Raw genomic sequence first — 144,179 nt, 5'->3', positions numbered from 1 at the left:
TTCAACTCCTTTCAAGAAGTTTGACACCATCCAGTACAAGGCAGCCCACTTGGAAAACCCCCTCCAAGTCACTCACCATCCTGACTTGGAACCATATCACTGTTCCTTCATTGTTGAAGGGTCAAAATCATGGAATTCCCTCCCTAACAGCACTGTGGGTGTACCTACAGCTCAGGGACAGCAGCGGTTGAAGAAGGCAGCTTATCACCACCTTCTCAAGGGCAACTAGGGATGGGCAATAAGTGCTGGCTTAGCTGGCAATGCCCACATCTCGCAAATGAATAAATATATTTTTTAAAGAGTGGTGAGCGGTAGTGTTCATTGGTGATTTAGGGTTTTAGTTATGTAGATAGGTTCAAAGACCTGATGGATGTTGGAAAGTAGATGTTGGTGTGAGATATCGGACTTTTGTACCTTCTGAAAAGACGATATGACCGGGATGGGTATGTTTCAAGAATGACCTATTTGTTAGAAATTTGGCTCAAATACATAACGGTAAGAACAATAGGTTTTAGACACTGGATGGGCATGTGGAACTGAATCTTTAAATCTTTAATTTTGCCTGATTGAGTGGTTAGTACTGAATTCCCATGTCTTAGTAAAGTCCTTATTCATTTTTAAAGCTCCTCAGTGTAAGTAAAATCATCTCCTTCTGTGGCTATGTTCATGCCCTTAATAAGATCAATCCTGAATGGTGCAGACTTGAGGAGCTGTGCGACCCTCTGCTTCAGTTTCCCAGGTCAAATCACAAACTGATGTATGTTATTTGGTTCTTCATTTCTATCCTTCCTTGTAACACAACAACTGACTTGAGATTGCAACCTTGATATCCCAGCTGCCTTTCTCTGTGTCCCACTGTGATTCACAAATTTAGGTTACACATTCCAACTTTTCAGACTTCCCTCCAGTTGCAGAGTTGTGTTCTTTATCTTGCCATCGGAAAAGTAGCAAGGAATTATAGAGCCCTACTGTCATGACTGATCAAAACATATTCTTCTAGTGATAAAGTAAGTTGCTAGAAGATTAGGTTTTGCACAGCAGAGGCTTTTTAATTCCCATGATGATTTAATTAGATGCCCTTTGAAAAGATCTTTCTACTTGAAATGGAGTTGTACTTTTACAGTACTCATAATAAACAAGCTTGTTTGTTAGAACGATAGCTACAGCATAAGTTCTTGATTCATAGGGTCCGTGGAACTTGAGTAATACAGATATAAGCCTTAATGGGAATGTGTAAACTTGGTTTCTTTCTCAAGGCTGAGCATTTCAGTTAGCCAAGTAATGTCCTGTCTGATAATGTTTTTGGAAACAAGCAAGACTAGTTCAATGGTAACGTAAAATCCTTGCTGTACATCTATCATTAAGAAATAATTAAGTTTATAACTGTAGCTGAATAATATGCATAGATTAGAAAAGAAGTGTGGGTTTTCTTGATTAGATATGCATGAACAATGAGCAAGCACATTGAACTTCTATCCTTGGACTGAATTGTGATCAGAGCCAAGGACATCTAAGAGTCACCAGGAAAGTCATTGCCCTTGATGACCCAAAGGGTGTGAGACTTGCTACTGTATTAATTATTCTGTAGTCTGTTTTAGGCGACGTTCACACTACACCGGATAAATCTGTAACCAAAGCTTTTTCTCTTAGTTTTTACCCACTGCCCACACTAAAATGGCGTTTTCATCCCCTGAAACCGGAGCTTTTCAGAAACACTGTCCAGGGTGTGTAATTTTGAAAATGTCGCTTGGGCAGATCAGTGTGGATGGGGTAACCGGGGAAATCTGAAAATGCTGTCAGACGGCAGCACGCCATTTCATTGTTTTCCTGAACACAACCTCCCACACAATCTAACAATTTCAGAACAGACGGCAATGAGACTGAAACCAGAAGAGTTAGAAATGTACTCACCAAATACTTTGACCCATAACTTACTGAATAAATAAGTATACTCACTTTGCCTTGTTTTCTGTCCTTGCTTGTATGAAGGTGGTTTACCTATTTATGCAAGTACTTCTCTGACAATAGATGTGTAACAGCCTAATGTAACTTGTATGGAAATACAAGATAATACTGATGCAGACTGTTTTATACATTTAACAAGGTGCTTTATTAAAGCAACAGAATTAGTCAGTTTTTCAATGTTCATCGTCAGCCAAGTCATACCGTCCGTGAACTCCCTGTCAGTTGCCTCCATACGCTCCAGTATTTGTTTTTTTTTAACTTTTAAATCCTCCTACACGAGAGCCAACAGCTGCCCGTTGTTTAAGATTTTCTAGTCTGTAACTGCACAAATGTGAACTTTCACAGCGAGATTCGACACCAAACATGTCATTTGTTTTTGGTAGATGTGTCCTGCACATGCGCAGTAGGAAGAGCTTCACTGAAATCTCCATTTCAATGTGGACAGTGATATTTTTAAAAATGCCTAGTGTGGATGCCTATCGTTTTTACATGAAACCGGTGTTTTCAAAATTATCCATTCTAGTGTGGATGTAGCCTTAGACTTGTTGTTTCCTTTATCCTTTGCATCACTTAGTAGAAGGGTGTGGAGCTTGTTCTTTTCTCAATTATTTCACACATATTTTTTTAGACTTAAGAGTTTTATATATTTTTATGTTTCTTTTTCCTCATCACTTACTATATTTCATTAAAATACCCTACAGTGACTTTGCAGTTTTCCTTCTCCCTCACCAATCTGAATTCTTGAAACCTGCTTATCATTCCTTTACAGCACATCAGTCAAAATGTTTACTTTAGTATTGCCATTGACAATGCATAGCATTTTTAAGTACACCATAGCACACATAGGGCTAAGGCTACATCCACACTAGACTGGATAATTTTGAAAACGCCATAAAAGTGCGCGTATGTGTAGTTACAGACTAGAGAAATTTAAAATGATGGACAGCTGTTGGCTCTCGCGCAGGAGAACTTAAAAGTTGAAAGAGGCAACTGATAGGGAGTTCACGGACAGATTGACCCGGCTGACGACTAACATTGAAAAACTGATTAACTCTGTTGCATTAATAAAGCACCTTGTTAAATGTATAATTGTTTTAATGTCTGCATCAGTGTTATCTTGTATTTCCATACAATGTTACATTAGGCTGTTACAGATCTATTGTCAGAGAAGTACTGGCATAAATAGGCAAACCACCTTCATACGAGCAAGGACAAAAAACAAGGCCAAGTGAGTATACTTATTTATTCAGTAAGTTATGGGTCAAAGTATTTGGTGAGTACATTTCTAACTCTTCAGTCTCATTGCCGTCTGTTCTGAAATTGTTAGGTTACATTCAAGAAAACACTGAAGTAGCGCGCTGCCATCAGATACCATTTTCAGATTTCTCCAGTTACCCTATCCACACTGATCTGCCCGAGCAACATTTTCAAAAATACCCACCCTGGAAAGCGTTTCTGAAAAGCTGGATTTTTGGTGGACAAAAATGCCATTTTAGTGTGGACGGAGGGTAAAAACGAAGAGAAAAAGCTTTGGTTACGGATTTATCCAGTGAAGTGTGGATGTAGCCTCATTAAACCTCTGCTCCTTGACTTGCTCAACTGGGCTGCATATAAGATCAATGCATTTGAACTTTAATCTCTCACCAATAACCTGCCAACTGATGCTTTGTTGAGTATAATCAGATCCATTCATTCTAGAATTCATCACATCCTTTCTGGACTTGTGTTGAATGCCAAGGAGAAAGTAAAAGATAGTTTCATCCTTTAGATTGCAGTCTACTACAGAACATGAGCAAATCCCAGATCAAAGGACAAACCCTCCAGTGACTACAGTTACACCTTCCTCATAGGATGAGGATTGAGGATGTCAAAGGTCTATTGTCATACCTCAAGACTTAACTAAAATACTTCCTAGCCCGCACACATTCATGTATTGCAATAATAACTCTCTCTTGACAGTAATGTTAGGAGTGACACTTAGTTTTCTGATCCAAGTCATCTCTCTGACACAGTGGTGTCAAGAAAACAACCTCTCCCTCATTGTTGCAGAAACAAAGGAGCTGGTTGTGGATTACAGGAGGAATGGAGATGAGCTAACCCCTATTGACCTCGATGGATCCGGAGTTGAGAGGGTAAACAGCTTCAAGTTCCTCGGCATCCACATCAGTGAGGACCTCACAGTGCCTCTTTCACCTCAGACGGTTGAAGAAGTTTGATGTGGGCCCCCATATTCTAAGAAATTTCCACAGGGGCACAATTGAGAACATCCTGACCAGCTGCATCACTGACTGGTTTGGGAACTTTACCTCCCTTAATCACAGAACTCTGCATAGAGTGGTGCGGACGGCCCTGCACATCTGTAGTTGTGAACTTCCGATGATTCAGGACATTTACAAGGATAGGTGTGAAGAAAGGTCCCGTAGGATACTTTGGGACCCAAGTCATCCCAACCACAATCTATTCCAGCTGCTACCATCTGGGAAGCAGTACCACAGCACAAAAAGGCTCAACAGGCTCCAGGAAATTTTCTTTCACCAGGCTGTTAGACTGATGAACTCTCGCTGATTTGAGTGTACTCCATATTACCTTGATTGTTCTATTTATTATTAATTACTATGACTGCACATGGCACATTTAGATGGAGACATAACATAAAGATTTCTACTCGTATGTATGTGAAGGATGTAAAAAAATAAAGTCAATTCAATTGAATTCATTCATAGCCATCCAGTTAATGAAGAATTCTTAGACAATACTTTAAATGAAAAGTGACAGGCAATGTTAACATCAGGTAAGTGCTTATGACAATAACAGGAAGTCCAGGCTTCCCCATCTTCTGCTGATCAGTAAATACCCTTCCCAGATCACCCAACTCAGTATTGTAACATTGACCAATGTTGCAAACTTTATCACCAACAACAAAAGCAGCTTGCATAGAAATGCTACTTTCAACATCCAAAGTCATAGATGAGGAAATAAGCACTTTCTGAATATAATACCTGTATTTAATGTTCAAAACCAGAGGGAAGATCATCAACACATCAATATATTGGTAAAACATTCTAATTTTTATTATTTCTACCAATTGTGCAATAAACAGTTCACAGCAATTAGTCATGAAGGAAAGAGTCTGCTAAAAGCTCACAACAAAGAATTGATTATACTCTTACAGGAAACACATTCTTATTTCCTTTTCTGTGGGATGTCAGATTCCTTGCCCAATGATTGAATCTTTACCTTTCTTTTGTTAGAGGATTTATATGAAAAAAACTCTTGCCTAATCCTCAATTGTATCACCTAGGGAGTTGAATGAAACTATAGTGTGTATCTGAGATGTGCATTATATTGGGATGGAGACAAAACACATAACATGCTGGGAGAACTCAGCAGGTCAGGCAGCATCTATGGAAAGGAATTAACCATTGACGTTTCAGGCTGAGATCTGTCATCAAGGCTGGAAAAAAATGAGAAGTTAAGGCAACAAGGTTGAGATGGATCTAGTTTGCCATTTGAGTACTGTTGGTGATCCAGATTCCCCTACTCTGATCCATTGTACAATATAGAGTCCTTAAAGTCTGCAGTAATGTAAAAGAAAATCCTCCAACTCTAACTGGGACACCCAGTAACTATGATTTTCTCAGCAAGACTTCTTAAAAACACATTTAATTATTATTTGCCTGTAAAATCAGAAAGAAAAGCTCTCGAGAGAACATTCAAATTGCGTATTAATGATAACAGCAATATCATTCACCTGATTGGCTGGTGATATTGTACTTTTCTTAAACTTGGGTTCATCAAAAACTCTGTTGCCTCAGATCTATTTTGCAACCAGCCAGTATGGTCAGCAGTTTTGCAGTTTGTTCCTTAATGTATATTGACTCTCAAATCATCACCTTCTGTTTCAAAAGTCTCATCCTTGTTTTTAAATTGCTCTGTTCCATCTCTCATCCCCTCCACATCTTGAAGCTTCCTCTAGTTCTCCAATATACTGTGGGAATTTAAGACCATGGAGCCCAGGAAGCTAAAGGCGTAGTGAACAATAGTGGAGCCAAGCCCCATATCACAATTCCTTGTCTACACCTTCAGCCCACAAGTGTTGCTGAAGTGGATCTCAGCTTCATAGCTCATTGAAAAACCACAGTGATTGAAGATGCTTCTCCAAGAAAAAAAAACTATATCAGATATTTTTGGACAAGTTCCAGTAAAGCACCAAAATGCAACATTAGTTCGATGCAGCAGTTTCTAGACTAACTGATCTATGTAATTATGTGTTTGTGAGGCTAGACTAAGGAGAAGATGAAAAAGTCTGAGCACTGTGACTCTGAATGGTATGTGTCATTTCGATGCTATGGAGGGTAGATGCATCAGCTGATGTTGATTGTTGCCCTGTGTCTCTTCCAATGAGGGACCTATTTTACAGCAGCATGATATCACGGAGAGCCAGCATGTCTGGCCAAACCATATTAACAACACTCATTTACAATAGGGCTGGCAGCCATTGTCTCGATGCCTACAGAAAATACAAATGCACTTACTTCTCCAATTCATCATTGTACATTTTAGAACATTCATTGCTCTGAATGCATTATTAACTGAAACGTTTGCAACATTTTGAAAATTAAATACACTTTCCATTCTTACCCTGTTCTTGAGGGAATACCGGGCAGGACAGGCAAAGGAGAGTCAGTTCGTTTTTTTTTAGCATGTTGCTCCAGTCAGCCATTCTTGTCTGGCGCATGGTGTCAGGATTGGCCTCCTTTTTTGGATTTACCGGATCACTATATGAACATTCCTGACATACGAGGCCGAGTGGCTAGCTTGATGGTCAACCCGGCACAGATGGAAAGCGTGGTCGGAGGTGGCCCGACTTGGATTCGAACTCAGGAGCCTTCACTCGAGAGTCTAGCGCTAATGCCATTGGGCCACCAGCCAGCCTAGGAGAGTCAGTGAATGTGGTTTACTTTGATTTTCAGAAGGCCATTGTCAAGGTGTCGCACATCAGGCCGCTAAACAAGTTAACAGCACATGGTATTACAGGAGAGATACTAGTATGGATAAAAGATTGACTAACTGGCAGGAAGAAAAAGTGGGAATAAAGCAGGCCTTTTGTGGTTGGCCACTGATGACACAGTGTTCCACAGGTGTTGGTGTTGGAAATGCTTTTTAACATCATATATCAATAATTTGGATGCTGGATTTGATGGCAAGGGAAGAAAGCTGAGGAAGTGTAACAGAGAGCAAATGCCTCTGTTTGGGGTGCTGGAACCCTTACTGTGTTGGGGGTTGGCCCCACTCGTCAGCCCTGTCTGCCAGTGTTCACTCAGTGCTGCCCTCTGGTGTTTACTCCGTGTTGCCCTTCAGTGTCTTGACCAAACTCGATCAGAACAATCTACAATCATGCCACTCAGGTACTTAGGCTATATTATTTTTTGTGAATGCATGTATTTTGTCTGGAATCATAACTATGTGTGCCATTTGTGCTTTGTGCTATGTCCAGTGTGTTGTGCTCTATTGGAAATCTGTCCTGCATGTTGGCTCCTGAGGACTGCTGTCTCATATGGCTATAATTGAATGATAATTGAACTTGAACTTTGTGGCCAAGATTGTGGATGATTCACAGAGAGGTGAATGGGCAGGTGGTGCTGAGCAAGCAGAAGGATGTATATAGAATGGAAGAATGGGCAAAGAAGTGGCAGTTCAATATAGTATAGGAGTGATGGGAGAAGAAATAAAGGTATAGACTCTTTTACTAAACAAAGACAATTCAGAAATCTGAGGTGCAAAGAGAAGGACTTGCAAGACCTAGTGCAGAATTCCCTAAAGGTTAACTTGCAGGTTGCATAAGGGAAGCAAATGCAATGCTAGTATTTATTTCCAGAGTACTAGAATATAAAATCAAGAATATCACAAACAAAATGCTGAAGGAACTCAGCAAGTCAGTCAGCATTATTGAAATGAATAAACTGTTGACGTTTCAGGCCAAGACCCTTTTTCAGAACTAGAGAAACATCAACTGTTAATTAATTTCCATAGATGCTGCATGAATTGAGTTTCTTCAGCATGTGTGTGTGTGTGTGTGTGTGTGTGTTCTGGATTTCAAGCATCCGCAGAATCTCTTGTGTTTAAAGCAAGAATAAAAAGCTGATGTTTTATAAAGCATTTGTTAAGACCATAAGATACAGAAGCAGCATTAGGCCATTTCACCCATCAAGTCTGCTCCCCCATTTCATCATGGCTGATCCATTTTCCCTCTGAGCACCAATCTCCTGCCTTCTCTCCATATCCCTTTGTACCCTGACTAATCAAGAATCTATGAACATATAGCTTAAATATACCCAATGGCAGCTTCCACGGCCACCTGTGGCAACAAATTCCACAGATTCACCACTCTGATTACAGAAATTCCTCCTCATCTCCATTCCAAGTGGACATCCATCGTTTCTGAGGCTGTGTCCTCTGCTCTTAGACTTCCCCACCAAAGGAAACATCCTCTCCACATTCAGTCAATTGAGACCTTTTGACATTCAATAGGCTTCAGTGAGGTCACCCTTCATTCCTCTGATTTCAAGTGAGTAAAGGCCCAGAGCCATCGTAAGCCTTTCAATCCTGAAATCATTGTAGTGAACCCCCTTTGAGTCATCTCCATTCTTCCTTAGATAAGGCATCCAGAATTGCTCACAATACTCCAAGTGCTTTATTAAGGCTCAACATTACATCCTTGCTTTTATATTCTAGTCATCTTCAAATGAATGCTAACATCACATTTGCTCTCCTCACTACTGACTCAACCTGCAAGTTAACCTTCAGGAAATCCTGCACGAGGACTCTCAAGTCCCTTTGCACCTCAGATCTTTGAATGTTCTTTCCATTTAGAATATAGTCTATGCTTTTATTTCTTCCACTGAACTAGATGACAATGCACTTCCCAACTGCATTCCAGCTGAAGTCAACCTGCAGTTAGGGTATTGTGAGAAGTTCTGGGCCTCTCATTTAAGAACTAATGTGCTGGAATTGGATAGGGTCCAGAGGAGGTTCCTGAGCATGATACTGGGAATGAAAAGGTTAACATATAATTCTGCTCCGATGTCCTATGTTCTTTACCCACAGTGGACGCTACTGGAATTAGAGAGCATGTGTTACAAGAATAAGCTGGAGAAGTTTAGGTCGTTTTCTCTTGCATTTGAAGGCAGAGGGGAGACCTGTCAGAAGTTAATAAAATGATGTGAGACAAGATAGAATAGATAGCCAGTAATTTTCTCCCAGGGTTGAAATGTGTAATACTACAGGACATGGATTTAAGGTGAGAGAGGGGAAATTCAAGGGAGATGCACAAGCAATGTTGTTTTTTGAATTCAGAGAGTGCTATAATTGCCTCAGCCATCATTCTGGATGGTGCTGCCAGGCTGCTGGTTGAGTCAGACAATAGAGATGTTTAAGAGGCATGAATTTCAGAGAATGTGTAGGCAGAAGGGATTAGTATAATTCAACATCAATGGCTAAGTGAGATAAAGGCCTGTTTCTGTATTGTGCTGTTCTATGTTCTACACTCTGAATTGAAATGATGGGAATGTTCTGAGAGATGGCACAGACTTGATGGACTTAGCGGTTTCCTTCTAAAGGATAAGAAAATACAAGGACACACACTGATATGTATATACCTGAATGATGTTGATGGTGATTAAACTCTAAGGGGAATTTAGTACCTCCGTGGTGTTTTTGGATGAGTAGCACAGTGCTAGTTGAGAGTTTGGCACCTAGCTGCTCTCTGGCCATTTTATGGTAACAGGAAGTATTAACAGTGAAAGAAACAGCTACAAAGAGGTCTTCAGAAAGTATCAGTCAAATCCACAGTCTTGTGAGGTAGATGTAGCCGCTAAGGCATGCTGACAAGCCCAAGCTCAGGGTTAGATGGGCACTCTCACTGTATTTAGGTTCTTCAGGGCGCACCAAAATATAAGTTGGAATTCTAGGGCAAAAGTGACCCACTTTTCAAGATGCCTTTTTTCGAGATAAGATGTTAAATCAGATGCTCCCGAGCCAGTCGAAAAATTCTCATAACACCAATTTGTAGAAGGTCAGTTGTTTTTCCTTTGTGTCCTGGTCTATTATCCAACATCAGTGCAATACATTACCTAGTGATTATTGCACTGATATCTATGAGATCTTCTCTGTGGCAACTATTTGCCCCAATTCTTATCATAATAGAAACTTCACTTTGAAAGTTCTCCATAAACTGAAAGCAATGTCAAATGTGCTGTGTGAATGCATATCGTTCTTTACCAATGTGCCTCCTTCATAGTTCAAACCATCACAGAGACCAGGCATTGTGAGTAAGTCTGGATTCACTGTTGTTAGGTGTATCTCCTGGAACTCAGTAACCAACTGCAATCTGGGAGTGTCCATACTTAGCAGTTCAAGTACTGCTTTCTCAAGAACAGAGAAGGATGGGAAGTGTAAGGTGTCTGTGGAAAAAATCCCCAAAAGTGAATAAAAAATATTCCGAGCTGTAACATTGTTGAAAAGTGATTTGCTTCAATAATAACGCCTGATCTATGAAAAACCCAAATGGACAGAAACAAATGTTTTTTTAATGAGCTTATGTACTTTCTAATTTCAGTGGAAGATGATTGCTGAGCTGTTTTGTAAATAAACATCAACACTAATTTTAGTTGTTCCATCTGGTGGAAACCAGCTGTGGCTGATGGAAGAGAAAGCCAAGGACAGGGGTCATTAAGTCAGTGAATGGCAGAGTCTGTACCTATTGCTTTTCCTTCTTCCCTACTCTTTAGACTAATGCCTTTGTGAGAAGAAAGCAGAAGAAATGCCGGGGATGAGAAGAAGCATGTACAACAGCAAAGTTTAAGTGGCATTTAAACAGGCACATGAACTTGCAGGGAATGGAGTGATTGAGATCATGTATAAACCAAGAGGGGATTGACTAGGAGTGGTGTTACGGCAAGCATGGAGAGAACAGGCTGAGGAGCTTGTTCCTCTGCTGTTCTGTTCTATGTTCAATGTTAAATGCATCAAGTTTCTCCATCAATCTGCCTTATCTACACTGCTCTGTCCTCTGACAATACAGGTTCATGGCAAGACCCTGGAAAATATGTATTACTTCCCATAGGCTGCGTACCACCCTTCAAGCAAGGCAAGATTGAGAAAAAAGTGTGTTTGAAAATCAAGATATCAAGATATTTGTATAAAGCTTAGAGTCTACTATATAGAAGTGATCCCTATCCTTCTAAATGCTTTTGAGATCTAGCCAGTAGATCATTTGAAGAATAAGTGAACTGGTTTCACAGGCCAACCTTCCCGGTGAACTGAAGCTCCAGCTAATCTCATTTGGTTCCATTATTCATTGACCCAAAACTATTCTCTGGAAGCATTATCTGTTCTGAGTGATACCATAGCAGAGATTATCAGGTGGGCAAAGAAAAAGATTCAATAACTTGAACAAAGCTTCCTTGAAGAAAAGCTTATTTGGTCCTCTTCTGGAGTTAGTTAATTTCCAGGACTGTGATTATTAACCCAAATCACGATGTTACCTTCATAGAGGGGTCCTGAATGCCTTAAGTGTTGGACTGAATAACTCTTCTGATAATGGGAAGATATTGTTTCACAGGTAAATTGAAACCAGGAGCTGACCTCTAGTCTGTCAGCTACCTGAATGATGGGTACATTTGTTGCAGGGTAAAAGGTTTAAATTACTCTCGCAGTTCATTTACTATTCAGATTCCTTCATCACAACAGCCTACACATGGTTTAATCTTTTTTCAAATGCATGATTCATGTATTGCATTAAAAGGAATGATTAGTGAATGTTTTAGGAATCTGCAATTGTTCATCCATTTACAATTACGATGCATTATTGGTCTTTATGAATAGAACTCTCTGAACAATAATTCTCAAAAGGCAGGAAAAGCTCTTTAAATCATGGACCACAGAACAGTACAGCAAGTTAAAGGCTCTTCAGCCCATGATGTTTATGCTGACCCTTTAACCTACTTCAGGATCAATCTAGCTCTTCCCTCCCACATAACCCTCCATTTTTCTTTCATCTATATGCCAACATAAGATTATCTTAAATGTGCCTATTATACTGTCAGCCTCTACCACCACCCCTGCACCTACTGTACCTCACACTGTGTACAGAATCTGCCTCTGACAGCCACCAATCCCTGCTCCTTGCCATACATTCCTCCCAACATCTTAAAGGCATACTTACTCCCTTGTGATACTCATTTCAACTCTGGGAAAAAAGTCTGGGTGTCCATTTGATCTATGCCTCTTATCAGCTTGGACACCCCTAACAAGACACCTTTCATCCTCCTCGTGAAAGAGAAAAGCTCTAGCTTGTTCAACCTGACCTCATAAGGTATGCTTTATAATTCAGTCATCGTCCTAGTAAAAATCTCCTCTGCACCCTCACTAAAGTTTCCTCATCCTTCCTATAATGAGCTGAGAAGAAATGAACACAATCCTCAAAGCGTGGTCCAACCAGTGTTTTATAGAGCTGCAACATCACCTTATCCTATCTGGATGGTGGGGGTACTTGAAGATAGATGCTGCTTTCTTGGGATAGCACTCCTTGTAGAGGTGGTCAATGGCTATTAATAATAATAATTATTGACTACAGAAGGACGAAACAGAAGGTCCATCAGTCAGTTTTCATTAGTGGATCAGAGGTGGGAGAGTCAGTAACTTTAAATTCCTTGGCATTATCATTTCAGAGGGCCAGTACATAAGTGCCATTACAAAGAAGGCACAGCAGTTCCTTTACTTTCTGAGAAGTTTTTGCAGATGCAATGAGGAGAATATACTGACTAGTTGCATCACAGCCTGGTATGAAACATAAATGCACAAGAATGGAAAAGCCTACAAAGTCTAATGGATACAACCCACCCTAACACAGGTAAAGTCCACCCCACAATTGAACACATCCACAAGGAGTGCTGTATCAGGAAAGTGGATTCCATTATCAAGGACACCCACCATCCAGGCCATGCTCTCTTCTTGCTACTGCCATCCAGAAGGAGGTACAGAAGCCTTGGGTCCTGCACAACCAGCTTCAGGAACAGTTAATACCCTTCAACCATCAGGCTCCTGAACTAGCATGGATAACCTCACTTAACTCAACTCCGATGAGTTGGTGCCAGCAAATAACATGACCAATGGTGACATCCTGCATATAGTTCACAAAGCTACCTCACTTACTTCTTCTTTCAAATACGATTCTACCATAACTGGAAACAGTAAATTTGATGGTGTGCTTTTGGTACCTTCAAGTGATCTGGCACTTTGCTGTCTCCATGGGAGTTTGGTGAGGTTTGGACAGAGTGGGCAGCCTGGAGACCCAGGAGTCTGGACATGGGGTTCAACATGTACTGTAATCAACTCCATTGCTTCTCTACGATTGAGGCATTGAGTTTACGAGGCCACAATTGACTCCATTACTCCATTACAAGCAAGGATGAGTTGACAAGGACATGAGCGGAGGACGGGCAGGTGTTTGGCGCCATCCGCCTGTTTGACTAGTTTTCATCTCTAGCTGCTGTCGGAGGGAAGTGCAGGAACCTTGGGATCAACATTGCGAGGATTGATTGGAGAAGCTGTTGGCTCATACTAGGGGATTTTGGGATTCGTGGTGCACATGTGCTTGGATTCTGGTTGCTCTTTTTTATTGCTGTTCTGAGTAGTTTGTTCGGGGCAATTAAAGCAGTCTGGGGCAATTCAGTGAAGAATGCTTTGCTCTGTAGCATGTCTTGGGCATGCAACATGATGCTGAGCTGAACTAAATTGAATACTTCTGGACTCCTGGTTTGATGTTTGACATTCTACATGTTGTCTGCTGGCTTTGTGCTATTTGCACTAGACGTTCTGTTCTTGTGCATTGTGTGTTTGTTGCTTTCTTGAATGGTTTCCATGGTGTTTCTTTGTTTCATGGCTGCCCACAGGAGGATGGATCTCAGATTTGTATTCTCTATACATACTTTGATGATAAATGTACTTTGAATCTTTTGTATCTTTGAACTGATTCCACAACTTATGGTCTTGCTTTCAAGTATTCTACAACTCATGTTCTCGGTATTCTTTATCTAATATTTTTTTCTGTACTTGTGGTTTGTTTTCTTTTGCACATTGATTATTTTTTCATACTGTGTGTTTGCTTTTCATTGATTCTATTGTATTTCTTTGTTCTACAGTGAATGCCCTCAAGAAAATAAATTTCAGAGTAATATATGGTGACATACACTTAATGGCCTTATTTATTAGGAACACCTGTACACCTGCTTATTCATGAAAATATCTGAATAGGCAATCATGTGGTAGAAACTCATGCATAAAAGCATGCCAACATCAAGCCAAGTTTAGTATAATTTAACTATATACATGTAAACTATACAGATGTAAAAAGGAGACAATGTTTCTGCAAACAAAGTTGTGAAGCACTAAAGTACACAACACACAATAACGTAGGAAAGTAAGGATAAAGTCTACAGATGAATTATGCATAAGTAAACAAAGTAAAATGCATGAATTAAATGTTGTCAGGTACATAACAGGTTAATTGGTGACACTTTGAATGCGATGCAGCAGGGAGTTCAGAAGCCTAAAGGCCTGAGGGAAGAAGCTCTTTCCCATACTGACCATTCTTGTTTTTATGCACTGCAGTCTCCTGCGTGATGGTAGAAAGTCAAAAAGGATGCTGGATGGATGGGCAGGATTCTTGGTAATTCTAAGGGTCCTGCATATGCAGCAGTTCTGATAGAAGTCCCCAGTGAATGGTAGAAGGAGTCCCATGATCCTCCCAGCCATTTTCACAGTCTTTTGTAGGGACTTCTGTTTTGATGTTTGGCTGCTCCCATACCAGATGGCGATGTGGCTTGTCAGGATGGTCCCAATGGTGCTCCTGTAAAATTCAGTAGGGGAAGCCTCCTGAGCCTCCTGTACCATCTTCTTGATGGCAGCCGCAAGAAAAAAAAGCATGTCATGGGTGGTGTGGGTCCCTGATGACGGATACTGTTTTCCTGTGACAATGAGTCAATGAGTCCATAAACACTGTCTCAGGATGGAATGATAGGCATTCCTTATTATAGTGTAGAAATGGTCTAGTGTGTTGGAACCTTTGGTGCAACAGGTTATGTGTTGGTGATAATTGGGCAGGGTTTTCTTCAAATAGGCCGGGGTGAAATCGTCCACTCGAATTTGAAATGTGTCGGGGAGGACCATTTCTTGTTTACGGATAGCATCATGCAATTTTGTGATTGCTTCCTTACAATCGGCCTCTAACAGTATATAAACCGCAGTCGGGATCACGGATGAGAACTCTCAAGGCAAGTAGAATGGTTCACATTTAATCATTTGTTGTTCTTAGGGGAACAAGAAGTCGACATAAATCCAATGTCCATGCAGCAACGAGAATTGATTAAAAAGCATATGCTGCCATCTCTTTCCTTACTAGAATTTGAGGTTCAATCCATTCAGAAAATCATAAAAATGGCTGGTTGGATAGCTGCGTGTTTGATGTTAACCAGGTCACAAAGCAACAAACAATTTGAGATCTGCCTCATCCGCCTTTGATACAGCAGTCTTGCTCTGAGATCATCAATCTTATTTCGTAGTGACTGCATATTCACTAACAAGCTGGGAGGCAAAGGATGCCTTATTCCTTTGTGTTTCAGCCTGGTTTGAATCCTACCTCTCCTGCCACCTTTTCGGCCTTTGCCTTGGCATTGACTCTTAAGGTGCCATGCTTTTAGGGTCCATCAAGGGCATTGGTATTTTCATACAAAGCTGTGATGCAGTCATTCAGTATACTCTCCAGTACACATCTATAGAAGTTTGTCAAAGTTTTAGATGTCATGTCGAATCTCAGCAAGCTCCTAAGGAAGCAGTGGTGATTCTGTGTTTTCTTCGTAATCATACTTACGTGCTGGGTCCTCCAAAATAATAACACCCAGAAATTAAATTTGCTAACCCTCTCAGCATTTGATCCTCCAATAAGGGCTTGCTCATGGACCTCTAGTTTCCTTCTCCTGAAGTGAATAATCAGTTCCTTAGCCTTCCTGGCACTGAATGGGAGGATGTTGTTATAACACCAGATTTTCAGTCTTCCTCCTATATGCTGATTCATCATCACCTTTTAACTTGGCCTACAACCATTCACACGATGTGCAACACCACTAAACAGTGTCATCTGCAGACTTACTAACCCATGAATACACTTTTTCATCCATGTAATTTATAAAAATGGCAAAGAGCGGATGTTCCAGAGTACACGGTGGAATCTCACTCGTCACCAACCTCTAGGTGGAATGCTACTGCCACTCTCTTCCTTTTGTGAAGAAGATTTCAGCGGAGAGACTTCACAACTGCGCTACTAAAATCCATATGCACGACATCCCAGTGGTCTGCCTTCATTGACATGTTCTGTAAGATCCTCAAAAAATTCAATCAGGCATGTGAGCTACGACCTGCCTCTCACAAAATCATGTTGACTATCCCTATTCAGACTGTACTCATCCAAATGCTTGTAAGCAATATTTCCAAGAACCTCCTCCCATAGTTTGCCCATCACTGATGCAAGAATCACTGATCTATAATTCCCAGGGTTATTCCTCTTTGCTGAACAAAGGAATAACATTTGCCACCCTTGAATTTTCTGGTGGTAACCCTATGGCCAATGAGAATGCAAGGATCATTGCCAAATGCACAGCAATATCTACCCTTACTTCCAGTAGTAACCTGGGGACTAGGAATTCTGTCTAGCTCCAGACACTTATTTGTCCTAAAGCATTTCAAATGTTTCAGCACATTCTCTTTATTAACATTGACATGTTCCATCATATCAGTCTGCTTTGTGCTGACCTCATATTTATCAAGGTTTCTGTCACTGAAGAATATTGAAGCAAAGCATTCATCAAGGATCTGCCCTACCTCCTCTGTCTCCAAGAATGTTTCCTCTTTTGTTCCTTATTGCCCTGACCCTCACTGGTGACACCCTCCTACTCTTCACGTACATGCAGAACTCCTTGTGGTTTTCCTTAATCCTACTCATCAAGATTTCTCATGTCCATTTCTAGCTCTCCTAAATCCATTCTTAAACTCCCTCCTGGTTACATTGTGAATCTGAATATGTACATGTGTTTGAATGTACATATTTGTGAGAAACAAAGAATATTTATTTTGAACAAATAATATCCACCATCACCACAGCAAATGGTCCAAAGAAATACTACATACTGTAAACCTAAAGGGCAGAGAGAGATGTAGTGTCTATCTCAATTTTTCTTATTCCTCATCTACTTCAAGATCTTGTTAGTTGTATTAATGAGGTACCCAGATGACAATGTGTTCTTCACGTCTGGTGTTGATAATCACTGTAACCTACTGTGAAGGTATGCAGAACTAATGAAAATATTAAAATGATCAGAAGTAAAGGGAAAATCATTTTTACTGAATAATGTAACGACTTCTTTGACTATCAGGATGCTGTAGCTCTCTGACTCAATGAATAATGAAGCAGAAATTTAAAACTAAAAGAAACAAAGTTTATAGTATTGATTCAGAAGAAGGAAAGAGCCTTTGGCCGGTTGATATTATGTCACACAGGATACAAGAATATCCATCCTTCTATTACAGTGTCAAGCTGTCAAATACATAAATCAGCTGCTTAGATCAATTTGTAAAAGACGTTTACACAGATCGATGATTAGAAAAGGTTTAGGGGGATATGGGCCAAATGTTAGCTCAGGTAGGAATCTTAGCATGGACAAGTTGGGTCAGAGGACATAATTCTCTGATTCTGCACTTTAAAATATGTTGGAGTAAAGGTCACTGGACTCCTTTGAATAGAGTAAATACAAGCATGCAAGCATACTCCACATTAGAACATAGAAGACGACAGCACAGTAACAGGCCATTCCACCACAATGTTGTGCCAACCAGCTAAAAAGCAGATCAAAAACTGATAACTCCTACCAGAACAATGTCGATATCCCTTCATCTTCCTTACATCCATGTGCCTCTCCATACATCCCCTAAAAGCCAAAATCGCATAAGCCTTTACCACCATACCAGGCAGTGCATTCAAGGCATCCGTGACTCTCTGAGTGTAGAATGCCTTGGGATTCACCTTAATCCTATTTGCCAAGGACTTGCCATGGTGCCTCTTGGCTTTCCTAATTCCCTTCTTTAGTTTGTTACTGGCTTCTTTATAGACCTGCGCTTCATTTGACCTAACTTCCAAATCTTTACATATTTTTCCTTTTTCTTCTTGACTAAATTCATCACCTCTCTGGACATCCATGGTTTTCTCATCTTTCCACTCTATCCTTCCTTCTAACAGGAACATAACTTTCCTGTACTCTGCAAATGATCTTTAAGCACCCTCCACATGTCTGATGAAAAGCCATACTGACTATGACCTATTCTATCATGTGCCTCCAAGTACCCCGAAACCACATCCATATCAATTGACTCCAACATCTTCCCAGCCACTGAAGTCAAACTAATTTTCTTTCTTCTGCCTATCTCCCTTCTTGAAGACTGGAGTGACAATTGTAATTTTCCATTCCTCTGGAGCTGTGCCAGAATCTATTGATTCTTGAAAGATAATTACTAATACCTCCACAATCCCTTCAGCCACCTCTTTCTGAACCGTTGGTGTGAATACCATCTGGTCTAGGTGACTTACCTATGTACAGACCTTTCAGTTTCCCAAGAACCTTCTCCCTAGTAACAACAATTTCACACACTTCTGTCCCTAGACACTTTTGAACTTCCAGTACACTGCTAGTGTCTTCCACAGTGAAGATTGATGTTAAATACTTATTCAGTTCACCTGCCAGTTCCTCGTCCCCCATTACTCGAGCATCATTTCCCATCAGAATGATATCCACTCTCACTTCTCTTTTACACATTATGTATCTGAAGAAACTTTTAATATCCACTTTAATATTATTGGCTAGCATACCTTCGTGTTCCATCTTTTCCTTTGGAATGACTTTCTTATTTGTCTTATGTTGGTTTTTAAAAGCTTCTCAATCCTCTAAGTTCCTGCTATTTTTGCTCTATTATATGCTCTCTTTTGGATTTTGTGATGGTTTTACCCTCTCTTGTTAGCCATGGTTGTGTCACCGTGCCTTTAGAATACTTCTTCCTCTGCTCTGTACATTGTATACTAAGGGCAAAAGGATAGCAAGGTACAAAATGGGTCACCTTAAAGATTAGAGTGATCACCTTTTCTTGGAGCTGAAAGAGATGCGGTGATCTTAAATGGATCTTTTGCATCTGTATTTACTTGGGAGATGAGCTCAGAGTCAATAGAAGCAAGGCAAAACAGCAGTGAGGTTATGAATCATATACAGATTACAGAGGAGGAGGTGCTTGCTGCCTCGAGGTAAATTAGGGTGGAATAATCCTCAGGGCCTGACGAGGTGTTAGCTTATACCTTTTGGGAGGCTAGTGCAGAAATTATAGGGGTCTGAGCAGAAGTATTCAAAATGACCTTAGCCACAGGTGAGGTGATGGAAGAATGGATGATCACAGATGTTGTTCTTTTGTTTAAGAAAAGCTCTAAGAATAAACTGGGATATTGTAAGCCAGTGAGTCCAACATCAGTAGATCAGTAGGGTCTGGATATATAAGTATTTAAATAGACAGGGACTGATTAGGATAGTGAACGTTGTTTAAGTCATGTCTAAACTGTCTCACAGAGGTTTTCGAGGAAGTTACCGGGAAAGTTGATAAAAGAAAAGCAGTGGATGTTGTCTACTTTAGAGTATATATATATTTTTTTTTTGGCCAGGCCCTGCGTGAGACATTGGTCAAGAATGTCTAGTCACTTGACATTCAGTTGAGGTAGTAAATTGGATTATACATTGGCTTTATGGAGAAACCAGAGAGCGTTAGTAGATGGTTGCCTCTCTGACCGGAGGTCTGTGACTAGTGGAATGCCGCAGGGGTTGGTGCTGGGTCCATTGTTGTTTGTCATCTACATTAACAATTTGGATGATAATGTGGTAAATTGGATTATCAGATTTGCACATAGTATCAATCTTGGAGTGTAGTGGACAGCAAGGAAGACTATCAAAGCTTGCAATGGGATCATGATCAGCTGGAAAATTGGGCTGAAAAATGGCAGTTGGGACTTAATGCAGTCAAGTGTGAGGTGTTGCACTTTGCGATAACAAACCAGGATAGGATTTACATGGTGAATGGTAGGGCTCTGAAGATTGTGGTAGAACAGTGGTATCCGGGAATGCAGATCCATAATTCCTTGAGAGAGTCATCACAGTTAGATAGGGTCATAGAGAGAACATTTGGCATGATGGCCTTCATAAATTCAAGAATTGAGCACAGACGTTGGGATGTTGTGCTGAAGTTTATAAGGTGTCAGTGAGTCTTAGTCTGGAGTATTGAGCTCATTTCTGGTCACCTACCTACAGAATCTATATCAATAAATTTGAAAGAGTGCAAAGAAAATCTACAAAAATGTTACAAGGACTTCAGTACCTGAATTATAGGGAAAGGTTGAAGAGGTTGGGATGTTTTTATCCCATAAGCTAAGGAGAATGAAGGGAAATTTGATATGAGGGGTATGAATAGGGTAAATGCAAGTAGACTTTTTCCACTGAGGTTGAGTAAAACTACAACTAGAAGTCATGAGTTAAGGATGAAAGGTGCAATGTTTAAGACAAATGTGAATGGAAACTTCTTCATTTAGAGGGTGGAAGAGGGTTCGCTCTCAATATTTAAGAGAAAATTGGGTAGGTATATGAATGGGATGGGGTATGGAGGGCTATGGGCTGGGCATGAACTAAATGGGCTTTCTGTTGTGTTTTATGACTCTATGACTCTATGACAAATTGGAATAATGTGGTAGTTTTCAACACCTGATAACTGAGGGAAAGAAGCTGTTCTTCAATCTTTGAGTGTGGGTCTTCAGGCTCTTGTGCCTCCTCCTTATAAGTAGTAATGAAAAGAGGGTATGTCCCTGATGAAGATGGCCCTTAAAGATAACTGCCATCTTCCTGAGGCACTATGCTTTGATGATGTCCTTAATGGTGAGAAGGTTGTGCTGCTGATGAAGTTGACTGTATCTACAACCCTTTGCAGCTTCTTGTAATCCTGGCAAAGTATAGACTGGGGTTCATTCTGCAGTTTATTGGCGAGAACGTACACCTTCCACCATTTTGCTGATGATTAGGAATAGAATGTTGGGAAGGTAATTAACCAGATTGGGGTTTTTTTTTTCTGCTTATGATGATATATCTGGGCATTTTTCTGATTATTTGGTAGAATCCATAGTCTTAACTGTGTTAGCTAGAGGTACAGATAGCCGTGAAATTCAGGTCTTCACTGATAAGATACTCCAGGTGAAATGGCAGTGCACTCTGGGCCCTGCATGCTCTTATAATGGTCACAAGTTATTACTGAATACTTAGGAGGTTAGGAGGACAACGGCGCCTAACTGCAACTCCTTTGTGTGCGTCTTCAGAAGCAACTCTATTTTGATCTTTGATATCCCTTATTTTCACTTTCAAGGTTCCTTCGAAGATCTTGACATGGAGTTAAGTGCTGATTTTGGTTCTTTGCAGAAGTGGGACCCGCTCTCGGGACTGCATGGCTGACTGCTTTTCTAACCCTTACATACTGATCGGGTCAAATTTGACCCGCTTTGACATTTGACAGCAGTAAAAACAACCTAAATGATATTTTTTAGCCAAAATTTGATGACTTTTCCTTAAGTGACCCAAAATGCAGAAAAATGAAAATATTTAAAAAAATTATACTTTTGTACAACTGCTACAAATTTTTGTACATTGAGGCTGTTCTGGGTCAAATTTGACCCGTATCTATTGAAATGGATTTTAGATCTCTGAAACATTAATTAAGGATTAGTCACTCATTTATTAATGTCAGATAGGCTATTTATACATTCTATATAGATCTGTGTTTCAAAATTTGGTATAGACACTTGTTACGAGGGGATTCTTGGGCCCGGACCATACTGTGAAGGTATAGAATATGAGCAGGTTGTCTGGGCTAGATTAGTGTGCCTTCAAGGTGCCAGATTTTTGTGGCTCTGGATTCAAGACTGGTACCGCTGCCTGATGTGTTGTGGGAGATGGAAGATTGTAAGCAGTGAGCTGACTGCTGGCTGTGTATCCAGAGACCCGAGTTCTTTGGGTACGGAGCTCAGAAAAAGCGATGCCACAGACTTTCAACACCATAAATCAGCGAGTTGCTGTGTTTTGTCTCCCTTCTCTCTGTGAAACAGGGACACCTCTTTTTCCCTTATTAGGGAGAGAGCTAGTGGTATGTTGAATACCGGGAGAATGAGTAGTCGCTGAAAGTCTGTGTCTTTATTCATGGTTTGTTAAACACTTGAGTGCTCAGTAGGGGCTGCCGATGCTCTTTTGCTTGTAGGGGAGTGGGGGGGTGGTGTGGGAGAACATGTCATTGCTTTGCTGCTGCTTATGCGTGGGAGGGGGCAGTTGGGGGGGATTTTGGGGTTCTAACATTTAACTGTCATTCATTGTTTGGGGCACTCCTGTTTTCGTAGATGCTTGCAAAGAAGAAGAATTTCAGGATGTATACTGTATACATTTCTCTGACATTAAATCTACCTTTTGAAATCCAGTTAACACTAACAACATCAAGTACTACAGGACTATCCCATCAGCAAGTTGCTCGATAGCGATGGAGCTGGCCTTATTGCATACCGTTTCTCTGTCGTCATCTGGACTTGATGTGTACTGTTGTGCTGAGACAGTTTGCAGTGCAAGATACTGTCTTGGACTTTTTTATTCTGATTGCAAGATCCTGTCAGACATTGATAATGTAGAATGCTGCAGCTCTGGTTCACTGGTTCATTGGTGAGATCCATGACAGGAAAGCATTTAGTGCTGCCCTCTGGTGTTCCATTGGTGGAAGAACAAGCTGGACCAGAACAACTTACCATCAGTCTACAGTCATGTCACTGAGGGACTTGGGCTATGTTACATATCATTTTTCTTTGTGACTGTATGTTTGTCTGTAATCATAACTATATGTGCTATTTGTGCTACGTGCAGTTTGCTGTTTGCTGCTGGTAAAGTGTTTTGCACCTTGGCTCTGAAGGAACACCGTTTTGTTTGGCTATGCTCATATATGGTTGAATGATAATTAAACTTGAACTCAATATAACCATAGAAATTTATACAAAAGTTTTTGCTATATTCATGCTCTTTGCTGTATCTAGAGGTCACAATTGAACTGGCTGAAGTGTGACAACTGCGATAATAGGGCTTGGAAATCAAGATGTCTGCACCGTACATCATTACGGAATTATCCCACCATTACCTGCTTATGTGTTCTTCACCAGTTAGGAGTGGATGTGGTAGTGGAAATCTTTATTTGATCCATTGGTTGTGAGATCATTTGGTTCTGTCCACTGGATGTTAATTTTGAAGTTTAGCACATATACAGTATGTATGTACAGAATGTTGTGGCTGGCACCTTGTTTTTAGGTATCCTGATGTTGTTTAGAGCATACCTTTCTGCACTCCTCCCTGAACTGAGTTTGATTCCCCTGACTTAATAATAATGGTATAGTGAGGGATGTGCTGGGTCAGGTGATTACAGGTTGTGCCGTTCTGCTGTTCTTGACGTTCCACAGCATGTGATAGATACCCGGTTATAATATACCATGTCTGTTCTGAGTCTATGCCAATTAATATATTTGAGATGCCACACAATCCAATGGTGTGTACAAAGACAGAACTTTTTCTTTACAGAATTGTGCAGTGATCATCTCTAGCAATGTCATCATGGTCAGACCCATTTCCACAAGTAGAATCCGACAAACATGTTCAAGTATACCCTTCCTACTTTCACTCACTGCCCCAGATATCCCTTCAGTACTCAGCCAGGTTGGTCAATGGTAATTGCTCCCAAGCCTCCTTTGATGATTGACATTTGGACACCACCCATTCCCCCCCCCCCCCCACCCAATTCTCTGACCTTGCTATTTGTTCTGGATTCCTGGACTCTTACATCAAATAACTAGATTTTGTCAAGTTCCTGAATGATCTCAAAATTTAATCAACTTTTATTTTACAAACTCAGGTGTTTACAAAGTGAGCCTATGCAACCTATAATTTAAAACATCTATCCCCAGTTACTCTGGTGAATATACTCTGTTTACACTTGGGGTCTCTGAAGGTACAAAGGCTGGAACTTAAAGCAACACAGTACCTTTTTAGCAGAGTGTGGTTTGAATCTAGAATGCACTGCATGCAGATGTGGTAAAGACAACTTTCATTAAGACCCCCAAGGGGGATCAGGATTAATATATAATGAATGGGAAAAGGTTTGCAGGAGTATTGAAAAGGCACGAGGCTGGGGAGAGTGAGACAAGCGAGTTAGCCTGCCAGAGAACATGTGTGGAACTTTGAGATAAATAACCTGGTTCTGAGTTGTTCCTTGGTTTATCCCTTCCTCCATGCTTAAAAAACTGTACCTGAGCTGCCTCAGTGTGCATCAAAGAACATTTTAGTAAAAACCTTTGGTGCCCAAATATCCATTTAAATGGATACCTCTAAAGCAACATCAGAGGGTTAGGCAATGCACTTGAACACCAGGAAAAGACAAGAATTCACTAAAGATCTTCCCAGTCAAACAGCTTCCCAAAGCTCAAAGTGACAGTACTCATGGGAACAGGCACTTTTGTTGAAGAGAATCCCTTGAGGAGTATAAGAGGTGTAAGAGAACTCCTAAGAAGGAATCAAGGGCTAAAAGAGACATGAGGCAGCTTTAATAAAGGAAAATCCTCAGAGATTCTACAAGTATATTAAGAGTGGAAGGATAATCAGGGAAGTGATATGTTTCCATAAGGAGCAAAGTTATCATTTATGTGTGAAGCCACAGGAGAAGGGTTAAGGTGTTGAACAAATATTTCTCTACACTTACCATGCTGATAATGCATTAAGGAATTAAGTAAAGTGAGAAGTGATATACTGCAATCCTTTCACATTATTGAGTATCAGATGAAGTGCTGATAGTAAGGAATATTAAGGTGGATAAATCTTCAGGGCCTCATCAACTGTATTCTTGGACTTTGTGAGGAGTTGGGAAAAATTAAAGAGTCCCTGGTAGAGATATTGCATCATCTTTAGCAATGGGTGAGGTAATGTAAGACTGAAGTTTAATGTTGTACATTTATTTAAGAACAGCTTCAAAGGCAATCTAGGGAACTACAGGGTGGAGAAGATCAGAGAAGGGAAGGTTATTGGAGGAATTCTGAGGAACAGGATTACCAGCATTTAGAATAGCTGGAACTAATAACAGGTAGTTGACATGGCTTGTACCTGAGAAATCATGCCTCACAAATTCAGCTGAGTGTCTAGAGGGAGGTAACAAAGAAAATTGAAAGGATAGTGGAATAAAATACATGGATTTTAGCAAGGTCTTTGACAAGGTACCCCTATTAGTGAAATCTGAAAGGTTGAATGGGATCCAGGGTGAGCTATTTAATTGAACAGAACATTAGCTTGGTGGAAGGAAACAGAAGGTGGCAAAGGAGAGTTGTTATTCAGAATGGAGGTCTGTAACCATTGGTGCGCCACAGGGCTGAGTGATGGGTCCACTGTTGTTCGTCATCTATTTTAATAATTTGTATGACAGTATTGTTAACTTAGTCAGTTTGCCAATGACAACAAAAAGTGATAGCAAAGTGAAGTGTAATTTTAATCAGGGCAGGACTTTTTATAGGAAGCGGCAAGGTCCAGGAAAGTTTTATAGAACAGAAGCCAAGCAGTACAGGTACATAGTTCCCTCAAAGTGGTGACATAGGTAGACTTTGCATTGACGAAGGCTTTTGGCATACATTTCTTCATTAATCAGTGCACTGAATACAGGAGTTTGGCTGTCATATCACAAATGTGAAAGTTATTGGTGAGACAATATTTGGAGTATTGTATGTAGCACTTTGTCCTTATCCAACCTTATTGATTCTTGCCAATCCTTGGCACACTGTCTCATTTGATCTAGTTCCTTCTGTAATGTTAGATGACCTTCTTCACTGTTCACCACCGATTTGAGTGTCATCCATTGAGTTACTTACCTATATAATTCAGTATTATTTTCCTCCTGCTTAAAATAATGTGAACTCTTGATTTAGATGAGCAACTAGACTAAAAATCTATGTCCCATTTGGAAACATAACACAAAATTTCTCTCCCAATTATATGTGGAACCTGTATTAGTCCTGGAGATTCAGTTGACCTTAAACACCCTCATCTACCTGCCTTAACGAAGAGGTAGAGTTGTCTAGAAACAGGCCCAATTTGTTTGAAACAAGTTTCCAAGTTGAAACCTTCCAAAAGATGACAGCCTGTCTCAGATGTCCAATATTCATGGGGCAAAGAATCACTTATGAACATTGAATCCAGCTTTGGCCTTCCAAACATAAATATAGAATGAATGGAATATCCTTGGACTTCAGAGCAATAGGAACACATGCTCATTTTATAATATCAAAAAATAAGTGCATAATGAGCAATAATGGTCGTGCCTGCTGAAAATTGATAGTTGGTATTTTTAAAGGCGAGATAAAGCTGTTTTTTTCCTTCCTTTCTTCTAACGCTCATTTAGAGTGAATACATCATTTTGGATTGGCATGGACATAAAGAACCTAAAATCACTCTCTCCTGTTCTAAGTTGCTATGATTATATTTTGAAGCATATAGACAAAAAAAAATTGAGTTATAGCTCTGCAAACAGTTAGGAACTGAATACTGCCGTCAAGCTGTAATAATACGGGTCTTATGTTCACTCTCAGATTACCAGCAAATGATTCTCCTTACTGGACCAATCAGCTGCTGATTGCAATAATAAATGACACGTTAAGAATAACAAGAAAAATAGATTTGCCTTTGCTGTGGAAACACAGATGGTAGCAACTCACACAGCACCTGCTAAAGCAGCAGGAGGTTAATGATCAGGTAAACAGAGTGATAATGAACGTGCAAGCAGAATAGCTCAAATATGTTCCGGTTTCCTTAAGGTACAAGCCAACAAAGCAATAATTATTTGAGCTGGACAGTATTTATTAAATTGCAGTCATCCTAACATTAGTACAATTTTGTAATGTAGAATATCCACTTAGCTTCACAGAACCCTGTATCTGGATACATTAGAAGCAACAGCAGCTGTAGGCCATTCAGCGGTAAATGTAGAGAGCAGTTCAGACTTATTAGGAATGGGGTAAGGAGCATCAAGAATGATACAAGGACAGGGTGACTAGAATCCATTCTTCAGGTTTTGGTTTCGGCAATGAACAATATTTGTCATTCATCTTGGCTATATCTTTTTAGTTTAAGGATTTTACCTGTATTTTAAAAATACTTCATGTTTTAGAAATGGTTTGTAATTTGGAAATGTTTAAGATAGAAATTCTTTGTGAGTTTTAAATGTGTTTTAAGAACATTATCTGGATTTAAAGGAATATCAGTATAAGTAAATGAACTGTGTTTAAACTACTACTTTCTTAGCTAAAGTATGTTCTCCATGGTAAAGGGCTGTGGGGGCGGGGGGGGGGGGGGGTTGTGGTTGGTGGACTGTACCAAATAGTCGGTATCGGCTTGCTGTGACGAATAAACAGGGACCTATTCTTTGAAAGTTAGATGGTTGCAGTATAACCTTCCAATAGTGAGAGTACTCGTGGGTTAAGGCCATCATTTGAATTTAGAACATCAGGGCAGCCAATCCCTAATATCATCACAGTTAGCACCCAATGTGGTTACATTGTACCAAAAGTATTATTTTAGAAAGAACTATATTATTTGTCCACCTAGTATTCTACAATGGTCAACATTTTGGTTCCAGTTGTTGCACAGGTAAATTCTGATGAATATTATAAATGTATGAGTCATATATCAGAAATATGGATAACATCCCAACTGCTCTTCAAATTGAACATGATGAATATTTTATTCTTCAATTCAGAGACTGGAACGATGAAGGGATAGAACGTAGAAATAAGATGCAGATTAGACATACTAAACCCTGTTGTGCGACCTGCTGGACTCAGATGATCAAAATTTGTACCAGATCCCAACAATGTGGCATCAATTAATGCCTGGAGACAACAAAATGGCTCCTTTTTCAAAAGAATCCAAGCCCCTGGGTGAGGACCACATGCTTATGAGATAGAACCTGGTGACCTATATCTTAACCCCAATGAATGGGGATATTCATGGGGATATTGTGCATTCCTTCCAGGTTCACATGATCTAGTGCCCACACCAGTAAACCCGAGAGGTACTAGTGAAGAATGGAAGACTGACATTTGGAAACATGCACTAGAATTATGAAAAAGATTGACTATAGCCAGTAAAAAAAAATACAGAAACAGGTTCCTGTACAGGGAGCCGTTTCAGAATGCCGGGAGGTTACAGGCTTTTGGCCCAGTCATACTCCCCAACATATTCAGCAATTCATATTCATGTTATGTTCCACAGTCACGAGTGTGGAAATCGATATCAGATACATGTGTGTATTTATAAACAAATAACTGGTAGTGATGTAGGCTGAGGATTTAGTACTGTGTTGAGTAAAATAGTCAAAAACCAGAGCTTAAACACAGCTTAGAAGACTGGAGAACAAATGACAAAAGACTGAGATCTAGTTTATTCTATAACATTGCCCTTTACTGGTGAAAACCTCTGCACCATGTATGGAATAGCCCCTCATGAACACCTGTTACATGAACCATTTCAGGTTGTTGAAAAGATCCTGCTCACTCACATGCTGTTAGAAGGATTAACACTTGTTCTCACGTAAGGGCGATGAGAATCATCCCAACAATCCTCTAAAGAAAATGCAGTGTCAGTAACAAAGTCATCAAACAACCTTATTGCTTAGTTTGAACACATTCATGGCATTCTCCTACACCAGTCCATCAGCAGGGAAGACATACATGTTCTCTGGAGACCACCTGCCTTGGGAATAGATATTCACAAACAACCTGGTGCCTGGCTAGGCACCAGGTATGGGCCTTAACCTTTAGCTCCACCTGCCTTAGACCAAGATACTCATAGAAACATGGAAAACCTACAGCACAATACAGACTCTTTGGCCCACAATGCTGTGCTGAACATGTACTTACTTTAGAAATTACTTAGGGTTACCCATAGACTTCTATTTTTCTAAGCTCCATGTACCTATCCAGGAGTCTCTTAAAAGACCCGATTGTATCCGCCTCCACCACCGTCACCAGCAGCCCATTTCACACGCTCACCACTCTCTGAGTAAAAGACTTGACCCTAACATCTGCTCTATACTTACTTCCAAGCACCTTAAAACTGTGCCCTCTCATATTAGCCATTTCAGCCCTGGGAAAAAGCCTTTGACTATCCACACGATCAATGCCTCCCATCATCTTATATACCACTATCAGGTCACCTCTTATCCTCCATCACTCCAAGGAGAAAAGGCTGAGTTCAGTCAACCTATTCTCATTAGGCATGCTTCCCAATCCAGGCAACATCCTTGTAAATCTCCTCTGCACCCTCTCTGTGGTTTCCACATTCTTTCTGTAGTATGGTGACCAAAACTGAGCACAGTACTCCAAGTGGTGTCTGACCAGGGTCCTATTTAGCTGCAACATTACCCCTCAGCTCCTAAACTCAATCCCATGGTTGATGAAGGCCAATAAACTGTATGCCTTCTTAACCACAGAGACAACCTGTATAGCAGCTTTGACCATCCTATGGACTCGGACCCCAAGATCCTTCTGATCACACTGCCAAAGTCTTCCCATTAATACTATATTCTGCCTTCATATTTGACCTACCAAGATGAACCACTTCACAATTATCTGGGTTGAACTCAATCTGCCACTTCTCAGCCCAGTTTTGCATCCTATCAATGTCCCGCTGTAACCTTTGACAGCCCTTCACACTATTGACAACACCCCCGACCTTTGTGTCATCAGCAAATTTACTAACTCCACTTCCTCATCCAATTTCCACTGTCACATTTGATTGGTCCTATTCTTTCACGTCTTATCCTCTTGCACTTCACATACTTGTAGAATGCCTTTGGTTTTCCTTAATCCTGCTCTCCAAAGCCTTCTCATGGCCCCTTCTGGCTCTCCTAATTTCATTCTTCAGCTTCTTCCTGCTAGCCTTATAATTTTCTAGATCTCTATCATTGCCTAGTTTTTTGAGCCTTTCATAAGCTTTTCTTTTCTTCTTGACTAGATTTTCAACAGCCTTTGTACACCATGGTTCCTGTACCCTACCATCCTTTCCCTGTCTCATTGGAACGTGCCATTGCAGAACTCCACGCAAATATCCCCGGAACATTTGCCACATTTTTGCCGTACATTTCCCTGAGAACGTCTGTTCCCAATTTATGCTTCCAAATTCCTGCCTGATAGCCTATAATTTCCCCTTTCTCTAATTAAACACATTCCTAACTTGTCTGTTCCTATCCCTCTCCAATGCTATGGGAAAGGAGATAGAATTGTGATCATTATCTCCAAAATGCTCTCCCATTGAGAGATCTGACACCTGACCGGGTTCATTTCCCAATATCAGATCAGGTACAACCTCTCCTCTTGTAGGCTTATCTACATGCTGTGTCAAGAAACCCTCCTGAACACACCTAGCAAACTCCAGCCCATCTAATCCTCTTGCTCTAGAGTGATGCCGATCAATGATTGGGAAATTAAAATCTCCCAACATGACAATCCTGTTATTGTTGCACCTTTCCAGAATCCATCTCCCTATCTACTCTTTGATGTCCCTGTTACTATATTCCTTCTGGGACAGAGGGAATATTCAGAGGCCTCATTGATATTATGGAGAGGAGTATGAAATTGAGCACATGCCATGAGGCCTACCTCATCCCTTCCCCTCTAAATGCACAAAGTGACAGGCCCACCCCTAACATCCGCTCCCTCCCCTGCAACTCAGGGAAGGCCAATGCTAATGTAATAGAAACTGCACTGGAGAGTTCCTGCAACAATTCTACCCAAAATACTCCATCTGACAAATAGGATATGGACATACCTAGCCTCACATTTCCATATACCAAATCTTGTATTTTTGCCAAATATTTGACCTTCCATTTTGATACAAGTGCAGACATTTCAATGCTATATTCTGATATTTTTCAAGGCAATAAAATAGGGGAACCAACAAGGAAGATTAAAGTTATAAGCATACATGGAAACAATGGTAAATTGCCCAATTTATAAAGTTCCCATATAGATATACGAGATTAAACAAACAATAGAAGTAGCTGTAAAGTCTTTACAACATCTTGCCCTAGATTGTACTAAGCTCATAGTTTTAACAGGAACATGAGCCATTTCCTTGTGGATTTGAGCTGTAACTAAACCAACAACCCATGCAACTGCACCAGATGAATGAGACATACATATTCAGAAATAGCTCGACTGTCATAAGGATAAATCAATCAGAGCAATATTGAAACATACTTGGTATAAATATTGTGGCCACCTAACTGAAAGGTTTCCAACCCGGGGTCCATGGACCTCTTCCTTAATGGTACTGGTCCATTGCTTAACTAAAGGGTGAGAACTCTTGTCCTAACCACTGTGGCATGATTGATACTGAACCAATTAATTTAGTATGCTATCCTTTCCCACACCAGAAACAGTGGGATATTCCCAACCATAGAGAAAAAGCCATCCCTACAGGAAGCTGTAAACCCCCTCTATAAACTTATGTTTTGATAAAAGAATCTTCTGACATTAACTCGCCCATGTCTGACATAACAAAGTCTGATGCAAAATGGTTATTGGTCATTGACTACATCAGCCTGAATAAGCACACAGAACATAATCCGGCCCAGCAACTTTCATTACAACAATGCTGCAAGGATTGACTTCTAAAAATATAAGTCTTTCATCACATAGCCAATGGCTTCTGGTTACACAGTCTTTACTGCAACATATGGCTCACAATATCAACAGACCAGACATGGCTTCCAGAATAGTCTACAGATATTTTAGCAAGAGACATTCAGACTTTACAGGGAATACCAGACATTTGTGCATATGTTGATAATGTATACTACACAGCTGACATGCTGGATGAGCATTTAACACAGATTGAAACTGTCATTAAAAAGATGGCAGACTGAGGCTATGTAATTAAAAATTTAAAATATCAACTCTCTCGTACAGCAGTAAATTTCCTAGGCATGACTATTACCAATCAGGAATGTGGTTTAATGCCCAAATTTGGACAAGAAGTCATTCAAGTAGGATATTGGAGGACAAAGATAAAGCTTTGCAAGTGTAGGGAACCATGCAGCTCAATTTGCAGAGGCTAAAGCCAGAGAATGATGTCTAAAACAAGTAAATACAACAGAACCAGTCTTGATACATACTGACTCTAATTATGTTAGGAATGAAGTGGTAAGAGATTTTCCCATCTAGTCGACTATCAGATGGTGAACATACAGAGATATATTGCTTCCACAGTTGTCTACGTGGAAGAATATTTATGAATTTTTATTGACTCAACCTTTAGTACAGGTGTTACACATCCTGGGACATACTGCTCTTACACATCTCTGGTAATAGATCAGCCAATGAACAAGCAAAACAAGCTGTCAGGTAGGGATGTACTTTGGTAGTAGCTAAGCAACAAATAAAAGATAATCAGGATGATGTTTGAAGAATTCTCCCAGATACTACTCAACCCAGTTCCAAAGGATTTCCAATGTGGTACAAATATGAAGCTGATAGTGAAGGGAAGGTCTGGGCACACCACCCTAAAAAACTTAAGAAACAAATATCACCTGCCCGCAAATGGGAAGCACTGATTCTAGAAACCCACCAAGGATTTGGACACAGCCATTGTGGTGGACAATCCACTCGTGCAAAATTAGCCATGTTATACTGGTGGCCTTACGTACTGAGTAATAATTTTAAACAATTTGCTGCACGTTGTAAAGAATGTCTGATCTATAATAAAGGAGCAGTGACAAGACCACCTCCTGAAAGACAAACAAAACCCATTGCACCTATGTAGGTGTGACAATTTGAATATATAGGCTCATTACCAGAATCACAAGGCAACACAGCCTATTGGAAACCTAACAGGTAAGCATAGAAACATAGTAAATAGGTGCAGGAGTATACCATTCGGCCCTTCGAGCCTGCACCGCCATTCAGTATGATCATGGCTGATCATCCAACTCAGAACCCTGTACCTGCTTTCTCTCCATACCCCCTGATCCCTTTAGCCACAAGGGCCATATCTAACTTCCTCTTAAATATAGCCAATGAACTGGCCTCAACTGTTTCCTGTGGCAGAGAATTCCATTGATTCACCACTCTCTGTGTGAAGAGGTTTTTCCTCATCTCGGTCCTAAAAGGCTTCCCCTTTATCCTTAAACTGTTATCCCTCGTTCTGGACTTCCCCAACATCTGAAACAATTTTCCTGCATCTAGCCTGTCCAATCCCTTTAGAATTTTATACGTTTCAATAAGATCCCTCCTTAATCTTCTAAATTCCAGTGAGTATAAGCCTAGTCGATCCAGTCTTTCTTCATATGAAAGTCCTGCCATCCCAGGAATCAATCTGGTGAACCTTCTCTGTACACCCTCTATGGCAAGAATGTCTTTCCTCAGATTAGGGGACCAAAACTGCACACAATATTCTAGGTGTGGTCTCACCAAGGCCTTGTAAAACCGCAGTAGAACCTCCCTGCTCCTGTACTCAAATCCTTTTGCTATGAATGCCAACATACCATTTGCCTTTTTCACCACCTGCTGTACCTGCATGCCCACCTTTTGTATTGGTATTTTGTATTTCTTGTGATAGTTTGTCCATGTACTGGATATACATAGTGAACCCCACAAATTCTTGCAGTGCAGTTGCAAACATCACAGAACTCCAAAACTTACTACAGGTGTGCACTGCTTAATGTCCATTCGGACAACGTCCGATCACATATACATGACGTAGCGAACGTAACCAATCTCGTGTATCACACGTCACAAGGGTCGTAGTGTTACCTCTCTGTTTAATTTTCTTTCAAAAATATTACCAGAAAGTGCATCATGCCTTCCAAATGCAGCAAAACCACTCCTAGTGATAGCTGCAGTTTAAAAAGTGAAAAAAATTAAAAAGTTTAAAATGAAATAAAAAATTCTAGTGTATAAGTGTATGTATTATAGTGTACAGTATACAGTTTTAGTGTAAGTTCTTGGCTATTTAGTCAATACAGGTACATTACAGTACTCCATATAGTTTTGCTAAGTATATAATATATTGTTCGTGCAACATCCAAATCACATAACGTCCGATTTCACAGAACATATCGTGGACATTAAGTGACGCATACCTGTACTCCTACATGCTGGCACCCCCGCCTGCACACCGGCTGACCAAAGATCTTTCTTCATTGGTAAAGGATTCTAGCCCATGTGTGAACAAACAGGCAGACAAGTAGAGTACGGCACTCCATTTCAATCACAATACAGTGGCACAGTAGAGTGAAGGATTCAGGAGATTAAGTGAGGCCTGGCAAAACTGGCCTACTCTTGAGGCCATAAGTGGATTACACTTGTCTGTGAAGTGGAAATATCCACAAGCAATAGGCCAATTGCGAAAAGAGTACACAAAAATGTTCTTCATGTAAAATGTGCACCTAAATACCACTCTAATTGTTAGCTCAGCCCAACCATTGCCTACACCAGATACAACTCACCTCAAGGAACTGAGAGAGTTTATGGAAATTCAAGAGAAAGCAAAAGAACCTGACAAGGCAAATTGGAGACAACAAAAAGGAGACTGGGTCCAAGAAAATAAATTGTATAAAAAAGATTCTGACCTTAGTTTCCATCCTAAATGGAAACCTCCTTGTCTCATTACCCAGATTATTAATGATAGGTCTGTGGTTATGGAAAACAGGAGGGGAAATAAGACTGTAAGTATAGCTGTTTCCATAGATAATGTCAAACCTGCCCCAGCAGAATTTACCTCCCCCAGCATGAGTGGAACTCTTATATTAGACAGGTAGATGAGCCCATCACGGAACCTCTACACCTGACAAGAAATGGGGTGAGATATATTGAAAAGATAAAACATGTTAAAATTGAAAAAGAAATTTAGATTTCCTGTTTACTTGAGGAAGACCTTATTGACACATTGCCCAGGGATAATATATCCAGAAAGTATTATTGTTTTCAAAATAAGATAGGCTCAAACTTCAGGAAAATGTTGTATTATGCTGTATGCTGTATGTTTTGCTGTATTATACTTTTAATTTTTGAACTTGTAATAATATTGTACACTTGTGCCTTACCCATTATTTGTTTTTTTTTTGCAGACAAAGTCACATTTATTACAGAAATTATTTCATCTGGCTCAGTTAACCCTAAAACTGAATGGCTCAGAGGATATTAGATTAAGGGGATCTGCAAGCAATGATGATTCTAATTTAAATATCACAAAATGGCCTCTTGTCCATATGTGAATTAATACACAAAACTAATAAAGCTTGCCTCTGGCAAAGTGATTGTTCACATCCATTTAAACATTCACTCTAAGCATATTGCAGCTGAAATGAACATAGATACATGCAAAGGCAAAATTACTTGGGGAAATCATTAATAACATCCTAACAAAACTGAACAATTTCAGCCCTGATATTGAAGGTAAACTAATAGAGGAATCACATGATATGAATACCCCTATATTGAACAAAAGTGTGACACTTTTATGTCTTTGAATTGGCCTGTTTTTGGGAACTTGACATTGAAATTTTTAGACTAGAACATTGTGAACCACCACACTTCTTTAAAAAAGACTCTCCCTTAAACAGATACCATATTGCACTTTTCCTTCATAGCCGACAAATATATGATCGTACATTCTACAAAGATTTTAGATGTTTGCATTTAGGCATGACCACTATTCCCCTGCTTTGCTAAATGTCAAGGTTATTGGATGATTTTCCGCATTTCTAAGTTATGTTCTAAAAGGTTCAACAAAGCCCTTGATCCGAGTTTTTGTATAGGAAGATAAGATGGAAAGATGCACTGAAGCAGAAGCTAAGATAAAATGAAACTGTTTTTTCTGTCTGGTCAACTAAAACTGATAAGTCCAATATGATTTTTAGAGATTTTAGTTTCATAGACTATTTCATCAACCAAGATTTTGTATTTGTCCTTAATTAAATATGTGTGAGTCATTTGTGCTGTGGTGCAAAATATACATTACAACGAAAATAAGTTCAGAATTATTGGTGTCCTTAAAAATTCATTTTTTACTTACCTATTTGGATATTAGCTATTTACTTTTTAATAAGGGTAACTTTACATATATAAATGGTTGATAAGATTTTATATAATGTTCTTACTTTGTAAAGATGTTGTTCACTGCTAATGTTGATATCGTGGCATTATACTATCATGGTTTTTGATTTTTGATATTGTAACACCCTTGATTTTTATATTCAAACCAACACTCTTACAATATTTTGTGTGCTCTGTTATACAATGGTAATGATTTAGCAGGTGGCTAAGGTGTTGGTCTAGTGATCTGAAGGTTGCTAGTTCGAACCTCAGCTGAGGCAGCCTGTTGTATCCTTGAGCAGGCACTTAACCACACAATGTTCTACAACGACACCGGTGCCAAGCTGTATTGGCCTAGTGCCCTTCCCTTGGACAATGTCGGTGGCATGGAGAGGGGGGATTTGCAGCATGGGCAACTGCTTGTTTTCCATACAACCTTGCCCAGGCCTGAGTCAACATCAAAATCGATGGACAACTGAAGAAGAAGATTTAGCAGGAGGAGAATGATACCTGCACCAGCGGAATATTATAGTCTTCATACCTTTTTTTTACCAATTTAGTAGTGAATTCTTTGGAAATGATGGTGTAATAATCTAGGGCCTCTGCATTCTACAAAACATTATATTGTCACAAGATAGAAGTATTTGAATGTATTTGGGTATGACCATACTTTGTGCACGTGGTACTCCTATAATGAAACAAGTGGGATCACTAGGCATAGTAGTACAGCTATCCATGTTAATTTTAATGTTACCAGAACAATATATGTATTTAGTTGATAACTCCCATGATCTGATAGAAGAGACTGAGTGGCCTTGGTCAGTTAAAGTTTTCTGGGGAGGCATAGAAGTCGGGAAGGTGTGTCATTTCTTCTCAGCTAGGTGCAATCCTTAACAAAGAGGGAAAAACTGAACAATTATACACAAAGCCCAAAATCATGAAAATGAGAAGAAACTTATGCAGAGTATATGGTTAATGTTAAAACATAACCAACCCTTATGTTCTGATAACTCCTTCTGGGAACCTAGATTTAAAGGTATTGACAGAATCCTTAACAGGAAAAAAATGCTCTTCCTTCCTTTTGCCAATATTTCATTTTTAATGTATACTATTATATTGTGAAACCATGTAATTGCTGGATTAAAATACGAGATTAATAAAGGAAACAGAAAAACACAATTGGTAATTTGTTAATGTGACTTCGTTTCTGGAAACCTGAGCAAAGTTGTGCACAACATCGAAAAGAACATGAACATCCCTATGAAAGAAATTAACTAACTTCAGATCAACACGAGTGAATCTGCAGATGCTGGAAATAAATAAAAACACAAAATGCTGGCAGAACTCAGCAGGCCAGACAGCATCTATGGGAGGAGGTGGTGATGAACGTTTCGGGCCGAAACCCTTCATCAGGAGGGTTAACTTCAAATCTGTTGCCAGCTGACCTGATGAACTAATGGTGACAGACATAGTGATTTGAACTTGCATGAAGAAAATGGCAAGAACTGTTTGTGAGGACGAATATTCCAAAGATAGACTAATATGGACTTAGGATATGTTATTGTTGTGTATTTATCGACAATTATAATAGTGACATTCATTTGAGGGTTGGGAAACGTGTACAACTGATTTGAAGGAAGAGAATACTCCAAAGAGAAAATCACAAAGACTGCATTGAGTACATAGGGAAGTACTCAGTGTGTTCTTTGAGTATTGGATTGAAGGGAGCCTTTCTCAAACTGGTAACCTACTGAAATGGATGGAGGAGTGATAGTCTGTTCCGGAGAAGAGTCTTGGTAGGACTCTTGATCATGAAGCTTCTAGTGTGCATTTGGGTGGTAGCTGTGATGGTTTAGGATCTGATCTGTAATTGAAATATGTCAGAAATGATAACCCAATTGCTCCAAGAACATAGAATTCCAGTCACGCACAAGCCAACAGCAATATTGAGGAGAGTACTCTGCAGACCAAAAGAACAAATCAAACTATTGGACAACATCAACATGGTCTACAAAATCCAATGTGGGGACTGCAGCAAATATTACGTCAGCCATACTGGAAGAAAATTATCTACAAGGATCTATGACCGTCCTCTGGCTGTAAAGCAGCATGACCAACTCTCCCGAGTCTCTACCCATGAAGATCAAGTGGGGCACAAATTTGACTGGGCATCAGTGAAAGTCATGGCAAGCAAACATGTGACATGCAAGAAAGTTCCTCGAAGTGTGGTTTTCCACGAATTCTGTAAACAGACATGTCGACCACAATCCTATTTATGAGCCAATGGAAGTGAAGTGCTAGACCACAACACACAAAGTTTATCTTGCAACCAATCAGCGACGAGATTTCCTCCCTACATCACAATTGGGTTTCTTTACTGAAGACCAATCAGCAGATTGATAGGTGTATAAATGCTAAGCATTTGGAGGATACATCACAATTAGCAGCACACTGATGATACCTCCTCATACAGTGATGAAATATTTTCAAGTAAATTGTCAAAATCAGAGTACCTCAAGCCCACCCTCAACCATCCAAGATATACTTTTTCCTAATTATTTCTAGATGAAGTATCTTCTCCATGGTATTGGTGGGGGAGGGGTGGGGGCCATACCAAGTAGTTGGCTTTGGTAGCTAAAGCTGATTGTCAAGAATAAATAAAAGCAAGTAAAGTAGTCTTTGAAGATTTGGTAGTTACAATTGGATCTCCCTTTAGTGAGTGTACTTATGGATATTTATATCCAATAGGACTTCAGGTCTTTGTTTGAGCTTAGAACTTCGCAGTCAGCAAACCTCAATACTATCACATGCAGCAATGCCATGCCAAACTTCTCACAAATGTTAGAAACATATAGAAACATAGAAAACCTACAGCACAATACAGGCCGTTCGTCCCACAAAGTTGTGCCGAACACATCCCTACCTTAGAAATTACTAGGCTTACCTATAGCCCTCTATTTTACTAATCTCCATGTACCTATCTAAAAGCCTCTTGTAAGACCCTATCATATCCGCCTCCACCGTCGTTGCTGGCTGCCCATTCCACGCACTCACCACTCTCTGAATAAAAAACTTACCCCTGACATCTCCTTTGTACCTATTTCCCGGAACCTTAAACTTATGTCCTCTTGTGGAAACCATTTCAGCCCAGGGAAAAATCCTCTGACTATCCACACGATCAATGCCTCTCATCATCTTATACACCTCTATCAGGTCACCTCTCATCCTCCTTCACTCCAAAAAGAAAAAGCCGAGTTAATTCAACTTAATCTCATAAGGCATGCTCTCCAATCCATGCAGCATCCTTGTAAATCTCCTCTGCACCCTTTCTATGGCTTCCAACATCCTTCCTGTAGTGAGGTGACCAGAATTGAGCTCAGTATTCCAAGTGGGGTCTGACCAGGGTCCTATACAACTGCAAATGAATCCACAACCACTTCCACTGGCTGCTCATCCAACATGCAATCCGCCATCTGAGTGAAGATGATACCCCTCAGGTTCCCTTTAAATATTTCACCTTTCACACTAAACATATGACCTCTGGCTCTACTCCCACCTGACCTCAGTGGAGAAAAAGCCCTCTTCCATTTGCCCTATCTACCTCTCATAATTTTGCATGCCTCTTTCAAATCTCCTCTCATTTTCCTACATTTTTAGAAATGAAGTCGCAACCTATTCAACATGTTCCTATAACATGAGTCCTCAAGTACAGGTAAAATCCTTGTAAATTTTCTCGGCATTCTTTCAATATTATTGACATATTTTCTGCAGGTAGTTGACCAGAACTAGCCAAAGTGCTCCTAATTTTGCCTCACCAACATCTTTTGAACATACAGTAACTTCAACATAATATTCCAACTCTTGTACTCAATACTTTCATTTATGGCCAATGTGCCAAAAGTTCTCTTTTTTGACCCTCTCTACACCATTTTCAAGCAATTATAGATCTGCTTTCCCAGATTTCTTTTTTCTATCACACTCCTCAGTGCTTTCTCACTCAATGTATAGTTTCTACCCTACTTTGTCTTCTCAACATGCAACATTTCACACTTAACTGCATTAAATATTATCTGCATTTTTCAGCCCAGTGTCCAGCTGCTCCAGATCCTGTTGCAATCTTTGATTGCCTTTTTGTGATCAAATAGGTTGCCAGTCTGAATGTTAAATGGCTGAACCTAATAGACCAGTCTTCCATGTGGGACCTCTTTAAAGGCCTTGCTAAAGTCCATGTAAACAATGTCCACAGACTTTCCTTCATCAATTTTCTTAATAACCTCCTTCAAATTACTTTATTACTTTGGGTAGGCACAACATACTGTAACCCTCTCACCAAGGCTCGTAACAAGCTAAGCTTGTTAGTTAACTCTGGCTAACAGCAACATGACTCAATGTTGCATGGGTAATGGTGAGAAGGACACCTTCAATAAACAACACAAGTCTAGGGTTAGTTTGATTCATATTCAGCCAAATTGGAAAGTTGGACTGTTCCATTGAAGGAACAAATTCTGTATCAATACTGCCCCATGCAAAATTATCATTCACCAGGGAATAACAGACCTTACACAGGTATAAAATTAAAGTGGGAGTACATTTACAGATATTACAACTTTAATAAACAGTTGATTGAAAAAGAAAAGGACCCATCGCAGTTAAACCAGTCTAAATGGGCACATAACATCAGAGCACATTTTTGGATAGTCTGGTGCTTCGCTTTATTACTCATGGTACCAGAACCCATGTCACCAACCACAGTTAAAACTTTTCTCAAAGACCATTAGGAATGAAATGGCTAAATCAGATGTATTAGCACTTCCTCCTTGGAACCATTCATCTGCACGAAGCACAATAGGGTCTCTCCATCAGGTGGGATTTTGTGAGTGTCTTTCCTTGCTCTTCTCCGAACCTCCTCCTACTTCCAACAGCTGCCAACAACACACCCAAAACCAACTCACTGTCCCTCAGAAATCTCATGCCGCCCAGCTCTCTTGAATGTTCCATGGCATTGCTCTGGACAGAACGTTACCAAGACAAACCTGATTGGCTGTCACAACATTCATAAGTTGAGCAAGTGACTCCTTATCTTAGCAGAAACCAAAACAATATGAAACTTAATTAACAAAACACACTGCACTTTGCAGAAAAGCTGCAGAAATGAAATAGCTAACAGTATAGCAGTAGGAATAAAATAAAACATGTTCCTAACCAGGGCATTACAGTCAGCCCTCCTTGTCCGCAAGTTCCACATGTGCGAATTCAACTGACCGTGAATCGAGAAAATCCGGAAGTGCTCTTCCAGCACTTGATGTTCGAGCATGTACAGATTTTTTTTCTTGTCATAATTCCCTAAACAATGCAGCATAACAACTATTTTACATAGCATTTACATTGTATTAGGTATTATAAGTAATCTAGAGATGATTTAAAGTATGCAGGAGGATGTGTGTAGGTTATCATGGATCAGGATCAAAAAATAATCGGAAGTTCTCTTACTAAGTAAGTCGGAACAGGTACATCTGGTATTATTTAGCATCAGTTAGTCAAACGTTTGTCTTAGTATATAGTATATATTTTACCTTTCTGTGCATATAAAACACTTAAGAACAAATGTTTCAGCGCCGAGTGCGAGCCAGTGACAGATTGCTCCCTCGCGTGCTCTCCATCTGTGCCTGGTTGATGTGGAGGATCAAAACCCCAAAACCCAATAATTAAACCACTGTGTTGCTTAGTAATAATTGTAGCTTTCATTGGAGCAGGGCCTTTCTCACTTTATTCTTTAAAATTGTTCCGATCATTGACCGACTGTAGCCTAACAGTTTTCCAATGATCGATGGCGTTTCACCTCTTTCTGATCACTTTATTATTTCCATTTTATTTTCAATCGTGATCGTGATTATTGTCGTGAACAGAAACACTGCGGATTCAGAGCTCGACCAGCAGGTGCTAATGTCCACTGTACTGAGACAGGTTAAATAAGATCTGGGGTTCCGCTGGGTCCTAAGGTCAACCACATTGAGACAGGTTGAATAAGGGGCTTGAGCATCCACGTTTTTTGGTATCCACGAGAGGTCTCAGAACCAATCCCTGGGGATAAGGAGGGCCGACTGTACACTACCATGCACAAAGCAACGTTGAATATTCCTAATCAGGTCTTTTCTATCCAAATGCTTACATTTCCTGTCCACTAGAATATCTACCCATGATTGATATCAGGCTCACCAGCCAATAATTTCCTGTCTAATATTTAGATCTTTTCTTGTACAATGGAACACCGTTAGCTATCCTCCAATCCTCTGACACTTCACCCATGGATAAGGACATTTTAAATATCTCTGCCAGATCTACTGCAATTTCTGCACTAGCCTCACACAAGGTCTGAGGAAACCCTTTGTCATTCTCTGGGACTTATGTACCATAATTTGACTCAATGTAGCAAACACTGTACCTCCTCCTCTGTTATCTGGATCCAGTCCATGACCTCACTGCAGTTTTGCCTCGGTTCTATAAACTCTGTGTCTGTCTCCCAAGAAAATACAGATTCAGAAATTCTATTTAAAATCTCCCCCATCTCTTCTGGCTCCATGCAGAGATGACCATGCTGATCTTTAAATGGACCAAATTTTTCCCTTTCTATCAGTATGTTCTTAATATAGAATATCCTTACAAGACCTTGGGATTTCTTTCACCTTGTCTTCCAAAGCAATATCATGCCTTACTCTCAATATTTCACCTATGAATGCCTCCCATTTACCACAGAAGAAGCTATCCTAATCCGCACCTGCCTGATCTTTTCTGATGCCATCAAAATTGGCTTTTCTCCAACTTAGTATCTCAACTTGAGGACCAGTCCAATCCTTCTTCATTGTTATCTTGAAACAAATGAAATTCTGATTATTAGATAGAAGGTATTCCCCTACACAGTCTTTTGTCATCTGCCCTGTCTCATTCCCTAATAGGAGATCTGGTATTGAACTCTCTCCAGCTATGTATTGATTAAGGAAACTTTCCTGAACACATTTGACATTTAATAAAATCTATCCCATCCAGTCCTTACACATAATAGGAGCTCCAATCAATATGTGGAAAATAATAGCTCTGTTTTTCTTGCAACCCTGCACATTTCTCCCTCCAAATGTCTCCCTAAATTTGTTCCTCTTTATCCCGCTGTCTATTAGGAACCTACAGTATAATCCCATGAAAGTCCTTTCTTCAGATTCAACAATATAGCTTCAGTGGACAAGCCTTCCAATCAGTCCTGTCTGAGCACTGCCATGACATTTTCTCTGATGGCTAATGCCATCCCTCTCCCTTTAATACTTCCCTTTCTATCAAAGTTCAAATGTCCGAAGTTAATTTATTATGAAAGACGTATATGTCATCATACTCCTGTACAACTCTGAGATACATTTTGTGGCAGACAAAAAAAATACAATAGAATCAATGAAAAACTACACACAAGCAAAGACTTACAAAGTGCACAAGACAAACTGTGTAAATATAATAATAATAATAATAATAATAATAATAATAATAATAATAATAATAATAATAATAATAATAATAATAATAAAAAGAAGAAGAAGTAAATAAATAAATAATACAGAGAACATGAATTATGGAGCAATGTTTCATCCAGTTCAATTCTGGCCTTCATGCCTTTGAGTTTAACAATCACCTTCTCAAACACCTTATTAGCATTAAGCAGTTGTGCTAGTCTCTTGTTAATGCTACCATTTGGGCTGCCGTTGCCTGTTGATGTCACACTGAGACCTTTGATCGGTTACCAGTCCAGTTGGATTTTTCTAAACCATTCATTTTCAAAAAGTGCTGGCCCTCTACTTTTCAATGCATAAAACTCTAACTGCTTTGTTTGGCTTTCATAGGTCACATTTACTTTCAGCTTGCCTTTGAGAGACAGGTTTTTGCCTGTTTAAGACTTTAGCATCACTGACTCCGTCTCTAATGGTATCATAGAAAATAGTCTGTTGCTGTCAGCCTCTGGAATTATGGACAAAGCTGACCCTGTATCTACCTTCATTTTCAGTTTTACGCCAGACACATCTACTGTGATCCAGATGATTTTATGACCTGCTTCAGTAATACTATGCAGCTCAAGGCATGACAGTTCACTTTCATCAGACCCTGTGTTGTCTGATTCTGTTTTACATTTGGTAACTTTATGCATTTGCTTAGTTTGTAGTTATAGAATATAGAATAGTACAGCTCATTATAGGCCCTTCGGCCCACAATGTTGTGCCATTTGAGACTTTTTACTTGGTTGAGCTTTTTGTCTACATTGAGCATTTTCATTGACTTTTTCATTGAGCCAACAGTCATTTGCATCATGGGAGGATTTGCCACATTAATAACATCTTTGACTTATTACAACATTAAGGGACATTTTGTGCATTTTACACTCCTACCCCCTTGCTTGTAGTTCTTCTGCATCCTTTGCTGCAGTCTCTAATGATATTGCAATGGCCAAGGCTCATTCAAAGGTTAGGTCTCTTTTGGACAGTATCCTCTTTTGAGTGCTTTGACTATGCATTCCACATAGAAGCCTGTCCTTTAATGCATCAGAAAGTGCATCTCCAAAGTCACAGTACTGGGAAAGTTTGTACAGTTCTTCAATGTATTCCAAAATGCTTTCATCTTTTGACTGGTTCATTTTGTAAAATCTAAATATCTCAGCATCTACCAGCAGTTTAGGGCTCAAGAGACTTTGTAAAATTGCAATAACTTTGTCAAACAGGTTACTTGCTGGTTTTTCAGGAGTAACTAAGTGTTGTAAGAGACTGTACGTTCTTGGGCCCATTAAGCTAAGAAGCACAGTGGCTTTCTTTTGCTTCTCCATGTTGTTGTTCATGTTACAATACAGTTCAACCCTCTCGATATATGACTCCCAACCTTCATTAGCACTATCAAGTTTGTCAACTTTCCAATGGAAGCCATTGCCACATTATTTTCACTTTAAATTCAGCACAGCTTTCACTGTTACTCATGCATTGTTTTGTCAGCATCCCTGATGGCTTTCTGCTGCAGTTTAACTCTTGCTGTTTCATCTCATAACTCTCGGTGTATTTCATGCTATTTTCTGATGGTCAGGTTCGTACTCATCGCCAATTTGTTGTGTCTGTGCACGACTACACATCAATTAAATAAAAATATGCGGGAGATGGATTTATCTGGTGAATTCATATTGCAACAAGAGAGAGAGTGACAACAATGTGCAAGCATAGACAACAACACACACACAGACAACAGAGCAATATGTAGTGCTAAAAGGGTGAGGGGTCATTGCCCCGAAAGAAATAGATCCATGTATTACAGTAGCCATTGAAGAAAAATCCTGATGCATGCATTTTCATTGTCCAGATATTCCAAAGCTAAGCGAAGAGCCGATCAATGGCATTTGCTGTTGACCTGTTGTCATGGTAGGCAAATTGGAGCAATTCCCAGTCACTCCTCAGGCAGCAGTTGATATTTCATGACCAAACTCCCAAGCACTTCATCACACTGGTGTAAGAACTGAATAGTAGACATTGAGTCAAATTACCACATTCTTCTTGGGCATCAGTATGACTGTATAATGGTCTGGGTTGGTCAGACCCAAATGATTCAAGTATTCAGGAGATGTAGGAATAAACTTACAAGCACAGCAAAGTAACTTAAGTTCAATATACTATCATAAAAATAGAAAGCACAAATAAACAACACAAAAGGCTACATAGTAACTCAAAAGTATTATCACAAATATTTCAAGGTTCACAACTCTCAGTCACAAATTGAGTTTTGCTGTTGGCCGGGGAGCTCCGAATTTTAACTCACTCATGAAAACACCCTGGATCCTAGCATGGATCACAATTCCCTGTCCAGGCAAAGGCCATAGAATCCACAGAAAGGTAGCCCAATAAATATGAATTCCACAAGCATAGAAACACACAGAGACAAACAAACTCTGATCACTTATTCTCATGCCACTAACTCAGTCTGATTTCTTTCATTCAAAAAGCACATATGTTCAGCATACCCTTATAAATCAAATAGACACTTTAATGGGTACTCCTTATCCATCAGTCCAAATGTTTTGAACTAACAGTCCTTTAGTTACAAATGGACATGAATATTACATACAGTATAAGCAATAAGCCTGAATGCAAAATAAAAAATCCATCAAGTTAATTTGACAGACACTAAGAAAGAATCCATCAACCTAATTCTCAAAGTGACCAAAAGACATTAACATTAACAGACATCTGTTAAATGACATTAACAGACATCCTATGTTAATGGTGCATAAGACTTAAGGCTGATATATACTTGTGTGTCGCATCTACGCCATTGGTACCTTACACCCTACACCGTTCCTATGTCGTACCCTATGCCATAGGGTGACGTGCACCTCCCTAAAAAAGTAACTCCTGTGTCGCGGCAATGCAGACCGCAACAACTGTGATCGGCCCGCTTGATAGCATCGCACTTCCTTCTACAAATTTCCAGTTGCTTCTTCTCTGCCATGTCTGTACATCGATGCAAAATAGATGAACCAAATCATCAAATCTACCTGCCGACATACAAAAATGTTTGAAATGCATTTCCTCGTCCATGTCTATCACGAAGAAACTCAACACAGTGGCTTAGAAACCTCACCACCAACTAGCATTTTGGCGCACACCACCGCATGTTATTGAGCCAACGCAAAAGTGAAAATCAGGGCTATGGCATAGCCCTTACACACATGTATAAATCAGCTTTAAGAAAGAATCCAGCTGCTAGCACCTAACATTAGGGTTTAACAAACCGACTGTGTTTACCTTATACAGACAGTCTACATTCTACAAGCTCAACAAGAGTTAAATTGTCATTTTGAACTGTTAAGACACTAATTCATTGTTTTACAAAATTTAATTCCACACAGTTGGAAGCCTGCTTGAAGCAGGTAGATGCTTCACAATGCCCAAGCAAGAGGTGAAAGATGTCAGTAAACACTCCAGCCAGTTAATTAGCACAGGTCTCCTGTACTTGGCCAGGTACACTGTCAGGACTAGATGCTTTCTGTGGGTTCACCCTCCTGAAGGATGTTTTCACATTGGCCTCAGAGACTGAAATCTCAGGGCCACTGGGGGCTATGGGAGTTTGTAAAGTGCTTGCATGTTCCATCAGTCAAAGCAAGTATTAAAGGTATTGAATTCATCTCATTATGCCTAAAACAATGGAAGCCCATATCATTGACCTGCCAGCCCTGCCCCTCCTGCAACCAAGTTTCACTAATGGCTACAATATCATAATTCTACATGCTGATCTATACTCTAAACTATCTGCCTTATCTACAATACTCTGCATTAAAATCAACGCAACTGAAAAAGATCAAGGACTAAGCATCAGCTTTATTTTCTATATACACTCAGTGGATACTTTATTAGGTACAATAGTACACCTGCTTATTAATACAAGTATCTATTCAGACAATCATTTTGTTGAAAATCAATGCATAAAAACATGCAGATATTGTGAAGAGGTTCAGTTGTTGTTCAGACCAAATGTTAGAATGGGGAAGAAATGTGATCTAAGTGACTTTGATTGTTGGTGACAAATGGGGTGGGGAGTATCTCAGAAACTGCTGATCTCCTGGGATTTTCATGCACAAAAGTCTTTAGAATTTACAGAGAATGGTGCGAGAAATGAAAGAAACACCCAGTGAGCATAATTTCTGCTGGTGAAAATGCCTTGTTAATGAGAGAATTCTGAGGAGATTGGCTGGACTCATGCAAGCTGACAGGAGAGTAGCTCAAATAACCAAACATTACAACAGTGGCATGCAGCAGAACATCTCTGAGTGCACAACCGGTTGAAGCACGAAGGTGATGGGTTACAGCAGCAGAAGAGCATCAACATTTACTCAGTGGCTACTTTATTAGGTGCACGAGGTATTGTACATAACATCGTGACCACTGAGCGTATACTTACACGTGTCGATCAGAGTGCGACATGCAACAAGAACAGCATTCTAGATTATAAAATAATGTATATAATCAAAATATAAAGAATTGCATGAAAAATAATACAGTATTGCCAGAGAGGAAATTTGCGATCCACCTGCAGGTGGGTTCTGGTACAGTCATTTTGGAGAGTATTTCATGCAGAGACTTAGGAAAGATGGTACTGAAAGCTGAACTGAGATCAACAAACAGAATCTTGATGTATGTACCAGGGGAGTTGACGTGCTGCAGCATAAAGTCTAGATATTGACTTTGTAGGTGAACTCCGGTGGATCTAGAAAAATATGAGTTATGTATTTAAGAAATGACATGACCAGCTTTTCAAATATTTTTGCACTGATACGAGTACAACCGCCCTGTAGACCTTGAATCCAGTGGTCTTTCACTTTTTGGAGACTGTATTAATAAAAAATTTCTTCAAACATGCTGGAACAGTTCATAGTTTAAGAGTCTAATGGCAGTTGCGAAGACTGTAGATAATAAGTTACTTCCTCCATGCTCAATCTTCCACTTCCTATCTTTATATGTAGGCTTAACATCTATTTTCTCCAGAACCAATCCACTAGCTGGCCCAGCAGGCTGGTTACCATCCCCTGCAAAATGCAGTTTAAACCCTCTGGTACAGCACTCTTCAAAGATATTGGTCCCCCTCCAATTCAGGTGCAAAATGTCCCATTAGTACAGGTCCCAAATTCCCTGGAAAAGTGCCCAATGACCCAAAAATTTGAAGACCCCCCCTTACCACTTTCATAGCCATATGTTAAACTATAATATCTTCCTATTTCTAGCCTCACCAGCACATGGTATGTGTGGCAAGCCTGAAATCACTACTCTGGAGGTCCTGTTCTTTAATTTATCACTTACATCCCTGAACTCTGTTTGCAAGGCTTTATCAACCTTCCTGCCTGCCATTGGTACTGTCATGGACTATGACCTCTGGCTGCTCACCCTCCCCTTTTGGAATGTCTTGGACACAATCTGAGATCTCCTTGACCCGTCTGGGAATCTTGTTCTCAGTCATAGAACCTCTTGACTATTCCCTTAACTAATGAATCACTATACCCTGTACTTCGCTTTTCCCCTCTTTCCTCTGAGCCACTGAGGCAGACTCAGTGCCAGAGATCTGGTCACTGCAGCATTCGCTTGGTAGGCCATTCACCCCTACTCCCAACAGTGTACATAAGATCATACATCCAACCAATTTTATTTCATACTAATATAATTCTTCTTAGTATTTTATTGAAAAGATAGGTAAGTGGAGGAGATGACCTTTCATCAGCTATTTTTCAACCAATATAGTAATTGGATGATCAACAATGGTCTTCAACCATTGCTTCATGTGGTGGTAGTAAACCTCTTTGAGAGTGTGTGCCCTAAATATTGATAACCTACTAAAAAATTACTCTTGCATGCCATTGTATTTTTGAGCAGAGATTATCATTGATTAATGAATTAGTAACAACTGTTATCAATTTTTTAAAAGGAAAAAAGATTAATTCTGTTACATATTTACTACTAATAAAATTATAAAAGTCAGATTGAAATAAAACAGAACAGTTTTAAAGACTCATGAAAAATATTAACTAATATTTTGAAAATATAATTGAAAAATAGCATCATTCTTAAATAATATTACTATTGTAACCATTTACTACCCAAATACTGATGCATATGCCAGGTCTGTGAGGATTTGAAATTGTATCATCCAAAGTTATGTGTTCATACATCATCTATCAGGCGCCAAGCTGGCATGAGATGTTTCCTTTAAAAATATTGCTCTTACTGCTCTCTAGTTGTAAAATAACTTTTGCTACTTCATTTGGCACTAAAGATTAATCATTTACCTCAGTATCCACTAAGATACTGAGGTAAATACAGCAGCAGGTGCATAAAGAAGTCCTGGAAGATCATTGGGGACACCAGTCACCCCAAACATAAACTGTTTTGTCTGCTCCCGTCTAGCAAACGCTACCACAGCATTAACACCAGAACTGACAGGCTATGGGACAGCTTCTTTCTATATGCTATTAGACTTAGAAATTCACATGTTTGTCCATTGTGACGGACACAAAGATTTTTACTCCCTTAGGCTGTGAGACGGATATAAGATTTAAATAAATTCAAATTCAACTTCAAATTAAATTCAAATTCAAATTCTAGTCCTTGCTCAAAACCCTCTGGGAGCTCTTAACCCAGTTATAGCCCATGACCCATTGACAACTATTCACTTAGTCACAGCCTACTGGGAGGCATTGCTTGTATCTAGTTAACAACCACTCTTGTACAATGTGGGGTAGAGGATCACCTGTGGAGATTGCAACAAAAACTACGTTGGCCAGACAGGACGTAAATTCTCAGCTCATTTACAGGAGCACAAACTGGTGGTACAGAGACATGATCCACCGTCGCTGAACTCAGTACATGAAGACAAAGAAGGACATCACTTTAACTTGGACACCACGGCGCAGGCAAACATGAAGCAGGCATGTGAATTGTTAGAAACCTGGTTCTCATCTGATTCCTCAAAAATAAACATATTGAAATAGATGCCAGCTATGAACCCCTAAGAGCCAAAGAGCTGTGAGCCAATACAATTCCAAGGCAACTGAAGGGGTAGCCAATTAGGACTGAGGTATGTGAACGGGGTCTATATAAACATGAGCACTCCTAGAAAGAAACACCAACAACTCTGTGCTAAAGGTGTCACCTCAACTGGTGATGAACTGTCTGCAAGCTAATGGGCAAACTCAGCGAACACTGCAATATTAAATGCCTCAACCTGAACTACCAATATTCACCACCATCCTAAACCACTTATTCCCACAGTCCTTTCGCATGAACTGGACTCACTTTGCATATCGTGGAGGGAAGTGTCTAATGGATGGTGCTCACCAAGTTGGAACTTAACTCAGGCTTACTGCTGGCTGAAATGTTTGCCTCTATCTTATGCTCATAGCTTTCAGTAGTTTTGAATCATACCGATTCAAAGTTCTTGACCTATATATATTGAAATGCATTTTGGGAAATTTTGAACGTGGCTACATAAATGCAACTCTCTTTTTGTTTTTGTGCTGGATAATAATTCACTTTGTTTGAATATACTGACTTAAAGACACACAATTGAGAGGAGTTTTGTTGTGTACTTATACTGTGGGACTGATGATAGAGAGACTTGTCTCATAGCTTATTGCAGCCAAGCAGTCGAAGTACAGTGTCTAAGAAGTTATTGATTGAGATTGCTTACCAGTTACATGCATTTTGTCAAGTAAAGTGGCAACTAATAGGTTTCTGCATTAGAAACAAGGTTTTACTCTGAGATAAGATCCATGCATTTTTTTCTATAACTAATGAGCATTGTCATCTGCTAAAGTGCATTACAAAATGCTTCAGCAAGTTTAGAAGCCAGTAGAGCTCACCAAATAAAAAAAATGTTGTGTTTTGAGAAATAGTGTATTTAAATCATGCTGTGCTCTGACTTTTAACTGCACATGGGATTTATTATTTTCTGGTTTCTATGGTTACCATTAATCATAGTTTGAACTGGAGAATATTCACATTGAAATAGGACCTTTTCTTTATGTTAACTTGTCTGAGCAGAAGAGATAAAAGAAGGAAGAGTAAAGATAAGGTAAATAAAATGAATGCATAAAAGACAACAAGAAATAGGGTAAAAAGAAATAGACCTGTTCAAAGCGTTGAAACAATATTGAATTGCAGAGCATTTTGCAATCAACAGAGGCCATCTTATCCAGCATAACAGAATACTCAATAAAACAACATTCAAAATTATCTGAATGTTCTGTATGTGGCTCATATATCATGCCCCTTCAAAACCATATTCTGGTGCTTGAAGTGAAGTGAGTGTTTCTGTCTCAATCACACTTTCACAGACTGACTGCCAGATCCATCACTCTCTTTCATTTAGATGAGTTCTTCTCAGATACCCTATACCAAAAAATTTACTAATTTCCTTAGTTACGTGCAGTGTGGTTATTTATTTCTCTGTTGAGTGGAAAATGCCCATTTTAACAAACCTGTCTAGGAATTTGAAATGTAATAGAACATTTCTATATAGTCTGCTTTGTTTCAATAAAAACAATCATAGGTCAGCCATTTTATCTCAGATAAATAAATCTCTATCTTCATAGCATGATACTTCTGTTCCTTCTGCATTGTGATCACATCATTTCTATAACATATGTGTAGCAAAGTGATCATGACCAAATCAATGGTGTTTGCAGTTTTAAGTTCCATGTTCTGTACCATGAGCAGTAACCTCCTAACTAGTGTGGAAGAATCTGACTGCGTGTGGCGTCAATGAGCTCTAATAAAAGAGAAGGCAATTATCAGAGTGATGCTTCACACAACAAAAGAGGATTGTTATTGTTGGAGGACGTTCAGCCCAGCCCAGTTCCAGGATTTCGCTTCAGGCGTTCTTCAGAGTAATGTCACATCTTCAGCCAATTCCATGTCTGACACGAGGAAGGTAAAAGACCAGCTGATCAGAGTTCAGGATTAGTATGTTCCGGCAAGGAGTAAGGTAAGGGAACATTAAATGACTGGAGAAGTTCTAATTTTAGTCAGGAAAGGAAAAAGAAAGTAAGGTTAAGGAAGACCTACAAAATGCTGGAGGAACTCAGCAGATCAGACAGTATCAATGGAGAGGAATAAAGAGCCGACATATCAGGCTGAGATCCTTTGTCAGGACTTGCTAAGCTATTCAGTATTCCTCTCCATAGTCAATATTTGTTACTCATCTCCATAAATGCTGCCCGATCTGCCAAGTTTTTTGCAGCATTTTGTATGTGTTACTCTGGATTTCCAGCATCTGCACAATCTATTGTATATAAGGAAAAGGAAGCTAAATTCAGATTGGCATTTTGTGGAATATAAGGACAGCAGGAAATGATCAAGCAAATGATTAGGAAGCCCAGAAGGGTCTATTCAACACTTGCTCAAGTTTTTCCCCATTTTCTTAAGCTATAGTGCCCAACCCTGCTTAGAAATTTCATACTTTATTATTTTACAACAATGAATCACACTGGAGTTAATTTGGCTTTTTTTGATACTGATCAACAGAACAAGACTTTTTCATGCCAAACTGAAAACAAATCTTTTCAAAGTGATCTAAATTAATTACAAATATAAAACCAAAATAATTGATTTCATATGTATTCACCCCCTTCAAGTCAGTATTTAGTACGTAAACCTTTGACAGCAATTACAGCCTTCAGTTTGTGTGGATGGGTCTCCATCAGCTTTGCACATCTGGACGCTGCAACTTTTGCCCAATCTTTAGAAAATTGCTCAAGTTTTATCAGATTTCATAGAGATTGTGAGAAAACAGTCCTCTTCAAGTGCAGCCATGAATTCTCAAATGGATTGAGTACTGGACTCTGACTTGGCCACTCCAGGACATTAACTTTGTTGTTTTTAAGCCATTCGTGTGTAGCTTTGGCTTTATGCTTGGTGTCATTGTTCTGTTGAAAAGAAAATATCTTCTCCCAAGTCACAGTTTGTTAGCAGACTGTATCAGGTGTTCCTCAAGGATTTCCTTGTATTTTGCTTCATTCATTTTACCCTCTACCTTTTCAAGCCTTCCAGTGATTGCTGCAGTGAAGCATCCCCACAACATGATTCAGCCACCACCATGCTTCAGGGTAGGGATGGTGTGTTTTTGATGATGTGTGGTATTTGGCTTATACCAAAAATAGTATTTAGTCTGATGGCCAAAGAGCTCAATTCTGGTTTCAGCAGACCGTAGAACCTTCTTGCAGCTGACTTCAGAGTCTCCCACATGCTTTCTGGCAAACTTTAGCCAAAATTTCATGTGAGTTTTTTTCAACAGTGTTTTACTCTTTGCCACTCTCCCATAAAGCTGCGAGTAGTGAAGCACCCAGGCAACAGTTGTATGCTCAGTCTCTCCCATCTCAGCCACTGAAGCTTGTAACTCCTCAGGAGTTGTCATACGTCTTCTGGTGGCCTCACTCACTAATCTCTATCTTGCATGGTCACTCAGTTTTTGAGGACGGCCTGCTCTAGGCAGATTTACAGTTGTGCCATATTCTTTCCATTTCTTGATTACTTGGAAATTTTCTTGTATCCATCTCTTGACATGTGTTTTTCAATAACTTTTTTGTGGAGCTGCTTGGTGTTCTTTTGTCTTCATGGCATCGTTTTTGCCAGGATACTGACTCATTAGTAGTTAGACCTTCCAGGTACAGGTATAATTTTACTACTACAATCAATTAAAACACCTTGATCGCACACAGGTCTCCAGAAAAGATTTCTATTTAACTAATTTTGGGACTTCTAAAACCAATTAGCTGCACTAGTGATGATTTGGTGCATCATATTAAAGGGGTGGGGGGGCAAATATTTACGCAATTAATTAACTTGTGTTTCAAATTTGTAATTTATTTAGATCACTTTGTGGACATCTGTTTTCACTTTGACGTGAAAGAGTTGTTTTCTGTTGATTAGTGTCAAAGATGCCAAATTAACTCCACTGTGATTCAATGTTGTAAAATAATAAAACATGAAAACTTCTAAGGGGTGAATACTTTTTATAGGCTCTGTACACAGATAGAAAACTCCACTTCCAGTGTAGTTGTAGTTGAAGGCGGCATTATTATTCATCATCACGTTACAGTAGGCAAGAAGCTAGTGTAAAAAAACAGTAGTTCTCAGTGTTCTATCAAATATTGATAGAAATTCCTTCAACTTCTAACAAGTGCTTCTAACTATGAAATGAAATGTACAAATGATTATATAATGGACAACCTAATGTCAAAGGTTTATTGCTTAAAAACACAATAATAAGTGATCAACAACTGTGAATTGATGAGTAGAGAGATCTAGTGATTAGAGATAAACAAACCACATTAGGAAAGCCATAACTGGGGCCATTAAAGGTCCTTGACAAGCAAGATCAAAGTGATCCCCAAGGCATTTTAGGTTAAGAGGATAAGTATGGAGAAGGTAGTCCCAGTCAAGAATAAAGGAGGGAATTTAGGCTTGCTGTTAGAGCATATGGCTCAAATACTAAATGAGTACTTGTAAAACATTAAACAGTACACCACAGGAACAGGCCCTTCAACACATAATGTTGTACAGAACTAATTAAATGAATTATCTAATGCCCAATGAAACTAATCCTTTCTGCCTATTTAATGTCCATATCGATCCATTTCCTTCACATTCTTGTGCCTATTCAAGAGCTTCTTGAACGCTTCTATTGTATTGCCTCAACCATTAACCCAGGCAGTGAATCCCAGACATCCATCACTATCTGTGTAAAGAACTTGTCATGCATGTCTTAATTGAAAGTATCCCTTCTCAGCTTAAATGCATGGTCTCTGGTAATACACGTTTTCAACACTGGGAGAAAGATACTGGATGTCAACTCTATGTATGTCTCTCATAATCCTGCAGACTTTTATGATATCTCTCCTTAGCCTCCACTGCTCCACAGAAAACAACCCAGTTTGTCTAAACATTCCTGATATCACATGCCCTCCAATTCAAGCAGCATCCTAGTAGACCTCTTCTGCACCCTCTTCTGAGCCCCAACATCCTTTATGTGATGAGGTGACCAGAGCTGAATGCAATACTCTGAATGTGGCCACACTAGAATTCTACAAAGCTGCAATATAACATTCCAACTCATGAACTCAGTTCCTTAACTGATAAAGACTGGCATGTCAAATGCCTTCTTAATTGCCCTATCAACCTGTGTAGCCACTTTTAGAGAACTATGGATATGGACTCCTTTATGTTTTGTAACTCCAGAACATAAAACTAATCTGAAGGAAAGCACAGAGCCAGGGATAGTCTGTACCCATTTCATTTTACTTTTAGTGCAGTGCACACATATGACTTAGTGGTGGAATAATGCATCCATTCAACTACTTTTACATATAAGTGGTAATGAATTATGTAAGCAACAAAGATTGCTTCATCAATCAATATATTTTCAGTATTACTGAAATATTAAATACACAGCACTCCTACCTGCTTAGCTATAAGCTCCTACTAGACATAGCATGTATCTACATATACTTAGAACCATAGAAATATAGAAGATTACAGCACAGTACAGGCCCTTCAGCCCTCCATGTTGTGCCAACCCATATAATCCTTAAAAAAAGTACTAAACCCACACTAGACCTTACCATTGCAGTAAGGTTGGGGGTGAGGTCCCTGACAAAGAATAATTGAACCAAAACCTCAATGGTTAAACAGGCAGATGAAGTTACGTCAAACTCAATGGCTGTGAAGGCGGATGAAGGCTGCAACAAATCCATCAGCTCCAATCATCCTGGTTTCCATGCCATTGGAATCAGTTGGTTGATTTGTGAAGAATCATTTGCTTCTTGGAGTGCAACATCAAGTACACGTTAAACAAATACACGCATAATTGTCTTCGCTCTGTGGACGACATCTTCAAGTCTTTTGGCGATCGGGGGAGGGCAACGGGAGCATGCAAAGTGATGGCTGGAAGCTCCTAGTCAAGAACTGGCATAAAAGTGGTGAATACTTGATTCAGTCGCTCAACTTTTGGACAGAAGCAGGAAAGTCGTTTGGTAGCAGTATTCACATCTGAGCAGCCCTATTTAGGATCCGCTCTGCTCATCCTGAACTGAGAGGGGGCTAGAAAAGGTGCCCTAAAAATAGTCTGCTTCACCCCATCCTGTCTGGAAAGCTGCATCCAGAGGGATCACTGTCATGGGTCAAAAAACACCAAGAAGTGAAACTATGAAATTTGGAACCTGGAAAATACGAACTCTGATGGATAACCCAAACTCAGACCAACCAGAGAGGAGAACGGCTTTTGTTGCCTGGGAACTCCAAAAATTCAACTTTGTCATTGTTGCTCTGAGTGAGATCCACAGAGTTGGAGAAGAGCAACTAAAGGAAGAGCAAGGCCAATACCCCTTTTTCTGGAAAGGATCCTGAACAACCGAGGATCCATGGGGTAGGTTTTGCCATCCGAAACAGCCTACTTCAGAAGCTGACAGAGCAACCACTGGGAATCAACGGATGTCTCATAACTCTGCGAATCCAGCTCGTCAAGAACCAAAACGCCACCGTCATCAGCGCCTATGCTGCAACTCTGGATGCTGAAGATGAAGTAAAGATGAACTTCTACACCCAACTTGATGACATCCTTTCCTCTGTTTCCAACAGCAACAAGATCATTCTCTTGGGAGACTTCAATGACAGAGTCGGGAAAGATCATAGGCTCTGGACTGGAATAATAAGCAAGGAAGGAGTTGGCAAGGTCAACACCAGTGGAACAGTCCTCCTCACCAAATGTGCTGAACACAACCTGGTGATTACAGACACCCTGTTTTGCCAGAGAAACAGGCACAAAGTCTCCTGGCAGCATCCATGCTCCAAAAATTGTCACCTCATCGACTACATCATCATACAATCTTGGGACCAACAAAATGTACTGGTAACAAGAACTGTTACTGGTGCTGACGAGTGATGGACAGACTATCGACTCATCTCATACACTATGAGAATGAAAATTTGGCCCAAAAGGAAACACCAAAATCAGAACACTATTAAGAAATTCAATGTTGACATCCTTCAAGACATCAACCATCTACAGAAGTTCCAATAAAATCTTCAAGAACAACTGCCTCAACAAATCTCACTATCTGTAGAAAAACACTGGAATCAATTGAAGAATGCTATCATCACCTCCTGCAGAGAAACAATTGGGTTCAAGACAAAAAAACATCAGGATTGGTTCGATGATAACAACAGACTACTCCATCAACTCATTGATGAAAAGAGAAAAGCTTTCATCACCTTACAAACTGACCAACAATCGACTACCAAAAGGAAACGCTATCAGGAATGCAAGGCTGCAGTCCAGAAGAGCACCTGAAACCTGAAAAACCAATGGTGGAAGAAGAAAGCTCAGGAAATCCAACAACTAGTTGATGCCAATGACACTCGAGGCTTTTTCAATGTAACTAAAGCTATTTTTGGCCCATCCACTCACGGTCAAGAAGAAAATGAAAAGAGAGGCAGCAAAAACCATAGCCTGATCTGCCATCTGGAATTACCTGTGCTGAATGCAGAAGAACTTTCAAAGCCAAGATTGGACTCATAAGCCATTAAAGAGCCCATAAATAGATCATCGGAACGAAGACCATCATCCTCGACCTTGAGGGATACACGACCACGACAATGTGGTTTGGATTTAATTTGGCTTTTTTGACACTGACCAACAGAAAACAGACTCTTTTGTGTCAAAGTGAAAACACATTTCTATGAAGTGATCTAAATTAATTACAAATATAGAACACAAAATAATTGATTGCATAAGTATTTACCCCCACCCCTTTAATATGACACACCAAATTATCACTGGTGTATTCATCATTACAAATTATCTTCCTGGTGCTTCCTGCTCCCTTCCATCTCTCATCCTCTTTCCCAACCATGATTTCCCTCTCCTTGACTCCTTCCCACTCTGAGTCCACAATAGAGACTGATATCAGATTCAGGTTTATCAACATTCACATATGTCATGATTTTTTTTTGTGGCAGCAGTGCAGTGCAATAGATTTTAAATTGACCCATAATGGCCTAATTATTTTGTTCTTTTGAGGACTTCTTACTCTTGTGGGTTAAGGTCTTTCTTGACAAAGGTCACTTTGCTTGGCAGGTGAGACTTGTGGCAGTGAAGCATTCTCAGGTTCTGGGTCCTCCTCCATGGCGGTTGCTGGGGTTGACTCTGGGACAGCAGTAAGTGGTTCTGACCACTTGGAACATCTTTCTTCTCTAACAATTAACTCTGTACTCCTCAACTGATGAATGGTTTGCCACCAGATGACATCAGATGCAATCTCTACCATCTAGGAGAGAGGTCCAGTTCTGTCCTTAATCTTTTCAAGTACCCACTTTTGATCATCTCTGTAATCCCCTTGCCATGGACTTTATGTCCAAGTGTGAAATTTAGAACCTCCCTGTTTGAGGAGTCCACAATTTGACTCAGTTATTTGCCCTCTTTCTGAAATTAGGTTTGAGGAGATTCAAGAATAAGGACAAGGGAAAACCCAGGAACAGCATAGCTGATGAGTGGTGGCTGCGAAGTGTGCTACATTGTGATATGTAAGGAGCAAATTGCTGAGCTTCTGACTCAGTGTCAGTGTGGTGTGTTCTGCTGACTTTGCTTGCAGTGCATTCTTCAGACTCAGGACAAACCTTTCCACCCAATCATTTGTAGCTGGGTGGTTCAGTGTAGGTGCAATATGTCTTGTTCCACTCATTTTTAGGAATGACTGGAACTGCTCTGCAACAAACTGTGGTCCTTTATCACTGACTATGTGTTCTGGAACACCAGTCCTTGAGAAGAGGATTCTCAGTACATCAACAGGGTGCGAGGCTGTAGTGGGTCTACTGGGGAAGCTTCTGGTCACTTTGTAGCTGCGTTCACTTCTACCAAGAAAATTGTGCTCATGACTGATGGGCAAAATCCACTATTTCTCTGCCAGGGCAATGCAAGCCATTCCCAGGAATGGACAGGCACTCTTCTCGGCATCTTCTGAAAGTTTTGGCATCCTGAACAATCCATGGTGAGCTGTTCGACTTGCTGACAAAGCTTCAAGCCAAAGCATTCATTTTAACCACGCTTCAATGACCAGCATGTAGCTCTTTTAGCTCTCAGCTTGGATGGTACAACAACTCTCAATCCTACATCAGGAACTCTCTGTCAAGGGCAAGTTCATTCTAGCACTGGTAAACATAGGTAACTGGAATTTCTGTGGCACGTTCCAACCATTTTGAGTTGCCATGGGTACCTGAGATGGTGTAGGGTATTTTCTAGCTTCCCTTTGGATCATGTCAGCCATAATAGGGAGGCTTTCGATTTGCATCAGGGAGAATACGTCAAGAGAAGTGTCCTCCTCTGTAAATGTTTCAAGTAATTCATTTTCCAAGGGTAAACAGGACAATCCACAGTATTTTTATGATTAGTTCTCCTTTTGAATTTGACGTTGTAATTTCCTCCAAGAAACAGAGCCCATCTCTGCATTTGTGCTGCTGCTGATAGTGGAACACCCTTCTGTGGATTGAAAATGGACACTGATGGTTGATGATAAAGGAATGATGGTAAACTGTCTCCCACATGAGTGCTGGTTGAAATGTTTTATACCCCAAATCAGACTAAAAACCTTTCTCTCAATCTCTGCATTATTTTTCACTGTAGCAATGAAGGCGATGTGCCGTTCACTTCCATCACTCATAAAGCGTGACATCACTGCACCTATAGCATTGGCAGGTCTCACTGGACAATGTGGATCATAATGTGCGAGTACAGTGTCTGATGTCACTACTTCCTTTGTCTTTAGAAAGCCACCTCTTACTGCTTTGACCATTGCCATTTCTTCCTGATCTATAGCATTCAGTTCAAGGGGTGCAGAACAGATTCCAGGTTTGACAGAAAAATCTTGTAGTAAGTAATTGACAAATCCTAATAAAGGACTACAATTGTTACGTGTCCTTTGGCCTTGGGCCATCCAGCTTAGCTTAAATTTCCTCTGCACACTTGTGGAATTCTTGTGTGTGTCAGTATTGTGACCCAGTAAGTGATGCTTGGTGTTAAGAAATCACACTTGTCATGTCATGCTATGAGACTACAAAATGTAGCAGCAGAGTTATGCTCTTTGGCCCATTGAGTCTGATCCACCATTTCATCATGGCTGATCCATTTTCCTCTCAGCTCTAATTTCCTGCTTTCTCCCCATATCCCTTTATGTCCTGACCAATCAAGAGTCTATCAACCTCTGCCTTAAATATACATAAAGACTTGGCCTCCATAACTACATGTGACAGATTCACCACTCTCTGGCTAAAGAAATTCTTCCTATCCTCCATTCTAAAAGGACACCCCTCTATTCTGAGGCTGTGTCCACTGGTCATAGACTTTCCCACCATAGAGAACAGCCTCCTTACATCTACACTAACAAGGCCTTTCACTGTTCTGTAGGTTTCAATGAGGTCACCCCACATTCCTCTGAATTCTACTAAATGCAGGCCCAGAGCCATCAAACACTCTTCATATGACAAGCCATTCAATCCTAGAATCATTTTCATGAACCTCCTTTGAGCCCTCTCCAGTTTCAGCACAACTTTTCAAACCTGCTCACAATAATCCAAGTGAAACTTCACTCGTGCTTTATTAACATTACATCCTTGCTTTTATATTCTAGTCTTCTTGAAATGAATAGTAATATTGCATTTGCCTTCCTCACCACAGACTCAACCCGCAAATTAATTTTTTAGGTAATCCTGCATAAGGAAGACTTAAACTCTTTGCACCTCAGATTTTTATATTTTCTCTACATTTAGATAATAGTCAACACTTTTGTTTCTTCTATGAAAGTGCATGATCATATACTTCCCAACACTGTATTCCATCTACTATTTCTTTGCCCATTCTCCTAATCTGTTTAAGTCCTACTTAGGCCCCTCTGCTTCTGCAAAACTATCTGCCCCTCCACCTGCCTTCATATCACCTGCAAACTTTTCAACAAAGCTATCTTCCAAATCAGTGACATATAGTATGAAAAGAATAGATCCCAACCAGACCCTGTGGAACAACACTAGTCACTTGCAGCCATCCAGAAAGGGCTCCCTTAATTCCCACTCTTTGCCTATTGCCAATCAGCCACTGCTTTATCCATGCTGGAATCTTTCCTGTAATACTATGGGCTTGTAGCCTGTTAAGTAACCTCATGTATGACACCTTGTCAAAGGCCTTCTGAAAATCAAAGTAGACAACATCAACCAATTCTCCTATCCTGCTTGTTATTTCTTTAACAAATTCCAATAGATATGTCAGGCAAGGTTTTCCTTTGAGGAAACCAACTGACTATGGCCTATCTTATCATGTGCCTCAAAGTACTCCAAAACCACATCCTTAACAATCAACCCCAACAGGTTCCCAACCACTGAGATTAGACTAATTGGCAAATAATTTATTTTCTTCTGATTCACTCCCTCCTTGAAGAGTGGAGTGACATTTGCAATTTTCCAGACTTGCGGAACTATTCCTGAATCTATAGGTTTTTGAAAGATCATTATTAATACCTCAACAATCTCTTACAAAACCCTGGGGTGTAAAGCATCTGGTCCAGGTGACTTAACTACCTTCAGACCTTTCAGTTTTCCAAGAATCTTCCCCCTTTCAACCAATTTTCCTTTGTCGATCCTGCTTGTTATTTTGTCAAAGAAATCCAACAGATTTGTCACTCAAGATTTTCACTAGAGGAATCCATGCTAACTCCAGCCAATTTAATCATGTGTCCCAAGTACCCTGAGACCTCAGCCTTAATAATTGACTCTAACAACTTCCCAGTCACTGAGGTCAGACTAACTGGCCTCTAGTTTCCTTTATTTTGTCTCCCTCCCTTCTTGAGAGTGGAATGATATTTGCAATTTTCCAGTCTTCCAGAATAATTCCAGAATCTAATGATTCTTGAAGGATCATTATTAATGCCTCCACAATCTCTCCAGCCTTCTCTTTCGGAACTCTGGGGTGTACACCATCTGGTCCAGATAACTTACCATCCTTCAGGGCTTTCAGTTTCCTAAGAACCTTCCCTTCAGTTATGGCAACTTCATACACTTCATGCCCCCTGATAACTGGAGCTTCCAACAAACTGCTATTGTTTTCCACAGTGAAGACTGTTGCAAAATACTTATTCAGTTTATCCACTTTTTTTTTTGTCCCTCATTACTACCACTTCAGTATAGTTTTTGGGGTTCAATGTCTACCCTGACTTCTCTTTTATTATTTATCTATTTGAAGAACCTTTTGGTATCCTCTTTAAAATTATTGGCTAGCATAGTTTCATCTTAGTGGCTTCTTTACTTGCCCTCTGATAGTTCTTAAAATCTTCCCAATCTTCTAATTTCCCTATCATTTTTTTAAAATTATACCCTTCCTCTTTGGCTTTTATCATGGCTTTGACTTCTCTTGTAGCCACAGTTGTGTCATCTTTCCTTTAGAATACTGTGAAAGGTCTTGGAATTTTTGCACTAATTATTGTGATTGCTTCTTCCAAGTTATTCAGCAGATGGTAAAAATATTTAGTTTTTCATCATTGCCGTTGATTGAACAACTTGGTATTTAGTATGACATTAATGACGATTGTGCACTGCATGGAGGAAAACAGCATTTTATTCAAGCTGCCTAGCCTGCTGAGATTATTATATTTGCATTAAGGTGTGTCTGTCTCACGTGCTCTGTAAAAGTGATGAGAATAACATTTTTTCTTTCCTCTTTCTATAAGAACTTTTTAAAGCCATGAAGCCATTTGCTCTTCATCAATTTATTTTCCTTTTATTATTGATAGTTTTATATTAGGATACCTTATGCAATTGTTTATATGCTTGTATCAGGAATGCTCTAAAATTCCATGTTTTTCATTTAGGTATAAAAATCAATTATCTATTTGCATTCATTGCAGAGGTGATGTAGTGAGTTAAAAACACTTTCAGTTCTATATATGTATATAAACAGGTTCAGTTCTATATTTGGTACATACAAGAAAGGATGTAAGTCTAGATATTAAACATGTTGCTAATTTCTTGTGCACAAATTCAGCACTGGGGAGGCGCATGAGCCTAAAGCCCTCAACTCAAAGTTTTAATAACAGCCTCTTCCCATCAGTCATTAAATTATTGAACGGTCCATGAAACTACAAACACAACCTCGTTATTCATATTTTACACTATATATTTATCTTGTAACATAGTAATTCTTAAGTTTCACACTGTACTGCAGCAGCAAAGCAACAAAGTTCATGACATACATTAAGATAACAATCTTGATTCTGATTCTAATTCTGAAGGTTTACGTCAAACTAATGATAATTTCTTGGTGAAAATACACCTATCCTGAAAATGGCATGGGCATTTCCAAATATGATACACCTAGTGGGACAGATTATTTTTCTAATATTAGTTATATGCCTAATGATTTATGATGCACCATACATTGGAGCTTTTGGGTGCCATCCACTACATTTCCTGATTCTTTATGGAAACACTGAGCATACATTGTGGAAGGTTCAGCAGTAATTCATCAACATCTTTCCAATGTTTCTTGATTTTCTGGGGAGTAATTCAAGTAGATGTTACTGACATAGGCAGCGTGTAATTGGACAACCAAAAGAGTGTAAAACCCAGTTACTAGATGCAGTCCAGTAACACAGAACGTGTCTTTGCATTATCCCTCCATTGGCTCTTTAAAAAGACCAATTCAATTAACCCCACCACTCTCAATTCTTTCTCCATTCACTTTAAATTTCTTCCCCTACTGCATATTTAAAACTAATTTCTTTCAAACTTTGCTACTTCATTCATCCTTTTAAACACTGCATTCCAGGACAAAACAATTCATTTCCTGACAGTTTCTCTCCTTATCCTTTTTACGTTTGACCATTCGCCTTGAATCTTCCTTACGTTGACTTTAATTGTTCTAAATCTCTCTCTGATACCATCATTTCCTCTTTGACAGCACAAAGGATTTATTCAGTATCACTATTATATTCATATCCTTTGTGCTATACTTGTTCATGCTTCAGAATCCCTCCATGTCACTTAGTTTTCCCTTTTCTACTTGTAAGCTTATAGAATGCTACTGCTTCTGGATTCATTGATATTTTAATTTCATTTTCCCTCTTTGTCTTTCTAATTGGGGGTTTTAGCTTCTTTCCCCAGACTGTTGTAATCCTTTCTGACACAATTTTCATTATTGTTTAGGTATTTGCCTTCCCCTTTAGATATAATTTTATCCTCACTTCTTTCTTTCATCAAATTCTTGACAAGTTTTATCTCTTCAGCTCAGCAAACTCATTGCAGTTCCACAGAGGATGTGTTCTGTAGAACTGACAATACAACTGTCTTGTGACTCTGTGCTTCTTGATGGTCTCTTTTGCATTAAAAACAGAAAAATGTTAGGGGATGCAGAAAGAACAAAAGATTTACATGTATAGTTTGTTCTTGATTACAATAGGATGTCCCAAAGACTTTTGTAGGCAAGAAAATTATTTTATGAAGACATTGTTATATTTTAGAAATTTAACAATCAATTTCAGTACAGTAATCTTCCATAAACTGGATGACTTCCATAAATGACTGCATGGTCAAATGTCCCAGCAATCATACTGTCAAGTTCATCAATGCTCGTCACCAACAACACTGACAGAGCCAACAGAGAGAAGATGAAAGAGCTTGAGACCTGGTGCAAGGAAAATAACCTGAATCTCAAAGTCAACAAGACAAAGGAGCTGGTTATCAACTTTGGTAGAACCTGCATCACTCACATTTCTCTTTACATCAGCAACACAAAACTGTGAGCACTTTCAAACTCCTGGGAATGCACAATCTGTCATGGACTCAGAACACATCCTTCACAGTCAAGAAAGCTCACCAATGCCTCAATGTTCTGAGGAGGGTAAAGACAGCCAGACTTTGCAAAATAAAACTCATAACCTTCTACAGATGTGCATCTGAGAGCATCCTAATATGCGGCAACACTGTGGTATGAGAACTGCACTGTGCAGACAGGAAGGTCCTACAATGGGTAGATAAAACTGCCCAAAGCAGCTCTGGCATCAGCCTTTCTGCCATCAAGGACTTAACTATGGAAAGGTACCAGAAAAACACCAGCAATATTATGAAGTATCTTATTCAACCTCTTTATTGACTTTTTTGCCACTCTTCCATCAGTGCAAAAATACTACTAGACTCAAAAAACATTGACTTCTCCAAAGCCACCAAGTGAACCAATAACTCCACTCATTAATCCATCTTACCACCCCTCACTACCACTACATAAACACCACCTAACAATACTTTATGTGCATGCATTCAGTTTACATGGACAACAGTTATTGCACTTTGTGCTTTATTCAATTCAAGTTTAATTGTAATCTAATCATACAAGGATATTCATGAATGCAGCCGAACGAGGCAGCATTTCTCCAGGTCCAAGGTGCAAAACAGTGTAGCAACAATCACACAGCACAAAGCAAACAGCACTGACAAGATAGCAAGCACATAAAGATATCAGTAAGATAGAGCCACACAAAAGAAATAGTGCAGACCGGAGTCATGAATGTGGCAGAAACCCGCAGTTGACCATCATACAGCTAGTCTTCTGCTGAGTGAACACTGCAGACAGCACCGACGCCAGGCTGGACACCACACCGCACTGCCCCTGGTGGAGTGCATTGGCTCTAATGCCTCTTTCCTAGAGGCTGTAAGCAGGTAATGCCATGCTTGAGGCCTAGTCCTCACACATACAATATAGCAATAAAATACAACAACACACAAAAAAAAAATAGTCCAGACCCTGAGTCCATGAATGCCACGGAAATCTGCAGCTGACCACAATACAACTAGTCTTCTGCAGAGCGAACACTGGGTGTGGGAGTGCAGTGCTGACTCCAGGCTGGACACTGAACCATGTTGCTCCCGGTGGAGCACACCAGCTCCAATGCCTTTGTAGCATTGCTTTTCTATTCACATACTTTTATTGTGTTCTTTATGCTTATCATTTTGTTTAATCCTGTATCGGATCCAAGAATCATTTCATTCTCCTTTGTGCTTGCGTTCTGAAGGATGACAATAAACAATCTCAAATCTTGAAATGGTGTTGTACTGATGAGCAGATAACCTTTTTCCAGTTATGCTAATTCAATCAAAATTGGCCATTCAATCAAAAAAACAAGAAAGAATGAGAGAAAGGGTCTTCCTATCTTTTGCTGCTTGAAGGTCTTTTTTGTGCACTTTATTTTTTAATCCTGTAATTTTAACATGTGTGTAAAATCAAAAATGGCAGATGATGAAGGTCTGCTTCTCTGAAAAAAGGAGTGTTCATTTTATGTGAGTGCATCTGGACTACTGACCGAACAAGGCAGATGATGTGGCATTAATTCTGTGTGTTCTGCCCTTCTGCTTAAGTATAGCAATTATGAAGGACACCAAGGCACAGTCATTTTTGGAGCATGTCCTCTCACACATGACTCAGAAATAATTACTGAGCATTAGCTGCAACTATGGATTTCTCTCAGTACTGAAAATGAGTCACCTGTTTGTAATCTGAAGCTACTCACTGCCCAATACCTTTCTGATTATGCTCAGCAGCTGTCGTGACATCCAGGGTATTGTTTGAGAAGAGCTGAGGGAGAAGGAGCTTGGATTTTCCCGTTTTATTTATTGAAGCCAATTTTATTTCTTATATCGTGGAAATGTTAAGTTGTTATTTTCTGAATAATCATCGAGGGAAATCACGTTCAAGATGCAGAATAGATTAACTGAGTTTTGTGAAGCTTTGAAATTGTCTTATCATTAAGTACATCGTGAATGCTCAGCTGGCATGGTAACATAATGGTCAGCACAACGCTTTACAACACAGGTGACCCAGGTTCAATTCCTGCTGCTGCCTGTAAGGAGTTCGTATGCTCACCTTGTGACCGCATGGGTTTCCTTTGGGTTCTCCAGTTTTCTCTCGCAGTCCAAAGATGTACCAGTTGGTAGGTTAATTGGCCATTGTAAAATGTTCCGTGATTCGGCTGGGTGGAGCAGCTCGAAGGGTCAGAAGGCCCTATTGTTTGCTGTATCTCAATAGACAAAATAAAAATAAATAATGAGTATCTTCATTATTGGACTTATTAGCTATTAAGGTAGATAGAGATGGGGTTGAAAATGGATGAAACAGATCAACCCACAATGGTATTTAAGATGTAGCAGCTCCATAGGTTACAAAACTAACTCCTGCTTCCATCTCTAATTTCCTAAAGAATTTCCTCAACAGTAATCAAGACCTATTCCTCTAACAGTAGTATGTCTTTCGATAATGAGCACAGTCAACCATTCTGTGCAGGATGGAATACATATCTGAGGACGATGTTAAGTCAAAGCTAAACGTCATCCAAATTGTCTGTCAGAAGTCATAGGGGTCATACCGTTGTTCTCCCTGTGCTTTACTCAAAGCGATTTTCAAAAATCTTGATTATGGAGACATTTTGAAAGCCTGGACAAGAGATTGAATAAGGAGGATGGTGCAGGAATACAGTTTAATTTAGCACTTCCTATGCACTGTGCCTTCAGATGAAAGGTTGGAAGCTGCATCAATATTATAACATATGTTCATATATTGGTCTCCATTGGATAAGCCAAATGCATTTAATTTCATAGTTGATTCCAAGATAAGGTTAAGACTTCATATTCATGAAAATACAAGGACTGGTCATTCCCATTTCCATAACATTGCTTGCAGCCACCCATCTGGTGCTCACACCTCCATTCTAATATTTGTTATGTCTAGAAAGACACAGCTGTTTTTCTTTCTACCATCCATGAATCAGTGAGTATTTACTAACCTGTATCAAGTCATTATCACCCATTATACGTCAACCCATCTGCCCTGGCCAGTGATTTTGTCGATGATGTCCTTTGCCCTACAATGCCGTGTTAACACCAACCCTTCACGTCATTTAACCTTCTGGCTGAAGCTTAGTCCAAGGGTGTGCCACTTGGAGGGAGACTTGAGGGATTTCGGAGTGGGCTGAGGACCACTGATGCTCGGCCACCCTACGAGGTTGAGTGCAGCTGCTGGACATTAAAGGTACTTCCTCTATTCAGAGCCCCTACACTGCATTCGATAGGTTTCAATGAGGTAACATCTCATTCTCCTTAATTTCAGTGAATATAAACCCAGAGCCAACAAGCACTCCTCATATAACAAGCCATTCAAACCTGGAATAGTTTTTCTGAACTTCCTTTGAACCCTCTCCAGTTTCAGCACATCCTTTCTAAGATAAGGGGCCCCTACCTGTGCACAATACTCTAAGTGAGACCTCACTTTGTAAAGTCTCAACATTACATCCTTGCTTTTATATTCTAGTCCTCTTGAAATGAGGGCTAACATCACATTTGCCTTCCTCACCATAGACTCAACCAGTAATTTAACCTTTAAGGAATCCTGCACAAAGACTCCCAGGTCCCTTTACTCTTCAGATTTTTGTATTTTCATTCTAGTTAGAAGATGGTCAGCCTTTAATTTCTTCTTCCAAAGTGCACGACCGTACACTTCCCACATTATATTCCATCTGCCGCTTCTTTGTCCATTCACATAATCTAAGTCCTTTTGTAGCCTTTCTACTTCCTCAAAGCTACCTGCCCCTCTACCTATCATCTTTTCATCTGCAAACTTTGCAACACTGCCATCAATTCCATCTTCCAAATTATTGACAAATAATATACAAAGTTTGTAATAAAAGAACAGGTCTCAACACAGACCCCTGTGGAACACCAGTAATCACTGGTAGCCAGTCAGAAAAGGCTCCCTTAATTCTCAATATTTTCCGCTTTCCAATCAGCCACTGCTTTATTCATGCTAGGATCTTTCCTGTAATACCATGGGCTCACAGCTTGTGAGCAGCCTCATGTGTGGCACCTTGTCAAAAGCCTTCTGAAAATCCAAGTTTTCAGCATCAACAGATTCGTCTTTGTCTATCCTGCTTATTATTTCTTCAAAGAATTCCAACAGATTGTCAGGCAATATTTTTTCTTGAGGAAACCAACTGCCTATGGCTTATTTTAGCATGTGCCCCTAAGTACTGTGAAGCCACATCCTTAACAATCGACCCCAACTACTGAGATCAGACTAACTGGCCTATAATTTTCTTTCTTCTGTCTTCCTCCCTTCTTGAAGAATGGAGTGACATTTGCAATTTTCCAGTCTTCCACAACCATTCCAGAATCTAGTGGTTCTTGAAAGATCAATACTAATGCCTTGACAATCTCTTACAGAACCCTGGGTGTAAAGCATCGGGTCCAGGCGATTTATCTACCTTCAGACTTTTCAGTTTCCCTAGAACCTTCCTCCTAGTAATGTTAACTTCACACATTTCAGAACTTCCTAGAACTTCCTAGAACTTCCAACATACTGCATACTTTCCACAGTGAAGACTGATACAAAATACTTATTTGGTTCATCCATCATTTCATTGTCCAGCATTCCTACCTGTCGTGTATCATTTTCCAGTGGTCCAATATCCACTCTCGCCTCTCTTTTTCACTTCATGTTTCTTTTGAAAAATCTTCAGATATCCTCTTTGATATCATTGACTAGCTCACTTTTGTATTCCATCCTGACTTTCTTAATGACCTTTTCAGTTGCCTCTGTGGTATTTAAAAGCTTCCCAATCCTCTAACTTCCCATTACTTTTTGTGCATTATATGCCCTCCCTTTGGCTTTTATGTTGGCTTTCACTTTTCTAGTTAGCTACAGTTGAGTCATTCTTGCCTTTAGAATACTTCATCATCTTTGTGATGTATATATACTGTGCCTTAAAAATTACTTCCATAAGTTCCAAACACATCTCTGCCAGTGTTCTTTTCTAATTAACTCAGGCCAATTCCTCTCTCATGCCTCTGTAATTCTCGGAACCCCATTGTAATACTGGTACAGCTGACCTTAGCTTCTCTTCTCCAATTGCAGGATGAATTGATCATTTGTGATCCCTTGCCTCTAACGTTTATTCTGCCTTAAGCTCTCTAATCGATCCCAGTTCATTGCACAACTCCCAATCCAGAATATCTGATCCCCTAGCTTCTCTAAAAAAGCCATCTCATAGGCATTATAGCAATTCCCTCTCTTGGAATGCAGCACCAACCTGATATTCTGAATCTACCTACATATTGAAATCCCCCATGACTACTGTAATGTTGCCTTTTAGCATGCATTTTCTATCTCCCATTTTTACTTGAAGACCACATCCTTACTGTTTGGGATTCTGTATACAATTCCCATGGTCTTTTTACCTTTGCAGTTCCTTAGCTCCATCCACAATGACTCTATGTCACTTCCTTCAAAGAATTTGATTTCATATTTCCCCAACAGAGCAACACAGCCTCTCTGCCATCCTGCCTGTCATTTTGATACGGTGTGTATCCTTGGACATTAATCTCACAGCTATAATCTTCTTTCAGCCACGATTCAGTGATGCCTACAACATCATACGTGCCAGTCTGTAACTGTGCTACAAGTGCATTCACCTTATTCCGTACACTGCATGAACCCTGGATATTCCCTCCCTGGGTCTCTCCACTTCTTGACCTTTCTTTCCTTTGTTCCAACACTTTATTAAGCTCTTTTAAGATGAAGACGTGACAACAGCCAATCTATCCCCAGTCAGTCAAATACTGCTGTTACCTCTCAGCTGCACTAATGAGATCTATCTTCTGGTGCTGTCTGTATGGTGTTTGTACATTTTTTGCCATAGCCATGTCTGTTCCCTTGCATGCTATGGCTTCCCAAATGACATGCTGGCTGGTAGGTTAGTGGTATGTTGTAAATTACGCCGAGTGCAGGTGGTTAGTAGAAGAATTAGGATGCATCAGGCATGTGGAAGAGAACAGGTTATTGAGAAATAAGTAACACACAAAGTGTTGGAGGAGGAACTCAGCAGGTCAGGCCACATCTATGGAAAAGAGTACAGTCGACGTTTCAGGCCAAGACCCTTCAGCATGACTGGAGGAAAAACATGAGGAGTCAGGGTTAGATGGTAGGTGGGGGGGAGGAGAGGCAGAGACACAAGGTGTTAGGTGATAACAGGAGAGGGGGAGGGGTGAAGTAAAGAGTTGGGAAGTTGATGGTTGAATGAGATACAGGGTTGGAGAAGGGAATATCTAGCAAGAGAGGACAGAAGGTCATGGACGAAAGTAAAGGGGGAGGAGCACCAGAGGGAAGAGATGGGCAGGAAAGAAGATAAGCTGAGGGAGGGAAATGGGAATGAGGAATAGAGAAGAGGAGAGGGCGTGTGTCATTGCTGGGTTCTAGAAATCAATATTCATGCCATCAGGTTGGAGGCTGACCAGGCAGAATATAAGGTGTTGTACCTCCAACCTGAGTGTGGCTTCATCTCAACAGTAGAGGAGGCCATGAATAGACATATCGGAATGGGCATGGGAATGGGAAGTTGAATTAAAATAAGTGGCCATTGGGAGATCCCACTTTTCTGGTGGACGGACAGTAGGAGCTCGGTGAAACGGTCAGTCAATTGATCTCAGGTCTCACCAATATACAAGAGGCCACACCAGGAGCACCAGATATAATGGATGATCCCAAGACTCAGAGGTGAAGTGTCACCTCATGTGGAAGGAAACATCGACTGTGCTCTTTTCTATAGATGCTGTTTGGCCTGCTGAGTTCCTCCAGCATTTTGTGTGTGTAACTTGGATTTCCATCTTCTGCAGATTTTCTCTTGTTTGTATTTGGAAATAAGCTGGGGAGGGGATGAATTATATTTCTCTGAGACCTGGCATGGACTCACTGGGCTGAATAAATTTCTTCTACATTGTAAGGAAATGTGACAAAATCTGACCATTTCTCAGATCAAGTCAGGCTTGTGTTTTCTTGGAGCTGCAATCATTCAGGGATTTGGAGATTATCTATCAATTCCCTGACTGGAAGCTTGTCAACAGTATCTCTTGTTTTCCATGATATCCTAGAATAGATAGGTTCAGCTTTTGACTATGTAACACTTACCCAACAGGCTCGGGGAAAAGGAGATCCAGCCACACACCAATCCCATCTCCCGTACACGCAGGTGCTGTGAGAATCGAGTTTATGCCTTGCGCCCGCCCACAGTATCAAACCCACAATAAATACCGTTATGAAATACACTTTAAAGAGTTTACTAAAATTAAAAGAGTATTAGGCAATACAAAATATATGCAAGGAAAAAAAACAAAAAGGCGCCAACTTATCAAAGTTCAGTCAGTTTAGTGCATGTCGTTGGAGCTCAAACATCGAACCATTCGACCCCTCGTCGCTTGCCTCCGACCTCCACATCTTCGCACCTAGGACCACCCCCGGTGGTCTTCCGAGCAGTGCAGCGCATGTCCACCTTCCTCGATGTCTTCCTCCCGCGTGCTCCCAAAAGCCCGCGAGAAACCCCTCCCCCCAAGTTCCCAGCCTCACAAGACAAAATAACATTCCCCATTGGTTAACAAATGAATACAATTACCATATCAACAAGTATAAAGCAAAACAACTGCGAGAGAAACACTTATCAAAGAAGCATTCCTACTCTTAACAAACCAAAAAACCCATTTTGAGTTACATACACAGGACATTGTACAACTATCTAAACTTTCAAAGTATGAAACCTGTTTGAGTTATGGAAATTCTCCCTATCTCAATCTGAAATGATCAATGCCTTATCCTGAGACAATGCCCTTTGGTACTGTATGCAATCTAAAGAATTATCCAATGTCCCTTCTTAAAATATTTTAATTTGTGATAATCTTTCATTCATAGAAGAGACAGAATCTGAATTACAAGCATTAGGTTATCAAATGGTTTCTGCAGTAATACAGGTGCTTTGATTTTTCACTGTTTACATTTTGTTTAAATATTTATTCAGCTTGCAGATGTTTATTATTTTGATGACAACAGCAGCAGAAAGATTGTTTTAATTTCCTAGCTGATAGAAGGATATATTTTTTTAAAAAAAGAAATATCAAAGGCTAACATTCTTCCTTTTTATTTTTTCTATATCACACCAATTCCCTTTGGATTCAAAGTGACGGAAAATCAAAGAACTCTGAGAATAAAAATAGTGCACAAACATTTTTTTTGGAAGTTCTCTAAAATTCACAGGACTTTGTGAACCACTCCTCATTTCACAACGTTGGCTAAGCAAATGAATTACAGCGAGGGATGGGTATGGCAGGGCTGGACACTAACCTGATTTAGAGGTCTCTTGGAACCAAATACCTACAGACCTAAATAACATCATTGGAGCAAAAGTGAAGTGCAGTGGTGGGATGGGTACTATGAGAGATCCACTCTCAACGACTGCAGTGCCCAGCCTCCCAATCCTTAGAGGGACTCAGTTTAAGAATAACAGAGACAACTTTGTGAGACCACCAGATGATGCTGTTCATTAAGTTTAAGTTGGCTTTAGTGAATAAAGTATAAGAAGCTAAATATCATGTCCAAAATTTGGTGCTTATAATGTAGTCTCCTTTACAATGTGGAAAAACAGATAGATGAGTAAGTTCCTGCATCTTTTGTTTTGATTTCTGATATCCAGCATGTGCAATATTCTGCATCTCAGAGGTCCAGCACTGATTTTATTTTATGTTTCTCTCTTCTGGTTTCATTCAACTTCTATTTATATCAGTTCTAGGCAAACCAGCTGTGATTATTCAGCCTTCACCGTCTCTTACAGTATGTTATTCAATGCTTCTTGGCCTCCACTCTATGCCTGATACTCCATCTTTCTCTCCATTCCTCTTCCTTCCCTATAACTTAAAACAGGTTTGTGTTCCAGCACTTCCTAATTTGAAAACATGAGCTCTGTTTTGTTCTCCGCAAGTGCTGTACAACATGCTGAGACTTTTTCTCAGGGTGGATAGATCAGGGACTAAAGGGTATTGCTTTTTGATGAGGGTGCGAAAAGTTAAAGGAGATTTAAAATACAATGGTTTTTCCCAGAAAGAAGTAGGGGATTTGAACACACAGCTAGTGGTAGAAGCAGATGCTATATTCACATTTACAAGGCATTTAGACAGAATCAGATTCAGGCTTATTATCAGTATCTTTTATGACTTGAAATTTGTTCTTTTGTGGCAATAGTATAATTAAGACATATAATTACAATAATTTGAAAATTAAATAAGTAGTACAAATAGTGAATCCAGAGAAGGAGCTTAGGAGTGTCAGAGGTGCCTAATGACGACTCCTTTGCTTGCATCTTCGGAAACAGCTCTATTTCTATCTGTAAGGTCTCTATTTTTCCCTTTCAGGGTTCTTTTGAAGACCCTGACCTGGAATTACACATTGACTTCAGTTCTTTGTAGGAATGGGACCTGCTCTCGGGGTTTCACAACTGGCTGTTATTCGATACGCCAAGGATGCGGACTAGAGATGAGCTCACCTTTGGGGTTCCAGGGTCTCATGGCTCTGGAGACAGGCAGACCAAAGGACAGTACCTCTGCAGGAATCTAGTGCGTCATGGGAGATGGAAGATCGAAAGCAGCGAGCTGGGTGCTGGTTGTGTGCCCAGAGACCCGAGTACTTTGGGCACAGAACAAAGTGACACAACACACTTTTAACATAGTGAATCAGCGAGTTGTTATTTATGTCTCCCCTCTCACTGTGGAATGGAGATACCTCTTTTTCCTTTATTAGGCAGAGAGAGAGATCCTGTGGTATGTCAAACACCAGGTGAACGAGTTGTCTTTGGGGTACTGCAAGGCTGTATCTTTGCTGATGCTTTGCTGCACACTTAAGTGCTTGGTGGTGGGTGCCGATGTTTCTTTTTGCTGTTGGGGGGGGGGGTCGTTGTTTCGCTGCTGCTTATGCATGGGAGGGAGGTGCTGGGAGGGGCTTTGGTGTTCTAACATTTAACTGTCATTCATTCTTTGGGGGCACTCCCCTGTTTTTGTGGATGGTAGTGAAGACACTAAATGTACATTTCTATGACATTAAATGTATCTTTGAAACCTTTGAAAATAGAAAGAATTAGGTGCTGTTCATGATTCATGGAGCATTTGGAAATCTGATGGTGGAGGGGATGAAGCTGTTTCTGAATCATTGAGTGAGGGCCTTCAGACTCTCATACCTCATTCCTCCCAAGTAGTAAAGGGCATGTCCCCATATGATGAAGGTCCTTAATGATGGATGCTGCCTTCTTGAGGCTGCACCTCTAGATGACATCCTTGATGGTGAGGACACTGGTGCCCATGATGGAGCAGGCTAAGTCTAAAGCTTTCTTGAAGTCAAAGTTCTTTCTGGTATTCAATGAGATAAATTTGGATATTGGATAAAGATTGGTTCTGCAGTTGAAAGGTCGGACAGCACATCATCTCAAGGTGGAAAAGAGAAGAACCTACTTGTGACAATAACAACACTTTAAATAGAGAAGCATAAAGTGCTGAGTAGCCATACAATGAACAACAAAATTAGCTTTCTTCACCATAGTCCTTGAAAATATCTTGGATGAAGAAGAAGAGCATCCTTTTTAAATCTTGTTTGACTGAACTTACAATAATTGTAATATTTTGTGTTTAATTGGAATTCAAAGCATCAAAAGTTATCAAATGAAAATCTGCTTACAAGAGCAACATTTGCCTTTCTGTCTCCTAAAGAATTAAATCATACAGGATATATGTTGAGAACTTGCCAAATGAATCCTTCCCCAAACAGGCATAGAGAATTAGCAGACAATTCCACTGTGGGAGCTTTCAGAGTCCTGCAGAGCTCTGTTCTCAGTTCTGAAGTATGATGATGATGTACGTAAGAACAGACCAGCTATCCAGAGCCTCAGCGTAGAGATTCACACGTCTTGGGTAATACCCCTGCTGAGAAATTCAGCTCATGAAATGAAAATCTGACACTGAAAGACAATGAATACCAGTAAGGTTGAGCACATAACTGTCAAGCAGAAGGGGTGAGTTACTGGACTAATACCTGTCTGGAAGGACTTTGGTTTGTGTGGGAGGACTTCGGTTATTAGGAGGAGCTCAGGCTGTTCTTTTAAAATATATGGAGAGTAAAAGAGAGAATGTCGAAAATACACAGCCAGTCAGACGGTACATGCAGAGAGAGAAGCTGAGCTAGCATTTTTAGGTTGATTACCTTTTTTGAAGACTGTCTTTTTGATTGATGATTGAAATTACTGCCTGATCTGTTTTTTTCCACATTGTTCTGTTTTATTTAGACTTTTAGCACCTAAGTGTAATGAGATGTAACAGAGGTATTCCAAGTCACCAATTTCTATGATTCCATATTTTTGGAAGACTAAATAAGGAGAAAATTAACAGATGGTAAACTGTTGAGCTTGAACACAATTTTGGGATCCAGAACTGAACTAACTTAGAACATAGAACAGTACTACGCTTCAACCACCCTGTCTACACCGAACGTAATGTCAACCTGCTCAACACATCTGCTTGCTCAAGGTCAGCATCCTATTCTTTTGGAGCAGTGAGTTATAACAATAATATATTCATGGCCTAGAAAGTAGAAGTAGACTAGACAATCTTCCAAAATGTAGTTGAATAAAACACTTGAGAAGAATTAATGCTGCAGGAATTTGGAAAGATAGCTAGCAGTGACTGATTACTGTTTGGTCACTCAGCATCTATTAAGCCTCAGACACAAAGAAAAGCCTCTGTAAGGTGTTTGTGAGTGGTTTAATTTCAACACTGACCTAGTTTTATGTGGAACTATTATTTGAGCAACAGTATATTGCTGATGCTGGAACTCCGAAACAAATCCAGAGAATGCTGCAAATAGAACTTTATCATGTTCCCCTCTGGCAATCCCCCACCTTGCTATTTACCTCAGGAATTGGGCCTCAATCCCCTCGTTTAGTTTTCAATCATTCTCAGGTTCCACTAACTACACACATCTCATTTTCATCAGAAAATGCAAGATAAAGACCATGTGATCACAACAGGGAGCTGCCAGTTTGTTGGTCGATGCTGGTGTGAGTAACCTTCTTTCATGGTGCTTAGGACTGCTAGTTTTAAGCCTAGCATTGCTCCTGGATACTGATTCCATGCTCGCTACATCAATAACGCCTCCTGACTCTGTCTCCGCACCCGTGTTCTGCGCTTGGGTTCGTCCACCACCATGCTCGTGTAACAAACGTAGAACACAACACATTAAAATCAGTTAATAACACACAGAAAAATATACCAAAAGAGCAGGCTCTTTGGCTTATGGTGACTGTGCTGACCATGATGGGATCCAGTCTAATCTTGTTTGACCAAATGTGATCTATGTCCCTGTTTGTGTTATCATTAAATTCTTCTGAATGGAACCACTGCAGATGAAATCTACAACCTCAGAGGCAGCAGTAAGTAGCATATGTTTCAGTCTATATTAATGATCTAATTAACTTCAGATGTGACAGACTGGGGACCTCTAGATAATCCTGGGAGAGGGGACAACATTTCAAAGCTCATGGAACTGTCCCCATTGTCTCAGAAAGTATGGCTGCCAGGGAAGATACTAGGTAACAGAAATGCAGGGCACTCCCTTCCTACCATCGTCTAAGCTAGTGTACAGCCTCTGGAAAATAAACTTGAAGACAGCAGTACCAGAGAGACATCAGGGACTGTTGTGTACGCTGCTTCACAGAGACGTGGCTCACTCCCAGCACTTTGGACATGGGGAGATATTCATACCTATGAGAAGTTCCACAGCATCCTGCAGCCCCGTGATACCTTGTAATGGATATTCACTTTTCAGGGTCTGGGTGTGCCTTTTTTTTTACCAACTTCAGCTTTTTAACAGAGCTGTAGGCTCATCCAGGTGTGGAAGAATTGTTTTTGAATAAGATAAACTGTCAACCAATAATCCTTGCTCAGCTTTTTGTTGTAAATATGAACTGAGCAGTTTTTAATTTAAATTGCAAGCGATAATCAGTCTTAAGTTAAATGGATAGTCTGCAAACAAACAACACAGTCTATAGAGCACATTAGTTGCTGGCACAAAGCATAGGGCTGGCTGTTTAAGAGATGCAGCGTACGACATCGTGGCTATGTTAATTCGGCCTGCATTAAACCAGGCAACTCTGGCTAACTTAGTTCAAGAAAGTTTGCAGGCCTGACCAATCTCATCACTTAGCATATAAAATATGGTACAATTATAGCCAATCAATAAATAATGGGGATATTTGTGTACTCACAGTGTCAGCCCTCAAAACATTAATTTTGTGTGTCTGGGAAGTCATTAGACCATCTTGTGTGAATTTTCCAGCAAATGTTATTGAGAAGTATCGCATACGTACAAAGTCACCAAATAGCTAAAAATAGTATAAATATTAGAGAACAGCCAAGCTTGTTAGGAATGGTCAGTAAATGATAAAAAGTGTGACAGAAAGACAGGGTGAACTAGAAAGCATTCTTCTGCCTCCAATTTCTTCAATGAACAACTGATTTTCTCCGAACTATAAAGGTATCAGTTATTGTTTTTAAGGAAATTCTCTATCAATCAAAGTGGACCAGGAACTAAACTTGTAAAGTTCTGTATTTAAGTGGAAATTGCTGGGGATACACTGCAGGTCAAACAGTAACTGTGAAGAGGGGAGCAAAGTTAATAAGAAAATAAGAAATAGTAGCAGGAGTCAGTCATCTGGCCCATGAGGTCTGCTTCGCTATTCAAAAAGATTATGGCTGATCTGGCTGTTGACTAGGTTATACCTACTCACTTTCCCCCCATTACCCTTTATTTCACAGCTGTGCAAGTATCTATCTAACTATGTTTTAAATACTTTCCTGGGTGGAGAAATCCACAGATTCACTACTCTCTGGGAAAAGCAGCTTCTTCTCATCCCTACCTAAAATCGATTCTCCTGAATTTTCAGACTATGTTCCCTAGTTCTAGTGGCATTTACCAAAGGAAACAACTTTCCTGCCTTTATCTTATCTATTCCTTAAATAATTTTATGCTTCTGTAAGATTCCCTTTTGTTATTCTAAATTCTAGCAACTCAATCTTCTCTTATAAGCTTACCTCCTCATCTCCAGAATCAACCTTGTGAACCTTCTCTGCACTGCCTCCGCAGCCCGAACGTCTTTCTTCAGCTGTGGAGACCCAATATGCAAGCAGCACTCCAGGTATGGCCTCACCAGTGACCTGTACAGTGGCAGCATAGCCTCCCTATTCTTAAATTCAATCCCTCCAGTAATGAAAGCCAGCATTGCATTTGCCTTCTTGATAACAAGTTGCACCTTTAAAACATCCTTTTGAGATTCATGCATAAGCACCCCCAAGTCCCTGTGTAGAAAGAATGCTGCAATATTTCATCATGTAAATGAAAAGCTGGCCTTCTATTTTCCCTTCCAAAGTGAATGACCTCACATTTACCAGCACTGTAGTCCATCTGCCAGACCTTTGCCCACTCACCTAATCCATCAATATATCTCTGCAGACTCTGCATCCTCTGTACAATTTGTATTTTCACTCAGTTTAGTGTCTTCAGCAAACTTTGATACCCTACACCTGGTCCCTGTTTCCAAATCGTTAATGTACAGTATATCCTAAGCAGCTGAGGGCTTAGCATTGTACCTTCCACCACTCGGCTCAATACTCACTGCTTACCAGAGAAGCACTCATTTATCCCAATTCTCTGCCTTCTATTGGTTAACCAATCCTCTATCCATGCCAGTATATTACCTTAACTTCATGCATCCTCAAATCCTCAAGACCTCCTTTTACAGGGACACCATTGAGAGCATACTGACCTGCTGTATCACCACCCGGTACGGGAACTGCAGCAATATTGATTGCTGGGTGCTGCAGAAAGTAGTGTGGTGGTACAGACAGCCCAGAGCATCAATGGGCGTGATCTTCCCTCTTCTGAGAACATTTATAGCAGCCGGTGCAGGAAGAAGGCTTGGAAGATCATTACGGACACCAGTCACCACAACTGTAAGCTCCTTCAGCTGCTTCCGTCAGGCAAACAGTACCACAGCATTAAAGCCAGGACCAACAGGCTACAGGACCATTTCCTTCTGTAAGCCATTGGACTTTTACATTCACTTATCTGTACATTGCGCCAGAGTCATAATGCAATGATTTTTACTCCCTCACATTGTGGGATGGTTGTAAGATCTAAATAAATTCTAATTCTAATTCTAATTCCTTTTATTATGGATGTCATTTATGTGGACCAACATCAAATGCCTTCCGGAATTCCAAAAGGATATACAACATCTATCAGTTCTCCTCTATCCATTGTACTCGTACTTACTGGTGGAACCGGTTCTACCTAGATGTCTTGCTAATTCTTCCTTAATGATTGCTTCAAGCAGTTATCTGACTACAGCTAACTGGCCTATATTACCTACCTTTTGCTTCCATCCTTTTTCAATCAGTGGCATGATAGTCGTGTTGTTATAGTAGATGATTTTTAACTTTCCATATATTGATTGGGACTCCTAGTAAGTAAAATGACTAGGCCAATGCTGACTCCTTGTGGGTCCCTTCTCCCTACCTGCAGCTAAGTCGTTTAAATATTGTTATTTTATTTTTACTGATACACATTTAAATTTAGACAAATTTTTCTTAATGCACATTGAATGCTCAAAGAGGATTTCTAATTTATAAAAGATTTCCAAATTACTAAACACTTACAAACTGCAATGGATTTCTAAACACAGATACAATTCTTATGATCATACCAATGAGTTATAGATGAATGAATTATCCATTGCATGAATTGGTGGTTGAGGAATGAATTCTAGTTCTTCATTCTGTAACCCCATCTTCCTGCCATTCTTCTTCTGATTCCTAAAAATCATGCCACCATCTCTTTGATATTTATACTATTTTCTACTACATGTTATCATCTGCATGTGATGCTGGGACAAAGTAAACCACACAGATGGTCTTACAAGATTTTGGTGGCAGAGATCCCAAGCATCCACAATTAAAGCTTTGAGGGCTGACTTGTAACCATATTTAATGTGCTACATGACATAAACCCATTCTCGTGCATTTGTCTGATGCAGACAGGATATGACCTGGACTAGCAGCTTATTTTCTGTTTGCAAAATTGTGCATCCAGCTTTAAACCGATAGTTGCTTCCAATTCATACTAAGAACTGGACACAGGTTCTTGATTACAACAAAAAGCTAACCAAAGAAAATTTGTTAGAATTTTAACTTCATGACCAAGAACTCTGATCTTTGGTCATGTTGCTGTGCTGGAAAGCTGAGTTTAGCAATAAGCTTCTTGAGCCCTGTGAAGTGAATATCTATCACACAAGCTATTGGTAACTGTCCAGAGTCCAAATAATTTGTTTTGAAATGATCACAATTGTGTATACTATAACTTCCACTATTTTTTCAGTACCCTGGGATTCATCCTATCAAGACCAAGTGACTTATCTGCCTTTAGATTCACTGGTTTGATCATTGCTACATCTTTAGTGATAGCAATTGTATTGACATCCTTATCTCTTTCAAGTTCATAATATCTCTCCTTGGCATGTTAGATATGTCCTGCACTGTGAAGGTTGACCTCAGCCATTTCCACATTATACATTATTAGTTCCCGCTTCTCATCTTCCAATGGACCAACATTCACTTCAGCCACCCTTATCCATCATATATTATTGTGAAAACTTTTATTGTCTTTAGATTTTGTGCTAGTTATTGTCATAATCTATCTTCCCTCTCCTTACTGCTTGCTTCGTAGTTCTCTGGTGCTTTTTAAAGTTTTCCCAAACTGCCAGATTCCCACTGCTGTCAGTGATTTTGTATCATTGAACTTTCAGCTTGAAGTCTTCATTTATCTCAGTTATCCAAAGCTGGCTTTCCCCACCCCTACAGTCCTTACTTTTAAATGGAAGTGTGCTTTTGTTTCACATTATGAAATATCTCTGAGAATTTTCTATTGTTCTGCAACTGTTCCCCATAAATCATGAGTTCCCATTCCACGCCAGCTGCACCTATCTCATCCTGCTGTAGCCTCCTATCTTTAGGCTTAATACAGTGGCTTTAGATGAAATATTGGATCCTCCATTTTTATGAGTAATTCAACCATATTGTGGTCTCTGTTCAATAGGCTACAACAGGTAGAATTAATGTCAGAGAAATGTATATAATATACATTCTGAAATTCTTTTTCTCCACAGAGATCCACAAAAACAGAGGAGTGCCCAAAGAATGAATGACACTTAAAACATTAGAACCACAAAGCATCCCCCCAACTCCCCCCTCACACACAAGCAGATGTAAGACAACGACCCCTCCCCACTCCCACCAGCAAAAAACCATCAGCACAAGCTGTTTTTCTTTTATTTACGAATGTCTTTTAACTGGTTTGTTCATTTTTTTTTCTAAATTTAGTTGTTAATTATTTCCAGAGGGTTTTATGGGTGGGTATTTCTTCTAGTCCAGCCATAAGATGTCACCCTGCCATTTAAGATATTCCTGTTATCCATTGCTTAGTTCCAGAACAATCTGCGAGATTGGCTTTTTGAATCTTGAGGAAGCAAAGTCATGAAAGTGAGAAATATAGGTGGTATGTGTCTGGATAGCATACACTAAATAGGAACATCAGGAATTTTGATTTTATTGATTGCAAATGGCTTCCAGTCTCTACATTCTTCTGTTTGTCGGTAGTGAGGAAGGCAAATGCCATGTTAGCATTCATTTCAAAAGGTCTAGGATATAAGAGCAGGGATGTTGAGGCTTTATAAGGCACTGGTGAGGTCTCACCTTGTATTATTGTGAACATTTTTGGGCCCTTCATCTTAGAAAAGATGTGCTGGTATTGGAGAGGGTCCAGAGGAGGTTCACAAGGATGATTCCAGGAATTAAAGCGCTATCATATGAGAAACTTTTGATGGCTCTGAGTCTGTCCTCATTGGAATTCAGAAGGATGAGGGGAGGATCTCATTGAAATCTTTAGAATGTTGTAAGGCCTAGATAGAATAGATGTGGAAAGGATGTGTGTTTCCCATGGTGGGAGAGTCTAGGACAAGAGGGCACAGCCTCAGATTGAGGGGTGCCCTTTCAAAACAGAGATGTGGAAAAATTTCTTTAGCCGAGGGGTTGTGAATCTGTGGAATTTGTTGACATATGCAGCTGTGGCGGCCAATCCAGTGGGTGTAGTTAAGGCAGAGATTGATAGGTTCTTGATTGGACGGCATCAAAGGTTATGGGGAGAAGCCTGGGAATGAGGCTAAGGAGGGGAGAAAAGAATCAGCCATAATCGAATGTCAGATCAGACTCGATGGGCCAGATGGCCTATTTCTGCTCCTATGTCTTAAGGTATTATGGTTTTATGATCCTTTTTAGGGCTATCTTGCTGCAGCTTCTATCATAGCTTGTGTTACTTCCACCCTTGCAATACACAATTGGATCACCTCTCATTCTTCCAAACTTCATTGAATGAAGATCCAATTTCAGATGACATTCCGTTTGTCTATTGAAATAACCTAAATAAATTGATATTGTTTGCTACCCAACTGTTTGTTTTTTTTAATGTTTGCCCTTCACTCTGAGTTCAAACTAATTGGCTAAAATAGTACTATGAATAGAGACTGTCACAAAGAGCAATGTCTAATGCATCGTAAACATCAATATGATTCTGTATATTTAAACTTGAGATATGTTGCCGCTAAATGTTCTTGGAACCACATCTTGAGTGGAGCCTGCAATTTAGGTGTCATCGCAGGTGACTTTCACAATACAGCCAATGGGGTTATGGAACTTTGCCCTGATAGAACCCGACCAACATATCACTGCCACAGAGTTGATGTGGAAGAGGAGGTAAATACAACATATCAATACAATTTATTTTAACTCACATTTCTTGATACATGTGTAGATGATACAACTTTACATTATCAGAGAACACATTTCTGGGTACACATCATTTTCCCACCCAATATAAAGAGCGACTGATTTCTATTGGGTGCAGTTCAGAGAAGATCCATTAGGTTTGTTCCTCACATGAAGGGGACTACCTTCTGATACTGGGTCTACATCCAGTCAAATTTAGAAAAATGGAGGTAATTCTTTTTGAAACATTTCAGATTTTAAAGTGTTGGACAAGGTAGATGCTGAGAAGTTACCCCCCATGGTAAGTTTCAGACAGAGTTGCCTATTTACGATGAAGATGCAGAGAAAGTTCTCACCTCAGAATGTTGTAAATTTTCTAACCCAGGGAGTTGTGGAAGTAGAATCATCAGTTAATTTCAAGGTTAATAGTCTTCTGGACTACAGAACTGTCAAGTGTTCTGGGGATCAGACAAGAAAGAAGAGATGAAGCCAAGGTCAGTTCAAAATTACTCTTTTGAACAGAAATAGAGTCTCAGTGGGTGATCTGATTCCCCTGCTCCTTTATTTTGTGGTTGTATGTTCTTATTTGCGTCTATAAAATTTATTTCACACCCTGAAATCATTGTATTGAAACACTTTGAAGTTTGTTCTGTTCTAACTGGGAACAGCAGAGTGGTGTATCAAGTAGAGCTGTTACTTCATTACTCCTTTGCCCCAAGTTCAATCCTGACTTCTGCTGCCGACTATGTGTAGTTGATATGTTCTCTCTGTGACACCTCGGCTTCCTCCAGGTTGCCTGGTTCACTCTGGCATCCTAGATTGTGGTCTGCTTTGCAAAGTGAAGTGACCAGGATTCATCCTGCCTGGATTAGCCAAACTAGCCACAGATGAGTAGATGGATGGCAGGAATGGGAAGGAAGTGATGGGAATATGGGGATAATAAAGCATTTGAGGTGAAGATTAGTGTAGAAATGGGTGCTTGGTTTGATAGCTGACAGGGATAGGGTGGGGCAAAGTACCTGATTTCCTGCAATACCTTCCTGTGGCCACAAGACTCGAAGTGAACAGTCAATTGGCACAAGCAAGTTTCACTAACACTACAATAATGATTAGAAATGTACTACCTGCTACTTGAATTAAGTACAACAACCATCATTCAAGTCAGGACAGATTCTAAAAGTACACATTGATACACTATTCAATGTGAAGCATTATGCATAAGTGAAGAGCACAGCACTGGGCAGCTAGTAGCAACATATGGTAGTGAATGCTGTCTCTATGAAATCTTTAGCACCAGAAGATAGGCTTTGTTTTGTACTACAGATTGACTAGACTTATTTTAATGCAAATATTAATCCACATAGCTTAATTAGGCTAATGCTCTGACCGAGGGGTGAAGTAGCTAAATTATTCTCTGAGAGAAAGAAGGACCATCACACAGCAGAAAATAAATCATTTGGTTGTAGAACGTTTAAGTAAAGCCTGGGAGGCTATGGAATAAGATCAGCAGTTGCATACAACTCATCACTGTCACATGTGACCACCTTTCCTTGCAGCTCCTTAAACAAGAAGTTACCTGGATTTGGAAGAAAACTCCCACACCATCTTCTCATTGTCTCATGGGCTCTCTTTGCCTTGTTACCTACTCATTAACATTACTCATTACCATCTTGAATTCATTCCTTGTTTTGCTTGATTGAAATCCTCTCCACTGGATTATTCAAGTCAATCTTCATGCATTCAATTGCCAACTGTCTGCACCAAAGACTGAGATGTGCTCTTGAGAAGAAGAATAACAATTAGAAAAATAATGAAGTGTTCTGGCAAGTGGACGGCCCATGGAGGCTTTGGCTTCAGCTTGACAGTTACTGATAGAAGTGCAAAGAATTTCTTTGTTTTCTTTTCATCAGCACTGATAGCATTTCATTTGTGTAGAGATGACACTTGAGATCCTTCCTGCTCTCAACTTATTAAATATGTAGAGCATTGAGACTCGGAATAATCCATGCAGCTAATGCAATGACTATAAACCTTGATAGACATCCCATCCCATCTGTTCAGCAGCTTGAGATGTGAGAAGAGTGTACCAAAATAACAAACTCAACTGGTTAAAGTTTATCTCCAAAATATTCAAGCACCATCAGATGCACATGCAATCACAATTTGAGTGCTCCCGGTAGGTTTGAGGTTTCGTTGGCAAGCTGGGGAGAGGCATTTTGGCAGAGGGGAAGAAGGGGAGAGAAAAAGTAAGCAAAAGTAGGTGGGGGAAAGGTGAAGGGAAAGAGAGAAGAAGAGAGCGAAGGGATAAAAAGAGAGATAGAAAGTAAGGAAAAAAGAGACAAGCAGGAGAGTGGGAAGGAGGAGAGCGAGTGGAAAAAGAGAAAGTGAAAGAGGCAAAGAGAACGGGAGAGGGGGTTGGGGACTGAACTCCTCTAGACAAATAATGAAAATTCTGTCATAGACCTTGTGTGAAGAAAGACAGGAGAAACTTTTGAAAATCACTTGCTGTAGGATAACCGTTAAACTATTTTTGTAGCCATTGCATTTATGCCTGGTACAGCTGAGATTCTGGTGTCTCCCATGACGCTGATCATTTGAGATTTGATGTTGGTATTTCTGATAGTTATGAAACTGTGGGGTTAGAATATGCCTTGCTCAGTATAATTCTTTGGCAGGCATTTGCCTTCCCCTTGTTAGTCTTGAAAGTCACCCAGGTTTTACACCTTCAGTGTATGGACTGCTTTATAACCTGAGTAATCCCTCCTGGAAATGAGCACTGCGCAACTACAGCAAACACCAGCAATAAAGCTCTGGATTCTGCCTGAAGGAACTTCTGCACTGATGTCCCAGTGATAACCCAGGATTGCAATGATAGACTTCCATCAGCTGCAGACACCTGCCCTTGTTTGAGTTTATGAACCATCCAGTGCTACTAGTGAAATGGGTGCATCTTTGCCATTTTTAAACCTACATCTTCGGTTGTTGCCAAGTAGTCTTTATGGTTTTAATTCTGCTATGCTTTATTAAAAACATAAGAAATAGGAGCAAGATTAGGTCATCCAGCCTATCGAGACTGCCCCACCATTTTATAAGATCATGTCTGATCTGTCCCTAAACTCAACTCCTTTTCCCCATAATCCTTAATTCCCTTACTATGTAAAAATCTATCTAACTGTATCTTAAACATACTTAGTGAAGAAGCCTCAACTGCTTCCCTGGGCAGAGAATTCCACAGGTTCACCACTCTCTGGGAAAAACAGTTTCTCCTCATCTCCATCCTAAATCTTCTCCCGTGAATCTTGAGGCATTAAATATTATTGTTTTTTAAATTTATATTAAATTAATAAAAACTAAAATAAAAAAAACTAAAATTATTGGATTGGATTGAATTGAATTGAAATGAATTGACTTTATTTCTTACATCCTTCACATACATGAGTAAAAATCCTTACGTTATGTCTCTGTCTGAAAGTGCAATGTGCAATTTATAGTATTTTTTAATAAATAGTATGTACAACAGGACAGTCAATATAACATAGAAATACAATTGTATCTGTGTGAATTAATCAGTCTGCTGGCCTGGTTGAAGAAGCTGCCCCGGAGCCCTTTGGTCCTGGCTTTAATGCTGCAGTACCATTCCCTGGATGATAGAAGCTGGAACATTTTGTGATTGGGGTGACTCAGGTCCCCAATGATCCTTCAGGCCCTTTTTACACACATGTCTCTGTAAATGTCCCGAAAAATGTGAAGTTCACATTCACAGATGTGCTGGGCTGTCAGTACCACTCTCTGCAGAGTCCTGAGATTGAGGGAAGCACAGTTCCCATACCAGGCAGTGTGCAGCCAGTTGGGATGCTCTGAATTGTGCCCCTGTAGAAAATTCTTAGGATTTGGGGACTCATGCAGAACTTCTTCAACTGCCTGAGGTGAAAGAGGTGCTGTTGTGCTTTTTCACCACAGCTAATGTGTACAATCCATGTGTGACAGTTGATGCAAGAGCTGTGTGCGGCTATTGCATCAACTTTCGATCGGTTGGGTTGGTAAGCGAATTGTAGGGGGTCCAGTGTGGGTGATAGCTTGCTACAGATGTAGTCGCTTACCAGCCTCTCAAAGCATTTGCTTATTATTGCGGTGAGTGTGACAGGACGCCAGGTGTTCAAACATATTTCCTTTATCTTTTTTAGTACCGGGACAATGATGGATGTTTTGAAGCAGAAGGGCACTCGACATTGGGAGAGGGAGAGGTTAAAAATGTCTGTAAACACACCTAGTAGTTGTGCAGCGCACATCCTGAGTACCCGCCCTGGGATGCCGTCTGGTCCCGGAGCCTTGTGACTGTCCACTCATGGGAAATACCAGCATTCTTCAGCCTCAGAGATGACTAAGGTGGAGGTCACTTCGATGACTCTCCTCAGGGACTCAGTGACATCAAACTGAGCATAAAAAAGATATAGCTCATCTGCGAGAGAGGCAGCAATGCTGGCAACACCAGTGCGCTTAGCTTTGAAGTCTGTGATGATGTGCAGACCTTGCCATTAGCTGCGTTGTTTGTTTATGCAAATCTGCATACAACTGAACAGTCAGCCATTACACTCAAAGGACAGTTAACTTTCAATTGTATTAGTCGGAAACAATACAGCAGCAATGAAGGGAGAATTATAGTCTGGTATTTAAGTGACTAAAATTAATTTCCTAGTTTTTGATTCTGTATTTATTTGTTTAATAGAATTTTAAATCCCCCAGCTGTCTGATGGATTTAAATACTGTTTGTCAGAATACTAGTCTCAGCATGATTAAAGTGTGAGAGCTGGAGACAGGAATGTTTAGAGATGGAATTCCAGACAGTGACTTGTGGATGCTAAAGACAGGACCACCAGTCGCAAGGTTCGAAGATTATCTAAGTATGTATGCAGTGTACAGCTCTGAGATTCATCTTCCCCACAGGCAGCACCAATGAGAGAAGATGTGTCCAAGGGACAGAATCTGAGAAATAGCTTACGTTGGGGCAGGTAATGATGATGTCTTGTGGTTTCTAAATCATAGTGTTAGCTCTTAGGAACTTGGGCACAGCATTGGAGACTGTCAAAGTGGACAAGGGACAAGGAATTAAATAGAAATTTGAGCTGAACTGGGAATGTACTAAATTAATTCACGGTAACTCAAATCACTTTCTTGTTATAATTGAAAGATCGGTGTTAAAGTAGAAGAGATTAGACATTTATTATTTGCAAATAAGGTGTGAAATTTACTAAGCATGGTAATGACAGAAAAATGGGTAATATATATTAAAAAGAAATAGCATTTGAAAAAGTCCTGGGAACGAAGAGGGGTATATTGTACAGTTGATTAAATTAATTTCTGGAGGTTAAGCAAAATTCACTGGGTATAATTTTGAAATATTTTCTCATCAGAACTGAATAGACAACCTCTTCAATACAGAATGTACCAGAATTATGTTCAGTGAAATCAATGGTGTGAAAATTGAATAGAGTGACCAATGGGTAATATCATCCAGTAGGATGAACACTAAATATATTCCTACTGTTTTCTGCTAACAAGAACTCGTTGTGACTTTGGCGCTGTGTGAAGAAAGAAAGTGTTTGTATCTATCTTCAATAGATTATATCAATTTTAAAGAAGTTTTAATATACAAAAATATAGAAAATAGTAGAAAATTAACAAGTGTAAAGAATCAAAGGGTCATCTTATATGTAGTGCTTCAGAAACATTAGTAGGAAATAGTTCACCCAGCCTCTTAAGCTGTTCAATTTGGTCACAGCTGATTTTCACTTTAATTGTATTAACCTATTATTTCACATCATTTTATACTTATAACAATATAACCATATAACAATCACAGCACGGAAACAGGCCATCTCGGCCCTCCTAGTCCGTGCCAAACTCTTAATCTCACCTAGTCCCACCTACCCGCACTCAGCCCATAACCCTCCACTCCTTTCCTGTCCATATACCTATCCAATTTTACCTTAAATGGCACAACTGAACTGGCCTCTACTACTTCTACAGGAAGCTCATTCCACACAGCTATCACTCTCTGAGTAAAGAAATACCCCCTTGTGTTTCCCTTAAACTTTTGCCCCCTAACTCTCAAATCATGTCCTCTCCTTTGAATCTCCCCTACTCTCAATGGAAACAGCCTATTCACGTCAACTCTATCTATCCCTCTCAAAATTTTAAATACCTCGATCAAATCCCCCCTCAACCTTCTACGCTCCAACGAATAGAGACCTAACTTGTTCAACCCTTCTCTGTAACTTAAGTGCTGAAACCCAGGTAACATCCTAGTAAATCGTCTCTGCACTCTCTCTAATTTATTGATATCTTTCCTATAATTCGGTGACCAGAACTGTACACAATATTACAAATTTGGCCTTACCAATGCCTTGTACAATTTTAACATTACATCCCAACTTCTGTACTCAATGCTCTGATTTATAAAGGCCAGCGTTCCAAAAGCCTTCTTCACCACCCTATCTACATGAGACTCCACCTTCAGGGAACTATGCACTGTTATTTCTAGATCTCTCTGTTCCACTGCACGTCTAACAAAAATTTGTCAATCTTAATTTTGAAATCTTAATTCATTTAAGTTGCCTTTATTACTTAAGATGAAATATGCTGCTGGTGAATTTATAATTCATTCTGTGTTTTTCTAATGTTTTGGATAATTCTCATTCATCTTCCTTTATTCTGATTAAAATAATTGGTGGAGCTTTACAATGGGAGCTTTCTAGTGAAACAAAGACACTTTGCTATTTGGTATCAAAGTAAGGAAAGAACATAATTTTAGCATTGAAATATGTGATGCTGTTTTATTTTTTTCTGGATAAAAATCCTATACATATGAAGAATACAGAAAGATACTAAAATTCTAGATTAAGCTATTAGAGTTTAGTTCATATTAACTAAAATGAATGAAATTAATAATTTCTATATTTATAGTTATTTAATATTTATTATTTGCATGTAATTGGATTGTAGTTAGAATTGAGTCTATCATAATTGGATGTGGGCATGGCTTACTTGGAAGCATTTTGACTTCTGGAAAGTATGAATTCATATCCCACTCCTGGACTGACTCCTTAGTTATCTCCAGAAGAAAGAAGATCAGCTGACTGGCAAGAGTCGGAGAGTGGGAATATTCAGGGCCTTTTCTGGTTGGTTGCCAGTAAGTAGTTGTGTGGCACAGGGGTTGGTATTGGACCTGTTTCTTTTCACATTATATGTCATGATTTAGATGACAGAATTGATGGCTTTGTAGCCAAGTTTGTGAATAATACAAAGACAGGTGGAAGGGCAGGTAGTGTTGAGGAAGCAAGGCATCTGTAGAAGGGCTTAGAGAGATTAGGAGAATGGGCAAAGAAGTGGCAGATGGAATATAGTGTTGGGAAGTGTATGGGCATGCACTCTGTTAAAGGAATAAAGGCATTGTCTATTTTCTAAATGGGAAGGAGAAAATTCAGAATTCTAAGGTGTAAAGGGATTTTAGACTTCTCATATAGGATTCTGCAAAAGTTAACTTGCAGGTTGAGCCAATGGTAAGGGAAACAAATGCAATGTTAGCATTCATTTTGAGAGGACTAGAATGTAAAAAGCAAGGAAATAATGTTGAATCCTTATAAAGCTTTAGTCAGCTTCATTTGAAGTATTGCGAGCAATTTTGTATCCCTTATCTAAGGAATTTTGTGCTGGCATCAGAGAGTGTCCAGTGGAGGTTCACAAAAATTATCCTAGGAATGAAAGGGTTAATGTATGAGGAGCATTTGATGACTCTGTATTACATACTTGATGGAGTTTAGAAGAATGCGGAGGGGTTTATTTCATTAAGACTATTGAAAGGCCTAAATAGATTGGAGGTGGAGAGGATGTTTCCCACAGTGGGGTGTCTAGGACCAGAAGGTACAGACTCAGAATAGAAAGATGTCCCTTTAGAACACAGATGAGGAGGAGTATTTTCTTATGGTTTTAGGAAGTCATCATGCTGCTTTTCAAGTGGCGTATTAAGCTGATAACATCCACTCCTCCTATCCTATATTAGGTGGACATAACTGGGTCCATGGAAGCAATCCACAGAACACCCTCTTTAACACCACTAAAATAGACTATCCAGACATCGTCACATATCTCTCCATAGGTCATTCATGTATACAAATTGGCTTTTCACAGAGCCATAATGGGTGGACCTGCATTTATTTGTCACCTCCAATTGCCCTTCAACTGAATGGCTTTTCAGATTCTTTCTAAACACAAGCAATTCTACAAATGGTAGAAATTCTTATAATACATACAAAATGCTAGATGAACTCAGCAGATCAGGCAACTTCTATAGAAAGGAAAAACAGTCAATATTTTAGGCCAAAACCCTTCACTGGCAATTAAGAATTAACCACATTGGTCTGGAGCCTCAGATGCAGCTAGATTTGGGAAAATATCGAAAGTTGTTTTCTATGGTGTCTATGTGTATATGAAAGAAGTTAATCTGAACTACTTTTGGAGGAGCATATTATACATGCATTATGCACATCTGAAGGTGTTCCTAACATAATTACTAACTACAGAGAGGAAGTGATCCCTGTTTCCTACTAATACTTTTCTGGGTACACCACATAGAAGGACAGAAGTGCATTAATATTTTTCAAGAAATGAAAACCTAGCATTTTCAGAGATGTTATTATTAATGTAACAATTTCATTCCAAATTTATCTAATTATTTGAACTTAATTATTTCAAATCACATCATGGGATTCAAATTAATATCTCCAGCTGAGTAGACCAGGCCACGGAATATTAGTCTACTGAAGTAGCCATTATGTTGCTATTTTCCCAGTGTTATCACAATGGCTACACTTCAGCAGTACATCATTAAATATAATGTGCTTTTGAAAGTGATGATAAAGACTTTATGAAAAGGCAAAGTCATTTTCTAGTACTCTTTTCTATATGGCTTTGTATTTCAATTGCAACAATTGACAATTTCAGTCATTAATATAAATCAGGAGTCCATTGTAAAATCTGTTAGGTTATGATCAAAAGCATGTTTGAAGACGAGAGATTGTGGTGGCTGGAAATTATCACCCTCCAGTACAGCCTTTATCAATCTTTTTTGCCCTGATGGTATCCTTGAAATAATTTTCTGGTCTTAGGGAACCCCTGAGTAAAAAATATTATATCTATAGCTCACTTTACTTTAGCATGTAAGTTGTAGTTATAATAATCCAAAATTATCAATGCCCTTTTGAGTTGAGAATTAATTTTTTGCCAACCTTTCTTGAATAACACAGGTAGTTAAGCTTAGCTTACCTTTCTTGAAATTAATCTCTTACTTTCCCTTACGTAAATTTTAAAAAATAGTAAGGCAAGCATAATAAATTTCTGTTAAATAAATGACACAAACCAAAATGGGATTAATTTTTCTGAAGGTAAGGTTGGTTTACCACAGACTAGGCACAATGGAACAGGACAATTTGGATCACCAATCCATGTAAAGCCCATTGATAAATAGCTTTCATTCTTTTTTATGTCTATTGTTGCAATAATGCAGTGAACTAACTCAGAAGATCGTAATTCTTCATCATTAACCTTGTCAGAATTGTCTGACACATAGAATCCTCATTTTCCATCTCACACCTTCTCTTCAAAAATCGCCACATTGGACCATCAAACATGTCCGTAAAACACAGTGGTTAATAACCTATAAAAAAGAATGATATAATATTTAACTAAATGAGAAAACTGCAAAAAATATGAAAACCTCACAATACAATTCACTTCTAACCTACGCAATCCACCTTTTGTAATGTTTACAGCAACAACAAAGTGGCAGGCCAACAGCTGAGATGCGGCACATAAAATTCCTTCCTTAGAGTGAAAATTTCCCTTCAATTTTTCTACTACAACAGTAGAGTTTGTTCACTCCATAAGTCACCTAGTAGGGGGAAGTTGGCGGATGTAATTTGGGAGGAAGATGCTAACGTCACGGCCCATTTTGGGTGAGTCCATTCAATTCTCGGAAAATACACTTCACACCCCTCATTAGCCTACCGTCCTCCTCTCCATGCGATACAATGCTTGCCAGTTATCAGAGGCCTCCCCTATATTGTGGCAAAAACTGAGAGTGGACTCAAACAAATAAATACAGGCCTACTGCACACTGCCATACTGGGCTGCGAGACTTCTTACGAGATTTCTAACAGGGCTGCCCACCACTGTTAATTTTAAAATCACAATCTCTCACGGAACCCCAGTTGAGAAACTTCGCTCCAGAATCTGCCCCCACCTTCACCCTCTTGTCCTCCCACTTGAATCCATTTGCCTCTTTTTTGCTTCCACTTCTCTTCTTTATTCTTGTTTCCCAACTTCACTCATTTCTTCTGGCAGTTAGTTTCTGTGTTTCATGTTTTATTTTAATGCTAACTGCCCAAGTTGGCTTACAAATCTTGAAATCACAGCCATGTTATGCAAGGAATAACAAACAAGAATGGAGTCACACACAGTCAAGGATGCTTGTGTAGTATTGAAATGCACATCAACAGGTGTCCATCATGTCTGTGGTGACACTTTGAAAGAGGCTCCATGATTTCCTTAGGCTCACACCTGCCCCAGATTCCCAGAGAATAAAATAGAAATTTTGTTCCGCCAAGTACACCTTCAATCCGAATTAATATGAAAGCTGCTTTTGTACTCTTTTGGACATTTGGACCTTAAGAACTATGTTTGAAACTTCTCATTTTGTCTCAGCTTCTCTTGGAAAACTTATCTTTAATTTTTTTGAACTCTTGATTCGAAGACACCACCTCCCCCATCCTACCTTGCTACCAAATGAAATAAATTAACTTCATTCTCTTTGTCAAAAACTCTCATGATCCTGATAATAATACTGTGCTCAGTCTCCTTGATCACAGCAAAGGGTTAGTCAGCTGAAGGCACCAAATTATCACTGAAAAAAAAATTACTGGCAGTAAATGGACCATGCTTCTCAAACTGATCCCTCTATTTTTTTCTTATTAGGTCATTCATTGGGATCAAGGATACCTTGCTTACAAAGCTCAAAGTACAAAGTAAAATTTATTATCAGTGTACACAAATGTAACCATATACAACTTTGTGATTCTGTTTTCTGCGGGAGTACTTAACTAATCTATTGAGCAGTAACTGTAAACAGGATTAATGAACAAAAGGCTGTGCAAATGCAAATATAAATAAATAGCAAGATATTTTATAAGTTTTGTTGGTCTCCTTCAGTTTATGGCATTTTCTTTCTTTGAGCTTATTGGTGATTGGGTGATCTGTTAGTTCTTTGTGTGTGAGTGAGGGGAGAGGAGGCAGGGTTTTCTTGGCTGCTACAGTCGCTGTTCTTTTTTTCGAGGGAGGAGGTCTGGGATTTCTATTGTTGATTTTTTTCTGTCAGGTTTGGGTTGGGGACATGTTGCTATTGTCGCTATCTTTTCCTTCTGCAATGAGGGTGTCAAGGATTGTATTGTCGCTGTTTTTTATTCTGCAGGTTAGGGGATGGGGGATTGTTATTGTCTCTGTTTTTTCTGTGGGAAGGGGTGGAGATTTGTTGCTGCTGTCGCTGTTTATTTTCTGCAGGGGAAGGAATGGGGATTCTGGGGATCTGCAAGTTTTGTTTATTTCCTTATTGTATATATTTCATGGCTATCTGAGGAAGACAAATATCAGAGTTGTGTTGTACACACATATTTGACAATAACATAAACCTTTGAACCTTTGAAATAGCAATAAATAATGAGAGCATAAAAGAACAAGATAAAGAATTCTTTAAGGGAGACCATTGGTCGTGTGAACACCAGAGATAGAATGAATGGGGATATTCCCATCCAAATTTCTTCACCATCTCCTCTTGGCTTGTCTAATTTTCCTCTCAACCCCAATCTCCTGGCTTCTCCCTGTATCCCTTCACGCCCAGACCAGTCAAGAATCTAAGTTAGAAGTACATCTGATGGAAATGTTTGTTTGATGAAGAACTTCAATTAAAAAAATAAATTTAAAAAAAATAAGTAATTTGAATGGTGTAAAATTCAAATGACTGAAGGGTAAACATATTTGGGTATACTATGTGATGAATAAAAAAGCCTTATGGTGTACTCCTGTTCCTATTTATCATGTTCTCATGGTTCATTCCACTCTATTTGAATCACATATGTGGCTCTCCAAGCATCTTACTGATGTAGCATAATCACATCACAACAATAACACAAATTTGGGGGCCTTGTACCATGACAATTCCTGGATGTCTGTTCAAATGTAATTGCAAGCAGATTTTGGAACTTAAATTTCCATCTCATTACTGCAATGTTCCATTTTTTTTGCATAGAATACTAATCTTTTAGTCATGATAGTGCAGAATGCACACTGCTCCATCCCTCTAACTCCAGAAGGGGTGTTCATTGACCTGGATTATCTCACCTCCTCACCCTTTGATGGTGATAATATAAAACTGTTGATGACCATCATAAACAATCCGGCTGTGATTTCCTCAGTGTTTCTGTCAGCAGCTGCCTGGCCTGTTCAGTGTTTCCTAACAACACAAATGTTTGAAACAAATGTAGAAGAATGATGATTGGAAAGCACATTGAAATTAATAGTTATTGGCAAAGTTACATGTTATAACATGTTATACATGTTACATGTTGAAAACATAACTCTACTGCAAGTTTTCAGGAGAACAGAATGCTCAAGGGAGCCCCAAAGCAACACAGTGCCAGGGAAAACCTGAAACAACTCCAACATCTTCTTCAAAAGTGAGATAAAGTCCTAAGGCCCATGGAATTTTTGGGGCGAAGTCTATTTAGTTCTATGTCACACACTGTAAAAAAAAATGACCTTGCCAAATTTAATCTCATCCAAAATTGTTAAGTGAGTTTAACTGAAAACATAAGTGAGCCACCAAGCTGCTCTCACCTCTTTTACATTGTTGTGTGATTGCAAATTCAAACCTACACCTTTGTTAATAAAGGGAATTGAGATCAGTAGCAAACCAGTTAGTGTTAGGCAAGGAAAGGTAGATAAAAAATTGATTATAGTAAAAGACTTATCGTGCTTCCAAGTGTAGCTCAAATAACTTATGACAGTAACAACAGATTCATAATGAAAAACATTCAAAATAGTGAATTGAAATATAACCACTAACTGCACAGGTCATTCAAGGATAAGTGATAAATATTTGCCTTGGCAAGAATGTGCATATTCTATCTAGAATTTATTTTTTTAATTACCATTTAAGTGGTAATTTATTTTGCTCTGCATGTAATTACTTACTATAAAATATCTGATTTGCAGTTTTAGTATGAAACAAATGTCATGACACTCTGGTGCTGTCCCATTTATCCAAAGTGAACATTGCGTTAAGGCACATGACCCAAGAATATAAAGCATATTGTTTACCCTTGGCACACTTCATGATTCAAGTTATGGAAATCTGGTTTGCCTTAAAAAGACACAATCATCTGTGAACATAAAAAAGAGATTCTGAGAGAGTCCAAATTATAACAGATAGATGTTAAGTAACCTTAAGTAATTCTTCAACTATTTATTTTACTTTAAGTTAGCTGCTGGAGTTTAATTAGCTGCCACCTTAAAATAAATTATTATATATTCTGACAACGTTTTAAAATTGGGGAATCATTTGTCAAATCTAATTTTTATTTCAACAGTGTTCAGCACACCTGGAGTCTGCCAAGTCAGAAATTGCTCTTTGAATGCAACACCAATCCCCTCCCTCAGCCCTTACAGTCATCATTACCCCTACAGCCACCAACCACCACTACCCTCTCTCCCATCTGCAGGTAGGTGGTGTGTGTGTGTGTGTGTGTGTGTGTGTGTGTGTGTGTGTGTGTGTGTGTGTGTGTGTGTATTCAAAGTCAAAGTTGGGTTTATTTACATGTATGAAGAAGCACATGTGTGTGCAGGTGAAATGAAAAGCTAATTTCTTGCTATGATAAAGAAACACACACACAGCATCTATGAAAATGAATAGATAGTTGACATCTCAGGCCAAGACCCTTCTTCAGTCCTGAAGAGGAGTCTTGGCCTGAAATGTTGACTATCTATTCATTTCCACAGATTCTGCCTGACCTGCTGAGTTCCTCCAACATTTGTTTGTGTTGCCTTGGATTTCCAGCATTTGCATACCTTCTTGTGTTTATGTCTTGCAAGGTAAGTACTATTCACAAGAAAACATATAAATGAACCATAATTTACACACTTTTTTTTACAAGAAATAACACAATTAGAGCAAAAATCCAAGTCCATTGTTGTGCAAAATGATCAAAGTTTTGTGTTGTTATACTGAGTGATTAGGATTATGCAGGTTGGTTCAAGAAGCAAATGTTTTGTCTGTGTATATGTGTGGGTACATGCAACACACACAAAATGCTGGAGGAACTCAGCAGACCAGGGAGCATCCATGGAAAAGAGTAAACAGTTGATCTTTTGGGCAGAGACCCTTCATCAGGACTGGAAGAAAAGATGAGAAGTGGGGGTAATAAGGTGGGGAGGGTTAGAAGAAGTACAGGGTGGTAGATGATTGATGAAACTGGAAGGGATGAAGTGAAGATCTGGGAAGCTGATAGGTGAAAGAGATAAAGAGTTGAAGAAGGGGGAATCTGATAGGAGAGTGTAGAAGATCATGGAAGGAAAGGGAAGGAGGAGGAGCACCATTGGGCAGTGATGGGCAGGTAAGGAGAAAAGGTAGAGAAGCTACTTAGACAGAATATAGGGTGTTGCTCCTCCAACCTGTGTGTGGCTTCATTGTGGCAGTAGAGGAGGCCATGGACTGACATGTCAGGATGGGAATGGGAGGTCGACTTGAAGTGGATGGTCACGAGGAGTTCCACTTTTTCTGGTGGATGGAGTATAGGTGCTGGGAAAAGCAGTCTTCCAATCTAAGTCAGCTCTCACCAATATACCGAAGGCCACATCAGGAGCACCTGATACAGTAGACAACCCCTGTAGACTCACAGGTGAAATGTCATCTCACCTGGAAGGACTGTTTGGGGCCCTGAATGTTAGTGATGGAGGAAGTGTAGTGGCAGATGGAGCACTTGTTCCACTTGCAAGGTTAAGTATCAGAGGGGAGAACAGTGGGGAGGGATGATTGGACAAGGGAGTCATGTAGGGAGCGATCCCTGGTGAAGCTGAAAGCAGAAGGTGGGGGGTGGAGGTTGGAGGAGGTGAAAGCTGTGCTTGGTGATGGGATCCTGTTGGAGATGGCAGAAGTTATGGAGAACAATGTGCTGGATGTCAGCTGTTGGGTGGTCTGTAATATAGCCCCATTAACGTGGTCATACCTTTCTTGTTCCTCAGGTTCCCCTATAACACTGCACTGGACGAACTCTCCAGTTTGTCCTCGCTGAGCACTGCCATGATATTTTCCCTACTAATATTGCGGAAGTCACGGAAATCCAAAATGTGCTGATATATGCTTTCCACTTATTTATACATATAACTCAAAATGAATTATTTAAAAAAACATTAATTCTTAATCAACTAATATAAAAACAATATTATTCAAATATCACTGAAACTGTCACTGTCCTGACTGGCAATTCCCCATTGCCTTAATCCCCTTACCTGATTTCCAATCATTCCCAGTTCAGCTAATTACAGCACACCTGGTTCCCATTAACGAGCATAGGATAAAACTCAGACATTATAGCCCTACTTTGCCAGTTCGTTGGTCAACTCTAGTGTGAGTAAACCTTATTTCCTGATTCCTTAGGACTGTCAGTTCTAAGCTCCGCATCATTTCCTGGATGCTCTACATAAAACTTGTCTCCGTGTAAAGACTCTCCTGGACACGGGTTCCCTGTTCACAACAGTGTTAACGCCTCACAACTCTGCCTCTATGCCTGTGTCCTGCACTTGGGTTTGTCCTCAGCCTCGTCCTTGCAACAGAACAAACTGGCCAAGAATGAAGCCAGCGGACATGGACCCCATGCAACAGGCCTCGCCAGCCAGGGCTCCCTGCTAGGCTTACATGATCAACTGCTTGGAGAATCATAAAAAATCTTTGTGCCCTCTCTGAGGATGTAAAGAAGGTCACTGAACAGGTTGACCAGGTATCCGCTCCCCTTACTCTGTCCCTTCCATGAACCCAGTCTGACCAAGCCACACAGCCTGGGATGGCTACACTCCTAGGGTCGGCAACACCATCACCTTGAGAGCTGTTCGTACCCAAACCAGAAGCCTACGCTGGGGACCTAGGTAAGTGCTGGGCTTTCTTAGTACAATGCTCTCTGGTCTTTGATCAACAGCCATGTACATACAGCTCAGACAGTTCAAAAGTTGCATACATCATGGGGCTGTTACGAGGGGATGACTTGGCATGGAACACCACGATAAGGGTCAACTGGCCAAAGGTGTGTTCCTCCTTATCCACCTTTGTCTCTGAAATGAGGAAGGTTTTTGAACAGCCCATTCATGGTAAGGATGCTGCTAGATGCCTACTGACTCTGTCAAGGCTCGTGAAGCATAGCAAAATACTCTATAGAGTTCTGAACATTAGCAGCCAACTCTGGATGGAATGATGAGGCACTCCAGGAAGTGTTTCAAAGGGGTCTCTCTGACAAGATAAAAGGTGAATTTGTGGCAAGGGATGATGCAGACAGCCTGGACTCTTTGATTTCTCAAGCCACCAGGCTAGATAATCAACTTTGAGAGAATCTGAAAGAAAAGACTAGTTCCTTGGGTCATCCCACGGCCCACCTTACCATCTTCAACCAGCCCTAACCTCTCTCTCCCTTCTGTTCCTCGCAGAGCTCCTGCTCCAACTGTTCTAGTGAGTCAGACGACACTCCCTTCAGTTCCCCAAACCCAGATGCAGATCCCGGCTACCGTGAACTAGCAACAACAGTCCCTGTCCCTATCCGCCTCGGTGGATTCTGGTGCCGAGGGAAATCTACTGGATGAGGACATAGCCTCTCGGGCTTGAATACCTCAGGAGCCATTAAATACCCCTCTGGAGGCCAGGGCTCTGGATGGAAAACTGCTGGCTCGGGTTACCCACTGTATGCCACCCCAGACCTTTATTCTGTCCAGAAACCATCGGGAGGAGGTAAAATTTAATCTCATCCATTCTCCTCAAGCCCCTATAGTTCTAGCATATCCCTGGCTGAACCTCCACAGCCCCTGGTCTACCGGGAGGTAGACAGCTGGAGCCCGTTTTGCCACGCCACCTGTCTGCGATCGGCTCCATCGCCTAAGGAGGCTACCGTGACCTCGCCTGTCTTGGAACCCCTCGACTTGTCTGGAGTCCCCGCAGAATACTGTGACCTGGGACAGGTACTCAGCCAACAATGGTCCCTTTCCCTGCCTCCGCACTACCCGTAGAATCGCGCTATTGACCTTCTCCCCGAGGCCTCATTGCCTACCAGTCGTCTTTATAACTTATCCCGACCGGAGAGAGAGGACATGGAGAAATACATTCGTGAGTCCCTTGCGGTAGGCATATTTGACCTTCATCCTCCCTGGTGGTTGCTTGTTTCCTCTTTGTAGAGAAGAAGGATGGGTTACATCATCCCTGTATTGATTACCGAGGTCTAAACAATGTAACAGTTAAAAATAAGTACCCACTACCTCTCATTATCTTGGCATTTGAACCACTTCACGAAGCCACAATCTTCTTGAAGTTGGACATTTGTAGCGCCTACCATCTAGTCAGGATAAGGGAGGGAGACAAGTGGGAGACGGCCTATAATACACCTTTGGGCCACTTTGAATACTTGGTCATGCCGTTTGGCCTCACCACTGCCCCCGCCGTTTTTCAAGCCCTAATCAATGAAGTGCTAAGGGATGTTATTAATCTTTTTGTGTTTGTCTACCTAGATGATATCTTAATATTTTCTAGCAATCCCAGGAACACATTGACCATGTCCGTCTAGTCCTCCAGAGACTGGGAGAACAAGTTATTTGTGAAGGCGGTGAAATGTGAGTTCCATGTCCCTTCTGTCAGCTTCCTGGGCTACATCATCGAGACTGGCAGGTGAGGGCAGATCCCGAGAAGATCCGGGCGGTGGAAGAATGGCCCAGGCCCACGGCCCACGGCCCACAAGCATCTTCAGTGGTTTTTGGGGTTTACAAACTTTAATCGCTGATTTATCAGAGATTACAGTTGGGTGGCGGTGCCACTTACCCAACTTAACTTCACTTACAACACCTTCTTACTGGGACTCCGAGGGTGATCCGGCATTCACTGACCTGAAGAAGTGGTTCAGAACTGCTCCCATCCTTGTCCAACTGGACGCCTCCAGTCAATTCATTGTTGAGGTTGATGCCTCCGACTCTGGGGTAGGAGTAGTCCTGTCCCAACGATCAAGTCTGGATGACAAGCTTCATCCCTGTGCCTTCTTTTCTCATCGACTGTACCCCACCGAGTAGAACTACGACGTGGGGAATCAGGAACTACTGGCGGTCAAGCTAGCATTGGAGGAGTGGAGGCACTGGCTGGAGGGGGCAGAACACCCGTTTATTGTTTGGACTGATCATAAGAACCTGGGATATATTCAGACCGCCAAATGTTTGAACTCCTGCCAGGCCCGTTGGGCGTTATTTTTTGGACAGTTCAGGTTTTCACTCGCGTACCATCCAGGGTCAAAGAACGGGAAGCCAGACACACTCTCCCATCAATACGACTCCAAGGAGGAGACTTCCAGCCCAGAGACTATCCTCCCATCATCCTGTGTGGTGGCAAGACTCACTTAGGAGTTTGTGTCCATAGTAAAGGAATACCAACCACCCTACATTTCACGTCTCTCAAGTAAAACCAGTTTCCGTCAGCCCCTTGTGTCCACCGATCGAAACCCCTCCACCAGCCCAGATCATCGACAACCATCTGGCATACACCGTCCGGCGGCTACTGGATATGCAGCATCGGGGCAGGGCCTCCAATACCTAGTCAAATGGGAAGAGCGTTCCTGGATCTTCTGCTCCTTCATCCTGGACCCCTCCCTCATCCAAGACTTCCATCTGGATCATCCAGACAAGCCTGAAGGATCACCTGGAGGCTCTGGTTGAGGGGATGGTTACTGTCATGGTTGCGTCTGACAATTCCCCATTACCTCTTTAATTAGGCCTTAATCTCTTTGCCTGATTTCCAATCATTCCCAGTTCAGCTAATTACAGCACACCTGGTTCCCCTTAATGAACATAGGATAAAACTCTGACATCACAGCCCTGCTTTGCCAGTTCGTTGGTCATCTCTAGTGTGAGTAAACCTCATTTCCTGATTCCTTAGGACTGTCTCTTCTGAGCTCCGCATCATTTCCTGGATACTCTACGTAAGTCTTGTCTCCATGTAGACTCTCCTGGATACCGGTTCCCCATTCACAAGGGTGTTAATGCCTCGCGACTCTGCCTCCGTGTCTGTGTCCCGCACTTGGGTTTGTCCTCAGCTTTGTCCTTGCAACAGAAACACTAAATATTCAGCACTTCTCTTTCCTTAGTTATTAATCTCCCTATCTCCGGCTTGGAACCTACGTGGACCATGACCTCTGGCTGCTTACCCTCCCACCTAAGGATGTTGAGGACTCAATCAAACATGTCCTGGACCCTGGGCCTTGGGAGGCAAAATACCATCAAGGATTCTCATCCTCACCCACAGAGCCTCCTTTCTGTCCCCCTTACTAATGAATTCCCCATCACCACAGTGCTCCTTGTCTCCTCCCTTCTCTTCTGATTCACAGAATCAGACTCAGTGCCCGAGCCCTGACTGCTGTGACTTTCCTCCACTAAGTCACTCCCTCCTCAACAGTATTTAACCTGTTGTTGAAGGGGATGGCCATAGGAGCCCAATGCACTGCCTGTTTAACCCCTTCCCCTTCCTGACAGTCACATATTTTTCCTGTGTCCTGTACCTTGAGTGTAACTACCTTTGTATATTCCCAACCCACCCTCTCAGCCTCTGAATGATTTTGAGTTCATCCAGTTCCAGCTCCAACTCTTTAATGCGGATTGTTAGAAGCTGCAACTAGATGCACTTCTCACAGGTATAGTTGTTAGGGGTCACTGGAGGTCTCCCCATGTTCCCACATCCCATAAGGGGAGCGTTCAACTATCCTGCCTGGCATCCCTACTGTTGTAACTGAGCAAATATAAAGAAGGAAAGGCAATATATGAACCTACTGAAAGATATTAGCTTTCTCTCGCTCAGGTCTTTCTTTGCTGAAGCCTCAAAGAGCTAAACCCTCAAAGTCACCACTCTACCTCTGCCCATTTCAACGATGGCCTCTCCAACAATTGTCACTCCTCTTGCCCCTGTCTTACTTTAATTTATTCTTGCTAATCAATCCGAATTGCTGTTTGGTCACTGCTTAAAACACCAAACCCCTGCAAGTCTCTGCCTCAGGTACTGAATTGGCGAAGCTGAGTGAGATACATCTAGTCACGGTTCAAATTTCTGAATGGCCGCTGATCAAAAATTCAAATTGCAGTGAGTCAATGTTTCATGGACTTAATCAGCAAACCTGAGTGAACTAAGTCTTCTCATGCCCTGGATTGCTGATTGGCAGCTGCTCAAATTTCCAGTGTTATGTGTTCTTATTTTGTATTTTCTTTATTTTCAACTTTTTGCTGTAACAATTTTGTGGTTACAGGGAAACACAATGGAATATTGTGTTATATTGTTTTATATTGTACAGTGTTGCATTTCATAATACAGCAAGAGGGAAATAAAATCAATGTATTGAATGTAAACGAATGAAGTACCTTGCTCTGTCACTGTCACTCCTGTGACCATTGATTATTTCATTCCTGATCGAGTGTAACCCATTGCACTGGAGTAGGCTATGCAGAGGAAAACACAGTTGCCTAAATATGATAAACTCTGTTCTTTGCTTCTATCTCAGCATGTACACCAAGGGAACAAGCCAGTTTGCTTCACTTCTGAACTTGACAAATGTTTTATCACTGAAATAATGGTGCAATAGATGTAGAAGTCGGTCACATGACCTTTTAAGCTTTCTCTACCACTCAGTGAAGTTGTGACTGATCTGCTACCTATTCAAGTTCCCATTGAATCTCATATTGTGATTCTCTTGATGTCTGAAAATATACTTAAGGGCTGAATATTGGCAGCTCAGTGGTAGGGAGTCTATGGGGATAGGAATTTCTCTCCTCTGAGCACAAGACATCTCCACATTTATGTTCGAAAAGTCCAACATCTTATGTATTGTAACTTCAAAACATTAAACTAACTCTGAGGAAGACAGAGGAATCCAAAATGTGAATCTAACTTTGTGTTTAAGTACGATACACACATATCACATAATGGTGTCATGACATATGCAATTCATGTATTTATATATAAACCATAATGAATTATTTAAATAAACAAGAATGCTTAATCTCTGATATCACTGACACATTAAATACACAATATTTTTCTCTGCTTATCTATAAACTCCAACTCAATATAGAATGTATCTCAACTACAGTATATACACAGTGTATTATATAATAAAACTACTATATCTATAACCACAGTATAGTGAATTTTAAATTGTCGCATTCAGGCCTAAAGACTTAATCGCAGTGGAGGATTTTTCATTCTTGTGGGATAACGTCTTTGCTGACTTTGCTTGGCTGGTGAGACTTGTGGTGGTGTAACAATCTTAGGTTCTGGGATCTCCTCCATGGTGGTTGTAGAAATTAACTCCGAGACTGTGGAGAATGTTTCTCTTAGCAGTAGCCATCTTTATTCTTCTTTTCTCTGCTTCTCATTTGTACATCTTCATCTCAGGAAGGTGCATCTAGTTCATTGGAGTATTCACTTATTAATCCTTATATATGTCTCTTTATGATCTGATTGTTCCTCTTTGTTTCCTCATCCACAATATCATCCTTTGTTTTCATATTGGCACTGACTCCTTTCTTTTTGTCCTTCCATGTTTCCAACTGGGCTTTGGTCTTTGCATCTACTGTTACAATCAGTTTTTCGACTTTTTTTTGAAGTTTATGCATATTAACGTACGCAGTGTAGATTCTGGCTCTTTACACTCACAAAAGTCAAATGCTTCCAACTTTCCTGAAGCTCCTCAAATTCTATTCCAGCTAAAAGCAAGCCACCTTTCACAAGTAACCATCTGATGAACATATGAGAAGCTTTCCCAGATATGTTGCCTGCAAAAATTGTTGTAGTCGGACCACTGCTTTTGTGACATTCACCACTCCTCTGAGCAGCATTGTCCTTCATTTGGTCAAATATGCCATCCAGCCAGAGGCACAGAGGTTGGAACCAGTAGCTGTTTGTGCTCAGTTTGGGTTTTCAGCGTGGAGTCAGCTGTGCATCAGCCAGTACTTTTCTGAATTCACTTTCAGTTGACTTTATCATACAGGATGTGGCATGCAGATAGTGGATTGATCTCCAATCAAAGTTGTAGTTAGCCCAGACAATCATAGTCCCACAATGCTGGTCCTCCTATGTTTATCAATACAATTTCAAGGTAGCATGTTGGTGGTTGTAACATACTGTTACAAATGTCATTTCCACAGGAATGATCTTTTCTCCAGTATAAATTCTTGGTTGAATATCTGCAGGCTTCAGTTTAGTATTTTTGAAATGCATCTCAATATCATTTTGTGGAATAACTGAAACTGCAAAGCCAGAGTCTAATTCCATTTAAATTAACTTGCCATTCACTTCTTGTGTAAGCCATATTGCTTGTCTATTGTTAATTTTCACAATGTAGATCTCAGGGCTACACAGTCCTGCGTCACTCTCATCATTAGCAGAGTTTTCATCAACAGCAAGCAGGTAAATGTTGTTTTTGAAAGTACAACTTAACTTCCTAACTTTTTCTTTTCCCACTGCAGTCCATTTATGATAGTCTGTCCAACATGTTCTTTGCATGTGTCATACTTTGTTGAATTATCTGCAAGTTTCCCCTTTAAATCTGCATTGGTTTGGTACATGTAAGCCCCAGCTATAATGGTAGCATAATCTGTTTGGCCAGAAAGGGTGTTCAGACGGAGTGTATTTGTTTATGTCCACTTTCATTCCTGACTGCAATTCTGTCTGTACAGTAGTTTCCTATGAAACAAAGATTTCAACTGCTCTTTTAAATGCAAGTTGTAGTTCAGTAAGGAGCCATTTTTGAATACCTTCTTGAAAGATTGTACAAACTAAACAATCTCTGAGTGCAACAATAAGATCAATATTGAACCGACAATGCTCAGACAAACTCTTCAATTCAGCTATATATGCTGGAAGTGGACACCCCTTCCTTTTGATTCAACTTGTGAAACCTAAAGGGGAATCAAGGGATATGGAGACAAGGCAGGGACTGGGTATTGATAGTGAATGATCAGCCATGATCTCAGAATGGCTGTGCAGACTCGAGGGGCCGAATGGTCTACTTCTGCACCTATTGTCTATTGTCTATTGTCTAAAGTGTTCTGCAATCTACAGTGGTTTTGTTTCTAAATGTTCCAGCATCACTTCACACAATATCAGTAAAGCTCATATCTGCTAGTTTTATTGGAGCAGTCAAACTTTATAAAAACAGAGGGCTATGCGCTAAGGAAATTCTAAGCAGTTTCTAGAGTAGTTTACATGGTCGGTACAACATTGTGAGCTCAAGGATCTGTAATATGCTGTAGATTTCTACGTTGTATGTTCAAATAGCTGTATGTTTTATCTCCAATGCACTCAGCAATATTGATACTGGTTTCTCATTGGTTATTTCATTTGCTTCAAAATGCAGTTCAATTAGCTCAGTTTACATATTCCTGTTCTCTGTTGTGTAATTAAATGTGTCTATCTTTCTGAAGTACTCAGCCATTTCTGCTCTTTTTTATGATTATTATCACCTGGTATTCATTCTTTATGAATCCGTGAAGTGAATTCTGGCATTTTCTGATTTTTTTTTTAACTCGATTGTATCCTCCTTTCTGAAGATACATGTGCTGCACTGCTTTTTTTAAACTTGATAGTTTGTGCACACCCTGGGCTTTTGTTTTTCACTCAAAATTCCTTGGTGCAGTTTCTTTTAGTTTGAGTGGCTCACTGTGCTTCAATAGGTTCGTAGCCATTTCAGATATGTTTTAAAAATACCTCATCGCTGCTGTTATGTTTTGTAACTTCAAAGCAAATTCAAAGGAAGACATGGGAACCAAAATGTCAGTCTAACTTCATGTTTAATTTAAGCGAGGCATGCATGCATCACATGGTAGCGTAATACATATGCAATTCACATATTTTTATAGATATAACTCATAATGAATTATTTAACCAAACAAGAATGTGTTATCAACCAACATATATGAAAGATTTCTCAAATATTACTGAAAGCTTAAAAACACAACATTGTCCCCTATCTTGAGCTTTTGCACAATTTGAAGACTCTACTGTCAGTCAAAACATTCTCCCATCAATTATAGAACATAAAATATTAAATAGTATAGCAAAGGACAGAAAGTTTTTCTAATGTTTGTACCAACCATGCCAATTTTATTTAACTCCATCTGCCTGAACGTAGTCTATATCCCTCCAGCTTCTGCAAGTTCATGTGCCATATATACATCTGATACATTTCTAAAATAAAAACAAGTTGAACTTTTGCAATCACTCAGCAGGTTAGGCAGCATCAATGGAGAGCAAAACACCTTTAATATTTCAGGTTGATGACCAACCATTAGACCTTTCAAAGCTTGCAAATATAATCTCTTGCTGTTCTGAACTCTATTACACAAGCACTGTAGGTAATCTCCCCTTGGAGCACACTGTTCTTCAAGTGTGGATGATAATCATCACTTACAAATTACAATTCCCTGATCCACTTCATGCTATTTTCCAAAATAGGACCAAGACATCAAAAGTAAAGGCAGCGTTTATTGCCAAATGCTAGTTGAACTAGCTTAATAGCCGGGCCATTACGCATGGAACAATTAATATATTTGCCCTCATAGTGCTAGAAAGTTTATGAACCTGCAGAAATTACCTTATTTCTGCATAAATATGACCTAAAATGTGATTAGAGCTTCATGTAAGTCCTAAAACTAGATAAAGAGAACCAAACTGAATAAATAACACTAAAATTTTTATACTTGTTCATTTATTTACTAACCCAACATTTATACATAAAGACAAGAGATTTTGCAGATGGTGGAAATCTTCAGCAAAACACACAAAGTGCTGGAGGAACTCAGCAAGTCTGACAGCATCTAAGGAGGGGGATAAACAGTCAATGTTTTGGGATAAGATCCTTCATCAGCACTGGAAAGGAATGGGGTCAGTTCTACTGATGTTGAAAGAACTGAATTTTAAAAGCAACTGTGTAGCTTTGTTGTTTTAGGTGTACAGGCCATACTAATCCTCCAGCCTGACCACATCACCTTTGGATTTATACTTAACTATTTCATTGCCAAGCTCTGAAGGTAAAGTTGGAGTTCAATGTGCTCTTGCTCAAAGCTTGAAAGACAATTGCAGTTATTTTACTTATTTGTAAAAATATATCCTTGTTCATTTTATCCCACTTCTGATAGCCTCTTATGTGCCATTTTGACACCTTCGTTCACAGCAAGAAGTCCAGATGGTTGAAGAATCCGTGGAATGCTCCTTCCCAGAGTTTGCAGAATACAATTTGGCCCTATGAAGTCATACAACTTTTTACGTGCAGTCAGTGAAACTTTATGCTCTTAATTGCAAATTAAGGGAGAGCTCTTAATCAGGTAGAAAAGTAGTGAGTGATATTAATAATGCAATATAAAAAGAGCTATATCACTAATCAGAATGAATCTTGTGATCTAATTTGTTTCCTTTTTGGTTTTTAGTACAACTAGACAGACTATGGCTGTAATTAAATATCCATGGAAATATACCAATTGATTTGTGTCATTCAAATGGTTACACCTGGTGTAAGCTTGTTCACTGACTTGGAATGCAATGTTCAAGTACTGCAGTGGGAATAAAAATATGGAAAGGCTTTCAGGAACTGATATGTGATTTAGGTCTGGTGTTTTCCTTTGCTGTGGTTTCTAGATCCAGTGATGATAATCTCAGAATAAAGAGCTGAAACAAGACGAAATGTTATCGCCGAGAGACTGGGGTATATTTAGATTTTACTTCTCAAGAAACCCATGGAGGCCTAGTCACTGAGTAATTCTGGAGATTTTTAAATAATGAGGAAATCAAAGTTAAGGAGTTAGATCTGCAAGATGGTGTTGAGGTAAAAGATCTGCCATAATCTTAGAAACTAAGAATTGCCAAGAGGAACTGAATCTCCCAATTCTGTTACAATCTCTTAAAGACTTATCAAGAAACTGGGAGATAGTCATATCCAATCATCAAGCACCCACATTGAAAACACATAGACTGTAAGTTCTAAATTCATTTCTGAAGCTAAATTCGGCAATAATAAACCAGAAATGCACATTTATTCAGTGTGCAACTCCTCAAGCTGGAGAAATGTTATAAGTTCCACATACAGTATATACATCTATACCCAGATGTATTCTTCTTGAACTAAGATTTTCTCTTCAGCATATTGACAAAATGTTTGATCATCTTGTGACGGCCCACACACGCAGGACTCGAACCGCCATCAGGAGCCGCAGGCAAACATGTGGTAGCGCGTTTGGAATTACCCGCTCGGGGCGGACCTTCCTGGGACAGTCTGTCGTCACGTCCACCCCGTGGGTCACTATACTGATTCAAGGGGAGATTTAAGTGCGCAATTTTGAATCAGTATAGTCATTCTGAGTTCAGCTCTCTCTGCCTCCATGTGCTTCTTTAGTAGCGCCTTGCGTGTGACTACAATCTCATTTATTTTTGGCTGTTTTACTCTCACCCACTCCTGACAATGCCACAACCAAAATTCTCTTGATTATCCACCACATCAGCCTCTGCATTCAATGTATTATCTCTCATGATTTCTGTTACCCCAACAAGATCTCATAGTCCAGGCACTTGTTCCCCTCCTCTGCTTTCGAAAATTTGAAAAGATTTTCACTTTGCTATTCTGCCAATCCATCTCCAACAATGTCTTCTCACCTTATGGCATCTTCCCAAGCAACTACAGAAGCTGCAACATCTGTCACCTCTTCCCAATCCTTCCTGGTGACGCAGCAATTTGTTTGGACTTCCTCCATTACAGTCATAAATATCAAGATCATGAGATGAAGAGTCCATGAAAGTGCGTCCATAGACTGTGCAGTTCATTGATGGGGTGAGTAAAGGTGTCCCCTCTGGCTCAAGAGACTGTGGGCTGAGGGGTAATAGCTTTTTCTGAATCTGGTGATGTGGGTTGAGTCCCAAGGCCTCGGTACCTTGTTAAAAGTTCAAAATTTCAAACAAAATGTCACCATATACAATCCTGAGATTCATTATCTTGCAGGCGTACTCAATAAATCCAATAACCATATAATGAAAGTCCCCACAACAGAGTGGACAATCAATGTGCAAAAGCCAGTAAACTATACAAATACAAAAATAAAGAAATAATAATATTAATAATAATAAACAAAAATAAATGATAAATATCAAGAACATGAGAAGAAAAGTCCTTGAAAATGAGTCCATAGGTAAAAGGAACATTTCAGTGACAGGGCAAGTGAATTTGAGTGTAATTATCCTATCTGGTTCAAAAGCCTGATGGTTGAAGGGTAATAACTGTTCCTGAACCTGGTGGTGTGAGTTCTGAGTCTACTGTACCTTCTTCCTGATGGCAACAGTGAAAAAAGAGCATGACCTGGATCGTGGAGGTCCCTGCTTTTTTGTGACAAAGGACTGTGTAGATGTGTTCAAAGGAGGTTAGAGCTTTAGCCATGATGGACTGGGCTGTATCCAGTACTTTTAATAGGATTTTCTATTCAAGGTCACTGGTATTTCCATACCAGGCTATGATGCAGCCAGTCAATATACTCTCCACTACACATCTAATGAAGTTTGTCAAAGATTTAGATGTCATGCCGAATCATTGTCAAGTCCTCAGGAAGTAGAGGTACTGTTATGCTTTCTTCATTAAGTACTTATGGGCTGGGCTCAGAACAGGTCCTCTGAAATAATAACACCAAGGAATTTAAAGTTGCTGTAATTTTCCTGGACCTGATAGAATGCCTCGGGTTCTGAAGGAAGTAGCTAGAAAGGTTGTGGAGGCATTAACAATGATCTTTCAAGAATCAATAGATTCTGTCATTGTACCCAATGACTAGAAAAAATGCAAATGTTGTTCCACTATTTAAGAAGGGTCGGAGGCAGCAGAAAGGAAACTATAGACCTGTTAGCCTGACATCAGTGATTGGGAAGATGTTGGAATCAATTGTTAGGGATGAGATTATGGAGTACCTGGAGACATATGACAAGATAGATTCAAGATTCAAGATTCAAAAACTTTATTGTCATTCTAACCATACATCAGTTCTGCAGGGCAGAATGAAAAAGACGTTTTTGCTTCTGGGCATTGAAGTGATTTTGGATTAAATTTGCCAATCCTTCATCAAAGCCAAAACCAAAGTAAATTTATTAGCAACATATGTATATGTTACAATTTTCTTGAAAGGAAAACCCTGCCTGACTAGCCTACTGCAATTTTTTGAGGAAATTACGAGCAGGGTAGACAAAGGAAATGCAGTAGATGTGGTGTACTTGGATTTTTAGAAAGCCTTTGACAAGCTGCTGCACTTGAGGCTGCCTAGCAGGATAAGAGCCCATGGCATTACAGGGGAGTTACTTGCATGGGTGAAGCATTGACCGATCGGCAGAAAACAGAAAGTGGGAATAAAGGGATCCTATTCTGGCTGGCTTCGGTTACCAGTAGAATTCCACAGGGGCCGGTGTTGGAACCGTAGCTTTTTATGATGTACGTCAATGATTTGGACTATGGAATTAATGGATTTGTGGCTAAATTTGCCGATGGTACAAAGATAGGTGGAAGAACGGGTAGTGTTGAGAAAACAGAAAGCCTTCAGAGAGACTTAGATAGGTTAGGGAATGGGCAAGGAAGTGGCAAATGAAATACAATGTTAGTAAGTGAATGATCATGCACTTTGGTGGAAGAAATAAACGGGCAGACTATTATATATATATGGGGAGAAAATTCAAAATGTAGAAATGCAAAGGGACTTGGGAGTCCTTGTTCAGTATACCCCAAAGGTTAACCTCCAGGTTGATTTGGTGGTGAAGAAGACAAATGCAATGTTGGCATTCATTTCTAGAGGTATAGAATGTAAGAGCAGGGATGTGATGCTGGGGCTCTATAATGCACTCAAGAGACCACACTTGGAGTATTGTGTGCAATTTTGGGCTCCTTACTTTAGAAGGGATATACTGACATTGGAGTGGGTTCAGAGAAGATTCATGAGAATGATTCCAGGAATGAAAGGAAAACCAGTTTGTGGCTTTGGAGGATGTCAGAGGTTTTCTAGTTAACTCGTTGAGGGTGCCTTCATAGAAGACTAAATGATTCAGATCCTGTCGTTAAGAAGGGTGAACATCAGATAAGTATCGTAAAAGGGGTATATTATGAGGTAATCATCTTAGAAAGTAGATAAATTGTCAAGACTGGATAAAACAAAGCTGGCTGTTCAAAGAAGCAGGGAAGGAAACAATCAGCATTTTGCGTGTGTTTTTTATATTTTTGAACTATCTTATAAAACATTTCAGAGTTTTTTTTTATTTCACCACACCATTCAGTAAACACCCACTATGCATTGTTATGAATTTCATTACATTGTTCCCCAATACAAACTTCACATTTCTTTGGATTAAGTTTATTTTTCCTTATATCTAGTCAATTAACCAAATGGTCTTAACTTTCCTTCAAAATATAGCTATCCTACTCACAATCAAGCCACGAGCATATTTTGTATCATATGCAGATGTTTTTTTTTCATCCCCCAACATTTAGGTCAAAATCATTAAAACATGTTACAAAAGGTAAGGGGTGGACCATTGAATCTTGTGGGACTCCACTGGTAACAATCTTCTGGTTATAAAAGTACCCACAAACCACAATCGTTTGCTTCTGAGCATTGAAGTGATTTTAGATTAAATTCGCCAATCCTTCATCAAAGCCAAAATCAAAGTAAATTTATTAGCAAAGTATGTATATGTCACCAGTTGAGATGTATTTTCTTGCAGGTATTTACAGAAAAATAAAGAAATACAATAGAAGTTATGAAAACCACGCATAAAGACTGATAAACAACTTACTATGCATGTGTTCATTAGAAGAGAAATTGTGTGTGTATACAAGTAAATAAATAATCAAATAAATAAATAAATAAGTAGATAGATAGGTAGATAAATAAATAATACCATGGACATTGATTGTAGAGTCCTTGAAAGTGAGGATGTAGATCATGCAATTGGTTCACGGTTGAAATGAGTGAAGTTATCCACACTGATTCAGCAGCCAGAATTGGAATTCTCCTTTGAGTTTTTATTTTGGGTACACACCATGGGTTGTATAAGTTTGTATGGGTTGACATAAGTTTTCCAATAATCCATTTTGTTTGACCTCATTACATTCCTTGTTAGCTCCTCAAAAGATTTCAACAAGTTGGTCAACACAAACCTCTCCTATCAAAACTACACTATGTGCCCTGATTAATAGATGTTTTCTCAATGCAGTTTTATTCATTCTCTTTGAAGGGATTCCTATAACTTGTGCACCACTAAGTTAAAATTAACAGATGTACTATCTCTCAATGTATCTTTTCTTGTCTATATAAACCACAGCACCGTAAGGCAGTTCTCCAAACCTCAGTCATTATTCTGTAGCTAGAGTAGATTGAAAATGAATGATTAAGGCCTCTGTTGTTTCCCCCTACACCTTTCTTTCTCCCAAGGCCTCCTGTCCCATGATCCTTTCCCTTCTCCAGCTCTGCATCACCTTCGCCAATCAACTTTCCAGCTCTTAGCTTCAACCCACGCTCTCTGGTCTTCTCCTATCATTTTGCATTTCCCCCTCCCCCCCACTACTTTCAAATCTTTTACTACCTTTCCTTTCAGTTAGTCCTGACAAAGGGTCTAGCATGAAACATTGACAGTGCTTCTCCTTATAGGTGCTACCTGGCCTGCTGTGTTCCACCAGCATTTTGTATGTGTTGTTTGAATTTCCAGCATCTGCAGATTTCCTCGTGGTTGTTCAAAAATATATGTGAGATGCCTTCTTATATTAACCAATTAGGTGTTAGAATTCTATACAGTATTGGTTATCTAAAGATTGACTTCTGAGTACAATTCTGTGTGCTATATTTTAAGAAAGAGTTGATTGCACTGGAGAAGGTGCAGAAGATATTTACAAAGTCATTGGCAGATGATAAAAGTGTGGTTGTGAGGTGAGATTATATAGGTTGCATTTGTTTTATTTGAAAGAAAGCTGATAGAGATGCAAAGAACAAAATTATGAAAGGTCCAGACAGAGTAAATAGGAAGGACCTTTTTTCCATTTGCAGAGGGGTCACAAATTGATGAGCATTAACCACATAAAGGTTAATAGTAGACTGAATAAAGAAAAGTCGGGATTAAAAACAAAAGGCAAGACTGTGGTCTTAAATATGTATTTAAAGATTGATGAGCTAAAGAGCTATGGGATCAGTGCTAGAAATTGCGATTAACTTCATTTATCCTAGTATAGATGCACAATGGACTGAATATCCTATTTCTGTCTCATAAAATTTCAGCATGAGTTTGGTCCTGCCACAACAAATTTCATCAGGTATACACTGCTCACAAGAGTGCAGCTCAGTATCCAGTTCTGGACTAAGACTTCAATTGGCTAAAGCTCTTCCATATTTGGAGAAGAAGCTGAAATCCAAAAGCCTGGCAAATTTCAGCTAAAATTTGGAAAAGAACAAGGGTGTTATCCAAGTATCCTAGAGCCATTATTTCTCCCTCATACATGAAGAAGTAAAACTGATTGCCTTCTCATTACCACAGTGCTGGTTGACAACTGTTGTATACAAATAGGCTGTTGCGAATCCCACAGTGCAGTGACTACACTTTATATCTGTCTCATTGATAGCAGTATGCACATGAACAATGGCAGTTTACATGTAACCTGCTATAAGGCCTACTTGTCCAACCATTTTGCCTTGTGAATGTTTGCTCAGTGACTACTGAGGCCAAGACCTATTAAATGGATGTTAAAAATGAATTGAAAAGGATAATTTACTTGGCCATTAAACCAATTGAACACTCAATTCTGCCAAAGCATCATGAACTAACACTTTCACTTTCTCTCCCATAGTCCTACAGCCATATAATCTGTGGATTAGACAACGTGTAGGCAGAATTGAGCCAGAGCCATTAAGGGAAGGAGTGCTTTGTAAATTACCTCTACCACATTATCAAAGTTTCAAAGGTTCAATTTAATGTCAGAGAAATGTATACAATATACAATCATGAAATTGAAATCAGTTTAGTGTGCACATGAACAAGTACAATCATAAAGTCACATAGCATAGAAACAGACCTTTTGGTCCATTAGTCCATACTGACCCCAAACAGCTAATTCTACTAATACTTTTTTATTCTTTTCACATTCACATCCACTTTCTTCAGTTTCTACCACGTACTTGCACACTAGCGGCAATTAACCTTTTGGCCCATCTTTGGGATTTAGGAGGGATGTGAAACAAATGGGGAAGAAAAAAACTTTTTGCATTCATAGGGAAAGCACACAATCTCTGCAGAGACAGCACAAGGTCAGGATGGAACACAGGTCACTGGAGCCGAGAGTCTTAGCTCTGCTTTCTGCACCACTGAGCTACCACATACTTTTCTTGAATGAGGGCAAAAATGGAAAAAATTGAATGGCTTGCTAAATTGCTAAACTAACCTACTTTAATGAGCAGCTACAGTAAGATTCAGCAACATTGGTTCCAGTCTGGAGATTATTTCAATGAATCAAGTCATTAATCTAAACTTTTGGATTACAATTCTACTAAATTAGGCTCCATGCTAACATTTCCATATATGAGCAACACACACAAACTGCTGGAGGAACTCAGCAGGTCAGGCAACATCTATGGAAAAATGTAAACAGCCGACATTTTGGGCTAAGACCCTTTGTTAGTCTTGATTTCATCAATTTTTCAACTTATCCAGATAGCTGAGTGAATTATTGTTGTGTATTTAATATTTCAATACTATTTTAGAAATAAATGAATGTGTACAGCTTATCTCCTAGTTACCTTGTTTTCCTCTCAATAAGTTTTATGGTTGGAGTTGTAAAACATAACCACGATGACGAGTTATTTTTAAAATAATCCTGAGACATCTACTGACCTGTTGAAGCACAGAGAGACATTTGAGTTTCAAAAAAAGTGTTGTAATAAATGGTTGAGTAAAAACCAGCACAACACATGCACTGTGAAAGAGATGACATGGTCGAGTTTTAAAAAAAAAGGACAGAAAACAGACAGATTTATGGGTTCATAAGCAAAGGGTACTGTGTGATAATAATGATAAATTAAAAACCAAAAGTGATGTCTGACAACTTCAGAAGGATAGATGTGTTCAATTCCACAATGGATAACTGGCTCATGCATATTGAGTAAATTAAGCTGTATTTTGAAGCAAATGAAATATCTAATAAGAAGCAAGTGCCGGTTTTGCTGAATGTATTGGGTTCAAAGGCATAGAGTTTGCTTAGAAATTTAACTGCTCCAACCAAACCAACTGAAGTGAGCTTTGCCAATATTGCAAAAGTAATGCAGGAACATTTTGAACAAAAACCATTGAATGTTTTAGGTTTTATAAGCAGAATCAAAAAGAAGGTGAGTCACATTTCAGCATAGGTGGCTGAATTGAAGACATTATCTGAGTATTGTTAGTTCAATGATGGGCTTAATGATGACTGAGAGATCATTAGTTTGTGGAATCTTACAAGAAAATACTCACAAGTGGCTCCTAAATGAAGCATTACTTACATTTTAAAGGACAGTTGAAATAGCTGTATCAAAGGAAATAACAGAGAGAGGTACAATTGAGTTGCAGTCAGGAATGAAAGTGCGTGGGACAAAATTGCAACATCTAAACAGAAACCTACCTGGTCAAACAGATTGTGTTACTGTTATGCCAGAGGATTACATACACCAAACCAATGCATATTTAAAGGTGAAATTGGCAGAAAATGTGGGATACACTCAAAGAGCACGTCAGGTACACAAAAATTAATGGACTGCAGAGGGATGTGAAAAAGATTAAAAGCAATTTCTAAAAGAACACTAATCAGTGTGCTATTAATGAAAAATCTAATGATGGGAATGATACAGAACTCAATAGCCTTGAGATTTACATAGTGAAATGAACAATATTCAAGCAATATGGCTTACACCAGAAGAGATCAGCAAATTAACTAAAATTAAATTGGAAGTTGGCTTAGCTGTTTCGATCATTCCAGAAAAAGAGTTTGAACAGCATTTCAAAGATACTGAACTGAAGCCTGCAAATATCCAACAAAATACTTACACTGGAGAGAAGATAACCCCTGAGGGAATGGCATCTGTAACAGTGAAAGAAAATACAACACTAATGAGTCACATTGGATTTGTATGTGGTAAAACTGGAGGGCTAGCGTTATTGGATCATGATTAGCAGAGACAGCAATAACTTGATCAGGGAACCATCCACCATTTGTATGCCACATCCCCTGCAACAGAGCCAACTGAAAGCAAATTACAAATGCTCCTGGAAGATGCCGCAGAATTGTTCAAGAAAGGCATTGGAAAACTCAAACATGTCAAGGGTAAAATAGCATTGAAGGAAAATGCAAGGTCTGTCCAATCTGTGGTGATTGTAAGGTTACCATCAATCCAATATTGGAAGTAGATTACTAACTACCCTTTGCCCAGCATAGAGGATGACTTTGCAAACACTTCTAAAGGAAAACACTTCAGCAAAGTGGACAGCAGAAGTCTAACTACAGATGAAGACAGAAGAGATGACCAAGGTGTTTCTCACCATGAAGATTCACAAATGGATTTATTGCTATAATGGACTTAATTTTGGTGTAGCATCTAATACCTGGACTGTAGTAGAAAGTGATAGACCAGATGCTGCAAGATAGTCCAGGCAATTAGTGTTAGCTGGATGACATTATTGTTACCGGTAAGGATGGCACGCAACATCTCAAATATCTCAAGATGAAAAAATTATGGACCTAGAGCATGATGTAACAAGCGTGAATTCTTTAAACCAAGCATCACGTACTGTGGTATTGACACATAAGGAATACACAAGTTGGCTGAGAAAATTCAAACAGTGATGGATGCCCAAGGCCAAAGGATGTGTCACAGTTGCGGTGCTTTTTACAATTTGTCAATTACTACAACAGGTTCCTGCCAAACTTGGCTACTGTGCTCTACCCCTTGAACTCAGTACTACAGATTGGGAAGAAATAACAATGGACAAAGTAGTGTGAGGTGGCTTTGAGAAAAGGTAAATTAAATAGTGACATCATACAATGTACTCACACATTATGATACACATCATCCAGTGAAGCATCCAATGCACTGTTTGGGATGCCAACCTGCCCAGAACAAAGGTGCCCAGAGACAACTCTTACATTCACCATGGAGGAGGCCCCAGAACCTAAGGTTGTTTCAGCCACAAGTCTTACCTGGCAAGCAAAGTGATCTCCCTTCTCAGGAAAGACATTATCCCACAAGAATAAGAAAGCCTCCACAGTGATTAAATCTTTAGGTCAAAATGGGACAATTTAAGACTTACTCTGCCTTGAGTGTCTATATACTAGTTGTATTATATCACTTATATGTGTATATAAGTAGAGATGCATTCTGTAATAGGTTGGAGTTTATAGCTAAGCAAGGAGTAATGTTGTGTATTTGATATTTCAATAACATTTGAGTTATATTTCAAATAAATTGTTCAATTAAGCATTTTTTGTTTAAATAATTCATTATGGGTTATATGTAAGAGTGCGTCGATCATGCCACCAAGTTGTATGTGTGCGTTTCGCTTAAAGTAAAAACAAAACTAAGATACGGTATTCCCGGCTCTGCGTTTTTCTTTTAATTACTTGAATGTTTTGGGGTTACAAAGCATAACACTTATTACATGAACTTGATTGACTGCCCTGAAGACTTGGAAAACCAATCCAGGGCTGCTGATCAGCCACTAAAAAGACAACTCCCTCTTCCATACCTACCTTGATCCAATGATAGAAGTGTGCAACTTCCCACTGAAGAAAGTTGGCATCTGTAACCTGACCCAAAAATGTATTCTCAAGGCTCAGAGACCTTGTGGCAAGAAGAATTACCTGGGATACAGTCTATAGATTCTGGCCCTCCTTAAGTTGTTAATCATTGAAACAATCATTGTAACTTCTGCCAGCTTTCAAGGCTGAAATTACTGCAGCTAAACAAAACTGACTACATTGCACTATTGGAATTCAAAGCCAAGCACGTCTGTATGATATTAAATAGAGGTTTTATCCTACTCACTTTATGGTTCCACGGTGCAAACAGAATACCAAGCAGTGTGTGTTTATATGCCAGGATTGTAAGCAGAAAGGTACATGTTAATATTTCAAAGATATCATCCAGAATAACACACTCTAGAGCATGCTCAAAGACAGTAATTTATGTTCAAACTGAGCTGATGTTGATAATCCCCTTGAGCTTCAGTCCTGTGCTTTTTAATGTCATCGTAATCCCTTGACTGACATCTATGTAACCCACAGCTGACTGCATGTTTATGCGTGTGATTTCTGGATTAAAAATAGCCACCAGAATTAATCTTTCTTTTTCATTGCTTTGTAGCTTGATAAATTGGCAAACAAGAATGGTCACACCTGTAAATCACAGATAAAACAGGACATTTGTAGAATGCATATAAACACAGTGAGGATCACTGTATTGGAGCACTATGTTTGTTACAGGCAGCAGCAAAGAGGCAATGAAGCAAGCAGAAGAAGAACTTTTGGACCCTCAAATGTTCCTAACTAGAGACATTTCATGTGCTTCCATAAGCTTTGTGCATTATTGGGAAGGATGGCATTTATGATTTATCATCGACGGTCCTTGAATTGTGAGACTTGCTCAGCTGCATCAGACAGAAGTTCAGAACAATTGCGCTGTCTTGCAACTTGAGTTATAGTTAGGTCAAAATGTGTGGGATGGTCAAATATTTAGAAAAAGGAATTTTGGACCCAGACTGTACAAATTAACCCACATCTAATATTAATTGAGACAAATGGGAAGTGGAGAATGAATAATCTGGATTGGAGACTGCTGGCAGTTGTAAGGACTTAGATAATTTTCTTTAATAGCAGTTAATAGTTTAGTGGTTCTTTAGTCTATTTAAGTACCTTTAGATCAATTTTTGCAAGCAATATGTTATTATAAACAGAGTGTCATGTGCCCTATATAAAAGTGCACCTACATATCAAAACCACAATTTCTACTGAGATCTACCAACCTGTAAGAAGTCAAATAAATGATTAGTTTACTCAAGCCTACTGTTGATTAGCTTACTTTGGTCATTTGGATTGGCGTTTGTAATAATATAGCTTGGGAATTAAGACATTAAATATAACATATGCTCAACTCCGCCTCAACAGCAAGTCACAATTGAATCTTCTAGTATAGGCATATTAGCGAAAGGACAAGTGATTTCTAATACACTTCCATTACCAAATGTTATCTTTTGAAAATTGCTGAAAAAATAAACTTAGTAATTTTACACCATTCTATGATGCACTTACAAATGGTAGTGTATGTGCAAGGTAAGACGGATTTCATTCTAATATAATGTTTTCTGTTTGCACTGCAGCATTTTACAAACCTGATTTCCTCACAACCTAGGTTGATCGTTGGCACATGGGAATACTGATTCAGAATCAGAATCAGGGTTAATATCACTAACATAAGTCTTGAAATTTACTGTTTTGTGGCAGCAATATATTGCAATACATAATAATAAAAATTATAAATGAAAATAAAAAGTATCCATAAAAAATGAATTAAATAATTAGTGCAAAAAGGGAGGAAAAATATCCAGGCAATTTTCCTGTCTCATTCTGTAAAGGACTCATATCCACTTGCAGTAATCATTTCATTTTTTACTTACTTATACTTAGACAGGCCTTTACTTTTCTTTTTCCCATTATTTGACTTTTGTTTTCATTTTCCTATTCCTTAACAATGTTTTCATACTCTGTTGCTGAATTCTGAAAACAACTCTTAGCCCTATAGCTTTGAATTGAATTACTTTATAAGCCTTTCCTTTTCACCTAAAATAGATTTTAACTTCCTTTGTAATCCAATGTTGGATTACTTTATTGTGATTTGTGTCCTAAAAGGATATACGCATGCTTGCTGTTAGATGTTGTATTGTGATCTCCTTATGCCTTTCTAGTTTAATTATTTTATTTTATTTAGAGATACAGCATGATACTGACGCTTCCTTACTGGCACATTTCTACACAGCTATCATCCTCACATTAGCCATTACTGTCTGGTTTAGTGCTACACCCTCTCACAATATATGAAAACTACAGTGAACTGTCAGGATAGCAGAAAAGGTCAGACCACCATCACTGCAGGACTTGTATGTGACCTAGAAAAATCTTCGCGGATATTATCTAGCCTTTCAAACAGCCTTCTTGAAAGCAGCATAGGGCTCTTACAACAAAAAATTTACACCATCTTAATAGTATCTTCCCTAAGGCATTTAATTTGATCAAGCATTTTAGATAACTCCTCCTATCATATCTAATACCTCACTCACTGAACTGCACTGTGAAGCCTTTAAACTACATTTCATAATCACAAGAAATTCTGCATGCTGGAAATGCAACACAACACACACAAAATACTTGAGGAACTCAGTAGGTCAGGCAGTATCTCTGGAAATAAATAAAGAGTTGACCTGTTGGGCCGAGAACCCACCTCAGGACTGAAAGGAAGGGGGAAGACACCAGAATAAAAAAGTGTGGGGGGGGGGAAGAATAGCTGCAGAGTGATAGGTGAAGCCAGGTGGTTAGGAAAGGTAAGGACCAAAGATGAAGAAATCTGAATGGAGAGGTAAGTGGACCATAGGATAAAGGGAAGGAGGAGGGGGATCAGGGCCTGGTGATAGCACCTCCCAAAATGCTGAAGGGACTCAGCCTGAAATGTCAACTGTTTATTAATTTCCATAGATGCTTCCTGTATTCCTCCAGTATTTTGTGTATGTCATTTTTATAATGCTGTTTACATTGTAAATACATGGTGGCATTTATATATTTATGCACATTATATTCCAGATCTTGATTCTGTATAACTGCTGAATGTTGTTCTTTTTGTTGCATGTAGTGCCAACACACCACAGTGATTTCCTGATCTACTGTATGTAAATGTATTTAGTGAATAAAGCTGATCCTTGCTCTTTGATTAACCCTTTTTTGTCCTCTATTCCCTCTATGCCCTGCATTACCAGTACTGTCTGAGGGTTTGTACACAACTCTCAGCAGTGCTCCCTGCCCTTCTGTTGCTTGGCTCTACCCAAACTGATCCTACTGCCTGCGGAAATAAACAATTTGCTGGATGAAATCAGTGAGTCAAGCAGCAACTGTAGTAGGAAAGGAAGTGTTGATGTTTTGGGTCAAAACACTGCATCAAGTCTTGATATTTAGAATCAGAACCAGAATTAGGCTTATTCTCACTGACATATCAGTGTTTTTGTTTAATAAGTAAGAGCAAATTAAAGGAATGCAGGGTAAGCATGGTGGCCATCATCTGAAAGGATATATTCAGAGTGGTGATCTTAAGGCTTTAGCTCTTCATGGGTTCTGTGAAGAGAGGCTTCACTCAGAGAAAGCAAAGCTCAAGGCTTTTCCCTTCTCTTCTTTATATCTGCTCTGAGATGATAGTGCAATGCTTCTCTTGCAGGATGTGGGAAGGCAGGGAGAACGCCAGTATCCCTGATCAGTACAATTGTGAGAAGTGCGTCCAGCTGAAGCTTCTAATAAACCCTGTTAAGGAGTTGGAGCTGGAACTGGATGAACTCCAGATCATTCATAAGGCTGAGGGGTGATACATTGGACACATAAAGAGGTAGTTACATCTAAGGTGCAGGACACAGGACTAATTCATGGATATCCCCTCAACAACAGGCATACCACTTGGATACTGTTGGTGGGAGGGAATGATCTAACACAGAAGTCACAGTAGTCGGGTCTCTGGCATAGAGTCTACCTCCAAGACTCAGATGGGAAAGGAAAAGAAGAGGCATGCTGTGGTAATAGGGGATTTGATAGTTAAAGGAATGGACAGGAAGTTTTGTGGGTAAGAACAAGACTTCCCAATGGTATGTTGCCCCTGGGTTCCAAGGTCCAGGATATCTCTGATCAAGACCGCAGCAGTCTTAAGGGGGAGGGTGAACATCTAGAAGGTACCACATTCGTACCAATGACATGGGTAAGATGAGTGATGAGGTTCTGCAAAGGGAGTTCAGGGAGTTAGGTGCTAAGTTAACCTAGCACCTGGAGGCAGGACCTCCAGGGTTGTGATCTCAGGGTTGCTACCTGTGCCACATGCTATTAAAGATAGAGCTAGGAAAATTATACAGTTTAATACTTGACAAAAGAGTCAATGTAAGGGGGAGGATATAAGATTTTTGGATCATTGGTCTCCCTTCAACGAAGGTGGGAACTGTACTGTGGGAGGGCTCGCACCAGAACTGGAAGTGGACTAATATCCTAACGGGAAAGATTGTTAATGCTGCACTATGGGGTTTAAACTAGAGTTGCAGGGGGATGGGAATCATCAGAATGCCAGAATAGTTAGTGGAAAGGTTATGGAGACAGATGCTGGTAAGACCTCAAAGACAGGAGTCAAAAGGTTGATTATGTGTGATAAAATTGAAAAAGGCAAATACAGGTCTGAAGGTGTTGTATCTGGATGTGTGCAGTATATGGAACAAGGTTGCAGGTTGGCAGGTATGATATTGTAGGCATCATGAAATCAGGGCTGTAAGATTACAGCTGGGAGCTTAATGTTCCACACTGTATCGAAAGGATAGGCAGGAAGACAGAGAAGGCAAAAATGTTGGTAAAAAATGAAATCAAATCATGTGAAATAAATGACATAGGGTTGGAAGGTGTGGAATTATTGTGGATATAGCTAAGGAACTTCAAGGGTAAAAAGATCCTGAAGGGAATCATATATAGACTCCCAAACAGTATTAAAGGTGTTGCCTGCAAATTGATAGAAAATGTATCCCAAAAGGGTAAAGTTACAATACTGTAGTCATGGGGTCTCCAATACGCAGGTAGATTGGGAAAGTCAGGTTGGTGCTGGATTAGATGGGGAATTTCTAGAGTGTTTACGAGATAGCTTTTTAGAGCAGCTCATGATTGAGCCCTCTGAAGGATCAGCTATTCTGGATTGGGTATTATGCAATAAACCAGAATTGATTAGAGAATTAAGGTAAAAGAACTGTAGGAGAAAGTGATCATAATACGAGGGGTGATTAATAAGTTCGGGGCCTAAGGTAGAAGGAGTCAATTTTAGAAAACCAGCACATTTATTTTTCAACATAGTCCCCTCCTATATTTACACACTTAGTCCAGCGGTCGTGGAGCATATGGATCTTGGACCTCCAGAAACTGTCCACAGATGGGTGATTGATAAGTTTGTGGCCTAAGGTAGAAGGAAATGAGTTATACAGCTCTCGTTACATGCACAGGCAGTTCAACTCTTTGAGTAAAAATGCAGAAAGTTTGAAGTTAATAACTCAGCTCCTTCTACCTTAGGCCACGAACTTATCAATCACACCTGATGAGCTGTTAACTAATGGGTTAATGAGTGTAAGTGTTGGAGGGGACTATTTGGAAAAGTAAATGTGCTAGGTTTTCTAAAATTGATGCATTCTACCTTAGGCCACAAACTTATCAATCACCCATTGTATGATAGAATTCACCCTGAAATTTGAGAAGGAGAAGCTAAGCTCAGAAAAAGCAGTACTAGAGTAGAATGAACATAATTACAGAGGTATGAGAGAGGAGTTGGCCAGAAATGATTGTAAAAAGCCAATGGCACGGATGATGGCAGAGAAGCAATGTCTGGAATTTCTGGAAGCAACTTGAAAGGCACAGGATATATACATCCCAAAGAGGAAGATGTATTCCAAAGGAAAGATGACAAAAGCATGGCTAACAAGAAAAGTCAAAGCTAACACGAAAGCCAAAGAGAGGGCATATAATAAGGCAAAGATTAGTGGGAAGATAGAGGACAGGGAAACTTTAAAAAACCAACAGAAGGCAACTAAAAACATCATTTAAAAGGTAAAGATGCAACACAAAATTAAATAATTTTAATTAATTATCTAATCAATAATATTAAAAAGGATACTAGAAGTTTCTTCAGAGACATAAAGTGTAAAAGAAAGATGAGAGAGTATATTAGACTGCCGGTAAACAATGATCTGTCAAGAATCACTAGATACTGGAATGGTTCCGGAGGACTGGGAAGTGACAAATGTCACTCCACCCTTCAAGGGGGGAGATAGGTAGAAGAAAGGAAACTATAGGGCAATTAGTTGGACCTCAGTGGTTGGGAAGATGTTGGAGTTGATTATTAAGGATGAGGTCTCAGGATACTCAGAGGCACATGATAAAATATGCTGTAGTCAGCATGGTTTCCTCAAAGGATAATTTTGCCTGACTAATCTGTTGGAATTCTTTGAAGAAATAGCAAGCAGGATAGACAAAGGAGGATCAGTTGACGTTGTGTGCTTAGATTTTAGGAGACCTTCAACAAGGTGTCACATATGAGGCTGTTTAACAGGCTACGAGGCCATGGTTTTAAAGTAAAGGATCTAGCATGGATGAAGCAGAGGCTGACTGGCACAAGGCAAAGAGTGGGAATAAAGTGAGTCTTTTCTGACTGGCTGCCAGTGACCAGTGGTATTTCACAGGAGTCTGTGTTGGGATCGATCCTTTCTACATTATATGCCAATGATTTGGTGGATGGAATTGACGACTTTGTTGCAAAGTTTGCAGATGATAAGAAGATAGCAGGAGGGGCAAGTAGTTTTAAGGAAGTAGGGAGGCAACAGAAGTACTTAGACTGATTAGGAGAATGGGAAAATAATTGGCAGATGGAATGCAATGTATGAAAGTGTAGTCACGCACTTTGGCAGAAGAAATGAAAGGGTTGACCATTTTCTAACTGGAGAGAAAATAACAAAAATGAAATAGAAGGAGACTTGGGAGTTCGTGTGCAGGATTCCCTAAAGGTTAATGAGCCTGTGGTGAAGAAGTCAAATGTAATGTTAGCATTCATTTCAAAGGACTAGAATATAAAAGCAAGGATTTATGATGGGATTTTATAAAGTACCGGGGAGGCCTTACTTGGAGTATTGTGAGCCATTTTGTGCTCCTTATCTTAGGAAGGAGGTGCTGAAACTGGAGAGAATTCAAAAGAGTTTCATTAAAATGATTTCAAGATTGAATGACTTGTCACATGAAGAGTGTCGGTTGGCAATGGGCCTGTATTCACTAGAATTCAGAAGAATGAGGCATGATCTAATTGAAAGCTATTGAATGGTGAAAGGGCTTGATGGAGTGGATGTGGAGAGGATGTTTTCTTTGGTGGGAGAGTCTAAGACCAGAGGACACAGACTCAGAACAGAGGGGTGCTATTTTATAATAGAAATGAGGAGGAATTTCTTTAGTCAGAGAGTGGTGAATCTGTGGAAATCTTTGCTATAGGCAACTGTGAAGACCAAGCTTTATGTATACTTAAGGCAGAACTTGATCGATTCCTGATTGATCAGGACATGAAGGGGAACAGGGAAAAGACAGGAGACTGGGGCTGAGAGGAAAATTGGGTCAGCGATGATGAAATGGCAGAGCAGACTCCATGGGCCAAATGGCCTAATTCTGCTCCTATATCTTATGGCCTTATGGTATTTATGTTGTTTAGTTTGAGCAGTACAAAACAAGACATAAGAAATCGGATGTTATAAGCTAACTAAATAGCACAAAAGATGAATAATATGGTGGTGTTCAAATGAGCCAGGCAGCAAGATAATCAACTAACAACAATTCACAAACACACATCACACATATAAAGCAAATTAATTATTTTTTCTTCTAGTTTGGTTACAAGATGTGTGAATTATGATGAGGCCACGATTTATTGACCATTGCTCTTTGTCCTTAGAAAGACAGTGGTGAGCTGACTTCCCAAACCCAGTAGTAAAGGCACTTCTCCAGAGCATTTGGTTTGGGAGAACCTGCACAAATGAAAGAACGGCAGTATATTCCCAACAGAGCACAGAGTCCACTGAGGAAATAATTAATATGTTGCAAAGACAGTTATGCCCCAACAAATCAGCTATTACAGTTTACTGATAGATTTACAGTCAAGTTTAATATCAGAGATTTATAAACCTATTAGAATTAATTTTCCTTTGAATCCTTAGATGGACAACCAAGTAACAAAATGAATAAGCCAAAGAATTTTCTTGTGCCTTTGAATGCTTTCCCAATTCATGAAATTATATCCCTTTGAGCTGCCAGGGTGTCTTTCACACTTCCCTATATTACTGTTTTTCGATCTGCCACATATTTGCTTATTGACTAGCTATACTGTATTTATACAGTCTTCTGCTATCCTCCTTAATGTCTATTAAGCTTTCAAGTTCTGTGTAATACACAAACGTAAGCATTTTATCTTGCTCACCCATCTCTAAGTTATGAATGTACCTTATATGAAAAAATAATGCTGTCAGTACTCATCCTTGGGGAATAAAATTAATTTTCCTCCTCTCTAATATTCAAGCATTCACCTGTGTTCTCAGATTTCTACCTTGTGACCAATTTCCTAACCATGCAGCCAGTAATCCTTTAGTGAAGAAGTTGCCGTTTTTCTAACCTTCTGTGTTGGAGTTTATAAGTCTTCTGAAAATATAAATAATGATGACATTTATGTCTTTCGTCAAACCTCTCTACAACCTCTTCAAAAAATTCAAGCTACAGTTTGGCTATCCCGCATTAAATAAACCACTAAAATGCTAATTATTCTCTCCACTGATTGCATTTTTTTCCACAGATGATTTCTAGTATCTTAGCAAGTCCTTACACCATTCCTGAGCAAGAGTTTTGCATTTGCTGTTTCCAAATCCTTTAATTTTTTTCCTGCATTCCAAAAGCACTATAAGTTCTCAGCAACCTCCAGACTGAAGTCCTAAAGCATCCCATCCTGATTTAAGTAGGTGCAGAGGAGACGTCAAAGGTATGTTTTTTACACAGAGAGTGATGAGTGTGTGGAATGGGCTGCTGGTGACAGTGGTGGACATGGATACAATAGGGTCTTTCAAGAGAGTCCTGGATAGCTACATGGAGCATAGAAAAATAGAGGGCTGTGGTAATTTCTATGTAAGTACATGTTTGGCACAGCTTTGGTTTTCTATGTTTCTACGACTTAGCAACTTAGAGTCATGATGGTGTCATAACACAAAACCAGACACTTAGATTCATCATGACTATGCCAGCCTTTTTGCCTATCTATAGTAATCCTGTATGCCCACATTAAGATCATAATCTTAATGCCTTGCCTATATAAGTATCTATATGATGTAACTCCTGATGAAGGGTTTCGGCCCGAACGGTCGTCACTACCTCCTCCCATAGATGCTGTCTGGCCTGCTGAGTTCTGCCAGCTTTTTTTTTAATTAAAAACACAAAATGTCTATGTAAATGTGTCTATATAAATGCCTTCTGAAAGTAGAAAATGTATCTGATTCCTTCATTTCCTCTGACAGTGTCCTTCAGATACTAACTGCTCTCCATGTGAAGAACCTGAACCCTTTTCCTCTCACTTATGGTCTCTTGTTCTTATACATCTACCATTAGAAAAAAATGATTTAACTATCTGTTCTATTTATGATTCTAATAATCTTCTCTACTCCCATCAAATCAATCCTTTGCTCCCTTTGCTCTGGGGAAGACAAGTCTTGCCTATCCAATCTCCCCCCATAACTAAAGTCGTCTAATTCAGACAGCAAGGTGAATCTCCTTTGCTCTGAAGGATAGTGTTAGTCCCCTGAGAAGTTATAAATGAAAACCATATTAACAAAACTCTTGTATCCGGTGTCTCCATCGTGGACTTCTCTACATCAGTGAGACCGCAGAGAGATTGCGGAATCTCCAGATAGCCAATCATTTTAGGTCTAATACTGATTTCCAATTTGACATGTCAGGCCATGGTCTACTGCCAAGATGAGATCGGTCTCAGGTTCAAGGACCACCACCTCATATTCCTTCTGGGTGGTCTAACCCTGAGAGCATGAACATCAATTTCTCTAGCTTCTGGTAATTTATCCCCTCCCCCATCTCTCTTCTTCCATTCCTCTTTCTGGCTTCCCTCTCACTTCTTCTCTTTTCCTTGCCTGCCTATCACCTCCTTCTGGAGCCCCTCCTCCTTCTCTTTATCCCATCTCCCATTCTCCCTTTCTATCAAATTTCGTCTTGTTTGCTTTTTCCACCTTTCACTTCTCAGCTTTTCATTTCACTTCCCCCCTCCACCCATCTACCTTCCCCTCACATAGTTCCACCTATCACTCTCTAGCTTGTGCATACTCCTTCTCCTACATTGCTCAAAAGGACTTCTTTCCCCTTTCTACTCCTGATCAAGTTTCACAGCTTGAAACATTGCCTCTTTTTCCCTTTCCATAGATACTGCCTGACCTGCTGAGTTCCACCAGCATATTGTATATATTGCTCACCAAAACTATTTTAAAAATTGTGTAGATGTTGAGCTATTGGATTAACTCATCTTCATGACTCTTCTAGGTTTAGATGGACCAGGGTGCTTAAATCCCTCTGGAGTTAACATAGCACAATTACAAATTGTGTAATCACTTGTCATTCAAGACCTTCACCATTCAGAACATATCCTCTTCATGTTTCTAACTTTGGAGAGGAGGTAGAGGAGCCTGAAGACCTAAACTCAGCATTTTAAGAACAGCTTCTTCCTCTCTCCCATTAGATCAGGCCCATAAACAAATGTAGATTCCTCATTATACTGTATTGTTTGTCTTTTGCACAATTTTATTTTTCAACTTGTAGTCATTTTTATGCCTTGCACTATATTGCTGTATCAAAATAAACAAATTCTGTGACATATGTAACTGATAATAAACCTTATTCTGACACTGATCCCAATTCTTTATTTCCAGCCTATTATCTGGAAGTAAAGGCAGTCTGTTCAGCAGTTACAAGGAGCAGGAAGATTTGCTGTGCTGAAATCAGAAGGGAGAATAATAATTTCTGATCAGAAGGAGAGAGAAAAAGTGAGAAACCTTGATTAAAATTTTAATGAATATAGAATGGAATTGGTAAGAGAATTAGATTTTAAGAAGTCATTGAGTTAATTTATCTGTACTAACAACAGAGGAAGAATGTCCCTATGTTATTTGACAGCAGCATTGTCAGATAAAATTTGAAAACTTGCAGGGTAAATTAAGGCAAATGATCAAATGTTTGATTAAGTAAAGTCAAAGAATAGCATTGATCTAGGCGCTGCACCACCAGAGATGGAGGATATTCTTTGCTGCTCTGAATGCCAGTAGTGTAATGGACAGTAAGTAGTAAGAAGGAGCTGCGTAGGTTCAAACTAAGATGAATAACCCGATATAATGTAGCAAAACTTCTTACTTGAATTACAGATCCAATTTAACATGAAAATATCAATGCTGTGCTTACTTAATTTTATGTAAATAAGGAAGAAAATTGCATTATAAGGCAGGTAACCAATGGCTTCATATAGTTAAATTAACTAGTAGAAGCTGCAGTGTTCAATAAAGCAAAATTAATTCATTCATCAAATTAAACTTGAAATGCATTGCCCAAAACTAGCATGGATTTGAAAATAATTCTCAGTAGGGAACTGGATGAATAAAGGGGAAAATACAATGCACTAGAGTGAAACAAATGGAGATTCTTTAACATGCATGATAGAACAAATGCTTTTCTTCATATTCTATGATTTTATGGAATCCTCAGCAAGCTGGACTTTCCAATGAAATGTTAAATAGGTTTTGTTATTAAATCAATAGAAATATATTAACATTTAGAGCTTGCTTCAGCTTGTCAAGGACTGTGGCAATTGACACTTGAAGAAGATGATCAGCCATGATCTTACTGAATGGCCGAACATGTTGCAGGATCTGTAGATCTTAATGCTTTGACTTCTTATTTCACCACTGCTAGCAAATTGTTAATGTTAGGGGCATTTTCTGCTATCAATATTTTCAAGCTGTTCAAATTGCAGCCTGGAAAGTTGCCGTCAAGCCTTTTGGATATGCTAACAGGGTGCTGGAAGGATTCTTAAAATGATATCTGAATTCACAACAGAAGATGCAAAATGTGATCTTCTAGCTTTAAGGAGTTAATATTGTGCTTTTCTGCCTTTAAGTGCCGTTGATGCTCAGGTACATCCTAGGATGCGTTAGGACATACACTTAGTGATGTAACCTAGTCTCATTGGGTGGTTTGGATGTTTCAACATCAGGCACACTTGCCCAGGTGACTCAGCTAGGATTGATCAGGTTCTAGCTTGTGTCCCAGCAGCACTGGTCCACGGGCCACATCTCATGATCCATAGCCATCGCTCAGCAGCTCTAGTGATGGTCCTGTTGACTCTTTTCATTGCAGCCCCATAATGCCAAAGAGAGAGTAGGTTCTGCACAGTGAGCAGTCAACAAAACCTCTACACTCCTCCTCTATAAGCTCGCATTGTGCCCTCCACCCTGTTTCTGGCACTGCTTTTCCAGCTCCTTGTACTTGACTTCCTTACACTCAAATGTCTCCTCAGTCCGATCTTCCCAAGGAACTGTTAGTTCTACTATGACCACCAGCATCAAGCTTTCTGACAGAATGGATATGTCAGGCCTCAGTGATGGTGATGTAATGAAGTCAGGGAACTTTACCTGTTTGCCAAAATTGACTTTCAGTTACCAGTCAGACTCTGTAGTGAGTAAGCCTGATGGTGACCTGGGCTGAAGCTGTAGCTGGTCTTGAGCTTTGACAAGGGCTTTCTGGGTTGGTGGATGTGCCTACTGTTGTTAATGGCTGAGACGGTGATTTCTCCCTGCTGATCTATTCCTGCTAACCTGGAGATACACAGTTCCTCAGCAGGTGCTCACAACTCGTCCTGGACAAATTTGCATCTGTCCCTGTGCTGGGCCCTCGCGAAGAGGATTGAAGTGAAGCTTTGTAGCCTCATCTGAATAAATGTCACTGTTCCTACCAGATCCCTGTGCCTCAGAAATGATACTCCATCTCCATTGTGTCCTTGGCCTTCCATTCCTTGCCTGTCCAGACCTTTATGTCTGATAATGAGACTTTGAGGTGACTGGAATCTCTGAAAGGTTATATAAGAGAGAAGACTCTGGTCACCTTGAAAAACATGTGACACTGCAATATTCCATTTTACACAACACGCCTTTCCTACCGCTTTGTGCTTTCCACAAGGATCACTCTCTCCATGATTCTTCACTTATCCCTCACCCTCCCCATATACTTAACCCTGCAACCATAGGAGGTGTAACACCTGTCCCTAAAATTCTTCCCTTGCCAACATCCAGGGTCCCAAACAGCCCTTCCAGGTGAGGCAGATATTCAAGTGAATCTCCTACAACATTGTTCATTGCATTTGGTCCTCTTGATGAGTACTCTGTTGTGGTAAGAACAAGTGCAGTCTAGTCTGCTTACTTTGGCCTTCTGGATGCCTGGTTGCCAGCAATTCTACTTCCTGTTCTCACAATATCATATCATCGATCCAAGATGGCAGCGTGATGCAGTTTGCAGCGGCCACTCCGGAGCTGATTATTTGTTATTTGTGAAGCGGGGTGCCGTGTGCAATCATAAACGGTTGAAATGGACGTGGCAGCACAGAGGAACATCTGGAAATCTCCAGGAAGACCTTCTTCGTTGCTGCTGCTGCTGTGAGGTCCAGGTCTCTGCTGGGAAGAACAGGCCCCCAGTCCTCGGGGTCGCGTTGCCGATGACCATTGGTGGGGGCATCTTAATATGCTCAGCAGAGGATGGTGCTAGGAGAAGCTGTGCCGGAGGGGATGGTCGGAGGTTTGACGGACTCAGAGTCCGCTGCGGTCAGCTCGCTTTCACTGTGTGCTGTGTCTGTGAGGCTGGGTTCGATGGAGCTTTCACTGTGTGCTGTGTCTGTGAGGCTGGGTTCGATGGAGCTTTCATTGTGTGCTGCGTCTGCGAGGCTAAGTTGGGCAGCGCCTTGGAAGTCCATAGCGGGGATATTCCCTTCTGCTGCCGGCATGGGATGACGAGCCAATCAGGACCCTGAGGACTTGTGGAAATTGTGTAGTGGTTTCTTTCGAACTTATAGTCTTTTAACATCTTTGGACTATTTTTACTGCACCCATGGTCTGTTTTTTTATCAATTATGCTATTGTTTGCATTGTTGCAACTATGTGGATTTGTGCAGGTCTTGTTGCTTTAGCTTTTGGTCTTGTTTTGTCTGGTGGATTCGGAGCTCCTTTCTGGGGAATGCGCTAAAATGGTAGTGCAATATTAATACAGCAGCCTCTCCGGAATCTGGATTGGGGATTGCCAAATGTTATGTGGATTTTCTGGTGTAGTCTGTTTTGTCAAATGCTTTTGTGATATCATTCTGGATGAACGTTGTCTCATTTTTTAACTGCATTGCATTTGTGGTTTTTAAATGACAATAAACTGAAACTGAATCTAAATCTTTCACCTCCTCCACTGTCAATGTGATACTAAATGCAAACTAGTCTATGAGCCAACAGTATGTGCTCTGTATTTGTAAATTTCAGATAAACTTTGCTCTCTCTGTTTCTCCTGAACCCACCAAGCTCCCCTCCACAGTTTCAATAAATTTTAAATATTCTATTGAATAAATTGAAGGATGGCAAGAGAGTTAAAAGATTGGGCACAATGTGGAATTTAGACCAATGCCTTAAAAAATATTCAAAATAATTTTTGAACGGAAATGTCTGTGTCCCCCAAGATTGTAAAATTCTGAGTGATAAAACTTTCACTGCAGAAGTGATTCCATTATAGTGGATCAGTGATATGACAATGTAGAACTGGAGCTCTACTACTTTACTTTTATAAGTTACGGCATGAGGAACTGCAAAGCCCACATTAGTTTCTTTAGATTTAATGAGCCACTCTATCTGGAGCCTGAATATTGGTGCTGAAATGTTGGCTCTCACCTTGCGTAAGAGCAGCTTTTGTGATCTAGCCTTATTATACATTTTAGGCAAGAATATCTCAAGTATTGAAGGTGATGCAACATCAGAGCTTAGAAAATGGGTGTTGAGATAAAAGATTCAAACAATAGAACATGCCACTATGTCTTTATCTGTATGTCTTCTCCACTGTCATCCATTCCTTCCTTCCCTCTCCCCACCTCACCTCAACACTAACCCCCAACCCCCAAATGATAATACACCAGATAGCCCTATATGTGTGTGTGTGTACTGTATGTGTTTTCGAGCTTTCCTGGGAGTGTGATTTTAGTCTCTTTTCTAACCAGAACTTCCTTTGTATTCCTTCTGCCCAATGATGTCTCGGTAGTAAGTGATGTCACTGCTATTCCAGGAAATGACATGGTTTAGTTGTCCTTGGGTTAGCACTCTGTGTAAACAGTAGTGCACATATCCTCTCTGAAATAGGTGATGTTTATTTCCCTCACTATCTCACCCCTTTGAGTAGCATGTTTCTTTTATCTGGCCCTACTTGAGTGGCCTCTGTGCTATGGTACCATAGACAGCTTGCATACCCTCCGTACCGTGTCCACCTTTACCCACACGGGGAGCAAGAAGCTCATACCTTCTGGAAGAATCTCTCTAAATGCAAAATACTTTTTATGGATAAAGAACAGATGATCAACTACAATTTCAATAGCTACACAATGTACCTGAATATTTTGAGTATGGAGTAATGAGTTCACAGAAATATATTTTTATAATGGGAAAATATCTTAAGAGACCATAACGTTCCAGGATACCCTTTGTTTGGGCACTGGAATTCAGACTGATATTCAATAGTGTTGAATGGCAAACAGAAAAAGCACTCTGACATAAAGGTCATTGTTTTCTAGGTGTGTCAGGGCCAGGTGCATAAGAGATCCTATGGCATCTGTCATAGAACAGCACTGCCGGTAAGCATATTGGTGACTGTCTAATGTCACAGGAATAGAGTTCTTGATATATGCTATTATCAGCATATCAAGCACTTCTCGATGATTGTTGACAGTCCCATTGGAAGGTAGTTGCTTAGTGCTGAAGGCGTAGAGTTTTTTTGCTCCAGCAATGATGGAGGCTGATTTGAAGCATGTGGGGACAGCAACCTAGATAAGAGACGTGTTGAAGACATCAGTGAGCTGGTGTGCACACTCCCTGAGTACATGGCCTGGGATGTTGTCTGGCCCGGCTGACTCTCTCTAGAGTCCCTTACATGCCTGCTGCTGTTACAGTGACAACTCATCTGGGAGAGGGATAGTTTTCATGGCTAGTGTTGTGATGCATGCAAAAATGTTGCTTTGAACATCAGGGAGGGAGGTATCACTGATACAGTTGTTACGTACTCGTGAAACATGACAGTGGTACACTTGTCACGTGACTAGGGTTGAAGCTATACTGGACTTGAGGTAATGGTCTTGTGATGGTGGAGTGATGTCATTTTCCCGCCAGTAGAGATCATGTGACAGGTTTTTTTTACAGGTTATAAAAGGAAGACCCCACCCTGTGAGGAGGGGCAGTTCGTGGCTGGATTTGCCGGGTTGACTTCACGCCACTGCGTGATTTAATGTGATGATGCAGTTTAGTTGAAAGATGAAGTTTTATCTAATGCCTAAAGTTTAAAAGGTCATTGCCAGCAGGTTCTTTACAATACTGCTAGTTTGAGAATCAGTGGAGAGTGAAGATCGGAGTTCGGGAGTTAAAGATAGAGGAGAATCCATTTCGACGGTGAAACAGGTTCGACCTTATTTAATCCTTATTTGGAAGGAATTCGTTGACTGTTCTCATGTTAATCTCTATGGGATAGCAGAAGATTGAGGACAGTGTTATAAAGGAAAGGTCAGTGCCTTTAAGCTGTTTCGTTTCGTAAATTCTTCGTGGGAAAAGTTCGACGTCGGGGATCGAAGCAAAACGACATGAAAGAGAATTTAAATCGTCTTATAAAGTCTCTCCGTTTAAATGGACTGTGAGCATGTTTGAACTTTTGGCAATACTACTTAAAAGAACTGTTTTTGCAACATTGCTTTAAGAACTGTTTTTGCTGCATCGCTTTAGGAACTGTTTAAGCTGCCGCACAGCAGCTGATTTCCGGTTACGTTAGTGTTTGTCTAGTTTTGGGGGGGTTTGTTTTCTGTGTTTAATAAACATGTTATTTGTTATATAAACCCTTGCCGAACTCGTATATTTATTGTTGCTGGAATACGTAACACAGCTAACACAGTTTCTCCTTGCATACTCAAAAATGCCCTTGTTGCCCAGACACATATGCCAGGGATCATTATTGGACACGTGTTCCTGAATCTTCTGTGTGTCGGTGGCCTTTGTCTTCTCGATGTCAAAGATGAGGCTTCTCCTGGCTGTTCTGAGAGATGTTCTATCACTAGACTTGAAGGTTGCATACTGGACTTCTAGTAGGGAGCAGACCTCTACTTGCAGCCAAGACTTCTGTTTGGGCCGCGAGATAATCATTCTTGAAGTACCAACATCAACTATGCACTTGCTGATGTAGCCAATAACAATAGAGGCATATTCCTCAAGCTCTGTGTTTTCTCCATTTGTGGTGGCCTCCTTGAACATCTGTCATTTAGTCTGTTCAAAACAGTCCTGGTGCATAAAGATTGCCTCATTGTTGCTATATGGTGACGGTCCTCCTGACTGGTTTCTCCATTTTCAGCAGTGGTTGGTATGCTGGGATTAAATTTATCGAGATGTGATCATAGAGGCCTAGATGAGGGTATGGGATGGCTTTATAAGTACTGTGTTTGTTTAAGACATGTTCTAGTCTGTTTGATCTGTAGTAACAATGGTAATGTGTTGGTGCAATTTGGGTAAAATGTCCTTCTGGTTAATAAGACACTATTTTTATTCTTCCTTACTCTTTTCTGCCTATCACCCCTCCTCATCTGCGATCTATTTCACTGGCCCTTGCTCCGTCTTACCCATCACCTCTTGGTACTGGCTATCTTCAGTGCAGAAAATGGTTCCTGACCCAAAATATCAATTGTCCATTTTCCATCACAGATGCTTCCTCACCTCTGTGTTCGTCCAGCAACTTGCTTTTTGCTGCTGTACCTACATTTAGTTAGTTCACAAAAGAATGTTTTAATAATCATGTTGCATTGTAGCTTTCCCCCCCAATATTTAAAAGAGAGCTTTAGGCGTGCGTCTGCTGAGAGATCAAGTTTTGCTGTGTAGTATCCCAAGCACGTTCTTTCTCTGACAACAGTGTTTGTACATGCAGCTGTCCTTGTAATTTCAAAACTAATTACTGCTTGTAAGCTACAATGGAAAGTAGTTTTAAGGCTGATGTTACTATACAATGTACTGTGTGTGTTAATCAAAATGGCTTCTTTTGTTTGCTAGAGTAGGAATGCTTTTATGTTTGATAAGTGTTTTCTCTCACAGTTGTTTAGCTTTGGACTTGCTGATATCGGGATTGTATTCATTTTTTAACCAATGGGGAATGTTATTTTGTCTTGTGAGGCTGGGAGCTTGGGGGTTTCGCGGTCTTTTCAGAGGAGGTGGGAAGGAGACGCTGAGGAAGGTGGGTGTGCGCTGCACTGCTCAGTCGACCACCGGGGGTGGTCCCAGGTGCGAGGACGTGCAAGTTGGAGGAAAGTGATGAGGGGTTGAATGGTTCGATGGTTGAGCTCCAACGATGTGCACTAAACTGACTGAACTTTGATAAGCTGGCACCTTTTACTTTATTTTCTTTTCCTTCATATATACTGTATTGCATAGTACTCTTTTAGTTTTGTGTAAAATCTTTAAAGTGTATTCCATAACGGTATTTGGTTTGTGTTTGATATTGTGTGTGCATAAACTTGATTCTCACAGCACCTGCATGTACGGGAGGTGGGGTTGGTGACTGGCTGGATCTCCTTTTTCCAGCCTGTTGGGTGAGTGTTACATTACTATACAGTGAACCCTCTGACTTCTGCTCACTACTTCCCTAGCATGCTGTTGATCGGATTTTGTCTGGTAGTTCCTGCATTTGGGTGCAGTCCTATGGTTCTTCAGTCAACAAAATGCTTATATGACTACATAGAGTCACAGATGGAGAACTACAGTGCACCAATAAAGAACCTTCAGCCCAACAAGTCCATTCAGACCATGGTGCCCATCCATCTAATCCTGTTTTTCTACATTCAGTTCATCCTACTTCTCCATGTACCAATCCAATTGCTTCTTAAACGATACTATTGTATCTACCTCAAAAACTTCTTCTGTAGCTCACTCCAAATACTCAACAGGAAACAATAGCCCTTCAGATCCTTTTAAATTATTTTTGGAATGGCTGTCACTTCTTTAGAAATTAAAGTGGCAGGGCTCAATGCCACCTCTGTGGACTGAAAGCAAATGTTTTTCAAATTGATCACTTAATCATCTTTTGGTTCCTCTATTGTACAGGAAGCCACATTGTGAACACTGATAATCAGTGGAACTAAACTGGAAGGAAGTCATTGTCTGTCCAAGGAGAATAGCTAAAGAAAAATGGTCCTAATTATACCTGGACCTTCACGTCCAGCCATAGGCTGTGCCATTTTCTGTCATTACAAAACAGCATTAAACATTGAGAACACTGGGGGGTAATCCTGGTCTAGCTGATAAATCAAGAGAAATGTACCCTTTGTGATTACTATTCCCCTGACTTCATTATTTAATAAGAGCTCATCTCTGTTTAATATTATTTTCTTAGTTAAACACAGACCTGTTTTGTTATCATACTTCATGACAAAACTTGCTTAGAATTATATCTTTGCAATTTATTTCTTCATTTACACTATCCAAGCAACAGACATAATAAAGAAAAACACATTAAAATGTTAGTGTTGAAAGCATTACTCTCTCTATGATGTATTGCAACTGAAGCCTAATAAGATGAGAGCAGGTTTGAGGTTAAGAAGAAGAAGCCAGTTCTAAATAAATAGTACCAGCATCAGGAGACTCATCTCATCAAAGATTGCCTTTAAAGGACTTTGGTTCATTGATCATTAAAGAGCAGCTAAACCTCAATTTTGCCTGTGGGGGATTGAGAAAGTCACTTATCACGACAACTCAGTTGGGCACCTTGCTCAGCTCTGCAATGTTCCAGTGCTGACGAATATCAATTTCACTCAGCATGGCATTTCAAGGCTGGACATCAGTTACTCTATACAGTTCACAGTTAATCATTTTGCACAGTGCATTCCTGATAATAACACCTCAACATGCTTAAAAAAAAGCATTGTTCCTTTGGGTTTTTGGCCAATTATTTTAAATTGTGTTCTCTGGTTACTGACCTTACTGTGAGTGAAAACAGTTAGTCCACTCTATCAAACCACCTCATCAGTTGGAGACTTCTATAATATAGCTTAACTTTCAATTCTTTCAGGAGAAAATGAGAAAATCTCAAGTTTTTATAACCTCTCCATACAACAGATTCAATGCATCTCAGCAGCAACCTCTTAAAAGATGATAACTTTTCTGAAGTGTTGTGACTATGAACAGGACGCTTTTTGGCTAAGGACTGACTAATTCTCATGGGTAGAAATACATTCTGCTGCCACTGTGCAGATGTACATTGCAATCTGGTCTTTAAAACTGGCTTATTTGCATAATTGCTTCTATTGTGTGTGTAACCAAGGAAAATGTTTACTTTGGTACCTTGATTTATTAGCGCTTACATCATGTGTTTTTTTAATTAAATAGCCATGTCAAGTTGACTTACCAACTTCAAGGATTTGTACTTGTTCTTGCTATTCCATTTAAAATTGTACCATTTTGGCTTATTTTACCTTTTCACACCTTTTCTTCAGTAAGAATAATGAACCATAGAAAAATAAAATAATACGATACATGTACAGGACAATTGGCCCACTATACCAACCCTAACTATAATGCAAATCTAAACTGACACCACCTGCCTCCGTATCCCTCCATTCATGTGTCTGTCTAAGTGCCTCTTAAACTGTATTTGTTTCCATCACTTCTACTGGCAGTGCATTCTAGACACCTCCCATAATCTGTATAAAACATCTGGGCTTTCCCTTTCTCACAGTAAACCTATGCCCTCTAGATATTGACTTTTTCTTCTTAGGAAAAGGACTCAGACTACCTACTTTACATATACCTCTCATAATCTTATATACTTCTAGCACGTCACTGCTTAGCCTCCTGTGCTTCAGAGAAAACATATTGAGTTTGTCCAACCTCTCATTACATCTAATATTTGCTAATTGAGGGAACATTCTGATGAATATCTACTGCATCTTCTCAAAAAAACATCCACATCCTTCTTGTAATATAGCAAACAGGCTTGCGCACAACAGTCTAAATATGACTGGACAATAGTTTTATAAAGCTGCAATATCTTCCCAAATATTACACTCAATATCTGGGCTGATGAATGTTATGCCTTCCTACCACTCTATCAATTGTACATGAATGTCCACTTTCTTAATCAAAGGTACAACATTGGCTATTCCCAAATTTTCTATCTGTGGCTAAAGAGGATACAAAGACTTATCTACTTTAATGTATTTTATAATATCCACAATGCTTCCTCCTTCTTAAAATTGGCATGCCCAAAAACATCAACATATCCTGCCCTGATCTATCATTCATGTCCTTTTCTTTGTTGAATACCAATGTTAAGTCCTCAATTTGGATCTGTTCCACTTCATCTAGCTGAATACAAATTCTTTTTCCTTTGTCCTTGAATGAACCTATACTTTCCCCTACTGTCTTTTTGCTCCAAATATTCATGTACAATGCTATAGTATTTTCTGTAATCCTATTTGCCAATGAAATTTCATAGCCCCTTTTAGTCATCCTAATTCCTTGTTAAGTTCTGTCCTGCTTCCACTATATTGCTCAATGGTCTTGTCTGATTTTAACTACTTAAACTTTCCATACACTTCTCTTTCTTTTCTCACTAATCTTACAACACCTCTTGTTATCCAAGGTTCCTAACCTTGCCACCTTTATCTTTCATCCATACAGGAACTCTAATAAATTCAAACACACTCCCTCATGTCAGAGACATAACTTCATATTTCTAAGCATTAACTTTACCCTCAAATTATTGGCCATACTTAATTAATCTTAGACCATAAGACATAGGAACAGAATTAGGCCATCCGGCCCATCGAGTCTGCTCTGCCATTCAATTATGGCTGATCCTTTATTTACCCTCCACCTCAACTGCAGTTCCTGGCCTTCTCCCCATAACTTTTGATGCCATGTCCAATGAAGAATCTATCAATCTCGGTCTTAAATACACCTAACAATCCGGCCTCCACAGCTACATGTGGCAACAAATTCACCACTCTTTGGCTAAAGGAATTTCTCTGCACTTCTGTTTTGATAGGGCACCCCTTTATCCTGAGGCTGTCTTAAACTCTCCCACCATGGGAAAAATCCTTTCCATATCCACTCTGTCTAAGACTTTAAATATTTGAAAGCTTTCAGTGCGATTCCCCCCCTCCTCCCCATCCTTCTGAATTCCAGCATGTACAGACCCAGAGCTATCAAAAGTCCCTTTCATTCCTGGAATCATCTTTGTGAACCTCCTCTGGATTGTTTTGAAAGTAAGCGCATCTTTTCTAAGATGAGGGACCCAAAACTGTTCACAATACTCAAGGTGAGACCTCACCAGTGCCTTATAAAGCCTCAGCATCACATCTTTGTTCTTGAACTCTAGATCTCTTGAAATGAATGCTAACGTGGCATTGCCTTCCTCACCATCAGCTCAACCTGCAAGTTAACCTTCAGGGTGTTCTGTACAAGGGCACCCAAGTCCCTCTGCATGTCAGATCTTTGGATACAAGCATTTATATACAGCATAAAAAGAAGTGGTCCCAACACCAGCCCTTGTGGAACACCACTAGTCACTGGCAGCCAACTAGAAGATAATCCTATTATTCCCACTCGCTGCCACCTACCTATCAGCTGGTTCTCTAACCATATTAGTAACTTTCCAGTAATACCATGGGCTCTTAACTTGGTAAGTAGCCTCATGCGTGACACCTTGTCAAAGGTCTTCTGAATGTCCAAATATACAACATCCATTATACCCCCTTTATCTATCCTACTTGTATTCTCCTAAAAGAGTTCCAACAGGTTTGATAGGCAGGATTTTCCCTGACTTTGCACCACCCTGTGTCACCAAATACTCCATCACCTCCTCCTTGGCAATTGACTCAATCTTCCCAACCACTGAGGTCAGGCTAACTGGTCTATAATTTCCTTTCTGCAGCCTTCCTCCTTTATTAAAGAGTGGAGTAACATTTTCAATTTTCCAGTCCTCTGGCAC

The sequence above is a fragment of the Hypanus sabinus genome, chromosome 7 (genome assembly GCF_030144855.1).
Source record: "Hypanus sabinus isolate sHypSab1 chromosome 7, sHypSab1.hap1, whole genome shotgun sequence".
Lineage (NCBI taxonomy): Eukaryota > Metazoa > Chordata > Chondrichthyes > Myliobatiformes > Dasyatidae > Hypanus > Hypanus sabinus.
The sequence above is the reverse complement of the archived record's forward strand: the minus strand, read 5'-3'. Positions refer to the sequence as shown.